Below are 144,179 nucleotides of genomic sequence, written 5' to 3'. Positions count from 1 at the left end.
CCAAGAAACACTTAAAAGAAATCCATGGGCTCTGCAACGACCCCAGGGCAGCACAACTGGCCTGCTGACTGCCCCTAACTCCTCAGGATTTCCTGCCTCCATTCTGCTCCCCGACTGAGCACCTGCACAGGCCCAGGCCCCCCAAGACCGCCTGCTGTCCGGCTAGTCCCAGCCTTGGCTCAGGCTCTGACTCACAGCGCCTTTTCTCACCCATTCCCTGCTGTTTGGGCAGAGCTGGTGGGAATTTCCAGGGCAGAAGGGAGGAGGACAGTGAGGACCCTGAGGTGCTTAGTTCTGGCCAGGCAGCTGCCTTTTTGCATTTCAGGTCACCACAGGAAAACCTCACAAAGCGCAGCTGCCTTCAACTCCTAGGGAGTGAAGGGAGGGCTTCATGCTCTGCTACAACTTGCCCGCCTTGTTGAGGGTGGAAAGTGAAGAGAGCTTCCACCTCCTCGCCACGCGGAATTACCTGACCAGTCCCTGGGCTCTGGATCTCAGCTGCCCCTCTGGATTCCTCTGTGAGTTTCTTTTCCTTCACTCTAGGGAGTAGTGGCTGTTTCTCCATGCAGAGATCCAAGTCAAAGTCTTTTTTCTGTCTCCATTCCCTGGATGAACACAGATGCAATAACCACTCATTGTGCCAGGAAATCGAGGTCCAAAGAGGCTACGTGGCTTTGCCAATGTGAACCAGGAGTGGTTCACACACACAAGGGGCGGGGGTGGTGGGGGGTGGGGACGGGGGCGTCTCATGCTGCAAATCCATTGCTCTCTCCATGCAAATGGCCACTGAGGGCAAGAGAAGATGTTCAACGTCATTAGTCATTAGGGAGACCAACATCAGAATCACAAGAGATACCACTTGACGTCTACCAGGGCAGCTGTAATTTTAAAAATGGAAAATAAGAAGTGTAATAAGGATGTGCAGGAATTGAACCCCTCATACACTGGCTGGTGGGAATGTAAAATGGTGCGGACACCGTGTAAAGCAGTTCGGCACTTCCACCAAAAGTTAAACATAGAGTGACCACATGACCAGCAAGTCCACTCCTAGACACGTATCCCAGAGAACTGAAAACATTCAAACAAAAACTTGTACGTCAACGTTTACGGCAGCCTTATTCACAAAGCCAAAATGGGGGAAGCAACCCAAATGTCCATCGACTGATGAATTTTTAAACAAAATATGCTATACCCTTACCATGAGTTTTTATTTAGCCATAATATGGAATGAAGTAGTGATACGTGCTGAAATACGGATGAATCTTGGAAACATTATGATACATGAAAAAAGCTAGACACCAAAGAACACACATTGTAAGATCTGATTCACGTGAAGTACCCAGAACAGGCAGATCTACAGAGAGAAAAAATCCACGCGTGGTTGCCATAGGGCTAGTGAGAAGGGAACGTTAGGAGGAAAACTTTTTCTCTACCGTCTTAGGTTCAACTGGCTAGGGGCCTGAAAATTAATTATCGGTAAATTAATCGGAGAAAAGTTTATTTACCATGAAGGAGCTTTCAGATGAAGAGGCTCCCTAGACGGCTAGAGATAGGGGTTTATAGACCAACTTCGCAAGGGGGCTTGGTGGATCAGGACTTCAAAGGATGGAAGGGTCTGATGAGGCTTATTTACACCATCTTCTGGAATGTTCTCATGTCCAAGATCAGGCCTCCCTGCTTAGAGACACGCCCCCCCCCGTGTGGGTGGGGTTGTGGCAGCTGTCTCTTATAAAGTTCTGCTTTAGCCAGATAAGGGCAGTTCAGAGAAGACTTATTTCTGCCTCTGTTGTAGCTCAGATGTTTTCAATTTGAAGTAATCTTTGTACCATTCAGGCCGGTTTCAGTCCCATCCCGAGAATAGGGAACGGCAGATAATAAGTATGGACTTCCTTTTGGGGGTGATGAAAATGTCCTAAAATTTATTGTGGTCACGGGCCCACAACTGTCTGACTATAGTAAAAATCAGTGACTAGTACATTTTAACATTGTGGATTACATGGTACATGAATAGCATATCAAACATTTAAAAAGCAAGCCAACACATACACTTAATAAAATTTCAGTAAAAGGTAGATGGTACATTTTACAATGTGGGTGAATCAAGGTGAGAATAGTACAACCCACCGATCAACCCCCGTCTCCCCGGCCAGGGGAAACTTTTTGTTTCCCATCAAAAGTGTGGGAAACAGCGCGGGTGTTCTGATGTGATACAATTGACACTGTACAGTACAGTGCAATCTGATACTCCTGTTGTATCATATAGGAGTACAAAGCATCAAGTCTAAAATGTGCCTGCTAAGGGACATTTCCCTGGTGGCGCAGTGGGTTAAGAATCCGCCTGCCAACCCAGGGGACACGGGTTCGAGCCCTGGTCCGGGAAGATCGCACATGCCGCGGAGCAACTAAGCCCGTGCGCCACAACTACTGAGCCTGCGCTCTAGAGCCCGCGAGCCACAACTGCTGAGCCCGCGTGCCACAACTACCGAAGCCCGCGCGCCTACAGCGCGTGCTCTGCAACAAGGAGAAGCCACCGCACGCCGCAACTAGGGAGGGCCTGCGCGCGGTGGCGAAGACCCAACGCAGCCAATAAATAGATAAATAAATAAATTTATAAAATGTTCCTGCTAAAATAACTGAGCCTGAATCTAACCATACCCAGAGATCTCACTACGGGTTATTCTGTTTCTACTGGAACATGTTCAGGACAGGATGCATATAGAGTAACACTGAATGTGAGTAATTCTACAGGACAAATAATCTAGTCTTTTCATCAAAGGAATAGCAAAGAAAAAACGGGGAGGGGCTGTTATAGATGAAAAGAGGACTAAGTCCTATTTCAGCGAATGCTATGTAAGATACTTCTTTGGATCCTAATAAGAACAAATCAAATTTAAGAGAGATATTTAGGTCAAATAGATACATTGGACATGGATGGTTTCCTGTGGCATTAGGGAATAATTGTAATTTTTCTTAGATGTAATGACGGTATTTTGGTTATGTTTTTTTAAAGCCCTGTTTGTTATAGTTTATGTTACCGCAGAGTATGTGGAGGAAATAACTTCTTTGGGTTTACACACGAAGTCGTAGGATATCTGGAATATGCTTTGGAATATGCTAGAAAAAAAAAAACAAATAAATCTTAAGTGGCAAAACGCTGATTGTTGAAGCTCCTTGACCGACATACAGAATTCTGGATATATTGTTCTATCGGCTTTGTTTGAAATGATCCGTGATACAGAGCTAAAAGTATCCACAAAAGCAACTGTGCCAACCAACACTGATAAAGTAATCGTGTTTTGAGTATGTTATTGAGTAATATGGGTGAAAACACCAACCTAAAAGAGTTGATTCTGGTTGCATTTACAGAGCTGTAATCGGTTGTGTCTCCAGTTAGGACTGGAAACAGGTGGTTTTTGTTTTAAGTACTGTAGAATTATCCAACCACTTCATTAAAGCGTAGGGTATCTATTTTTAATGATCTCTTGTGTGAGAATGTAAATACGGGGAGGAGATTCTGAAAGACGCACACTCTACAGGTGACAGGGTCAGCTCTGGGAATGGCATGAACATTAGGGCTGGTGGCCAAAGGTGACCTTCATCATTTGCTGAGCACCTACTATGTGCCAGATGCTACTGTTCTTCGTGCTGGACATACAGACACGAAAGAGACCTAAAGTCCTTGCTCACATGGGGCTCACATTCTAGTGGGGGAGACTGAAAGGTAAGCTCAATAAGACCCACGTGTATTATAATGACGCGTGCTGTGCAGCACACGAAGGCAGGGAAGGGGAATAGGTCTGGGGGAGGGATCTGCACCTGCAGGTAGGTTGTATGGAGAAGGCCTCACTGAGAAGGGGACATAAAGACCTGAAGGAAGAGACGGGGTGGGGTGGGGGGGACCCTGTGGACATCTGGGGGATGATCCTCTGAGGATCATATCCTGTGTGCCTCTTACTAATGTTATGCTGTTAAATCATTTAGACACTTACAAATAGTCATTGACCCTCCAGTTTTGAAGCAGGAGGCGCTGTGGTGTATTTCTGTCCGTTTGGAATTGGTCAGGGTTAGGGCCACACAATTACCTTGATGAGGATACGGTTGAAGACCTTAGCCACTTTGAATAAATCGAGGTTCTAGCCATGCATACTAAGTGTGTGCTCCTATAAAATGGATCTTTTTGGAATACGTGTAGAGATTGGTCCCTACAGAGCATCTTGCTGAAGTGGCTCGGTCCACTTCTGTAAGTTGTTTATAGCTACGCGACTGACAGTGCTGAACAAAACCCAAACTGTCATTTGCCCCTTGGGCCAGGACGCTCATCCCTCGTGGAAATCAATCAGTTATAAGTGGGAGAACATTTCTGTATCTGTGGCTGTAGGGCTGACAGTTTATTTATTTATTTCACTAACCTCAGGGACAGTAGGTTAGGGAAGCAGAAAGGCTGATCCGGTATCTCTGACCACAAGCCTCAATGCCAGCAAATTACCATATGAAGTGACCAAATGGTCACAGTGGATTACGTCACAGTGGGTTTGCAGTATAAAGTCCAGACCATCTGTAGCTGTAGGCTTATTTCTCCTAAGGGTAGGCAGTGGCTGGATGGGGGTCTTTTGCAGAACTAGGAAAAGGCTGGTGTGTTTTTGTTTTGTTTTGTTCCTTTGTTTTTTACTTTTTTCACGCTGAATTCTTACTTAGGGAAATTAATCTGTATCTGTGGCCAAGGTATTCAACAATACGTTCTTTCCTTTTCAGGTCACAGTTTGGTAAGAAGATCCAAGGGCACGATCAACAGCTCGTGCACTGCCTTGGTGTGGACCCAGAGTTCAAGCACAGACGAAGATCAGACACTGACTTCACACTTCTGATAGGTACGCAGTACAGCCCTCAGTTGTGCTTTGATTCTGTTTCCCCCTTCTGTACAATAGGCTCCCCTCTCAAGGCAGGTCTCTCACCGAACTTCCTCTTGTTAGTGTCTGGCTAGCACCACGTCCAGGTATACTCAGTCCCTGTAATTGTTCATCGTGATGATCAGGAGAGTTCTGCCTGTGCGATTCAAATATCAACCTATCTGGTAAGTTCCAACACCCCTGAACTCAGTTGAAACTCGAAGCCCAGAAAAGGCCATTATTTTACTAGAGCCGATTTCACACATCTGATAGGTATGGAACATAACTCCCAGGTGTACTTTGTGTTTTACCCCCTTGCTTTTTACAAAGGCGACTTTCTGAAATGTTTTAATCCAGTTTATACTGGTGCCATGGAGGCACGTTCTTCACGCTCAAGACTGAGCAAAGGCAGGGTTAGTTCGGTAACCTGGGACCTTTTAAAGCTATAAAAAATAGCCCGACATTTTCATAAACCCTAGAGCTAGGAAAGAATTTGAGGGGATCCTGTTTGTCCCCTGGATTGCTGAGAAAAGGACCTTCTGTCATCCTACACTGGAATCTCGTGAGAAGGATGATGTGAAGCTTCTCATGTGAAATGTACCTTGCTGTATAGCGCCTCCTAGTTTAAGAAGTTTTTTTTATACCGTATTGAAATCTCCATTGGTAAGGATCCAGATACACTCAAAGGATACCAAAGGATACACTCATTTGTCGATTCTTTACAGGAGGAAAACTAGAGCTGTCAAATGCCAATTCTATAGTATTCTTCTGGTCTACAGCACAGGGCAGGCTCAGTAATAATGAAAGAGGAATAGCTTATTATTGTTTATGATGTGTTGTTCTTTTGTGATTTTAACAGTAATACACCCGTAGGTGATTTAGAAAGTTATACAGGTTTGATGGGGGAGTCATAAGGGACTGTTTTCCAGTAGTTGTGCTGGCTGATCACCTCTTATGGACCATACCATTGGCACGCTCTCCTGTTGATGTGGGTGAGCGGGTCAGGGTTCAGCAGACACTGGCTTCGTGTGCTGTATGCCAGCTTTTTATGACGACTGTGTTCTGTGAATCAGCATTTGGGGCAGGGAGAGATGAGGGGACCAGAGACGGTAGTCAGCATCATAACCCCCTCATGACCTCATCAACCTGCCACCTCTGATCTTGAACACATCCTTGTACTTCTCCAGGTTTTGATATCTCTAACTAATTTCTGGGTAAATCCATGAAAAGTTCCTACATATTTATGGTCAAGGACCTTTTCGAGAAGCTGATGAATACTGTGGAAATTAATTTTTTAAAAATGCATATCTGTACATACATACACAAATTAGCAGCTACTTCAGGAAGTTTAAGGAAACCTATGGACCTCTCTTAAGAGCACCTAGACTTAGGGAGTTCACTGTCTCTTCCAATTTCACACATCTGTGGTTCTAGTGCCTCCCACCATTCAAATCATATCAGGCCCCTGCCTGAAGCTCTCCAATAATTTCCCATTGAAATTAGAATGAAAATATTTACCAGGCATGGCCAGCAATGAACAAGATCGGGCTGCTCTTTTGCCCTGATCACTCAACCTCTTTTCTCCTTGGTTACTTTGCCCTAGACACACAGGTATGTTCCTTCTGAGCTTTATTAACAGGAGTATAATAGGCAGAAGATAAACTGCCCTGTTTACAGTGTACATCTTGATAACTATTGACATATGTTCCACCTGAGAGATGATCACCACACTCAGAATAATGAACACATCCATCACACCCAAAAAAGTTTTTGCTTCCTTGGTGTGTATAGTAATGACAACTACATTTTGCTCCAAAGAGGTTCTCTAGTTATTTATTTCATCCTTAACTAGGGGTAATTTATTATTAAGACAATTTCATGTATATTAAGAAACATGTACCCAAAGTGTTTGAATGTTCCTGAGAAGTTCCTTTCTTTATGTAGTTGGTATTTTCTGCCGTAGATCAAATGTTACTGAAGTGAAAGTTTTCACAGAAATCTTGAGTTAATGGGTGTTATTGTATATCCTCCCATTGCTGCTTTTGGTTTAAGGGTCATTTTGAGTCTTCGTCATTATAAATGTGGATTCATTGGCACATTTCCACCCATAATGAATCATGAAACAAATTTTAATTTCTGTAATCATAAAAGTTAAAAAGTATTTGGAATCCTTTAAAAATGGTGAGAATGTGGTCAAAATATATTCATGAATACTTGGTTATTGTCCTCGACAAACCTAGTGTTAAATTCATTCAGTTAGCTAAGCGAAGTGTATGTAGTAGCTTATGCTCTATATGTGTACATGTCAGTTTCTGTTTAGTGTCAATTGACGTAAAAATGATAGTCGGCATAGTAAAATTATAGGCTTGCCACCTTTTGCCTGAGGGAACTGACATAATAATCTCTAATTGCTTGTGTTTAACCTTAATTGATTGTTTTGTGGACTGGGCAAAAGTTGAGGAAAATTGTTAACAACAGCAATGGAAATTTCCAAAAATGTTTAAGGCTTATTAAATATTGATATGATTATTTTACTCAATTTAATCACATTACATATACTCTCCTCTATCTTTTGTGAGACTTTCAAAATGTTTTTTCAGTTATACAGTACTTTACCTTTCTGGATCCATAACCACATATATTGAATTATTGGTAGATATTGATTTTTTGGTAGTGCAATAGTGAAGCACTGTAAACAAGTGAAATGTCTATCAATTGGCAAGTGGTTAAAGAAATATATTATACAGCCTGACAAACTGTGAAATATGTGTTTGGGTTTCTTTGTGAACATATGCCTTCATTTCTATTGACGTATAATTTACTATTGTAAAACTCACTTTCAAAGTGTACAAAACTGAGTTTTGATAAATGTATATAGTCATGTAACCACTATCACAATCAAGATATGAAATATTTCTATGACCCCAGAAAGTTCTCTGGTTCCTTTCTAGTCAGTGATCTCACTCTACTTCCATCCCTTGGAACTACTGATCTAGTTTCATGTAGTTCTGTCTTTTTTAAAAATAATATACATGGAATCATAACGTAATGATCCTTTTGTTTCTGGCTTCTTTCACTTAGCACAATGCTTTTGAGATTCATCCATGGCATTGCATATATCAGTGGTTCATTCATTTTTATTGTTGAGAAGTATTCTAATGTACTGATATATGACAATTTGTTTATTCATCAGTTGCTGGACATTTGGATTGTTTGAAGGATTTGGTGTTTCTGAAAATCGTTACAGGAAAATTTTATATCTTCATATAGATTTGAGTTACAGAATAGAATCCATCTATTTCAACCTAAAGGATTCCTTTTAACATTTCTTGTAGGGCAGATTTAGTGGTAATGAACTCTCTCAGCTGTCGTTTGTCTTAGAATGTGTTAATTTCTCTCTCATTTTTGAAGGACAGTTTTTACCAGATATAGAAATCTCGGTTGACAGTTTTTTTCTTTCAACAACTTAAACATATCATCCCACTTCCTTTCGGCTTGCTAGATTTCTGCTGGCAAATCTGCTGATAATCGTATCCCTTTTAAGTGACAAGTTGCTTTTCTCTTGCTGCTTTCAAGATTCTGTCATTGACTTTAGACAGTTTGATTACAGTGTGTCTCAATATGATTTTCTTTTGTTTTATCCTACTTCAAAGTTCATTAAACTTGTTGGATTTGTAGGCTAAAATATTTTATCAAATTTTGGAAATTTTCAGCCATTATTTCTTCAAATAATCTCTCTGCCCTTTTAGCTTGCTGTTTTTCTGGGACTGCCATAATGCATATATTGGTCTACTTAATGATATCTGATAAGTCATTTAAGCTCTGTTTACTTTTCTTTATTCCTTTTTCTTTCTATTCCTCAGATTCTGTCATTTGTTTTTCCTAATAAAATAAGGTTACTATAATCTACTGTTCCTTCCTTATCACCTTTAACAGATGTAGAAGAAAAACACTAGCCTTTTTATATTAAAGTGATAAATGAAAGGAAATTAGATTGCTCAAAGGATATGTTTAGAAATAAGCAACCTAAATAATTTCCATTTCATTCCTTCACATTTCTCTTTCTTCAATAGGTAGTTCCTTGTAGAACTGTGAGATAGTTACCTAGTTCTATCTGCTGTGATCTCTAAAGTCACTCTTTTTGATAGCAACAAAATGGTATAACCTCTCCTCCTTTCTCTGTCTCTGCTTAGAGTGACCCCACTTGGCTTCTTTCAATTTTCTAAGTAGAAAATTTCAAATGATACTGCTACTTCATGCAGACTTGCTGAAATTTGAGTTTGCTTTTTCTTTCCATGTGAATGACTTACACAAATGCTTTTGAACAAATGCCAGCTTTATTAATATCTTAATGTTATTTATATCTAGATTTTCTTTCACTTTCACGAAAGCATAGCTGCAATTCTATTAGGTTCTACCAAAAGTTTCATTCCTTTTTCTCCTAGATCCTGTGAAACCTTAGTATAGTATTTCTCTCCTGCTGGTGGAAGAGAGAAGCACAAGACTAAAAGCTCTCTGGTTTTCAGCCTCTGATAGTAAGGTAAAGTGCTTACATACTCTGTCTCTCTAGAGTTTGCCTTGTCTTGGAGATAACCAAGTTTTCTATCATTCCATAAATTATAGAGTATCGTTGAAGTAACTTCAGGATTTTTTTTTTTGCTTTTTTCTCTGCTAGAGAAAATTCTAAGAGCATGAGTATATAATGTTTGCATGAAGTTGTCAAGTTTATTGATGAAAGAAATTTCATGCTTTTTGATTAATAGATCTTTATGCATCTAATATATGCACTCTTGCATATATTGTGCATTCTTGTTTTAAGTAGCACATTCAAAATTCCCTTTGAGAATCTTAGAATCCACTTAGTTTGGGGCTTGCATTGTTAGCAGATACCACAAGAATGGAGCAAATGATGACTATGTATCTGCCCTAGATTTCTGTATTTGTGTATTTTGGGAAAAGGAGCACTGAAAAATAACAAAGAAATTTCAGTGCTTGATGTTTTATTCTGATAACCAACATTTAAAATTAAAATGAAAGCATGTATGTTCTCCCAGTGGCTGCCTGCATGCCTTCTCTTTTTGTGAGCCATTTAAAGTAGTAGTATAAAATAGTTAAAAGAAGTCATTAAAAAGTTTCAGTTTTGGGCTTCCCTGGTGGCACAGTGGTTAAGAATCTGCCTGCCAATGCAGGGGACACGGGTTTGATCCTTGGTCCGGGAAGATCCCACATGCTGCGGAGCAACTAAACCCGTGTGCCACAACTACTGAGCCTGCGCTCCAGAGGCCGTGAGCCACAACTACTGAAGCCCGCATGCCACAACTACTGAAACCCATGAGCCTAGAGCCCGTGCTCTGCAACAGGAGAAGCCACCGCAGTGAGAAGCCCGCGACCCGCAACGAAGAGTAGCCCTTGCTCACTGCAGCTAGAGGAAGCCTGCATGCAGCAACGAAGACCCAATGCAGCCAAAAATAATAAATAGAATAAATAAATTGTTTTTTAAAAGTCTCAGTTTTGTCATTAATTGGCTATAGCTTTAAGTATGTCATTTATACTCCTTGGATCTTAGTTTCTTCATTATCAACAGGGGAGGATAAGATTAGTGGACTTCTAAGAAGACTGCTTCCAGTTCATATATTTCAGATCTGCATGATTCTGATTCTATGTGTGGTTACAGATTGTTTAGCTAATTTAAATTTCAAGCAGGAAGATTGAGTGCCTCTCTGCAAATGTACCAATGAAACATTTACAAAAGGAAATTGTGGACAGTGTGTTTGTGCAGTTACCAAACTAAAAAATAATGTGGAGAAAACTTTAGGAGGGGAGATGAGAGTGTGGATTCAGAGAAAACGTGGATAATAATCAAGTTGAACAAGCTCACATTGGAGGACCTCCATCTTCTCAGTGAACTAGCAAATAAGTTTATTTACTGTCCATGAAGGCTCTTTGGTAGTTTTGAAATTTAAATAGACTAGAAAAGTTTTGGATCAGCCTCTGTGGGGTCCAGGACTCAGGTAGGGATGAATAAAAAAATTATTAAGTAGTATTTCAGGTTTGACCCCCCAAACACTATCATTATCCAGATTGCTCACCTGCTCTTTCCTCAAACTTGGATATGAATGACTTTTTATAATTTCCAAAAGTCAAATATACTCTGTGGGTTAATATTTAGTAATAGTGAAAGTAGTTTTTATTGTTCTACAAACTCTAAAGACAATTCTAGATAAGAAGATAAACCACTTTTGGAAACAGAATTAGCATCATTTGGATGAGCGTGCAACCTTCTAAAATGACCTGAAGTGACATTGGCAACAAAGGTCAAGTAAGATAAATATTACCTTTTCTATAGCTGGACTTGAGCAGTGTTCATTCTACAACTTCAGGCTTGTTTGAATCTGTTTAGAGTCCTGACTGAGGCAGGGCCTTGGACAAGATACAATGGAAGGATGTCCACCATTCAGATGATCTCTCTGACTTAGCACTACAGTTTAACTTCTCACATTCCTACTTTTAACATTTTATATAAGTGTTTTGGTTAGCCATCTTAAGAAGAATGCATTTTTGATGTCCAATTTTGCAGAACACCTCTTTTTGCATGCTAGACAATTCACGGTGTGGTAGAAAGATTCTAATTTGTATTAATATGCATCAATTTGAACATTCTACAAGTGCAATCTCTTTTCAAGGTTAAATATAGTTAAGAAGTTGAATTGCTTGAGAACTTTATGATTTTTTTTAAAAAAGTACAGAGATTTCTGATATACCCTCTCACCCTGCTCCCAGTAAATATATTGAATTAGTATGATTCATTTGTTACAGTTGATGAGCCAATTTAAATACATTATTTTTAACTAAAGTCCATAGGGTGCATTAGGTTCACTCTTTGTGTTGTACATTCTATGGGTTTTAACAAATACATGATGGCATGTATCTACCATTATAGACTCACACACAATAGTTTTACTTCCCTAAAAATCTTCTGTGCTCCACTTATTCACCCCTCTCTCCCCAACCCTGAACCCCTCACAATCACTGGCCTTTGAACAATCTGAATAGGTTTGCCTTTTCCAGAATGTTATATACTTGGAATCCTACACTATGTAGCTTTTTCAGTTTGGTTTCTTTCACTTAGCAATATGCATTTAAGTTTTCTCCATATCTTTTCTTGTCTTCATAGCTCATTTCTTTTAATCAGTGATTTCTTTTACTCTATTGTATGGATGTACCACAGTTTATCCATGCACCTATTGGAGGACATCTTTTTTAGGTCCCATTTTCTTATTCATTAAATTTAAATGTATGGTATGAAATATTAAAAAACCATACTAATTTCTAAGATCTACATTTCAACAGAAAAACATTAAAAATGTCCATGATAAATCAAGAAAAACTCCTTGGTCCACCCATTTTTTCTTTTTCTTTTTTTTCCCAGGAGTGAAAATGGGTTTGTTTGCCTTTGGTTGGTGACATATTTCTCCATTATTACCACCACTAGTACTAGCTCTACCCCCAATTGTCATGATAATAATCATGACTGAGGGTCTGAGATTTAATGCTCTATTTCATACATAATATTGTTTTGAGCTTTCGTGAAATGATATTATTAAGTGAACATCTATGGTGGTGATCACTGCAGGGAAATGAAGAATTCAGAGCTCAATCCTAAGCTTAAGCACTGAACCCAGGTGATGAAACTATATATTGTGTCATGTTACAGTAAGTTCTATGGTAGAAAATTATTTTGTTAGATGGAAGAAAAATGTGACCAGTAGCAGACTTTCTGGCAAATTAACACTTTAGTTTAAATAACTCTACAGATTTTATTTTCTAAGACAATAAACATTCAGGCATTAGTTTCTTAAACTACCCTGAATGTTTTGTGATAGAATGTATTACACAAGCAAAACTTTTGAGAGGAAATTTTCATGATGGTGTGAATAATTGAGCCATGGTATTTCCTTTCAAGAAGAAAATCCCCATTTTAATGATTTCCCAAAACCCTCTGTAGACCTCTGAGAATCTGGACTACCATAATTTAATAACCTATAAACTTTATATATCCACCTTTGACAAAAGCTCCCATGTATACTTAAAATTTTCATCAGTGTCTGAATTTTACAGCTGATTAAGTACTGTCCTCAATACGTATTTGTTTCTTAAATTGGTCTGTTTCCACATTCGACTTAAAAGTTATGTCAAAAGTCACCAGTGGGGCTTCCCTGGTGGCGCAGTGGTTGAGAATCTGCCTGCTAATGCAGGGGACACGAGTTCGAGCCCTGGTCTGGGAAGATCCCACATGCCGCGGAGCAGCTGGGCCCGTGAGCCACAATTACTGAGCCTGCGTGTCTGGAGCCTGTGCTCCGCAACAAGAGAGGCCGCGATAGTGAGAGGCCCGCGCACAGCGATGAAGAGTGGCTCCCACTTGCCACAACTAGAGAAAGCCCTCGCACAGAAACGAAGACCCAACATAGCCATAAATTAAAAATAAATAAATAAATAAAAATTAAAAAAAAAAAAAGTCACCAGTGAACCCCAAATGACCCAATCTAGTGGCCTTTTCCTAGCCTTTTTCTGTATTTATAATGTTTTATAATTTTAATAAAGGTTTCATTTTTTCCTGTCCTCCTACTTCCCTTTTCACATCTCTGAGAAGTCATTTACTCTCCCTTTTACTTCCCAGTGTGGCATTCTCCAAGGTTCTGTCCTCAGCTCATGACAAATAATATGCATTCATGAGGAGATAGTCTGCTATAGTAGTAAGGGAACTAAATTAGGTGTGGGAACTGCATTAAAATCTTACTCATGTTTCACACTACCTGCATAAGCTTTGTTCAGTCACTTAAATCTTGGAGTTTCATTTTCCTTGTTCACAAGAAGTGAGATAAAACTTGCCCTATCTATATTACAAGGTGATAATAAGAATCAAAAAGGATAATACATGTAAAAACTTTGATAATATATTACTATGCAAATGAATATTAATTATGTTATTAGAAGACAGGTAGGTCATTGGCACTGTGAGACAGACTCTTTGTATAAAGCTAATTGACCCTCAAGGACCTCAAACCCATGACCTTGTATTAATTATCCATGTTTGAACCAACTTATAGGATAGTTGGCTAGCCATATAGAATAATTCTTCTTTGCATATGTTTATCATGAAATATAATTTTTCATCATTTTGGGGAAGTATTTCAGAAAGCCTTTGATGAGGGTGCCAACTGTCCTCACATTAGGGTGTTAGCAGAAGTAGTCATTGTGTAGAGTTTAAAATGCTTATGAAATATCTGACTTATCAAATATCTGACTTATGCATGTACTATTAAGCCTTTGAATGTTGATAAATAAGCAATGTATAATCTATAAAAAAACACAAATGTCTACTGTTATGAATTGTTTACTGTATATTTTATTACAGGCACTTAAACACTGAATTATTTATATTACAGGAGCATGAGCCCTCAGCTTGCTCGTAAATTTCAGGACCTCTTCTCCTGCATCCACAGGCAGATAGAGGGTCATCCTCATCAACAGCTCTACCAGCGCCACCTCTACCTAGAAGAGTTGCTCCTCCTCCTCCAACTACTTTACCTAGAATAAGTAGTAAACCATCACCACCACCATCACTTTTGTTGGAGGATCTCTTCCTCCAGGATTACCACCTGCTCTGTCTCATGGAATGAAGCAAAAATAAATGTATAAACTTGAACTCTATATATTGAGTCTTGAACTGCATGACTTGATTCTCCTTTGAGAGAAATCAACTCGTCAAAGGGAAAACTTTTAACTAGAGTTTTTCAGTATCTTCTGGCCATTGGTGGTCATTAGTGTGTGAAAACTGCATAGCTGTGTACAAGTATGGTATAATTTTAGAGAATATGACTCTTGACTCTTTAACTTTCCTTTGTGAGCTCACCATCTTATGTTCCTCTTTCAGTACAGTCTCTCAATAATTGAAAACTCCATAGAGAATATGAAATTCATCTAGAAGGCAAAGTAGAATTAATAAAGTGATGTAAAGATAATTGTATTAGTTTCCTAAGCCTGCCATAATAAATTCCTACAAACTAGATGGCTTCAAAAAACAAAGTTTTCTGTCAATTCTGAAGGCCAGTAGTCCAAAATCAAGGTGTTGGCAGGGCCACACTCCCTCTAGAGGCTCTGTTCCTTGCCTCTTCCAGCTTCTGATGGCTGTTGGCATTCCTTGGCCTGTGGCCACATCTCTCTCTGCTTCATATTCACATGACAATCCCCTCTGTGTGTCTGTACACTTCTTCCTCTCTTTTATAAGGATACATGTGACTGCACTTAGAGCCCACTCAATCAAGGATAAGCCCCTCCTCTTAAGATCCTTAAGTTAATCACATCTTTTGCCATATAAGGTAATATTCACAGGTTCTATGGATTAGGACATGGCCATGTCCTTTTGTAAACCACCATTCATCCCACTACAATAATACAGGAAATACATTCTCAAATTAAGGGCAATTTTGTTTCTTTTTACCATCTTTAACTTCAAATGGTATAACATTCTTAGATATGAACATAAATATTTTTTGTAATTTTGAGCCTTATTATCTTAGTTATTTTTGTACTTAGAGAATGTTTCTATTTATTTTTAAACTTTCAGATAGTGTGGAGTAGGTGATAACATTCTGTGGTGACAAAAACCTAATTGCTTTTATTTATTTATTTTTATACATTTATTTATTTATTTGTTTTTATTTTTGGCTGTGTTGGGACTTTGTTGCTGTGCGCGGGCTTTCTCTAGTTGTGGCGAGCAGGGGCTACTCTTCGTTGTGGTGCGCAGGCTTCTCATTGTCGTGGCTTCTCTTATTGTGGAGCACGGGCTCTAGGTATGTGGGCTCAGTAGTTGGGGCTCGCGGGCTCTAGAGCGCAGGCTCAGTAGTTGTGGCACTCGGGCTTAGTTGCTCCGTGGCATGTGGGATCTTCTCGGGCCAGGGATCAAACCCGTGTCCCCTGCATTGGCAGGTGGATTCCTAACCACTGCGCCACCAGGGAAGCCCCCTAATTGCTTTTAGATATGGTGATTGAAACTATCTTTCTCCTGAATATTATTTTACTTAATCATCATCAAATAATATAACAAAATTTACCATTTTAACCAGTTTTTAAGTGTATAATTCAGTGGCATTGAATACTTTCACAGTATTGTGCAACCATCACCACTATCCATTTTCTGAACATGTTCATCATCCTGAACAGAAACTCTTTACTCATTAAACAGTAACTCCCCATTTACTCCTCCCCTCAAGCCCCTGGTAACCACCATTCTACTTTCTGTCTCTATGAATTTGCCTATTCTAAGTACCTCATATAAGTGGAATCATATAATATTTAATAATGTTTGTCCTTTTTGTCTGGCTTATTTCACTTAGCATAAGTACTTATTCAAGCCCAGGGCTAGGTGCTACATGAGGACTGGATATCATTTGACTCTGAGCCATAACACTAACAAACCAACTTAAGAGTCAACTTCTAGGGGACTTCCCTGGTGGCGCAGTGGTTAAGAATCCACCTGCCAATGCAGGGGACACAGGTTCGAGCCCTGGTCCAGGAAGATCCCACATGCCGCAGAGCAACTGAGCCGGTGTGCCACAACTACTGAGCCTGCACTCTAGAAGCCCCTGAGCCACAACTACCGAGCCCGCGTGCTGCAACTACTGAAGCCCGCACACCTAGAGCCCGTGCTCCACAACAAGAGAAGCCGCTGCAATGAGAAACCCGCGCACCGCAACAAAGAGTAGCCCCTGCTCACCACTAGAGAAAGCCTGCGCGCAGCGATGAAGACCCACCGCAGCCAAAAATAAATAAAATTTTTTTTAAAAAGTGTCAACTTCTAGAGGATACAATTAATCAAACAGCCACATGGACCTTCTAAACTAGTAATCAATAAAATGAAACTAGACTACAAGTAAATATTTGGATATGAAGCCAGAGATAGAGAAATTACTTATGGTCAATAAGGTTCCAAATAGACAGTGGAAAGACCATATCCAAGATCAAATGTTGTACCAACAAAAGACAGCTGCCTTTGTTTCGAGAGCCTACCAAAGGATATAGGCTTGGTGATAAGGAAATGCTCAAATATAGGAACCCCAAAACAGCAAAAAGTATTCATCTGGAACTTCATGTAGCCATTGGCCTGTACATGGTGGTCAGTGTACGTGTCGAAACAGAAAGGGGGCAATGAATGTGGCCCATTGAGAGTAGAAACAAACCAAGAGACAAGGTAATGAACAAGGGGTTGACCTGCATCAGAAGAAAGACTTCCTTGATAAAAGGGACAGCAGTGGACAGTGTGAAAGGTGATATAAGCAAGTATGCCAGGAAACCAAGGTCCAAAGAGGCTAATTGCTTTTGCCGTTATGAGCCAGGGTTTCACATGACAAATTCACACACATGGGGCTCTCATGCTACAAATCCATTGCTCTCTCCTTGCTATACATGGACTTTCTGATTTCATCTTAGGGTTGTCAGGGAGGAAGACATTTTCTTCTACTCTTCTAGGTTTTTCTGGCTGGTCTAAGAATTAAATTGGCATGAGACAGATTAATAGGAGAAAATCAAGCAAAGTTTAATAACGTATTCATGGGAGGGATCCAGGAAAACTGAGTAATTCACAAAAATGGCTGAAACACTCACCTTTAATACCATCTTCAGCTAAAGACAGAAGAGGGTGTTAGGGGTAGTGGTTTGGGACTTCAAAGGGGAGGAAGGCAATTCACATGGAGATGGAAAAGCAAATGTTTGGTAAACAAATGTATGCTGGGCCAGGCAGAGACAGTGGGAAACAGAGAGGAATTGTAACAAACAGACTTTGCTAGGTTCCTCCCTGTCTACACACCTAGTTCATATTATAGTTATCTATGGTGATAGCTCCATTCCTGGAATAGGTCCTCTATCCACATTCTTTAGGGGAAGGTCAAAGCTTCTTCCTGAGTCTTTTCGTCTTGATTGTTTTCAGCTCGAAATAATCTGCATGCCAAAGAGACATTTTGGGGTGACAAATTTTGTTCCCCTACAGAGCAGAGACCAACTTGACCTGCAAACCTTCATAACACTTGATGCCTCTAGACTCCCAGCCTCAGCTCCAGCTCCAACTACCCTTCTCTGGGCTGGGCCAGTTTCAATGCCAATAAAGGCGAGCTCAGTATACTCTAATTCCTTTCTCAGCCACAGGCCAGGACCATCATGACCTGCTTTCTGACTTGCTTCTGTTCGCTCCAGTTTTGCCTTGGCTCAGGTTCTTTTCTTCTTTTTTTTGAAGATAAAAGGAAGCATCAAGTTAATGAAAACCTAATTTACATACTGTTCTGTATGGCATTCAGATTAATAGGAGAACAATGGATATAATAAGAAAATTATACAAGGATTGAATTTCACATGGATCATTTGATATTCTACCTGTGCTGTGAGCAAGTCATGTTGCATTAGATCAAATCCTGATTTTATTACGTTACCGAATATCCCATTGTCACATCCTCACCTTTTGCCTCTTCATTACAGGGATGTAATCGCAGGATGAACCCCTCAGAGCTTGTGTTCAACTGCCCGTTTGTGCCTATTTCACAATCTGCCATTGTTACAAGACACTCTGGTTAATAAGCAGATAATAGGATATGTAGATTGCATGTACCTGATGAGGACGGAAAAGTGTTTGGCTCAGGTTCTTGAAGATTACTTCCACTCAGTGTCTCCACCCCTGCCTGTGGATGGATTTTGATTTACAAGCTCAATATGAGGCAGGAGATAGATGGGCCCAGGGTTAGCAGCTGGAATTTGTTCCCTGTGGACCGATACTCCAAGATGAAGAGAGGCTGACCCCAGATAAGAGATAAAAGACCACATATTTCTCATTCTCGAAGTCAAGGAGACCTTCCTGACTATGAAGCTCCTTGGAGGTCAAAAGGGGAGTGATGTCAAGCTACCAATAGGCCTCTTCGCTGGAATCCATCTTGGCTAAGAGATGCATGCACACACGGGAGGATCCTGAGATATACCAAATATGGACTCAGAACCAGACAAATCAAAATGATGGGCCAAAGGAAACCCAGAAGAAATACCCCATATGAGTGATTTAAACTACCACGAGGGCACGATTCTCTCTGAGTCCACCCGTGTGTCTATCCACATGTACAGTACTCTTTTTCCTCCTATTAAACACTTCGCTTCACTACTTTCTATCTTTGCGGGAATTCTTTTCGGCAAAGCCGAAGGGCCAGGGCCTTGTCACTGGCCACTGGTCTAGCGGCTAGGATTCAGTGCTCTCTGCCGCGGCCCAACCAATGGGCCCAATCTCTGGCTGGGAACCAAAACCCCGCTTCAAGCCGCTGCAGGCTGAGGCCACCCAAGATCAAATACTCAGTGCATCAAGCTCACTCCCTTGGCCCCTACATCTCCTGGAACTCCACAATTCTCTCTGGCCTTCTGGTAAGGCAGGAGAGAGATGGGCTCCAGGTTAGACATTTATAATCAGCCTCCTGTTTATACTTCGAGATAGAAATAACAACAGGAACAGGGTAAATAGCTAGACTGTGTCTCCTGTGGACACTTTAAGATAACAGTAATGGCAGGGGCAGAGAGGGGCTAAGCCCTGCTTGGGCAAAAGGTCAAGAGGTCACATATTTCTCATCCTTGGGGTCAGGGAGACCTTGACTGCGCATGCACAGAAAGGCTCCTCGGGGGTCAAAAAGGGAGGGGACACCAGATCAATAATAAGTTTTGCTAACTTCCCAAAGGTCCTCGCGCTGAAATCCATCTTGGCTAAAGGATGCACGTGCACATAAGGGAGGGGCCTGAGACAAATCAGCTATTGGGTCAAAACAAGACGAATGGCCAGAGGAAAACAAAGACCTGGAAGACTGCCCCCTTATAAACGATTTAAACTTGCCAAAGGCGTGACTTTCTCTGAGCTCACCTGTGTGTCTGTCAGCATGTACTCTGCTTTTGTAATAAATACCTTACTTTCCTCTCTACCTTCTGTCTTTTTGTAAAAATTTTTTTCAAGGCAGACAAGAACCAGGGCACAGACCCTAGCCCTTGGCCCTCGTGGTCTAGTGGTTAGGATTCGGCACTCTCACCGTCACGACTAGAGTTCTATCTCTGGTCAGGGAACTAAGGTCTCACTCCAAGTTGCTGCTCATTGCTGTCTCCCCGAAATCACTGGGATACAAATCCTGGCCCCTTCATGCTTTGCTGCACCCTTGTAGGAGGCAGGGGAGGCCTAGGCTGACAAATACTGTTCCTGAAATCTACGTGCTCACCAATTCTGCTCTCAGAATCCTGCTGCCTGAAATGTATCCCATCACGATTTCAAGACAAATGCCCACACACATGGTCATATGTAATTAGGATTAAAGGGAACCTCAGCTTCAAGATCAAGTCAAAATCCTTCCCAGATGAAGACTTTTATTTTCCTACTAAAGGCAGACCATTTCCCAAAAGTTTAAAGCGTTCCTTGCCTTCAGTTCAATTTTAAATAAGCAAGTTGCATTATGCAATTTAGCCACTAGATGGCAGGACCTCTTCAACCTGAGTATAACACTAACTGCTCAGAACATCTCCAGGTGGTCACAAGGGGGAGCCCCAGACAAAGCAAGAGGAATTTACCAGGTTTTGGTGAAAGAAGCTCCTTCCAAGCGTATCTTTATCTTGATAATGATGTTAGCAAGTATAATTTTGATCACCTACTTTGTTTCCACATTAATAAATCTCTCCTCTTTACATCTTCTCTCCACATGTAGGAACTCTTTTAAGGAAAACCACTTTAATCAGGAAAGAAAATCTGAGACTTTTTATGGAAATACAGGGCACACACAAAGGCTCCACTTTTGTCGAAAATGTATTTCAAAGGAAGTCTCTAGGAATCCTCAGCAAGCTTGCTCTGAGCACAGATCCTTTCAAACACAGAAAAACTGATCCAAATTTCACTCAGTTATTCACAGATCTTTAAAATTAGTTTCATGCTAAGTACTTTGAGCTCTTTCCAAGGGTGAAGTAGGTGTGTTGCAAAATTATTTTCCTCTTTTTAGAAAATAAAGCCAGCTCTGAACAGAAGCTTTCAGAGCAATGGTATGGTTCCACCAAGTCTCATTTTCCTCTACCACAAGGGCAGCGTCTCAGATAAGAGCTGCATCTCTAGCCTTGGTCCTGGAACAGAGCCACATGACAGATACACAGCATGAGCAAAAACTAATCTCTTGTTATTATAAGCCACTGAAATTGGGGAATTATTTGTTACCACAACATAATCTAGCCTAAACTGATTTATACAGTATATCATAGGAAGGACTCTGGCCTGGTTTTGATGACATGCTCTGCTTAAAACCCTTCAAGGACACTCATGTGCCTACTGGAGTCCAAATTCCAGCATGTAGTAGTTATAAAGGTCCTTTCTGATATGGTCCTACTTGTCTCTCCAGCCTCATTTCCTGGGACTCCCCTTTATATTCCATATTCTAACCATACTGGCCTATTTTAAAATTTCTCAACGCATAATGTTGGCCTTTAACTTCATGTATTTGTACATGCTGGTCTTCATAAAAAGAATGTTATTCTTCCTATCCCACCCCAATCAACCCAAAATGTCTATACTTCCTTCAAGAATCCACTTAAACAGAATTTGCTCTGTGGAGGCTCATATAAACCTGCCTCCATTAAACACAATTGGTTGCTCTTTCCTGCACCACAGGATTTTGAACATCCTCTAGCAGCCCTTACCTTGCTATTCTGTAAAAATTTACATTTATCTTTCCAACTTTTCTTGAAAGAAAAGACCTTGCCTTATTCATCTTTGGAGTCCAAGAATCTAATGCAGTGCTTGGCACATAATAGAGGATCAATATAAGTTTATGAAAAGTGCTAACATACAGTCTTTTTCCAGCAAAGTTGTATACAAAAAGATGAGACAGGCCCTTCCACCATGTTAAAAGATAATACAAAAAATCTAATCTATTCCACTCTTATTTTGCTTCCATTTTCTTTATCAAGGATAATCCTCCATATTGGAAAGAGCAGAACACGTATGGTTAGGAGGAAACTGAAGCCTGAGATAGAAGAAAAGATAATAAAAGAGCATCTAGTAGCTTTTTAGTGTTCAAATCTCTATGACCAGATAAATTATAGCCTAAGACATTGAGATCTCCATGATATCTCACGGAAAATACAAGAGACACTAAAAGACTAGAAACAAGAAAATTCTATTGCAATTTTCTCAATTTCAAATGATAAAGAAAAGACCAGATTCTAAAAACTACAGATTAAGAATTTAACACGGTTTCTCACACCATATACAAAAATAAACTCAAAATGGATTAAAGATTTAAATATAAGACTTGAGGGACTTCCCTGGCAGTCCAATGGTTAAGACTCCGCACTTCCAATGCAGGGGGCGCGGGTTCAATCCCTGGTTAGGGAACTAAGATCCCACATGCCACGCAGCGCAGCCAAAAAAATAAAATAAATATGACTTGAAACCATAAAACTTCTAGAAGAATACATAGGCAGTACACTCTTTGACAGTGGTCTTAGCAATATTTTTTCGGATGTCTCTTCAGGCCAGGGAAACAAAAGCAAAAATAAACAAACGGGACTATATCAAACTAAAAAATTTTTGCACAGCAAAGGAAACTATCAACAAAACAAAAAGACCGCTTACTGAATGGGAGAAGATATTTGCAAGCAAAATATCTGATAAGGGGTTAATATCCGAAATACATAAAGAACTCATGCAAGTCAATATCAAAAACAAACAAACAACCCAATTAAAAAATGGGCAGAGGGACTTCCCTGGTGGCACAGTGGTTAAGAATCTGCCTGCCAATGCAGGGGGACACGGGTTTGAGCCCTGGTCCGGGAAGATCCCACATGCCTTGGAGCAACTAAGCCTGTGCACCACAACTACTGAGCCTGCGCTCTAGAGCCCGCAAGCCACAACTACTCAGCCCGCATGCCACAACTACTGAAGCCCACGTGCCTAGAGTCCGTGCTCCACAAGAAGAGAAGCCACCGCAAAGAGAAGCCCATGCACTGCAACGAAGAGTAGACCCAGCTCGCCACAACTAGAGAAAGCCCGCGCCCACCAACAAAAACCCAACGTAGCCAAAAAATAGAGAAAGAAAGAAATTAAAAAAAAAAAAAAAGGTCTGAGGACCTGAATGACATTTTTACAAAGAAGACATACAGATAGCTAACAGGAACATGAAAAGATGCTCAACATCACTAATCAGAAGGGAAATGCAAATCTAAACCACAATGAGATACCATCTTACACCTGTCAGAAGGCCAATATCAAAGACAATAAATAACAAGTATTGGTGAGGATATAGAGAAAACAGAACCCTCATGCACTGTTGGTGGGAATGTAAATTGGTGCAACCACTATAGAAAACATAGTTTGAGACTCCTCAAACATTTACAAATAAAACTACCATATGATCCAGCAATTCCATTGCTGGGTATTTATCCAAGGAAAACAAAACACTATTTCAAAAACATATATGCACCCCTATAAAAAAAAAAAAAAAGAAAAGAAAAGAAAGCCAGAGGAGACGAGAGAGTGGGCTGAAGGAAAACTGGAGGCAAGGAGACCAGTTCTGGGCATGTGAGTAGAGGTGAAACTTGAATGTATTTTCTCACTCTCTTTGCAAACAACCTGAAGATGGAGGCTGTGGTTTCCAGCATTAAAGAACACTAGGACCATCCATCCCTGTAGTGAAACAAGTGGGATTTATGGCTTACTGAATGAACCATGGATTGTCTCCATAAAAGGTTGAAGAAAGTACTTAACTTGGGGTTTTAATTTGTATTAGGTGGTTTTAGAGAGGGTTTAAAGAATTAGTGCTTTGGTCTAGATTGGATGCTGTGATATAATAAGAAATAAATATTTAGTCTTTGTCCCTGGTTGCTGGCACACAGATTCTAAAACCCTTGGAATCTCCCAGATAATAAGAGTGTGTTTTGTATGCTAATTAGATGACTGGTGCCTTGGGGCTGCTCCCAGAAGGACCAAGGCATGATTAAAAGGTTAAACTTTCAGCCCCATCCTCTGACCTCCAGGGAGGGGAAAGGGACTGGAGATTGAGTTCAATCACCCTCACCAGTGTAAGCTGGCATCATCCAATCTGTTGAGGGCCCAAATAGAACAAAAAGGAAGAGAAATGGTGAATTCTCTCTCTCTCTTCTTGAGGTAGGACATCCATCTAATCCTGCCATCAGACATCAGAGCTCCTGGTTCTTGGGACTTTGGACTCCAGGACTTACACCAGTAAACCACCTCTCACACCGAAACCGAGCAGGACCCTGTGGGGTCCCGGGCACAAAAATCTTTCTGTGTCCTCCGTTTCTTGTTTGTAGGAAATAGGCTTCATTCAGCCTCCACGACCTTCCCTGAGTTCCAAAGGGCAGGTTCAAAGAGTTGCTAATCAGGGAAGGGAGGGGGATGCAGAGACAAGGGAGGAGAAGACAAGAAACAACAGTGCAGCCTTGGGGCAGTGTTCTCCTCAAGGGATACACATAACAATATCCTTGAGCTCTTCTGCAGAACTAAAAATCCCCACCAAATGGAAGATGTTAACTACTTGATGGAGCATTCTTTATTCCAGAGAGAAGGTCACAGTTCAATAACCTCGATAACCACAGAAGCCCATCACGAGACCATCTGATACCAGATGATCTCTGGATTGAAGAAATGCAGGCCCTGCATGCACCCTGACCCTTATCAGCAACCCAATCCCTTGACTATAAGACTCCTCACAACCCCCCAGCCCCCACCCCAGGTTGGGACACAGTTTTGAAGGCATTAGCCCACTGTGGCCCCCTTTGCCTAGCAAAGCAATAAAGCTATTCTTTTCTACTTCACCCACACTCTGTCTCCAAGATTCAGTTTGGTGCCAGTGTGCAGAGCATGATTTTCGGTATCAACCCCCACCCTGGTTTCTTAGGCCTTTGGACTAGGAGTTACACTATTGCCTCCCCTGGTCCTCAGGCCTTCAGACTTTGACTGAATTGTACCACCACTGGCTTTCCTGGGTCTCCAGCCTGCAGATGGTAATTAGTGGGATTTCTTGGTCTCCATAATCACATGAGCCACCACCAATTCATTATAATATATATACATATATATATTTCCCATTGGTTCTGTTTCTCTGGAGAACCCTGAGTAATATAATCACCAATGGCCAATGATTTAATCAACTGTGCCTACATAATAAAATCTTCATAAAAATCCCTCAACAGTGGGGTTCAGAGAGCTTCTGGGTTGGTGAACACATCAGGGTGCTGGGAGGGTGGCATGCTTGGAGAGGTCATGGAAGGTCTGCACCTCCCTCCCCCCAAATGCATGTCTTCCATTTGGCTATTCCTGAGTTGCATCCTTTATACTAAACTGGTAAGTATAAGCATTTCACAGAGTTCTGTGACCTGTTCTAGTAAATCATCAAACCTGAGGAGGGGATCATGGGAACCCCTGATTTATAGCCAATTGGTCAAAAGTACAAGTGGCAACCTGGGACTCATGACTGGTGTCTGAATTAGGGGCAGTCTTTTACATTAGCATTCTGTCTTTTACATTAGCATTCTGTAGATTGACAAACTTATAAATACTATTTACAATTCCTAAAACGTGTGTGCTTTCTTATAGAAAATGTAACGTGGCATGCAACATATTTATTAAGAGTCCTAAATATCTTTACTTTCTCTGTAAAAGGAAGCCTATGTTCAGTATTTAATGTTTCAGTATCTTATTTTATTCTGGAATGATCTAGATATTCAATAAACTTCCATCATTTAACTTAATTTAGCAAAACTCTAAAGTTTCAAGTTACTAAAAAATCTGGAGAAACTATTTTTAAATAGACATACCATAAAACATAATTATTCTTAAAGAGTTCACCTAAAAACTCTTATCTCATTTATATTTAATTTACTTATGAAAATATCATACCAAGTTATTTTTCTTGCTGACAAATTACATAATAGAAATAATATCTTATTTGACTTCTATTAAACCTAGGTATAATAAAAGTATTATATTTAATGTTGATGACTCTAAAGACATGTCTGTACTAATTAAACCAACAAACTTTAACTAAATTTAATACCAAATATTACTTTAATACTAAATATTTCCAAGATCACGTGAACCTGAAATTCATTTGGTTTAGTTTCTTTTATATTTCTGAGAACTTACTTAAGCACTTAATTTCCTTTAAGCCAATTAAATAGAGCTCATTTACAAATTAATTTTGTCAATACCATTTGGGGATAGAGACATATCATATCTATAATGTACACACAGACATATAGACAGACACAACTAGAGATCTCATAGCTTTGTTTTGAAACTTAGTCATAAATCAGATATTACAATATAAAACTCACTAGTTTATAAATAACAGTTGAAGTAAGTTAAGTTTACTTGCTTGAGTTTAAAAAGTTTCTCGCTTTTTTCCCCCTCACTCTCAGGAATTAGAGATGGTCTAGATAAGAGAAAGATAAGAGTTCCTGAGAGCCTTGGTAGAACATTTACATCTCAAAGGCACAGGGAGAGAAATTTGAGCTCCTCCTAGAAGGGCTTTGTTCCTTTAGGGTCAGAATTTCGAAAAGATGTTTTATCAAGCTGGCTTTCTCTAATTGCATATGCAAAAACCAGTTTTGGAATGTCAAAAAAGAGCCTCATCTTGGCCATTTCAGGGCAGAATTTCCTTAGTTGTCAACTAAGTATGTACTTGTGGAGAGTGGCCAAGATGGTTGAGTAAAGAACCTGAGCTCACCTCCTCTCACGAGCACACCAAAATCACAGCTATCTGCAGAACAACCATCAGTGAAAAAGACTGGAACCTACAGGAAAAGAGCTTCTACAACTAAAGACATAAAGAAAGAATCACAGTAAGATGGGTAGGAGGGGTGGACTCACGATGTAATCAAATCCCATAACCCCCTGTTTGGGGACCCACAAACTGGAGAATAATTATATTGCAGAGGTTCTCCCACAGGAGTGAGAGTTCTGAGCCCCACATCAGGCTCCCCAGCCTGTGGGTCCAGCACGGGGAAGAGGAGCCCCCAGAGCATTTGGCTTTGAAGGCTAGTGGGGCTTAATTGCAGGAGCCCCACAGGACTGGGGGAAATAGAGACTTCACTCCTAAAGGGCATACATAAAATCTCATGTGCACCGGGTCCCAGGGCAAAAGCAGTAATTTGATAGGAGCCTGGGGCAGACCAATCTGCTGGTTTTGGAGACTCTCTTGGAGAGGCAGGGGTGGTGGTGGTGGCTGTAGCTCACAATGGGGACAAAGACATGAGTGTCAGACATATTTGGGAACATTCAACTGCATGAACACTCCTGGTTGCTGCCATCTTGGCTCATTAGCACCAAGATGTGGCCCCACCCAACAGTCTGAAGGCTCTAGTACTGGGACGCCTCAGGCCAAACAACTAACTGGAAGGGGACATGGCCCCACCCATCAGCAGAGAGGATTCCTAAAGACTTCCTGAGCCCACAGCCACCTCTAGACATGCCCCAAGACATGGCCCTGCCCACCAGAGGGCCAAGACCCAGGTCCACCCACCAGTGGGTAGGCACCGGCCTTTCCCACCATGAAGCCTGTATAAGCCTCTAAACCAGCCTCACCTACCAGGGGGCAGATACCAGAAGCCAGAAAACTATGACCCCACAGACTGTGGAATGAGTCTGCTAACAGCAGGTTAGACCCTACCCTAGGACCAGCTGGGACCTGGCCCTGCCCACTAGCAGGCCAATGCAATTTTTGGGACACCCCACGCCCCATAATCAATTGTGTAAGGAACCGGCCCCCACCCCAACAGTCTGAAACAAGCTCTGGGATCTCTGGGCCCTGCAGCCAGACTCCAGGAATAAGCTCTGCCTGCCAGTAATCCAGCACTAACCCCAGGATCTGGCTTCACCTGCTAGTGGGTGGGCAACAGCTCCAGAGTCTTCAGGACCCTGAACCTGACCACCAGTGAGCCAGCTCTAACCCTGGGGTCCCCTAGGGTTCTGCAATCAGCCACCTCCGGACGAGGTCCCACTATAGAGCCAGCAGCATCTGTACAAGGCAGAGCCTGGCAACCAACCAGACTAGGGGCCAACCAAGCCTACCAGACCATCCACATGGTCAGCCAGCCACAAGAGAAGGGCCCACGCAGCCCTCTTGGGTCAGTCCCTAGGGCATATGGCTTGGGTGACGAGAGGGAGTGTACTGCTGGTATGCACAGGACATCTCCTACAGAGGGTCACTTCTCCAAGGTCAAGAAATGTAACTAACCTACCACATACATAAAAGTACAAATAGCAACTAGAAAAAATGAGGCGGCAGAGGAATATGTTCCAGACGAAGGAACAAAACCCCAGAACAACTAAGTGAAGTGGAGATAGGCAGTCTACCCAAGAAAGAGTTCAGAGTAGTGCTCATAAAGATGGTCCAAGAAATCGGGAGGAGAATGGATTGGGAGTGAGAAGTTAGAAGTTTTTAACAAAGAGTTAGAGAACAATCAGAGATGAAGAATACAATAACTGAAATAAAAAACACACTACAAGTAATCAAATAGTGGAATAAAAGATACAGAAGAATAGATCAGTGAGCTGGAAGACACTAGTTAAAATCACTGCCACTGAACACAAAAAAGAATGAAAAGAAATGAGGATAGTTTAAGAGACCTCTGGAACAACCTCAAGCACACTAATATTCACATTATGGAGGTCCGAGAAGGAGAAGAGAGAAAGGGCCTGAGAAAATATTTGAATAGATAATAGCTGAAAACTTCCTTAACCTGGCAAAGAGAACAGTCACACAAGTCCAGGAAGCACAGAGAGTCCCATACAGGATTAACCCAAAGAGGAACACACCAAGACACATTGTAATCTAAATGACAAAATTAAAGATAAAGAGAGAATATTAACTAGTAACTGTAAATATATATGCACCCAACATAGGAGCACCTCAACATACAAGGTAAATATTAACAGACATAAAAGGAGAAATCAACAGTAACACAGTAATAGTGGGGGACTTTAACACCACACTTACATCAATGGACAGATCATCCAGACAGAAAATCAATGAGGAAACACGGGCCTTAAATAACACATTAGAACAAATAGACTTAATTGATATTTATAGAGCATTCCACCTGAAAGCAGAAAACACATTCTTCTCAAGTGCACATGGAACATTCTCCAGGATAGATCACATGCTGGGCCACAAAGCAAGCCTCAGTAAATTTAAGAAAATTGAAATCATATCAAACATCTTTTCAGACCACAACACTATGAGACTAGACATCAACTACAAGAAAAAAACTGCAAAAAACACAAACATGTGGAGGCTAAACAATACGCTACTAAACAACAGTGGATCACTGAAGAAATCAAAGAGGAAATTTAAAAATGTCTAGAGACAAATGGAAATAAAAAATACCTAGAGACAAATGAAAACAAAAACACAACAACCCAAAACCTATAGGATGCAGCAAAAGCAGTGCTAAGAGAGAAGTTTATAGCTATGCAAGATTACCTCAGGAAACAAGAAAAATCTCAAATAAACAACCTAACCTTGCATGTGAAGGAGCTAGAGAAAGAAAAACAAACAAAACCCAAAGTTAGTAGAAGGAAAGAAATCATAAAGATCAGAGAAGAAATAAATGAAAGACACTAAAAAAAATAACAGAAAAGAACAATGAAACTAAAAACTGGTTCTTTCAAAAGATAAACAAAATTGATAAACCTTAAGCTACACTCATCAAGAAAAAAAGGGAGAGGGCCCAAATCAATAAAATCAGAAATGAAAATGAGGAGTTACAACAGACACCACAGAAATACAAAGGATCATAAGAGACTACTATGAGCAACTATATGCCAATAAAATGGACAACCTAGAAGAAATGGACAAATTCTTAGAAAGGTACAATCTCCCAAGACTGAACCAGGAAGAAACAGAAAATATGAACAGACCAATTACCAATACTGAAATCAGTAATTTAAGAACTCCCAACAAACAAAAGTCTAGGATCAGATGGCTTCACAGGTGAATTCTATCAAACACTTAGAGAAGGGTTAACACCTATTCTTCTGAAACTATTCCAAAAAATTTCAGAGAAAGGAATACTTTCAAACTCATTCTATGAGGCCAGCATCACCCTGATACCAAAACCAGACAAAGATACCACACACAAAAAAATTACAGGCCAATATTACTGGTGAATATAGATGCAAAAATCCTCAACAAAATACTAGCAAACTGAATCCAACAATACATTAAAAGGATCACACACAATGATCAAGTGGAATTTTTCCCAGGGATGCAAGGATTTTTTAATATCCACAAATCAATCAATGTGATACACCACATTAACAAATTGAAGAATAAAAATCATATGATCATCTCAATAGATGCAGTAAAATCTTTTGATAAAATTCAACATCCACTTATGGTAAAAAACAAAACAAAACAAAAAAAACTCTCCAGAAAGTGGGCATAGAGGGAACATACCTCAACATAATAAAGGCCATATATGACAAACCCACAGCTGATATCATACTCAAGGGTGAAAAGCTGAAAGCATTCCCTCTAAGATCAGGAACAAGACAAGAATTCCCACTCTATCCACTTTTAATCAACATAGTTTTGGAAGTCCTAGCCACAGCAATCAGAGAAGAAAAAAGAAACAAAAGGAATCAAAATTGGAAAGAAAGTAAAACTGTCACTGTTTGCAGATGACATGATACTACACATAGAAAATCCTAAAGATGCTACCAGACAAGTACTAGAGCTCATCAATGAAACTGGAAAAGTTGCAAGATACAAAATTAATATACAGAAATCTGCTGCATTTCTATGCACTAACAACGAACTATCAGAAAGAGAAACTGATGAAACAATCCCATTTACCATCGCATCCAAAAGAATAAAATACCTAGGAATAAACCTACCTAAGGAGGCAAAAGACCTGTACTCTGAAAAATATAAGATGCTGATGAAAGACCACACAAACAGATAGAAAGGTATACAGTGCTTTTGGATTGGAAGAATCAATATTGTTAAAATGACTATACCACCCAAGGCAATCTATAGATTCAAAGCAATCCCTATCAAATTACCAATGGCATTTTTCACAGAACTGGAACAAAAGAATTTTTTAAATTTTTTATGGAACCACAAAAGACCACAAATAGCCAAAACAATCTTGAGAAAGAACAGAGCTGGAGAAATCACGCTCCCTGACTTCAGACTATACTACAAAGCTACAGTAATCAAAACAGTATGGTACTGGCACAAAAATAGAACTATAGATCAATGGAACAGAACAGAAATCCCAGAAACAAACTCAAGCACTTATGGTCAATTCATCTCCTGCAAAGGAGGCAAGAATATACAATGGCGAAAAGACTATCTCTGCAATAAGTGGTGCTGGGAAAACTGGACAGCTACATGTAAAAAATGAAATTAGAACATTCTCTAATACCACATACAAAAATAAACTCAAAATGGATTAAAGACCTAAATGTAAGACCACATACTATAAAACTCCTAGAGGAAAGCATAGGCAGAACAGTCTTTGACATAAATCACAGCAATATTTTTTTGGATCCATTTCCTAGATTAATGGAAACAAGAGCAAAAATAAACAAATGGGGTCTAATGAAACTTAAAAGCTTTTGCAAAGCAAAGGAAACCATAAATAAAACAAAAAGAAAACCTACGGAATGGGAGAAAATATTTGCAAACAATGCAACTGACAAGGGCTTAATTTCCAAAATATATAAACCACTCATACAGCTCAATAGCAATAAAACAAACAACCCTATCAAAAAATGGGCAGAAGATCTAAGTAGACACTTCTCCAAAGATGACGTACAGATGGTCAACAGGCATATGAAAAGATGCTCAGCATCACTAATTATTAGAGAAATGCAAATCAAAACTACAATGAGATATCACCTCACTCCAGTCAGAATGGCCATCATCAAAAAGTCTACAAATAATAAATGCTGGAGAGGGTGTAGAGAAAGGGGAACCCTCCTACACTGTTCGTGGGAATGTAAATTGGTGCAGCCACTGTGGAGAACAATATGGAGGTTCCTAAAAAGCTAAAATAGAGTCACCTTATGATCCAGCAATCCTACTCCTGGGCATATATATGGACAAAACTATAATTCAAATAGATACATGCACCCCAGTGTTCATTGCAGCACTATTTACAATAGCCAAGACATGGAAGCAACCTAAGTGTCCACTGACAGATGGATGGATAAAGAAGATGTGGTACATATATACAGTGGAATATTACTCAGCCATTAAAAAGAATGAAATAATGCCATTTGCGGCAACATGGATGGACCTGGAGATTATCAGACTAAGTAAGTCAGAGAAAGATAAACATATGATATCACTTGTATGTGGAATCTAAAAGAATGATACAAATGAACTTATTTACAAAACAGAAATAGATTCACAGACATAAACAACAAATTTATGGTTACCAAAGGGGAAAGGGCAAGAGGGATAAATTGGGAATTTGGGATTAACAGATACACACTCTTATATATAAAATAGGTAAACAATAAGGACCTACTGTATAGCACATGGAACTATAGCCAATATCTTGTAACAACCTATATTGGAAAATTATCTGAAAAAGAATATATGTGTGTGTGTGTGTATTACTGAATCACTTGCTGTATACCTGAATCATTGTAAATCAACTATACTTCAATTTTTAAATATTAAATTATTAAAAATTTATGCCAGATATAAGGATTAAAAAAAGTGAGAATATTAAAAGCAGCAATGGAAAAGCAACAAATAACATAAAAGGGAACTCCCATAAGGCTGTCAGCTGATTTTTCAGCAGGAACTCAGCAGGCCAGAAGGGAGTGTCATGATATATTTAAAGTGATGAAAGGGAAAAACCTACGACCAAGAATACTCATCCAGCAAGGCTCTCATTCAGATTTGATGAAGAAATCAAAAGCTTTACAGATAAGCAAAAGCTAAAAGAATTCAGCACCACCAAACCAGCTTTACAATAAATGTTAAAGGAATTGTCTAGGTGAAAAAGAAAAGGCCATAACTAGAAACAAGAAAATTACAAAATGAAAAAGTTCACTGGTAAAGGCAAACATACAGTAAAGGCAGGAAATCATGCACACAAAAACCTAGTATGGAGGATAAAAGACAAAAGTAGTAAAATCATCTGTATCCACAATAAGCAGTTAAGGGATACACAAAGCAATTAGATGTATGATTGTATTGTATTTTACATACAATTAGGTGTATGTAAAATATGATGTCAAAAACAGTCATCATGAGGGGAGGAGAGTACAAATGCAGGGTATCTAAAATGCATTTGAAATCAAGAGCTCAGCAGCTTAAAACAATAATATTAATATGTATTTATAGACTGCTATACAAAAACCTCATGGTAATTGTAAACCAAAACTCTATAATAGACGTACACACAAAAAAGAAAAACAAATCCAAACGTAATACTAAAGATAGTTATCAGATCACCAGAGAACAAAAGAAGAAAGGGGGAAAAAAGACCTATAAAAACAAATCCAAAACAATTAACAAAATGACAATAGGAACATACATATCGATAATTGCCTTATATGTAAACGCCAACCAAAGACATAGACTGGCTGACTGGATATTAAAAACAAGACCCGTATATATGCTGCCTACAAGAGTCTCACTTCAGATCTAGAGACACGTACATTCTGAAAATGAGGGGATAGAAGAAGTTATTCCACGCAAATGGAAACCAATTAAGTAAGTACTTGCAAGTATACGTTTTGTGTGTACATAAACCCGGCTGGGGTATTAAGTCAGAGGTTATCTGGTGCTCCTTTTACTTCTGTTTGGGAGACTCCAGTATAGTACTCAATTTAAAGTTGTTTTTTTGCTGGGATAAAATCACTTTTGAAAACTGTGTGGTGGGTAGATGGGCTGTTGGTAAGATTAACTCTTCTAGGTGTCACGCCAGAGTCGTTTCAGCTCTTTCACATGTCTCAGTTTCTCTCCCCAGCAGCCTAAAACCACCATGGGCACTCAGTGTCTTCCAACTGAGCAAAATCTTCCCAGTGTCTTTCAACTGGAGAACCCCTAAGTATCTTTCAACCGAGCAAAATTTCAGTATCTTTCAACTGATAAGTCTGGTTCCTTTTTAACACACCACCAAAAACTCAGGGTCATCAACCAAGATGGGTGATCCAAGACCAAGAGAAAGTCACCCAAATTTGTGTGGACTTGCTGGGGAGGAGGATGGGCACAAGGTGCCCTTGTTGGTACCAAGGCTCCAGATCCTCCTAGAATTCAGGCAAAAGAGAGATGTCTGCTCTGGGTTCTCTCATGGTCACCAAAACTGTCAACTGAAATAAAAAATGCAGAACATGAAAGCTGTGAGTTTCAATTTTATTCAGGGATTTACTGAAGACTAGAGCCCAGGAGACAGCCTCTCAGATAGCTCTTAGGAACTGCTGTGAAGTGGTAGGGGGGGCACCAGGATATATATGAATTTCGGGCGCTGGGGAATACATGTAGTCAAGTATATATCTTGGTAAAAGATTACCACTAATCACAAAAACAGATCTCTCAAGTTAATGATTTTGGTGCTAATCTATGTATGGGAAGATGCAAGAATCTGGGGTCATTAAAATTCTTCCTGAGATATGCATCTTAACTATCTAGGGGCCCATATATCCAAAACACAGATACTTCATCCTGTTTTTCATCCTGAATTCCTTTCAGGGTATGCTGAATGTCAGGGTCTGCAGCAGCTAATGACTTGATCCTTGTAGAATTGGATGCGGGGAAACATTCTTTGTTTTACAATACATAGACATACATACACATAAAGACAGATGCAAGCAGAGATCTTACAGCTTTTGTTAAAAAATTTTTAGCCATGAGAAATGTATGATCATGTAAAATTCACTAGTTCATGAAAGAATAGTTGGATCGAAATTGTGTTTCTCGCAGATGGAATAAGTTAAGTTTACCTGCTCAGATGGCTAAAGCTTTTTACTAGTACTCAATATTTGTGAAGAAGACTTTTTTAAAATAAATTTTATTTACTTATTTATTTATTGGCTGCATCGGGTCTTCGTTGCGGTGCGCGGGCTTCTCGTTGCGGGGGCTTCTCTTGTTGCGGAGCACGGGCTCTAGGCGCGCGGGCTTCGGTAGTTGTAGCACGCGGGCTCAGTAGTCGTGGCTCTCAGGCTCCAGAGCGCAGGCTCAGTAGCTGTGGCACACGGACTTTGTTGCTCCGCCGCATGTGGGATCTTCCTGGACCAGGGCTCGAACCCGTGTCCCCTGAATTGGCAGGCGGATTCTTAACCACTGCACCACCAGGGAAGTCCCTCAAATACACTTCTTAAATGAATGATCTTGTCTAATTGGAATGTACCACATAGTGACCACTGTGATTCTAGATGGTCTTAGTAAGATTTTGCCATTTTTGTAGATATCGACAGCTTCTGGGACCACAGTTCTTAGACACAGAATTAGCAGGTGTGCCACAAGGTGGTGTGCTTAATTCTTTGAAACTTGAGGATCCCATTTCTTTAGCTAAGTCTTGTGTCTCTCAGAGCGAAATTAATACCTAAGAGGAATGTGCCACTGGGTTGGGGATTTTGTGGTGTTTTACAGCATACCTGTTTGCATAGAACTCTTCTTGAGGTTGGCGGGTAAGGTTAGAGTTAGGTGGCAAGCACTCTAACAGCTTTTAAGTGCTTGACCTGTACCCACCAATTTTGTGGCTGTGGCTTCTGAGATTCCTGTTAGCGATAGATCTATTATTCCTTTCATGAGAAGATTTCTTTACAGTAGCAGACATCCTAATGGTTTTTAATAGTCTGACTTGTGCCTACTTAGATTTTGATGTGCAATTGGTCAAAACAGTCTAATTTCTTGTCTTAATTTGTTCCCCCAAGTCCCTCTCTGGTTTATGCTGTGGACTTACCTTGAGGCTTTGTGACTCCCCTAACAGCTGCCATCTTGCTTTCTTAGATTGAAGAGTACCCATTATTTTCCCCTGTCGAAGTAATCCTCCCTAATTCAATGAGACTCACTGTTTCTGGCTGCCTGTGCCCAGTTCTTGAGACCTATGAGGACCTCCTGAAGGCAGCTTACCTTGTAGATGAAGCTGGCAACAAACTCAAATGTTGTGGTGCAGTAAGTCTCACCCAGAACAATCTGGAGTCTTTCACATCCCAATTTTCCACTCAGAAGGATGAGGACAAACAAACTCAAAGAGCTCAGAACACAAAATAAGCAGGGATAAACCCAAGAGAAGCTTACCAGAGATCCCGGAGAGTGGCTGAAGAGGCAGCAAACCAAAAGGGCTCTGTGGGTAACTTCACCTGTGTTTTGCAGCAGTTCATGGGATCTTCAGTAGCTGTCTTCAGGTCCCAACTCATTGCCAAAACCGTCAGTTGACAAAACAAAACAACTTAGTAATGCGCTTGATGTCCTTTATTTACGGGAAAACAATCCATGGATTGGGGGTGTACAATGCCTCACAAGTAGTGAAGCGCTCTTCCTGAGGGATTTTAGGAAGAGCGAGCTTTAACAGAGTTGGAAGAGGCAGTGCCAAAGCAGGGCATGATTGGCTACGAGGTCGGGGATTTCCTTATAAGGCTAGCAAGTCCTGTTTTCTAAGGTAAATCGCTAAAGCTGAGCTGGAGGATAGTGATTGGTGTATGATAAAATTCCTTGACAGGTGTTTCCTATAAGTGCTGGCTGATTTAGGTTTAGGTTTGTGATGTGGGCCTGGCCACTGGGTTGGGCTTCACTATATGGGTCCTGATATCTGAATCACCTGTATCAATAGGTACAGCAATAGTGTTTGCCATTGCATAACTTCCCCTTTGGCTGGTTAAGAGGGAATCAAGGACTGCATGATTGTCCATAACAATCCTAACTAATGGGTTTAGCCTAGTTTGTCTTTCGAAGTTGAATTTGTGTTACTTATGATTTTTGTTAGGGTCTAAGGCAAGTTTTGGGCCGTGCTTGTCAGTGATATTATCCCTAATGGGGGAATTGCCAGTTACATAGTATGCATGAAAACAGAGTTACTTATATCTTCTGGGAGTTTTGTTTTGTTTTTTAATAAGCTTGGGTGCACTGCATTTTGAAGGTTTCTGGGTCGTATTTTTTCCAGACAAACAGGATCCACAGGAGGGAGGGTAACTCTAAATATGTAAAAGTGTCTCACAATTATCCCGAATACACAGGATAAATCAGTGTGTGGCAGATCGGTGTAAGCCTATCCACATAAAATGGAGTACTCTAGTTGGAAGTAAACTGTACTGGAAGTATAAGTATCATTTATCACAACAGGGGTAAGCCAGTTTGGTGTCCTTCAAGGCAGACAAATTTTTGAGTGGAACTACATAGTTCAGCAAAGCAGGGTGTTTTCTGAAGAGGATGAACTGACTGTCGTGGTCAAGAAAGCCTCAATATTGTTGTCTACTCCTGATTGGCAGGTCTCGCTGATGGTATTATAATAACCTTAGCAAAAGCGTTCTGATAATGTGACGTCAAGGTCCATTTTTATAAGGCTGAAGGTTGGGATTAATGATATGAGGGAAGCTTAAGTGCCAGAAGGGGCCTATAAAAGGGAATCTGTCTTCCGAGATGTTTAAAGGAAGTGATATTAAATTAGTGTCAGCAGGGTCTGGTGGAGGATACTAGATCCAGCAATCAGTTAAATTCAGAGCAGCAGCTATGACTGGGAAAAACATATAGGAGAGTTTTCTTTTCCCTGAAGTGGCAGAAGAGGGCAATAGGGGTTCAAAAATAATAGGATGAAGATAAGGGAGATCACCTAGCGTTCTGGAGGGTGTAAAAGTGTTGTAATAGGTAATATTAGTAGAAGGGCAAAGGGACAGAAAAAGAGTGTTGAAAAATGAGAAAATTAATCTCACTCTGTCATCTTGGGTGGAACCTATCCCCTTCCGAAGACAGCAGCTTTTGTTGTCTCAGGGAGAAGTTGCCCACTTCCGCTGTTAGTGGCTTCTGGAAGATTCCTAACAATCCTCAGTCTAAGGTCTTCTGATGAAATAGATGTCCAGTAGTGTGGGAGGAAGTGATGTGTATCTTTTAAGTTAAACATTTTACATACTGAAAAAAAATCTAAGTATCAATACCTCAGAGCTTTACTGATATATCAGTTGTTAATAGTACCAACAAGAAAGTTTTCACTAAGGGTCAATGGAAGTTTTATTTCTGTTTATTTCAGAAGACCAAACCTCCAGGTGGCAGATCACACGGAGGATGTTTAGGTGCATATTTTGAAGATGTACCTTACACCCACTGGTCATAAAGTTGGAGATATTTTATAAATCTCCTGGAATATTCAGTCACATTAGCTTGTAATAGAGTAGAACTTGGGATTGGAAGTGAAATTCCCAAATGCATGAGGCAGTTTTTTATTAACACATAAGGAGGAAACTTGTGGATCCTTGAGTGGTTTATCATCATCGGGCTAATGGCAGTACTTTGGGCCTGGGAAGTCTGAGGGTTTTTGAGAGCTTTAATAATTAAAATTTTAGAATTCTGTTAATTTTCTTTATTTTTTTCTGAGTTTGAATATGGTATGTACAGAGGGATTTCTGAGTAAAATGTAATATTTTAAAGGATTTAAAAATGGCAGTACCAGCAAAATGTGTGTCCCTGTTACTGGAGAGATACCTTGGGATTTCCCATATCAGGAGTGGGAAACCATTTCACTCAGCTCTCCAGCAAGGAGAGGCCTCAACCCACCCTAAGAATACACGACAATAACCAGAACACACTCATTGCCCATTTGGAGATGTTTAAGGGGACCTCGAGGCTCTGGTTCCTATTTCCTACCTTTACAGACTTTCAGGATTTGTGAGATTACAGGTAGGACATGCCTCAGCAATACCTCTTACCATTTCCCCACTACTGTTTGTTCAGTGCTGTGGCCAAACCATCTCTGCTATTAAGGGTGATACCATGAAGTGTTTTTGCTAAAATCTGTTCTTATCATGGTTATCTTAGATAATGGCAAAGCATCTCAAGGTCTTTTAAGTCACCATTTATTTTATAGAGGTTCCTAGAGGGGTCAGGAAATCTGCTTCTAAACCATGAGGATATCATGGAATTAACCTAAAATCACATATTTACTATCAGTATGAAATATCCTCCTTTATATTTTGTCAGTTAGTCTGAGCAAGGGCAATTAAGTTAGCTATCAGAACTGATTTAATTTCTATGAGAAGCTTATATTTCAAGGGGACATTTAAATCTGTAATATCATACCCTATTTAGCAATTTTTTAGTTTTACTTTTCCTGTTTGAACCATTAACAAATACAACGAAATCATAGTTATTTAAGAGTCTCTAGAAGGTCTGTCCAGGGCATAGATAATCTCCTAAAAGGTATAAGCAACCATGGGGGTTTTCTGTTTCAGGTGAAGGAAGGAGCGTGACTGGCTTTGGAGTATTGCAATATTTCTTAGGTGACCAGCTGAAAAGTGGTGAGTGCTTTTCTTCCATAGAAGAGTGTATACAGCATGAGAGCCATTAAGTTTACTGAAGACCTTAGAACTAAGCTTAATGAAGTTTTTACATATTTTGCTGTTGCTGTTACAGCTTGCAAAGTGGATATGTTTTGGTTATTGGATCTAAGCAATAGGCCTTTCATGAGTCCTATGTAACTGAGTCAGTACCCCAAGTGCCTGTCCACAAATATTTTGAACAAAAAAGAAAAATGGTTTGTGAATCCAGAATCCTGGAAAAATGTTTGGAAGAGAGTCATTGCATCAGTCTTTGTGCTTAAATGTATGTTTCTTTTAACTTGAAATGTATTCAATCATTGAAAGATATAATTACCATATTTAATTATGCGTAACTAACATAGGAAGATAAACTCTTAATTTGTTAAGTTTATCACCATTATTTTTACAGTTTGGACTTAATTAAAAGGTAGAAAAATTTATTCTTATTGTTCTTTCTTGTATAGAATTGAGAAGCAAATCTTCATATTCCCTAGTGGCCATTTCAGGAAACCCAAAGATAGTTTAGGCATAAAAGACATTTTAATAATTTTATTATTCTGAATTTGGAGCCTAGATTTGGGAGAGGCAAAATCAAAGCTAGCTGTCAGAGGAGACAAGGTGTAAGTCATAAATATCTAAAGACATGAAATATTTATAATCAACCCTGTAAAACTACACTAGATTATACCAAGGCTAAAGCTGTATTGGGGGAAAAAAGACAGCAGCAGGGCCTCATATAAGCCAGTAGAGGAGGATGTTTGTTCATTTCTGAGACTTGGACGACATTCATATTTTGTCTGTATTCAGACATGATTACACAGTGGTCTTGGTTTTGTCTCACTTCGTCACCATCATAGAGGGGCCTTGTCAGACGTTGGTGTGTGAATTTCTCTATGCTCACAGGAGAACAGGCTGAGCCTTGAGTGCCAGGCCAACTTCCATATGCCAGGGGCTGTTTTCCTCTTTCTCATCAGTGACATAGACTCTGAGAGGACTGTCTTATCTATATTTTAAGTGTCAACTGTCAAGCCTTACAAGGAGCCCCTTCCATGAAATCTGAGTGTAGCAGTTTTGAAATAAGATTTTGAAACCCGGGAGTAAGTATGGGTCAAACCTGGCCCTCAAGAAGAAGCCTGCAGGGTTTTAAAAAACTCATCTGGGCCCCTTTATCTCCAGCCAAATTTGTAAGAAATAAATCAGCAGCTAAAGTATCACTTTGCGTTGGGGATTTTGCTGACCACCACGACCCCAACCCACACACATTTTGTTTACTCCCATCCAAATTTACCATTTTGGACTTTGTGCTCCTAATACAAACTTCCATAGACACTTTACTTAGTGATAAGTGTTTATGTCCTGGATCCGCAACTATACAGCTCAAGCAAAAGAACGTCTCTCATTCATCTTATTCAGGCCTTAGACAAAAAAGCCTGAAATTAAGCAGGTGCTCAATATTGTTTAATCGATTAGTGAATTATTAATGAAAAACATTTTAACAGAAGACTCAACATAAAATGTAACTTTGAAAACTTCTCTATCCACAGGAAGTATGTTGAGTAAAAAGCAACAAAAGAGGAAGACTGAAGTCCTAAGTTCTTCCCTGGGGACATTTCACAAAGTGGACAAAATCTGATCAATTCCTTAGGAGTCGCTGCAAGTTCCTTTACCTGGTTTTTAATTTTTTAAAAAAATTTATTTATTTATTTTTGGCTGCATTGGGTCTTCGTTGCTGCGCGTGGGCTCTCTCCAGTTGTGGCGAGTGGGGTCTACTCTTCGTTGCCATGCATGGGCTTCTCATTGCAGGTGGCTTGTCTTGCTGTGGAGCACAGGCTCCAGGCGCACAGGCTTCAGTAATTGTGGCTCGCGGGCTCAGTAGTTGTGGCTCATGGGCTCTAGAGCGCAGGCTCAGTAGCCGTGGCACACGGGCCTAGCTGCTCTGTGGCATGTGGGATCCTCCCAGACCAGGGATAGAACCTGTGTCCCCTGCATTGGCAGGCAGACTCTCAGCCACTGCACCAGCAGGGAAGCCCCAATGGTTTTGTTTTAAAGCCTTTCACCAATACTATTTGTTTCCCAGTAAGTCGTTGTCATCTTCCATCTTGTTGATCCTTAAAACACATCTTCCCATGAAGTGTTTCTGGGAAGGTATATGAAGGACAGAGGACCACTTCCCATTAAATTCGAAATGATTTGTTTTTATCTTTAAGAACATTTAATAGGGGATCTACCCTCTTAACAAATTTTTGAAGATGACATGATTGTCTATGTAGAAAATCCCAAAGAACTTACCCCAAAACTCAAAATAGAATGAAATACTTAGGTATAAACTTTAAAAACTGTACAGACTCTGTATACAAAGAAATTTTAAATGCTGATTAAAGAAATCAGAGAAGACCTAAATAAATGAGATACACTATATTCATGGATTGGAAGAGTTATAATAAAGATGTCAGTTCTCCCCCAAATTGATCTATAGATTTCACACAATTCCCAGCAAAATTCCAGCAAAAAAATTTTTTTGTAGACATAGAAAAGCTTATTCTAAAATGTGTGTGGAGGGACTTCCCTGGCGATCCAGTGGCTAAGACCCTGCACTCCCAATGCAGGGGGCCTGGGTTCAATCTTGGGTCAGGGAACTATATCCCACATGCTGCAACTAAGAGTTCACATGGGGCTTCCCTGGTGGTGCAGCGGTTGAGGGTCTGCCTGCCAATGCAGGGGACGCGGGTTCGGGCCCTGGTCTGGGAGGATCCCACATGCCGCGGAGCGGCTGGGCCCGTGAGCCACGATTACTGAGCCTGCGCGTCTGGAGCCTGTGCTCCGCGACGGGAGGGGCCGTGGTGGTGAGAGGTCCGCGCGCCGCGATAAGGAGTGGCCCCCGCTTGCCGCAACTGGGGAAAGCCCTCGCACAGAAACGAAGACCCAACACAGCCGTAAATAAATAAATAAATAAATAAATAAATAAAGAAGACCTTATTTTAAAAAAAAAAAAAGAGTTCACATGCCGCAACTAAAGATCCCGTGTGCTGCAACTAGGACCCGGCATAGCCAAATAAATAAATAAATTAATTAAAAAAAGATTTTTAAAAAGAGAATAAAAAATAAAATAAAATGTGTGTGGAAAAGCAAAGGACCTAGGATGGCTAAAACAATTTTGAAAAAGAAAAATAAAAGTGGGAGGAATCACTTGACTTGATGTTAAGGCTTATTATGCAGCTATAGTCATAAAGACGGTGTGGTATTTATTGGCAAAGGGCTAGATACATAGATCAGTGGAAATTAATAGAGATCCCACAGATAGACCCAAGGGTTAAGGATGAAGGCTGGTGGGTGTGGCTATTAAAGGGGTAGCACTAAGGAGCATTGATTGTGGTGGTTGTTCCATGACTCTACAAGATACAATTGCACAGAGCTATATATATATACACATACACATGCAAATGAGTGCATGTAAAACTGGTGAAATATGAATAAGCTCTATGGATTGTATCAAAGTCAATTTCCGTTTTTTTTTTTTACTCTTTTCCAGTTCCTGTTTTTTATTCTTTAAATTGCAGTAATAACTGACATATAACATTGTGTTTGTTTTAGGTGTACAGCCTAATGATTCAGTATTTGTATATATTGCAAAATAATCACCACAATAAATCTAATTAACATTTGTCACCACACGTAGTTACAAATTGTTTTCTTGTGATGAGAACTTTTAGGATTTACTCTCTTAGCACCTTTCAAATATACAATACAGTGTTATTAACTATAGTCACTGTGCTGTACATTACATCCCCAGGACATGTTTATTTTGTAACTGGAAGTTTGTACCTTTGGACCCCCTTTACCCATTTCACCCACCTGGTGTTTGATATTGTACTATATACATATACACCTCATTTTATTGCACTTCGCAGATAGTGCATTTTTTACAAATTGAGGGTTTGTGGCAACCCTGCATCAAGCAAGTCTATCAGCACCATTTGTCCAACAGCATTTACTCACTTCAGGTCTCTGTGTCACATTTTGGTAGTTCTCATAATATTTCAAACTTTTCCATTATTATTATATTTGTTATGATATCTGATCAATTATGTCACTACCGTGACTTGCTGAAGGCTCAGATGATGGTTAGCGTTTTTTGGCAATAAAGTATTTTTTAATTAAGGTATGTATAGTTTTTTTTAGACATAATGCTGATGCAAACTTAACTGACTACAGTATAGTGTAAACATAACTTTTATATGTACTGGGAAACCAAAAAGTTCACTTTATTGCGGGGGTCTGGAACTGAACCCACAATCTCTCCAAGGTATGGCTTTATTGCTATATAGGACATTATTACTGGGTGAAACTGGATGAAGGGTGCATGGGACCACTTGTTCACTTTTTGACACTTCCTCTTAACTTATAGTCATTTCAAAATAAAAATATTAAGTGACCCCCTCCCCCAAAAAAGCCATGTCACTTATTCAACTGTACCCACCTAAAACAGATGCTACAAACTCATACCATAAGCTCATTTATACCAGGTTTTGTAAATATTATTTTGTCTAAATGGCAAATAATTTTTTTTCCTTCTTTTTACAATCAAATTCAGATGTGGGTCATCCTACTACAAAACTGGCCTAAACTCTTAACAAATGTCAACGGCACAAAAGACGAAAAAAAGCAACAGATTGTTCCTGTCTTACATTTTAAAGGCAGAACTTGACAATCAAATGCAATGTGTAAATTTTTATTGTATCCTGGATTAAAGAGAACATCTTTAAAGATACTTTTGCATATAACAAACCCACAGGTATCATCATTCTCAGTGGTCAAAAGCTGAAAGCATTCCCTCTAAGGAACAAGGCAAGGATTCCATTGTCACCACTTTTATTCAACATAGCTTTGGAAGTTCTAGCCACGGCAATCAGAGAAGAAAAAGAAATAAAGGGAATCCAAATTGGAAAAGAAGAAGTAAAACTGTCACTGTTTGCAGATGACATGATACTATACAAAAGAAAATCCTAAAGATGCTACCAGAAAACTACTAGAGCTCATCAATTAATTCGGTAAAGTTGCAGGATACAAAATTAATACACAGAAATCTCTTGCATTCTTATACACTAACAATGAAAGATCAGAAAGAGAAATTAAGGAAACAATCCCATTTACCATCATATCAAAAAGAATAAAATACCTAGGAATAAACCTACCTAAGGCGGCAAAAGACCTGTAGTCTGAACAATATAAGATGCTGATGAAAGAAACTGAAGACCACACAAACAGATGGAAAGATATACTGTGTTCTTGGACTGGAAGAATCAATATTGTTAAAATGACTATACTGCCCAAGGCAGTCTATAGATTCAAGGCAATCCCTATGAAATTACCAACAGCATTTTTCACAGAACTGGAACATAAAATTTTTAAAATTTTGTATGGAAACAAAAAAGACCTTGAGTAGCCAAAACAATCTTGAGAAAGAAGAACAGAGCTGGAGGATTCACACTCCCTGACTTCAGACTATACTACAAAGCTACAGTAATCAAAACAGTATGGTACTGGCACAAAAGCAGAAATATAGATCAACAGAACAGGACAGAAAGCCCAGAAATAAACTCACGCTATGAACCTAAAATTGCTCTAAAAATGAAGTCTACAGGAATTCCCTGGCTGTAAAAAAAAAAAAAAGAAAAAAAAGAAAGTCTACTAAAAAAGGCAATTCTTTGTTGGTTTCATTACTTTTTGAGAATCAGCATTCGCTTTTTATGTTCATTGGTTAATTATAGGTTTTAAGTTGGATATTTACCTCCTTTGCCCATTTTTCTAAAGGAACTTTCTCTTTCATAGATTTGTTAGTCCTTTTAATTGATTAGTGATTTTAGCCCTTTATTTGGAGGAAAGAAGAAATGGTGTGTTCAGGCCAATTGCTTTATGTGAACACTTAACAGACCAAAGGTGCATTCCTACAGACTGTGGGCCTTGTACAGTGAACCACCCAAGAAACCAGCTCTTTTTTTGAATAAAGGGCAAGATGGAGTAAGCCTTTTCTCTTGCTTCAAAGGCATTTCAAGGCATTTTGGACATAGTTACTTACAGAGAAGAACTTTTGTACTTGGAAGGAAACAATGTAGATAAGCATAGGAAATATAAGGTAGAAGACAGGTCATAAGATACAGTCTCATCCTATCTCATCAGTTACCCTGGCATATGTTTGCAGAAGACTTGTCTTTTATTTATTCATAAAAGGTGTCCTTATATTAAGAAAATCCATGATATGGGCACCATAGACCAAATGTTTGGGTCTCCTCCAAAATTCATATATTGAAACCTAATCTCCCAGTGTGATGGTATTAGGAGGTGGGGCCTTAAATTATAAGGATGGAGTCATGAATGGGATTAGTGCCCTTATTAAAGAGACTCCAGAGAGCTTCCTTGCCCCTGCCACCATGTGAGGTTACAGCTAAAAGACAGCCATCTATGAACTAGGAAGTGGGCCTTCAGCAGACAGTGAATCTGCCAGTGCCTTGATCTTGGACTTCCAGACTGCCTAACTGTGAGAAATAAATTTCTGTTATTTATGTCACCCAGTCTATGAATGGACTAACACATGGGACTAAACTTTTTTCCTTGGTCACCTATATTTTGACTTTGTTTATTATATTTATTTATTTATTGCAAAAGCAGAATTGTCACATTTATCATTCTTTCATTTTACGTCTCTGGGGTTTGTATCATACTAAGAGAGGTCTTTCTTATTCTTAGACTATAAATACAAAATATTTTATAGTATCACCATGCACTTCCTCAAAGTACATTTCATATTACTCATTCACACAAAACCTTGAAATGGTACCATAAACAACAGGTTGTCAACTAGGGATGATTTTGCTCCCACCATGGAACATCTGGCCAGGTCTGGAGACATATTTGATCTACACACTGGGCGTGTGCTACTGACATCTGTGGGTAGAGGCCAGGGATAGAGCTAAACCCCTGCAATGCACAGGACAGCTCCCTCCCACCTCCAACGAAGAATTATCCAGCTCAAAATGTCCATATAGTGATGAGGTTGAGAAAACCTAACATAAGCCATCTCTCTTCCCTGGCTGTTCTGATACCCACTGTTTCGATCTTCTGTATAAAATCAAACATTGAAAAGAGTGAATGAGATGGAAAAGAAAGAAAAAGGGAGAAATTGGATAAGGAAATTTTGGTAAGTTGGAGAAAACCATCTTACCCCACTGATCGTATCCTTAACTCAGTCAGCCCCTGTAATTCAGCTCCAAAAGCTTAAATTTAATAAACATCATTTTATAAAGTACACCAGAAAAAGAGTCAGAATATTGGAGAAAAAAACCTGGCAAACATTACTGGCATACTACTAAGGGACAGAAGCATGAAGAGACTAATTATTATGTAAATGCTTTTATTTGAACTAATACATTGCTACCAGATTACATCACTTTTCAGAGTTAGAGTAACATTGTGATCTTGAAAACTATAGCAAACAGCTTGACAAAGCAAGAGTACATTAAGTCCTACATATATGTTTATTTTTTAGTGACCACATCTCCTTGTCTTAGGTGTAAAATTAGAAAATTTATTATACACTTAGCATACTTGGCCTACCGTATCCTGCCTAAATTCTGAGCCCACTCTCTCCTCAAAAGTGTCATATTCAACAGCATTTTAAATCTAAAGAGAGAGTTTGATGATACAGGTTTTAAAACAAATAAGCATATATTGAACCAAGTGTTTTAAGACAAAATATGTCAAATGTTTACAGCTTTGGTGTGAGAGGGAAGATGGAAATTCAAGGTACATTTTTCTTCTACCTATAATGTATGTTTTTTACTTACTTGAAGACCCCTTAAAAAAAGTAGCAAAATCAGCAGTCTTATTTAATGTAATCAAAATATTCTTAAATGTACAAAAAAGGATCATGTAGAAAGAATACTGTAAAAAGATACTGATTTTTAAGAATAAAAGAATATGAAAAGCTTCTATTACATTCTACACAGCCAGTTACTTCCGTAAATTTTCAGTACTAGAGAGATAAGCAAAGGATACTCATATCCAAATACCCTCTGACCACAGTTCTTGAATAAGAACTAGCATACTGAATGAAAAGCAGAATTATTGTCTAATAATAGTCATATCCAATCATCTAAGCAAGTCCCAGGAGGTGGACATTCTAAGAGGGAAACAGATACAGAGAGAAATACGTACAGCAATGGGAAACGTCAAGGGCAGCGATCTAGGAGGAGCGAGTAAATGATCTGGCTATGAGCACATTTCAGGTGGGCCTGACAAATCCACCCTGACTAAGGGAAAGAGGAGTTGCTGTTATTAAAACTCTTTCCCCTGAGGGCTCCCATGATGAGCTTAGTCTTGTTAAAAGTCCTTTAAGTAACCAACGGTTCCTTAAGCCATGAGCACTTCACCTGGAAATTGCTGACCTGCTAATCATGCACTTGGGAGCAAGGTTGTTTTTATTCAAATTGGTTATTTTACACTCTCTTCATTCCCCTGCCCATCAAGCATGCAAACACGGTCATGACCATCTTGGGCTTTACTTCCACAAGGTCTTCCGGGAGAGCGTACACCCTGGCTCCAATTCTTCTAGCCATTGACACTGCGTACCTATTTTTGGAAGAAACAAAAATTAAGGTGAAATTCTGGTCAGTCAAGGGCACAACATGAGACATCTATTTCCTCTTACATAATCATTTATCTGGGACACAAAACTTCTATAGCGGAAGTTCAAATCAGAATGATTTCATTTTTCGTTATTTTGTTTTCTGTTTTATTTTGTTTGTGAGGTCACTCATAAGTGACACCAGATTTTTAAGCTCTACTATTTGGGGCTGATAATATTTATTCACTCCTTTTCTACAATATAAAATGAGAAATAATTTTGGAGCACTGATTTGATATGAAAAAAATATTTTTCTAGAATATATATATAATTACCCAGATTGATACTCTCGTTGAGCATGTAATAAGATAATAGTAACTCTCATGAGATCTTAGAGACTTGGGGTGGAAAAAATTATGCCAGATGCAAAGTACAAGTTGGTAGATGCAGTGAATACTTCCAAATATTCAAGGGAGGGGAGAGAGTCTACATGGTACATGGCCAGAGTGGCCGAAGCAAGGAATGGGAAGTGTAGAGAAAGGAAGGGAGAAAAGAACTGACGTGTCCAGCTGGGGAAATTTGCAGGCGCTCTCCTCAATTAATACACAAGGCATTTCTAGGTGTTCTGTAACAGGAATCTTTAAAGATGATCAAGCATCTGGAAAAAGAAGCCTCAGGAGTTCTCTATAAATTATGGATATTAAATCTTTATCATATTACACTACAAATATTTTTTTAAGGAGGGCAGAAATGACGTGCTTAACCACGAAGTTTTGCAGTAATGTTTCTTAGCTATCCTGTGAAGCCCTGCTGGGGGCTGATTTTCAGTGTGTACTGGGAAACTTTTCATGGGTTACCCGTGAAACCAGATCACAGTCTAGGTCTTTGGAGAAGGGAAGAGACAGGTGGAAAAGACCTTCTCAATACTGTTGAAATGCAGGAAACTTTCAAGGCACAGTTCCACTTGAGGGTTTAGCATCCTACCCACTTAAGGGACCAAGATAATAAACTCAACATACATAGTAAAGTGGTCTATGCACAGTAAGAGAGACATCACTAGATAATGTGTGTTAAAAGAGTGTGACAGAAGAATACTCTTATCAAAGGCATGGTTATTCTTAGCTCATCTTTCCCTTGTGAGTTTGCAGCTAAGTTGCATTAAAACATACATTATTTCTGTAATCTACTAAAGCAACGACTGACTGAGCACCTACCTACTAGGTCAGGTGCAACGCTAGGCTCTTACAGATTTTATTCATTTCAAAATCTCCAAGGTAAGTATTATTGATCCCATTTTACTGATGAGGAATCTGAGGCTAGAAGAGGTTTCCCCCAGGTGACATCATTCTCAAGTGGCAGAACCTGAATGAGAATGCAGATCTGTGCTCTTGCCAGGATATTATGCAGCAACCCTTACTTGGCATTATTGTGCTTGTCATCTTCTGTTAGATTGCCACTCTTAACAAGGTCATAGTTTATGCAGCCTGGCTGGATGGCATCAATTAAATCCACAACTGCCAAACTGGAGCTGATCGTCTTGTCCTAGGGTAAAAGGACAATACATCTGAGAATTTCAATGGGTACAAATTAACGTGGATTACCTATATACAGCTGCCAGAAACAAAGTCCAGTAAATTAAAAAAGAATCACGCCATTAGCCCAACAATGATTCTCACTCACAAAGAAACCAAAAGCTAGCCTTCCAAATTATAGATACTTTCTAGAGCAAACAATGTTCAATAGTCAAACATGGAATTCTTACCTTAAAACTCTGAATGGAAGTTGATTTTCCAGCTTCACTCAATGTTCTGTTCACCCAGCTTACAATGATGTCGTCATTAGCTTTCTGACCATCTCCAAGATCTTCCAGGACATTGAGGGTATATCTAAAAGAAGAAGCAGAAGAAAAGGTCCTGATCTACTTCATGAGAAAAAATTCAATTAGAAAGATGCTTTATCTTTAATTTCTTCTCCTTAGGTTTAGATTTCATGGAAAGAGAGTTGCACTGTATGAAAAAAAAAAAACACCAACATTTCAAGTAGTAGTGGCTTGCCATTGAGCTGCCTTTTGCACTGGTTGGGGGAAGATTCTCAGTCCTTTAATGAGTAAGCCCAACAGTCCACTGCAGTCTCATTTTGTACTAGTCCAACCATGGTAAGGACTTAAAATAAGCTGTGCTTTGGCTGGTACCCAGTTATAATGAATGCTTTTCAGCATTACAGTTAAGAGATCTTTCTCAAATATATACATGGGATATTCATAATTTTTGCTATTTTTATTCACCGACACTAAATGAGGCTCAAGTCTGTCTGTCAGGCTTCCTATGAAAAAAGGGAAATAGTCACAGTTCTGCTGCCTCACTTTCAAGAAGCCATCTCTCATTGGCCATCCAACATATATTCATTACTTAGGCTCACTTCAGAGTCTAAACACAGAAATTTCAAAGATGTAGTCATTGATACATTTGCTTAAAAATAATAAGGACTAGATCACAGACCTGTATTATAGTGAAGCTTAAACAGCTAAATTGTGCACCATACCTTCTCATCAGCTGCCAGACTAAAGCTAAAGTCAGGGTTTGGTTCCCATCATTCAGGTCTTGCCCTCCAATGCCAACCAGGGAGAATTTGGCAGGATGCTTCCCTAATTCAACAGCATAGTTGCAGTTTTCTAGCTGCAAACACACAAAAGCAAATGCTTAAAAGATTTTTCACTTGTTTAATCTGTATATGCACATGTGCACAAAACTAAGACACAGTTCCTTTCCTTAAGAAGCTCAGAGCCAACGAGTTTCCCAAACAAAAGAAACAAATTGAGAATTAAAAGTCTGTAAGAAGTATGTGCAGCAACCTAATTATCTACCTTTTTCATGTTGGCTCCAAGTTTCGGGTATGGAGGTTTATTCACCTTACTCCAGTCAACAGGAACTTTAATTCGTTCGTATAACTGTAAGATTACCAGGGCATCTTGCAGGTCACTAATGATTTAAAAAGAATTTGATCAATGCTTTCAGACAGCTGGGCCTATGTTTCCTTAAAAACAATAACACTACACTGTCAAACAAGATATATAAAACCATAGATAATATCCAAGACTCCTATATTTTTAATCAATCTGTGCTGAAAATAGAGCTAACACCATCCAATTCTCTTAAAAATATTTATTGAGAGCTTATTGTTTGAAAAGTACTGTTCTAGAAGCTGGGCACATAGGACAAAAATCCCTAGCCTTTAAAGTCAGAGAGAGAGAGAGAAAGAGAGAGAGGGAGAAAGAGAGAGGGAATAAACAAGTATATGGATAATATGATTTGGGGTGTATTTAATTGCTATAAAAAAAAAAAAAGAACGAGGTTAGGGGTTAGGTAGTGGTAGGTGGTGGTCAAGATCTGAATCAGTGGCTTGAATATAGCAAGGGAATAAGGCATTAGATGTGGAAAAGAACATTCCGGGCTGAGAGAACAGTGAGTACAAAGGCTTCAAGGCATCATGGATGGTCTGCTTAAGGCACTCTCTGGTCTGTTTCAAAATATAAAGTATCTGTTCCCTACGGTGTTAGAAAGACATTTATACATTCTTTCACTTAATGTTAATGATCATGTAAAGAAATAATCTGGGCTTTTGTGTATTTGGAAATGAAAATGGGAGTCACCACTCAACATTTTCCAATATAAGTAAATGCTACAAACTAACATTTAGGAAAGGTTTAGAGCTGTAATTATTTGTGTAGCGTCCATTCATGATGTTCATAACTGTTTACAATAGCAGTAGGAAGGCTTACGCATAGAGATGGTTTACATGGGGATTAACACCAAGAGAGTTCATCCAGTTACGGAAGGTTCTTTCTTCACGAGTTTCTCCTATTAAAAATATTCACAATGTTTATATATTCATTAAATACCTTGTATATGTGCATATAACATCAACCCACATATAAGATTATTTTATTTCTTCTTTACAGATCTAGAGCTTTTTCTCCATTGTGAGTCTCTAAGCAGCCTCTCTAAATACATTCTCTCTAGATACATGCTTCTTTTTTAAACTGGATGAATTTATTTTAAAAGTAAAGAATACAACCTTATTAATAACCAGTTAAGCAATTTAGAGGTGTATGAAGTTTTTATAATCTCCTCCTCTGTCTAATCCTTCTCCAGTATCTCCCCAAATCCCCATACCTCTAAAGTAACTGATGTTATCAGTTTAGTTTTTATTTTAAAATTTTGCTAGGGTCGTATCGTATAAACCTCTGTACTCATATTAATCTACATCTTCCCTCTACCCATTTAACAAATACTAAGCTACATATATGTACTCCTTTTACATGCCTATATTAGAGCAACAAATTATTTGAAACTTCAAAAGCACAAAATTTAAAGATTTTATAGTAATGATAGTAGACATGCAATGAACTACTATTTACATTTGTTAATTTTTAAGTACTATATTTCATGCATATATAATCTGGCAAAGGTAAACTCTGCCTTTCCCGAACTTAAACGAATAATTACCATGCATTATTATTATTTTTTGAGTAGGTTAAGTGTGAAAGGAACTGGGGCCAGTTAGTCTGACTGGAAGAATGAAACATAAATATTGTAAATTTATAAATTTTATGGAAATGTGTGTAAATTTTATGCATATAGGCATTTTTCTGGTGAGAGGTTTAAAAAGTGGCCTAATTCTAAAATATTAAAATAAAACATTGGTTTACTAAGTGGCCTTAAACTAAGTGACCCTAGGCTAGCTTACTTTAAAAGTTCCCTTGTATCATTCCTTTCTATTAGCTGCCACTTTTTACTCAGCCCTTGGGACTACTTCTAGCAGACAGCTGCTAAGGGGGATAAGGAAACTTATTAAAGTCAAGATTATGAAATCACTGTGGCCTATGTATTTCTACTCTGTAGTCCCAAACATAATTTAAGAAACCTTTAGTTACCTTCTAATAGAGTCCAGTCAATATCCTGGTTCTCTGGCTTAGTTAGTGCTGGGTATTTATTAAACAGGTTAGCCACAAAGGCTAAGTTCAGTTTGGGGTTTCCACTGACAACATCAGCAGGGGTAACAAACTGTCTGCAACCTAATTTGTCTGCTTGTTGAAGCATGCTCTCAGCTCTCTTCAAATCATCTGTTTCCTGTTGAAGTAAAATAAGAAGACATTTTTTTAAAAGACCATACTAAAAATACAGAAATGTTTTCCTACAATGATAGGTTGGGTATACAATTCTGTTTTCTCTTAGTCAATATATGGTACTTATATTATTGTTTTGAATGCAAAAAAAAAAAAAAAAAGTTGGCTGTGCTGGATATGCAGTACCTTGAAAATACCCTAGATGGCACCAGATCATATATCTAAGGACAGAATACATTTAACTCAATTGAGATTACATCTCTCATGGCAAAATTCATCAAGAAAAAAGCAAAACCTGTTCAGATTTTTAAATTAAGCCCTAAAGAAGGTATAAGGCTGAAAAAGATGATGGAATTATGAGAAAATATTTTAAAAATAATAATCAGGGATACCAGGTTCCGATAATTTTATTTCAGGTTTAAATTGCATATTTTAAATTGTAGTTTTTCTCTTCAACTATTTTTTGTTTGTTTTATTTTACTTTTCCACCCGGGAAGCAAAGTTTTCCATTTCTGTAAAAAAATACTTACTTTCAACTAATTCCTAGGACTCTTAACTTTTCTTCTCCATTTTGCCTTTTTTTTCTTCTGGAAAGGTGCACGCTGATCTCTTGACTAACATACGGTTTGGTGAAGATTTTAAAGTTATAGATCCGATGATTTCAGACCAATGTAAAAATAGTTTCCCAGGTGCTCACCATTCCCACCTCCCACCAATAAAAGTTCCTCCTCCTGGAGCTGCAGGAGAAACAGTTGCTTTTGGATTATTCGTTTCTAGTGACCTGCCCTCCAGACTGCTCTTGGCAGCTACAACAGACATCTCCACCCCAGTCTACCCCAGGGCAAAAGTAGCTCTTCTGGAAAACAGTGTCATGTGAAAAGGGATTTTATAACTGGGAGGAAAAAAGAGAGAAAGGGAACTTGAGGAATGTTACTTCTAAACCAACATGGTGCATGCAGATTGTATACTTTGAGAGTCTTAACTCTGTCTTTAATGGGTGATGGTATCTTTAGTTTTTTAATCTCCAGTGAGGTGCCTTGACTGTCTGGGACTCCAGGACAATGTGTATTTATTGTGTTACCCTTCTCTGTTACCATCTGCAGAGCAATCAGTAACCATGAGCAGATGGGCAACTGAGTGGGATTCAGCCTTCCTTCAGGACTCTCTGTGAGCCTAGTGACTTCCTCTCATAGAGCCTATTTTATTTCTTGTAACCTATCAGTTGTTACTTCAATGCCTCTGGTTTATGCTATTTACCATCTTTATTTTAAAATCCCTTATTTATTGATCATCTTGGCATTCCTAAACAAAAAGCATTGATAATATTGGAATAGAAGGAAGCTTTAAAATAGTCAAAAATTTAAAAAATTCAAATAAATATACTGTAGAATAGTGAAACAAAAAATAATCAAATAAAAAATATACATATGCAAAAAAGAACTTCAGCCCATACCTCACATCATATTCAAAATTAACCCCAAACACACACACACAAATGTATAAACCCAACACTATAAATCTAAAACCCAAATGTAAAACTAAATGTAAAACCCCAAACTATAAAACCTCTAGGAGAAAACATACGGAGAAATGCTTGTGACCTTGTGTTAGGCTAAAAGGTCTTAGATACAACACCGAAAGCATGATTCATAAGAGAAAAAAATAACTAAATCTGACTTTGTCAAAATTAACAACGTCTGTTCTGTGAAAAACACCGGGACTAAATATTTGCAAATCACATATCCAATAAAGGACTTGTATTCAATCAAAATATATAAAATACTCAAAACTTGACAAGAAGAAAACAAACAATGCAATTAAAATGGGTAAAGTGTTTACTCCCGTTTACCATTGCAACAAAAAGAATAAAATATCTAGGAATAAACCTACCTAAGGAGACAAAAGACCTGTATGCAGAAAATTACAGGACACTGATGAAAGAAATTAAAGATGATACAAATAGATGGAGAGATATACCATGTTCTTGGATTGGAAGAATCAACATTGTGAAAATGACTCTACTACCCAACACAATCTACAGATTCAATGCAATCCCTATCAAACTACCACTGGCATTTTTCACAGAACTAGAACAAAAAATTTCACAATTTGTATGGAAACACAAAAGACCCCAAATAGCCAAAGCAATCTTGAGAACAAAAAAGGGAGCTGGAGGAATCAGGCTCCCTGACTTCAGACTATATTACAAAGCTACAGTAATCGAGACAGTTTGGTACTGGCACAAAAACAGAAATATAGATCAATGGAACAGGATAGAAAGCCCAGAGATAAACCCACGCACATATGGTCACCTTATCTTTGATAAAGGAGGCAAGCATATACAGTGAAGAAAAGACAGCCTCTTCAATAAGTGGTGCTGGGAAAATTGGACAGGTACATGTAAAAGTATGAAATTAGAACACTCCCTGACACCATACACAAAAATAAACTCAAAATGGATTAAAGACCTAAGTGTAAGGCCAGACACTATCAAACTCTTAGAGGAAAACATAGGTAGAACACTCTATGACATAAATCAAAGCAAGATCCTTTTTGACCCAGCTCCTAGAGAAATGGAAATAAAAACACAAATAAACAAATGGGACCTAATGAAACTTAAAAGCTTTTGCACAGCAAAGGAAACCATAAACAAGACCAAAAGACAACCCTCAGAATTGGAGAAAATATTTGCAAATGAAGTAACTGACAAAGGATTAATCTCCAAAATTTACAAACAGCTCATGCAGCTCAATAACAAAAAAAAAAAAAACCCAATCCAAAAATGGGCAGAAGACCTAAAAAGACATTTCTCCAAAGGAGATACACAGATTGCCAACAAACACATGAAAGAATGCTCAACATCATTAATCATTAGAGAAATACAAATCAAAACTACAATGAGATATCATCTCACACCAGTCAGAATGGCCATCATCAAAAAATCTAGAAACAATAAATGCTGGAGAGGGTGTGGAGAAAAGGGAACCCTCTTGCACTGTTGGTGGGAATGTATATTGATACAGCCACTATGGAGAACAGTATGGAGGTTCCTTAAAAAACTAAAAATAGAACTACCATACGACCCAGCAATCCCACTACTGGGCATATACCCTGAGAAAACCATAATTCAGAAAGAGTCATGTACCACAATGTTCATTGCAGCTCTATTTACAATAGCCAGGATATGGAAGCAACCTAAGTGTCCATCATCAGATGAATGGATAAAGAAGATGTGGCACATATATACAATGGAATATTACTCAGCCATAAAAAGAAATGAAATGGAGGTATTTGTAGTGAGGTGGATGGAGTTAGAGTCTGTCATACAGAGTGAAGTAAGTCAGAAAGAGAAAAACAAGTACAGTATGCTAACACATATATATGGAATCTAAGGGGAAAAAAAAAGGTCATGAAGAACCTAGTGGCAAGACGGGAATAAAGACACAGACCTACTAGAGAATGGACTTGAGGATATGGGGAGGGGGAGGGGTGAGATGTGACAGGGTGAGAGAGTGGCATGGACATATATATACTACCAAATGTAAAATAGATAGCTAGTGGGAAGCAGCCGCATAGCACAGGGAGATCAGCTCGGTGCTTTGTGACCACCTAGAGGGGTGGGATAGGGAGGCTGGGAGGGAGGGAGATGCAAGAGGGAAGAGATATGGGAACATATGTATATGTATAACTGATTCACTTTGTTATAAAGCAGAAACTAACACACCATTGTAAAGCAATTATACTCCAATAAAGATGTTTAAAAAAAATGGGTGAAGTGTTTAAACAAAGATATATGGATGGCAAATAACTACGTGAAAAGATGTTCAACATCATTTGCCATTAGGGAAATGCAAATTAAAATCACAATGAGACACCTCTACACCTGTTAAAATGATTCATGTTTAACCACACTAAGGTGTCAGTGAGCATGTGGACGTACTGGTACTTTCACGCACTGCTGGCGGCAATGAGCAAAGGTACAACCACTTTGGAAAACAACTTGGCAGCTGCTTAAAAAAGTTAAACACACACATACCATACTACCCAGCCATTCCACTCCTAGGTATTTACCCAAGATAAATGAATGCGTATATGCATACAAAGACTTGTATATGAATGTTCAGAGCAGCTGTATTTGTAATAGCCCCAAACTGGAAACAATCCAAATGTTCATCAACAGGTGAATGGATAACAAATTATAGTATATCCATTCACTGGACTATTATTCAGCAATAAAATAGGAATGAATTTACGATACATGCAACAACGTGGATGAATCTCAAAATAATTACGCAGAGTGAAAGAAGCTAGATAAAATACGAGTACATACTGTATGATTCCATAAAATTCTCAAAAATTCAAACTAAACTGAAAGGAAGCAAATCAGTGGTTGCCTGGGATGGAGGAGTATGGGGGCAGGGAGGAATTACAAAGGATCATGAGGAAACTTGATATATATCCCTAAAGAAGATGTAAGACTGAAAAAGATGAAGGACACTGAAAAACAAGGGGAAAAGCAAGAGGAAAGGCTCAGAGGTAAAATGAGTGTGTGTGTGGTGGGTACAGAGTAGTGGGAAATTGCACTGGCCGGAAGAGATGGAGCAAGATGGTATAGCAGGGCCTTACATGATCAGCAGAACATTTCGGATTGAACTCTAGAGTCAATGGGGAAACCTTGAAGGATTCTGAGGAGGTAAGAGACAATGAAGGGAGTGCTTTAAGATCAACTAGGGAGGAGTGACTGGAGAAGAGCTGTACCAGAATCAGAATCAGTATACTGGTGCCATCTACCCAGGCATAAAATCACCTGGCTAGCCATCCCAGACAGCTCCCTTGGTGCACAAGAGGGCCCCTCATTCATGCCAAGAGTGACCTGAACTGAAGAATTTCACAGTTAAAAACAGACAGAAATATAAGCACTACAAGTCAGTTACAAATTCAGTTCTGATAAGGACAGCATAAATGGTTTAGCCAGTGTAATCCACTCAATCCTACTGTGAAATATGCTAGAAATGTGGATTTTTAAAAACCAGTAGAATACATTCCATATCCAATGAGTACTAACAACAACAGGATCCTAGAAAGTTGGGACTAAATAGTCTAGGCCAACTCTTTACTTCATGTATGAACAAAGTGAAATCCAATTTCGGGAAGGAACTTGTCCAAGGTCATTGAACAAATAAGTGATGTAATCAGGGAACATGTTCCGTGACAGTAATTCCCCAAACTGGATTTCAGGGATCAGGAGTTTGTAAACATATTCACATTACTCTCAACACAGGAATATTACAGATGCATATATGAATATGTAGTCATTAAATCTATCACTGTGATTATAATCCAAATACTTGGAAAAGGTGAGTCTCTAGTGCTTATTTCCCCACACTTGCTTTGAATATTTTATGCCACCCATATGAACCAATGCCACCATAATTACAGAACTCACTAATAAACTATTAACATAAATCAAAGCATCTTTCTGCCTCTGAATTACACCTACAGTAATAAATTTTAAAATAATGCTTAAAATTGCCAACACCATAACATGCAATTATAAAAATTCGTGTTATTTATAAGAAATTGACAACAACTTTGTAAGCTTATAGAATTCAAAAGAACACCTATACTTACATTGAAACCTGACATGTTAATATCTATCCGTGGTTCACCTTCCTTTTGTCCTTTTGGTGCAATTTGATTGAGAAGATGAAAATAGGCTTTGGAATCCTACAAATGAATTGAAAATGTCAGTGAGATCACATTTACAAAGAATGAATGTATCCTATTGTCCCATGTTTGGAAGGATACTCGCGTTGGATTTTGTGAGAATGTACGACACAAATCTCTATCTTCTAATTTAACGGCTCCTTTCCCCAGAAAAGTCCACTTATCTGGCCTTAGGTCTGCCTTGAATATGGATGAACTGGATTTTGTCATGACTTTACAATTTATTGAAGTCATCAATACAATAATGCTAGTAAACACATAACTAGTTCTGTACCTTCACTGAGTTACTGAAGTCAATAAGCTTGATAGATAAAACAAGCAGGAGAAAAGTAGGACAGGAGAAATCCAGGAAGCATAGGGAAAGAAAAAATAAACAGGTTACATCATTACAAAGCACAATATGTATATACCATAAGTATGGAGAAGAGATTAGCTGTGTTAAAGATGTATTTAAATGATAAAAATTTTACAACGAGTAACACTTGAGGTGGTGAAATAACATTAAACCCTTAATTATCTGAATATATTTAACCAAACAAGCTTCTCTTTGTTTTAAGCTTCTGAACTCTTTCATCACTTGAACACTTTCACTTGGAATCCCAATACCTAAAACAAAATGGCATTGCTCATACGGGGTGTGCGCTGGGTGGGTTCAGGCTGTGTGGACACTGCCCAGAACACAACGTGAAAACCACTGTACCAAGTGCAAACACTTATGAGGGTCTTCAACACACATGTCAAATTGTACCAGAGGACAGGAACTGGAGTGAAGATTCCTTAATCATGTTATATTTGAAGATCACCTTCCCAGCCATGATAGTTTTCCATTACTGGGCCTTGACAGTCCAGAAAGATTATAAAGGAATGTTTCTTGTGTAAACCCTATGGATTATGTGCACCCTAATCCCCTGGAGAAGTTGTTCAATATGGAGATTGCTGGATCCAACCTCAGACCTACCAAGCACAGATCTCTGGGAGCTGCCCAGAAAGCTGCATCTTAAATGAACCACCCCAATAAGTTTGATACACTCACCAGAAACGATTCTAAGACTGGGGAGAATCAGGTGAGTGAAAGCCACTTCAGAGCAATTCATGGAATGCAAACCCAGATCATACCATTAGTAGGCATAGGGGTTATCTCCTTCCAAGGAGTAGTGCATTACAGTTGTGAAAGTGCTTTCGCTTACAATTACCTACTAAAGATGCAGAAACAATTAGTAATCTAACCCTATGTACTTGAGAAAGACGGGTAAAGAGCAGACTTCACAGAGTCTGTACTTACTACCCTGAAAAGGGGCTGTACAGGTGAAAATTTGAACTTGAACATACATTACCTAACAATCCTCTGCTTTTTAAAAATATTCAAAGCAGAATATTTTTTAAAAAAAATATTCATTTGTAAATAAGATTCCCTTTTATACATTTAAATTATGTGCTCTGAACATAAAATACATTTATGAATGGTTTTCGGGAACGTATCTAATGTGTAAAGCAAAATATAGCTGGCTAAGCATGTTGCATAAATTAAAAGAAGAGGTGGGGTCAGTTGGTTTTATAATTTTGGGGCCATCCTTAATTTTCACTGATGAAATCAGTAATGCAAATATATCCCATTACTTTCTCTCACCACTGAATAAACTGATGTGGTCACAGACTATTTTCATAGCCCTATTGGCCAGTGACATCTGATGAAGATCCTTGAATTTGTTCCCTGTGTTCCAACATCTGGATTTTGGAGAGCCGAGTTGGTTAATGAGAATGCCAAGATATCTGCTGTGGTGATTTTGGCCCTCTCTCCCCGAGATGCCAAAGGCAACGTGTGGTAAATGAATGCTACCGATGTCTCCCGCCCTTGCGAGTTTTCCCTAGTGCTCATGATGAGCAGTGAGTGCCAAAATTCAACTCAACGCAAGAAATCTTTGTGGGTCTTTTATGTGCCAGGTGTTGTGTTAGAGGTGGGCTTTAGTAGGAGGGCAGTAATGCAAGGGCGGGGGCTGAGGTAGGAGACACAGACATAAATAAAAGTATGTAACTACCCTCAAGAACTCAGCGCCTGAAGGAGGGAGCACATGACAGAAGAGGAGCCAAATAAGAAAGGGGACAGGGAATCCTGAGGCCCTTTCTCTTCTAGGTCTTTACTAACAGGTACACTGAGGCCTGGGAAAGGCAGTTAGCAACAGAAGAGTCATGACTGCCGATCCTTTCATACTCCATGTCGAACAGTAGGCAGAATAGAAAATGTTAGGACTATAATATGATACTTTTTACCCCTTTCTGCAAAATGAAAGCTAGACTTGGTGTAGTTCTCCTTACTTGGCTCCATCTCTCTACTGAACTCTACCATCAGGGCCAAGAGGCAACAAGGCTGGGTGATAAACTCATAGGAATGACCCCTCCTTTAAGCTGGCATGAAATCTCCCGAGTCATTATATCCCCCAAAGTGTCGATAACTGCACAGTTACCTTGATGTCAGCACTAAAATTGTTGATTTTCTGCCAGCCTGAGTTTTCCAAATGAAAGTTTGCCCATCTAAGCAGAAGCTCTTCTGGAGATAATTTCATAAGCTCCTCCAAGGTCTCACCATCTCGAAGTAAAGCAGCCAAGGCTACAAGGAAAAAAGCCACAACCAATATATTCCATGTAACAGTTATTACAAGTTTATTGAGTCTTTTGACACTCTATTAAGTAAGTAATAGAGGTACTAAAAGTACTGTGACCTAGTGCCTGGTTTTCAGGTACTCACAGTCTAATAACAAAGATAAATAAAAGTAGATAATTATGATCCAGATAGAAACATTGTATTATGAGAATACGCAGCAAACATATATTACAACATATTCTTTATTATTCTTCACATTCCAAATACCAATTAAGTTCTAGCTTTTAAGTTGAAAATTTTCACATTATGTCATATATTTACATAAATTGTTCTTAAGTAATATGAAAATCAGAGACTTGGGGGAGTATGTTTAAAATTTTGGAGCCTTTTACTTAACCTTTTGATTAAATGAGTATACAAACCCCATGGTATATATATTTAAGTATAACTAATTAACTCTTGAAGTGTTAAACCTATTTTTAAAGGAATAGAATTCAACTTTGCATTTTCTATAGCATCTAACATGTAAAGGCTGCTCAATAATTTTTTGTTGTTGAACTGAATGCCTAGGAGAAGCCAAGGGTTTTTTGGTGAATATTCCCAGAGGTAACAGGTAGAAGCTTGGGTGTCTGTACAGAGCACTGTCTAAATTCAAGCACTGTTTTATGAAGAAGTTGTGTAGTCCTTATGCAATAATTACCTCCCATAAGATAAAAGGAGATTTATATTGAACAAGAAGACTGAAACTGCCTGACTTCCAAAGAGGTCTAAGCGATACCTCTAACAGGCAAATTTCATCTTTCATGGACTCTGCCTCATGCCATGTCACTCTGGCACTGAGGGATTTAAGCAAGGGAAGAGGCAACATTCTTACTTGTACAGAAGCCTCTTTCTGCTCCCCATCTCCAAGTCAAAGGCTGGAAAGGATTAAACAGCCTGGTATCTATGCACCTGAGACCTTGTCAAAGATAAATCATTTGATTTATTACATGAGCCAATGTAATTTAATTTTGTTGTCTTCCTTTCCTTTTCAATGGACTTCAACTCCTTTAACATGACAAACACTGCTCTGAAGAGGCCAGCAATTAGAAAAATTTTATTTGTTTAAATATGGGCCCCTTTGAGTGGATTGAAAGTGTAAGTGTAATAAAGTCTTGGATAAATGTGCAAAATAAGACTGTTGACAGGCATTGTGAGACCCTGAAATACTGAGAACCCCCAGTATATATTCTTCCCCCAAAGTAACTGAGGATTGATATGGTGAGTTACAGAAGAAAATGTGAATATTTGGAGTGATGCTTAATATTGTAAACTTCAAAAGGAGAGGATAATGTAGTACTTCCGAGCACCCCAGGACAATTGTATTGCATATGCTTATACATCCTAGAAGTCTATGATGTGATATCAAAACCTATCCTATAAGAATGATGCTTCTGCTAATTCAGGAAACATGAGACCACCAGGGGCAATTTAGAATAGTTTTGAAGAGGCCTAAATCTATGATAGAATAGAAAAGGTATGGAAAATAATAGGAGATGGTGTGCAGCAGTGGAGCTGAGGGTGGTGATGGGGTGGGGACTGTGTGGTCAGAGCAGAAAAGAATACATATCAAGTTTGGGGACTTTGGGCAAGTTCCTTAAACTCTCTGTGCTTCCGTGCCTTTACTGTGAAATGAATTCTAAAGTGCCAGACAAATGTTAATTACTACTAAAGAAGAAAGTTATAATTAGGCTGTTTTCCTGAATAACACTATAACATTACCTTATGTTTAATTCTAGTTATCATCTAATCACCTCAATTAAGTGAAAGCATGACAGTCTGCATGACTAGAAAAAATAACCAATAAACGACTTTCAAAATTATGACTGTGTTCCATTACCTTCATTCCTGCTTAATTCAATGTCAGCAAACAAACCGATCTTAATGATCTGCCAAAGCAGTCCCAAAACCAGATGAGGTTTCCCAGCCCGCAAATCTTCTGCACCAATGTTCACAACGTGACACCCAATGGCAGAAGCAGAGTTCAGTGCCAAGTTCAAGTTTTCCTGCAAGACAGCCAATTTACAACACTTGCTTCTTGACCTTTCTGTTTTTTTGCAGTCTATTTCTCCCTTCACTGAAAATAACACTCAGCAAGGAAATTATGTCTTAATTTTACCCACACGTGATGCACAAAAAGCAATATCCAGGCTTTGGTGTTAAAAGCATAGCTAGGGACTCTCCTGGTGGTCCAGTGGGTAAGACTCCGCGCTCCCAATGTAGGGGGCCCGGGTTTGATCCCTGGTTGGGGAACTAGATCCCACATGCATGCCACAACTACGAGTCCGCATGCCACAACTAAGAAGCCCACGTGCCACAACTAAACATGCCTCAATGAAGATCCTACGTGCCGCAACTAAGACCTGGCGCCGCCTAAATAAATAAATAAATAAATAAATAAATATTTTTTAAAAAAAAAGCATAGCTAAAACAAATCTAGCCTCATTGTTATTGTCTTTTTCAGATTTACAGGGGAAGTTAACTCAGTATTTTTATTTGGTCCCTTCTTAAGGACACTGACACTAAAGGGAAAGGCTGAGTTACTAGAGTAAGTATATCCATATGGGTTAAGTGTCGTATTTCTAAAAATGCCTAAATGAGAGGTCTACTGAATACACCTGAGAGTTCTAGAAGTTCTCAATCTCCACATCCCAAGAGATGCTCTTGCTTGAGGGAATTTTGCTATCTAACAGTCTAATACTCACTAAATGGAAAATAAAAGCCCTTTGTTCTTTAAGCATGTTAATTAATTAAGAGCTTAAATGTTTTTGCTTATTTCTGTATGTTTGAACACAAAATGTAATGAACACAGGGCTTTGCAGTTAGACCTGGATTTGAACTTTACTTCCAGCAGTAACGTCAGTACAGCTCAAAAACCTTTCTGAGTCTCAGTTTCTCTTTTCTATGAAATCTGGAAAATAATCCTCAACTCAGACTTGTTATAAGAATTAAATGAGAAGATGAAAAGTGCAGAGCCTATGGTCTGTAGAACAGGTCCTCAAATAGTAGTTTCATGGAAGGAGGGGAGAATGGTACATACCTGAATGATGAAGGGTGTAAGTTTCTTCTTGTTGATTGCTCTCTCATCAATTGTATCAGGAACTGAAAGGTTGATCATTTTACTGAAACAAATTTTGAAATGAGTTGACTTACTTTAAAATAATCTTTAATATACACAAATACTGTAAGGCTTATTATAACATGTCTCTCATGTAATCTGAAAAAAAAATGCAACATATGACTTTTATCATGTTGATCTCAAAAAACTATACATATAAAAATGCAAATAAAAAAGACCAAAGTATTTACAGTAGTTGAGTATTTCTGAGTTGGGCATTAGGGCATACTGTCTTATTTAATTTTTTGTAACTTCCACATTCTTTTAGAAGAATGAATTACTCGGATATTAAAAAAACCTTTATTGAATAAATGTTAAAAACAGATAATATCGCACATTGAAACTGAATCTCTCTTCTAGATTATACAATGCACAATTAAAATGACCATTTATCTACAAAGAGGTAAAATTAGTTGAGCATGAGATTCTTTCATTCACCAAATACTTATTGAGTGCCTAGATGATGTACCAGGTACTATATTTGGTGCTGGAAATACAGTGATAATACAGAGAGAAAGAAAAGTTATATTAATTAGGTTAGAATCTGACTTAGGAAGAATCTCATTTGGTAAAATTTGGAGTTAGACTCTAACATTTTAGATGTTTATAATACTGCCCTAAAACAAGTTATTCTGCATAGGGAAAACCACGCTTCTTTCCATGCAAAATTTAAATATTAAATAAATAGTACCATATGAGTCTCTATATTAAAACATATCGGGAATATCTCTTTACAGCCTATAAGTGGCAAGTAAGGGGATATTTCACATTTTTAAAATCAGCTTTTCAAACAACCAAAATGACCTTATTGAAAGAAAAAAGAATTTCATATATTGTACACTGTCATCAGAAATATACCCATTGCACTGTTCTAAGTGCTCTATATATAGTCACTTAAAGCTCACAACAGCCCTGTGAGGCAAGTACAATAATATGGGGATCATAATGGATGGATCCTGAAATGCAAAGTGGTCAAGTACCTTTTATTTATTTAAAAAATTCTTCCCTATTATGGTTTATTACAGGATATTAAATATAGTTCCCTGTGCTATATGGTAGGACCTTATTGTTTATCTATTTTATATATAGTATGTTTTATATACAGTGTGTATCTGCTAATGCAAAACTCCTAATTTATCTCTTTCTCCCCCTTTCCCCTTTGGTAACCATAAGTTTATTTTCTATGTCTGTGAGTCTGTTTCTATTTTGTAAATAAGTTCATTTGTATCATTTTTTTTAAGATTCCACATATAAGTGATATCATGTGGTATCTGACTTTCTCTGTCTGACTTACTTCACTCAGTATGACAATCTCTAGGTCCATCCATGTTGCTGCAAATGGCATAATTTCATTCTTTTTTATGGCTGAGTAGTATTCCAGTGTGTATATGTACCACATCTTCTGTATCCATTCCTCTGTTGATGGACATTTAGGTTGCTTCCATGTCTTGGCTATTGTAAATAGTGCTGCTGTGAACATTGGGGCGCATCTATCTTTTTGACTTACAGTTTTCTCCAGACATATGCCCAGGAGTGGGGCTGCTGGATCATATGGCAACTCTATTTTTAGTTTTTTAAGGAACCTCCGTAGTATTTTCCATAGTGGCTGTACCAATTTACATTCCCACCAACAGTGTAGGAAGGTTCAAAGGGGTCAGTATCTTGATTGCAGCTATTGATACATAGCTACTGAGTGACAGAGTCTGAATAGGAACCGGGCAGACTGATTATGGAGCATGCTCTTAACCACTGTACGCCACTGCCTCAAAAAAGAGTTGCATTCACTGACAAACTGTTGATAATCTTATATCATTTCTGCCAAGACACTGTTGGGTCTGGGGCAGCAGGAGTGACAAATGCATTTTTCAGAAATAAGTAATTGGAGAGTGAAAAGTGATGAGTGGCCTGTTTTTCTCTTTTGGGACCAATGGTACTTGAGAATAAAGAGATGCTGACATAAAAAGTTCAACTAAGTTGTAATGTTTAGCTTACTCAGTGATGAGAAGAAATTGGAAGCTGAGAGCTTCTCTAGGAAGAGGTCTCTGGTCTAAATGACTGAGTTTTAGATTCACCTTTAGTGGTACTTTCACGGACAGACCTAGAGATGAAATGGGCAGAACCTAGACAATTTTCAATTCTAGCTATTCCCCGAGATGAATCCGTCAAGCATCCAGAAACAACTATGTCAATTACATGGAAGACTATTTTTGGAAATCTTACCAAAGCACAATTCCATCACCAACAGCTTTGAACAGGTCATCAGTATTTGGGTTCATTGGTATGACATGTCGGCAATCTGGATCATTTTCCAAAGCTTTGTTTATCCAGTTAACGAAAGCATATTTTTCTTCCTCTAAAATTATGTGAAATAAGAAGACATTAGTTCATACTCTAGGTTAAATATTTGACTCTAAAGCCTGAAATAGTTGTTCAGGAGAGCTGTACGTTAATGTTTCACAAGCCTGTTGTTATCCTCTTTGGAAACCCAGACAAGTGAATGCAACACAGTGGCTGTTAGGAGCTATATAAAATAAACAAAAAGAATAGAGCAGGGTTAACCGATCCTTAGAAGTTAGTTACAAAATTCTATTTATAGTTGAGAATCTGCCTGCTAATGCAGGGGACACGGGTTCGAGCCCTGGTCTGGGAAGATCCCACATGCCCCGGAGCAACTGGGCCCGTGAGCCACAGCTACTGAGCCTGCGCGTCTGGAGCCTGTGCTCCCCAATAAGAGAGGCCACGATAGTGAGAGGCCCACGCACCGCGATGAAGAGGGGCCCCCGCTTGCCGCGACTAGAGAAAGCCCTAGCACAGAAACGAAGACCCAACATAGCAATCAATCAATCAATCAATCAATCTTTAAAAAAAAATTCTATTTATATTACTGTAGGGCTCTGCTGTAATAAAGCCTACCTGTGCACGTATTGTATCATGGCTCTTACAAGCTAATAAAGCCGTACAATAAATACCTGTAATGCCTTTATGGGAAGTATTAAGTCCCAAGTCCAAATATAGGTCACAACGACTTCGACTGTATTCTTAATTAGGAGGCAATGTGTTTCTAGAGCCTCTCCTTGACATTATAGCAGGCAACCTACTTAGTTCACTGTGTTCACCTAACACATGTGAAACTATTTACCTGAGTAAGAATGCTGCGTTCCTTCACTGGACAGCTCTGAAGTTCCTCCCAGAGCACAGATCCCTTCTTTCCTGTTGATTGCTTTGCGGAAGGTTTTGGCAATATCGCTGCTTTTTACCTCTTGGAAAATCTATTAACGAAAATATGTTGTTGATTCACAATTTTCAATCAGTCACAACCATAAGCATATTTATCTTCTTTTATACTCTGGTAACCTACATTTTCCCCCATAGGTGATAAGGCAAACTAGGCTTGAGTTTTAAAATGCTAAACAAGTACTTCAATACTGCTACCAAAAATGAAGTGCCAGAAGTCAACTGCACACACTTGTCAAAAACATCAAGCGCCACATGCGTTGAATACGTTTTAAGCCAAAAACTAGTGTAGTTCAAAGGCACAGGTAAATCTGTTAATTTTCTAGAACAAGGAAGGCTTTGTTCCTTTCCTGGAGAGAAACGACTGAAGGCTTCCCCCTTCTTTAAGCACGATTCACAGTGCAAAGAAAGATGAAAATGTTGGGACTTCCCTGGTGGCGCAGTGGTTAAGTATCCGCCTGCCAATGCAGGGGACACGGGTTTGAGCCCTGGTCTGGGAAGATCCCACATGCCGCGGAGCAACTAAGCCCGTGCGCCACAACTACTGAGCCTGCACTCTAGAGCCCACAAGCCACAACTACTGAGCCCGAGAGCCACAACTACTGAAGCCTGTGTGCCCAGAGCCTGTGCTCCGCAACAAGAGAAGCCACTGCAATGAGAAGCCCGCGCACTGCAACGAAGAGTAGCCCCCCACTCGCTGCATCTAGAGAAAGCCTGTGTGCAGCAACTAAGACCCAACGCAGACAAAAAAAAAAAAAAAAAAAAGAATAAACCCAGAAAAGAGGCTTTTCAGTGATCGAGCTTCTTCACAATAAGGCACATGGCTAATGAAATTAACCTGTACATTCTAATTGTACAAAAGCAGGCGGTAACAAAGCAAATTTCATACCCTACTCTAACCGCTTGACTGAATGACTGGACATTCCAAAGGTCTGCCCATACATGTCTGAAATACTGAAACTTACCTAACCTCCAATTTGTTCCTGAGCTACCAATGTGCATGGCTAAATTAGCCACCACCAGAAAAACAAGAGCAAGATGTAGCATTTTCATAAAAACTTCTTTAAAAGGTGTTTAGAACACAATAGACCTATCGAAAGAAACTTACGGCCCTAATGGAAAAGTTGCTGAGCAAACAGAAGATAACCCAAAGGCCTTTAGCATTACCGACAAGTACATACTCACAAACACACCTCAGGAGGGGTAGCCTATGTTTGAAGGTCATAGAACAGGGTCACCGTATTTAGCAGTTCAGGCTGTGTCTATGAGAGCAGGCATGAGTAGAAGCTGAAATCCAGCCCATGCTCCCCTAAGCAGGCCTGGTGTCTTGTGCAAGACTGTGGCAGGCAGAAAGAGGAGTGCCGTTTTACATTTAGTCTCTCCAGGAGAGCATCTTTTTGTAATTAATCAACTGAGACAGACTCTTTTTTTTTTTTTTTAACATCTTTATTGGAATATAATTGCTTTACAATAGTGTGTTAGTTTCTGCTTTATAACAAAGTGAATCAGTTATACATATACATATGTTCCCATATCTCTTCCCTCTTGCATCTCCCTCCCTCCCACCCTCCCTATCCCACCCCTCTAGGTGGTCACAAAGCACAGAGCTGATCTCCCTGTGCTATGCGGTTGCTTCCCACTGGCTATCTATTTTACGTTTGGTAGTGTATATATGTCCATGCCACTCTCTCACCCTGTCACATCTTACCCCTCCCCCTCCCCATATCCTCAAGTCCATTCTCTAGTAGGTCTGTGTCTTTATTCCCGTCTTGCCACTAGGTTCTTCATGACCTTTTTTTTTCCCTTAGATTCCATATATATGTTAGCATACTGTATTTGTTTTTCTCTTTCTGACTTACTTCACCCTGTATGACAGACTCTAACTCCATCCACCTCACTACAAATAACTCCATTTCGTTTCTTTTTATGGCTGAGTAATATTCCATTGTATATATGTGCCACATCTTCTTTATCCATTCATCCGATGATGGACACTTAGGTTGCTTCCATGTCCTGGCTATTGTAAATAGAGCTGCAATGAACATTGTGGTACATGACTCTTTTTGAATTATGGTTTTCTCAGGGTATATGCCCAGTAGTGGGATTGCTGGGTCATATGGTAGTTCTATTTTTAGTTTTTAAGGAACCTCCATACTGTTCTCCATAGTGGCTGTATCAATATACATTCCCACCAACAGTGCAAGAGGGTTCCCTTTTCTCCACACCCTCTCCAGCATTTATTGTTTCTAGATTTTTGGATGATGGCCATTATGACCGGTGTGAGATGATATCTCATTGTAGTTTTGATTTGCATTTCTATAATGATTAATGATGTTGAGCATTCTTTCATGTGTTTGTTGGCAATCTGTATATCTTCTCTGGAGAAATGTCTATTTAGGTCTTCTGCCCATTTTTGGATTGGGTTGTTTGTTTTTTTGTTATTGAGCTGCATGAGTTGCTTGTAAATTTTGGAGATTAATCCTTTGTCAGTTGCTTCATTTGCAAATATTTTCTCCCATTCTGAGGGTTGTCGAGACAGACTCTTTCTAACTGGTAGGAAAGTTGCTGTAGCCCCATCACAAAGTCATCTTTTCCTGTTACCGTCCTGAAATCCTGGTCTTCCTTGGACTTATAAACCCAATTTTATTTAGGAAAATAGTTAGTAAGCAGTAAGTTTTACAAAATCAAGCTTACTTAATTTCCATAGCTGTGATTTTGTGCTATACCTGTAATTTCAGAGGTAGACTCAGAATGTGTGTGCGTGCGTCTATGTCTGTATATGTATATAGACACACACACACTGACTACTCTAAATATTACACACAACCAATGAAATCACTCTTCCTCCTCTGTGGCCATTATACTGACTCCTGTTAAGTATCAATAGTGTGGAACTGACTCATGTACCCTGGGTAATTTCAAATTATTAAAATTATTTTTACTCACACTCTGATTCCACCTGTAATTTCATTTAATTTACCTTACCTTCCAAGCCAAGATTAGACAACAAAATGGTTACTTGGGAATGTAGCATCTTAACTGTGATGCATTTTGTTCCCACAGCTCCCTCTTTGATAACTATATGTATCTGCTCAGTGAAAAAACAATATTTACTATTCTACCTCACTCTGAACTTTACTTCATTTAGATAACACTGTGTAGTAAATTAAAATATAAAATGTGTGCTTCTCCTGACCGAGATACCATAAATCACTGGAACGACAAAAATCTCCAAAATGTGATTGCCTCAAAACTACTGCCCTCAGAATGACATATGCAAAGTTATTTTTCTTATCACGACTATTTTTGCCTTAAGGATCATTAGCTTCTAAAAATTAGGTTGTTTCCATGATCACTATTTCAGCTGAAAAACTTTGTAAACATCATGGAAAAGAGGAATAATACAAATAATAATAACTTTTAAAGAAGAATGTCTACTGTACAATATTCTAACGCAATTACTTACATAGCTCTACTTAAACTCTTGATGCTTGGGAATAACATGTTGAATGCAAAGTTGCAATTAAATGAGTTAATTTTCAATTGTCTTACAAAAGTTACAGGACCTTCCTTTTCTAAATATTTTAAAATAAATTCTTCCAGCCAGGCTCAAATTTTCAGTTTCATAGTATTTTCCTCTGTTCTTTAGATTTAAAAAAATGTTAAAACATAAGTGATAGTTGAAGATTTATGTATCTGTTAAATTGATTCACTACGTGAGAATTTGCATTTTATTTTCTACTTTAGTAAAGAAATCACTCGAGTGGATGATAAAGCAATTTGAGTATAAGCCTTGGCTTAACAAGAATCTCTGAAATCAGAGATAGCACCAGGCCAACTACTGTGCTGGAGAGTTGTCAATGAATCTTTTCAAAGCTGCCCGTGGTGATACTAATGAGCTCGCTGTTTCATGCTGTTTTCCCTCCATGAGGAGGGACTTGCTTTTATCATGTGTGAACAAACTCCTGGTGTACACTGTTCACTCTGGTTCTATACATCTTTTCCAGTCTCTTTTATGAAACGTATATGTTTCTTATTCCTTTCAAAAGTGTCATCACCTTCCTAGATCAGCACTAGTGGCCAAACCAAAGCAATGCAGAGGCACAGGACTTAAGAAGGAAAGATTTTAGAATGAATTGCAAAAAAATACTGACTGGCTTCCAGTGTTTGAGGCTTGTTTCCAACGCAGCAGGTTTGAATTTTTACTTTTCGGGGAATCTGTTGTAGGCCTAAACTTAGTAATAATAGGAAAAGAACACTGCCTTTGTAATAAATAGAAATAACTACCAACAACTAACACCTGTATAGCATTTGCTATATACCGGGTATGGTTCTAAGCACTTTACTTATATGAAGTTACTTAATCCTATGAGGTCGGTAATATTAGTAAAAGTTCTAAAACAGGTCAATAACTTATTCCCATTATGTAAGAGCAAGGTTCTCACTGTGAAAATAAGAGTTTAATGCAGATTTCTCTGCTGAAAGAACTTATCGCCATACCAGTCTTTTTACAGATGAAGTAAAAAAACCCCACTATTACCGCAGAAGTATAAAAATCCAGTAATTTAGTTTTGAAATACTTAGAAGAAATAAGATCAGTTAATATATTTAATTTTAACACGTGAAGCTTACATATAATTTGGGGGCTCTTTTCTGCCATATATATATATTCTCCAAAATTAATATAAACATGTTGTTTGTAGCGTGGTTTGCAATTAACACCTCTTAAGTAGCAATTTAAAATAAAAACCAAAAATCTAACATGCAAGAACATGTTTATTTCTATTTCCTTATGTTAATCCCTGACAGGAATAATGTGCTTCCTCTTTCTCAGATAACTAGGATCTACCCGTATTTTGTCTGACAATTTGTAAGATGTTTCATTGATGACAAGGCAGATGGGAGCGGACAGACATTTGGTTGGTTACATACCCATCTTTCTTTCAGCACAGTCATGGTGGTATCATTCTGAAACTTCAGCTGGGTTATTTTACCGTCCTTCAGATTTCAAATTTCTTGAATAGAAGGGAGGTAACTGGAAAACGCCACTAGTCCCCTGTGTAATGTTGGGCAAGTCACTTCCTTTTTCAGGAACCCAGGCTTTTTTTTTTAATTTGAAAAATGAAGGAGTATAAACATATTGATTTCTTCCAATTCTAAAATATACATTTTAACCAACAAGGTCCTCATTAGTATTTTATTTTTTAAAAAAATCCCTGGTGATGCCAAAATTATTATGCCTGTTATTCACTTTTTAAGAAAATACTAGGGTAATCACAGCCTTCACTTAAAAGCCACAAACAGCTGTGTGGAATCAGCAACGTTACAAAATATACAAAATTAAATATTTCCCTAAGATGATTTTTCTCAAAGACAATTTCATAACTGTGTCCTTAAAAATACTGGCACACTGCAAATCTTGATTATTTAAGTCTGTTCTTCCTAGTAGATTAAAAAATTCTGAGCAGAAAATTATATCAAAAATATAAGTGATCATAGTTATCTACCACTGTAAGCTGCTTTAAACTCACAATTAAACATGCAGTTACAAGGGAGGCAAGTTATACATCAGAGGACATGCAAGCGCTCATACTGCAAGTCAATTGCAACTTACTATTGAACATAGGATTCGAAACAAAAGGCTTTGGCAATAACTGGAGACAAAAAATGGTGGGGAGGAGATCAGTATTTCAAGAGAAGATGGCAAGAACCATAGCATTATAGTTATGAAATATGTCTACATTTTAAAAAAAGTAACACTCCCCTCCTCCCAGCCACGCCCTGCCCCGCCCCACCCCCAGGCAAATGCTATCAGTTGAGTAGACACCATTACTTAGTCAATTTGCTTCTGGAACTCTCAAGGTGTTCTAAAGGGGTTAATTCTAATCGGAAAAAACATATCAGAATTTCACCTCCTTTACTGAGCTATGGTTACTGATGGGAGTATATGCTATCATTTCAGGTGTCTTGGGGCAAAAACAAACCGTGGAAAAGGATAGGAGCGCTAGGAAGTTTGTGATAAGTATTAGGCACTAATTACCTATCTGCAATATATGTAAGGAATGCCAAATTCGATCTAGTCAAACTCAGCCTTAAATGAATAATAAATAAAAACAATAAAATCTTAAGTGTTCTTAATTGAGGGGAGAGGCAACAGCTATTCTTTAATATATATCTCAAATACTTTGTTAATGAATATGGATGGAAAATGCCATATGTCTAGAAAAATCTTGACCCTGCTAGCTAGCAGCTAAAAGCATTAGGCTTCAATAGTGAGTACCACACATACACTCTCTAAGCACTGAGTATGGAACACTAGGTGCTTGGGGGTAGAAGAATTAAGAAATCAGCCCCTAACCTTGAAGAGTATTTGATGATACTAGAGAAGCAAGAAGAATTTTAAGTGCCTCTTCCAATGGACCGAAAAGATGTGCTTCTAACTTTTAATTATCAAAATCATCATCCTAGGGAAAATGGTACAGTTAAATACTACTACCACAAGAGTAGCAAACATCTTTTTATCAGAAAGTTCAACTCAGGAAGCGTCCAAGACTGTGAGTCAGGGTGTATCATTAAAATTTGGGAGTACACTGTTCCCGATAGAAAAAGCACTTCGAGGATGTCATTCCACACCTTGAAAAATGCCCTTTATTGATGCCCCCAAAGGAGACTGTTCACCTTACACAGTGAGCAGAGCGTTATATCTTTGAGTCTGTCAGTGTTCTTTTCTTGATTCTTTTGTTAAGATATTCTAATGGCTAAAAGAATGAACTAAATGTAGTGGGTGGGATGAGAGAAATTTTATTAGTTATAACAGTACTACTATGATATATTTAGGAACTTAATAGGACTTACTACTAAAAGACCCCACAAGACAAAGGAGCAATCATCACTTCTAATAATGGTAGGTTTTCACATACTTACATAAACAAATTCGTCAAAACTTATCTTCCCATCTTTATACCTGTCACCATCCAGCATGAGTTTTTGAATAATTTCTCTCACTTTATATCCCGGTAATGGCATATTAGCTTCCTTGAAAAGCTCATGAAGTTCATAGTCACAGATGAATCCATTGCTCTTGAGATCTTTGTAAAAAGGGAGACCAAGCAAAAATGGAAACAAATTAACCTATTAGAGTATTTTTCTTCATTTTAGGCTCAGTTCATAAGCTCACCTAAATACAATGTTTTTCTTTCTTACTGTTTGGTACCTAAGGCTGTTTGAAAGGGAAATGCAAATTTTAACTGAAAAGGGCATGGTTTACATCATGTTTTTTATGTTCTAAACAGTGTATAAGTAGCTTTACTTAAAAATAGCATCCCTAATATTAAGAAAGCATAGTTGTTTAACAAAATTATTATTAAATCATAAAGCTGACAGGACTTTAAAAATTAAAGAATTAATAGATTATACACCAATAAAACACTGCCATGGTATAAAACAATTTCTACTGTAGCTATTTAGAAGTTTTATGCCCCTTATTCTCCCCTTAGTCTAATAGAACAGTTTATGAATTAATGCTGATTATATTACACAGCACACCTGAAATTACAATACCATCTTCAGTGCCAATTTTTTCAAGAGTTAATGTAAATAAACGTTAAGCCAAAACAAATATAGAGTTCATAAAAATAAATGCAGTCATGAGTAATGCAAATGTATAAATAACTTCTAAATTTTTGTGCTTTCATAACTTAACACTGTATCTAAGTGCTAATGAGGCTTATTCTGAAACTGTTAAAAATGGGAAAAAAACCTGATCAATGACGAAAAGTTAATTTATTGGAAAAGAGGGCTAATGTCCTGAGGGTTATAATCACTTGGGTATATTTTTTTAGTAAAGAAAGTTGGACTTTCAACAGCAATTTCAAATACTTATTGTTCAAAAATGCTTTTTATTCCTTAGGTCCTCCACTGATTTTCATATATAAATTTAATTATAATAAAGGGAAGCAATCTGAATAGAGAAATGACTCAAGATGACCACAACACCATTCAAGAAAATGTACTATGAAGTTAATCTATTTGATATATTACTGCTTAAAAACTGTACCAGAGGGCTTCCCTGGTGGCGCAGTGGTTGAGAATCTGCCTGCCAATGCAGGGGACACGGGTTTGAGCCCCGGTCTGGGAAGATCCCACATGCCGTGGAGCAACTAGGCCTGTGAGCCACAACTACTGAGCCTGCACGTCTGGAGTCTGTGCTCCACAACAAGAGAGGCCGCGATAGTGAGAGGCCCGCACACCGTGATGAAGAGTGGCCCCCGCTTGCCGCAACTAGAGAAAGTCCTCGCACAGAAACGAAGACCCAACACAGCCAAAAATAAATAAATAAAATAAATAAACTTGAAAAAAAAAAGGCCACAAGCAAAATTATTAAAAAAAAAAACAAACCAAAAACTGTACCAGATACTGTTCCTGGGATTGGGGATACTGCAATCAATGAAAGAAAGTCTTGCTGTACAAAAGCTCACATTCTAATGACAACTAATAAGCAAATAACATATAACATAAGATATGATTATAAACATAATGTAATATGGCGTAAGTGCTATGAAGAAAAATAAAGAGGGGTTAGGGGTTAGACTAGGGGCTATTTTGCCCCCCAGGGAATATTCAGAAATGTCTGGAGACATTTTTGATTAGCACACACAGCTGGGGGTGGGGAAGATGCTCCTCGCATCCAGTACATAGATGCCAGGGATGCAGCTAAATATCCTACAATGCATATGACCCCCCTTCCACAGAACTGTGTGGCCCAATACGTCAACGTTGAAGTTGAGGAACCCTGCATTATAGTGACAGGTGGGGATGTGGGTGGTGGTGGGGGTGCTATTTACATAGAATGCTCAAGGACAGCCACTTTGATGAGGTTATATTTGAATGAAGACTTATGTGAGGTAAGAAAGCACATCATATGGCTATCGGGGGGGGGGGAAATTTTAGGTAGAGCAAACAGCAAATGCCAAGTCTCTGATGTGGAAGAGTGTCTGGTGTGTTTTGGGGACAGCAAAGATCCAGTATGACTTCAGCAGAGTGAGCAAAGGAGAAAATGAGAGATGAGGTCAGGGAACTGATCATAAAAGCTCTTATTCAAAATATTAAATCCCCTGTATGAAACCAATACATTGAAAGCTGATGATATTGTTATGTTTACTTTTAATGAAGTATATGATTTTAGAGTCAAATATTCTTAAACATAGATTACCATATTTTTAATCTATCAATTAAAATATCTATACTTTTAAAGCATCATCACCAAACTACCCAACACTTCTGAAAACCACTAATATTTCCTTTGAGGTAAAGCACTTGATTCCCCTAGGGCACATCTTCAAGTTTTTTTGCTTTGAACTTATAAAAGGCCATACATCAAACACTTGATTAGTAAAGTGTTTATATGCAGAAATCAATCCAGCAACAACATCTGCAGCTGCTAAAAAGAACAAAGTAATCCACGTGGCACTGTGGCAGGATTTTAGCAATTTTTGATGAGTGAAATTCTTGGGTTTCAATACACCTTCTGCTATGCATATACCAGTCTATTTCTCCCATTTTCTTTAAAAAGTTAAAAGAGAGCTCAGTACTACAGAGTTAAGTGTGACAAAGTGAAAGATACACAGCATAGATGAAGGGACACAAGAGAGATTAATAGGACACCGGATCTAATTTCATCTTGGCTACTAATTTGCCCAAGTCATCTCTCCAGATCTTAGTTTTCTCATCTGTAAAAGGAGGGCTTTAGATCAAATGATCTCTAAGGTCCCCTTTTAGCTCAAAAAACTGGAGATAAAAACCATCATACACAGGAAAAATACAGAGCAATAACATTCTGATCACTACTATACCTCAGTATCTAAATACTATATTCCTTCATTTTATGATATCTTTAGAAAAGGAGATAGCTTATTCCTTGCAACTATCAAAACTCTTTCTGAGAGACCTACAAGATGGCAGAAGAGTAAGCCATGGAGATCACCTTCCTCCCCACAAATACATCAGAAATACATCTACATGTGGAACAACTCCTACAGAACACCTACTGAACGCTGGCAGAAGACCTCAGACTTCCCAAAAGGCAAGAAACTCCCCACGTACCTGGGTAGGGCAAAAGAAAAAATAAAAAACAGAGACAAGAGAATAGGGACGGGACCTGCACCACGGGGAGGGAGCTGTGAAGGAGGAAAAATTTCTGCACACTAGGAAGCCCCCTCACTGGCAGGGATGGGAGTGGGGGAGCTTTGGAGCCACGGAGGAGAGCGCAGCAACAGGAGTGTGGAGGGCAAAGCAGAGAGATTCCCGCACAGAGGATCAGTGCCGACCAGCACTCACCAGCCTGAGAGGCCTGTCTGCTCACCCGCCCGGGCGGGCGGGGGCTGGGAGCTGAGGCTCGGGCTTCGGAGGTCAGATCCCAAGGAGAGGACTGGGGTTGGCTGCGTGAACACAGCCTGAAGGGGGCTAGTGCGCCACAGCTAGCTGGGAGGGAGTCCGGGAAAAAGGCTGGACCTGCCTAAGAGGCAAGAGACCATTGTGTCAGGGTGCACGAGGAGAGGGGATACAGAGTGCCACCAAAATGAGCTCCAGAGATGGGTGCGAGCCGCGGCTATCAGCGTGGACCCCAGAGATGGGCATGAGACGCTAAGGCTGCTCCTGCAGCCACCAAGAAGCCTATGAACAAGCACAGGTCACTCTCCACACCTCCCCTCCCGGGAGCCTGTGCAGCCCGCCACTGCCAGGGTCCCGTGATCCAGGAACAACTTCCCCGGGAGAACACACCGCGTGCTTCAGGTTGTTGCAATGTCACGCTGGCCTCTGCCGCCGCAGGCTCTCCCCGCATTCCGTACCCCTCCCTCCCCCCGGCCTGAGTGAACCAGAGCCCCCTAATCAGCTGCTACTTTAACCCCGTCCTGTCTGAGCGAAGAACAGACGCCCTCAGGCCACCTACACGCAGAGGCAGGGCCAAATCCAAAGCTGAACCTCAGGAGCTGTGCGAACAAAGAAGAGAAAGGGAAATCTCTCCCAGCAGGCTCAGGAGCAGTGGATTAAATCTCCACAGTCAACTTGATGTACCCTGCATCTGTGGCATACATGAATAGACAACGAATCATCCCAAAATTGAGTCGGTGGACTTTGAGAGCAGTGAAATATATATATGTATTTACTGATTTGGTTGCTCTCTTCCTTTACATATATATATATATATGTGTGTGTGTGTTTATATTTTCTCTTTTTGTGAGTGTGTATGTGTATGCTTCTTTGTGTGATTTTGTCTGTATAGCTTTGCTTTTACCATTTGTCCTAGGGTACTGTATGTCCGTATTGTTTTTTTTTTTAAGTATAGCTTTTAGCACTTGTTCTCATTGGTGGATTTGTTTTTTGGTTTGGGTGCTCTCTTCTTTCTTTCTTTTTTTTTCTTTTTTTTATTACTTTTTAATTTTTTAAAATTTTTAATAATTATTTTTTATTTTTATTTTAATAACTTTATTTTATTTTTTTCTTTCTTTCTTTTTTTCTCCCTTTTTTTCTGAGCTGTGTGGCTGACAGGGTCTTGGTGCTCCGACCAGGTGTCAGGCCTATGCCTCTGAGGTGGGAGAGCCGAGTTCAGGACATTGCTCCACCAGAGACCTCCCGGCTCCATGTAATATCAAAAGGCGAAAGCCCTCCCAGAATCTCCATATCAATGCTAAGACCCAGCTCCACTCAACGACCAGTAAGCTACAGTGCTGGACACCCTATGCCAAACAACTAGCAAGACAGGAACACAACCTCACCCATTAGCAGAGAGGCTACCTAAAATCATAATAAGGTCACAGACACCCAAAAACACACCAGCAAACGCGGTCCTGCCCACCAAAAAGACAAGACCCAGCCTCATCCACCAGAACAAAGGCACTAGTCCCCTCCACCAGGAAGCCTACACAACCCACTGAACCAACCTTAGCCACTGGGGACAGACACCAAAAACAATGGGAACTACAAACCTGCAGCCTGCGAAAAGGAGACCCCAAACAGTAAGTTAAGCAAAATGAGAAGACAGAGAAACACACAGCAGATGAAGGAGCAAGGTAAAAACCCACCAGACCAAACTAATGAAGAGGAAGTAGGCAGTCTACTGAAAAAGAATTCAGAGTAATGATAGTAAAGATGATCCAAAATCTTGGAAATAGAATGGAGAAAATACAAGAAACGTTTAACAAGGACCTAGAAGAACTAAAGAGCAAACAAACAATGATGACCAGCACAAAAAATGAAATTAAAAACTCTCTAGAAGGAATCAATAGCAGAATAACTGAGGCAGAAGAACGGATAAGTAACCTGGAAGATAAAATAGTGAAAATAACTACTGCAGAGCAGAATAAAGAAAAAAGAATGAAAAGAATAGAGGACAGTCTCAGAGACCTCTGGGACAACATTAAATGCACCAACATTCGAATTATAGGGGTCCCAGAGAAGAAGAGAAAAAGAAAGGGATTGAGAAAATATTTGAAGAGATTATATTGAAAACTTCCCTAATATGGGAAAGGAAATAGTTAATCAAGTCCAGGAAGCACAGAGAGTCCCATACAGGATAAATCCAAGGAGAAACACGCCAAGACACGTATTAATTAAACTTTGAAAAATTCAATACAAAGAAAAAATATTCAAAGCAGCAAGGGAAAAACAACAAATAACATACAAGGGAATCCCCCATAAGGTTAACAGCTGATCTTTCAGCAGAAACTCTGCAAGCCAGAAGGGAGTGGCAGGACATATTTAAAGTGATGAAAGGGAAAAACCTACAACCATGATTACTCTACGCATCAAGGATCTCATTCAGATTCGATGGAGAAATTAAAACCTTTACAGACAAGCAAAAACTAAGAGAATTCAGCACCACCAAACCAGCTTTACAACAAATGCTAAAGGAACTTCTCTAGGCAGGAAACACAGGAGAAGGAAAAGACCTACAATAACAAACCCAAAACAATTAAGAAAATGGTAATAGGAACATATGTATTGATAATTACCTTAAATGTAAATGGATTAAATGCTCCAATCAAAAGACATAGACTGGCTGATTGGATACAAAAACAAGACCCATATATATGCTGTCTACAAGGGACCCACTTCAGACCTAGGGACACATACAGACTGAAAGTGAGGGGACGGAAAAAGATATTCCATGCAAATGGAAATCAAAAGGAAGCTGGAGCAGCAATTCTCATATCAGACAAATAGACTTTAAAATAAAGACTATTACAAGAGACAAAGAAGGACACTACATAATGATCAAGGGATCAATCCAAGAAGAAGATATAACAATTGTAAATATTTATGCACCCAACATAGGAGCACCTCAATACATAAGGCAAATACTAACATCCATAAAAGGGGAAATTGACATTAACACAATCATAGTGGGGGATTTTAATACCCCACTTTCACCAATGGACAGATCATCCAAAATGAAAATAAATAAGGAAACACAAGCTTTAAATGGTACATTAAACAAGATGGACTTAATTGATATTTTTAGGACATTCCATCCAAAAACAACAGAATACACCTTCTTCTCAAGTGCTCAGGGAACATTCTCCAGCATAGATCATAACTTGGGTCACAAATCAAGTCTTGGTAAATTTAAGAAAACTGAAATCGTATCAAGCATCTTTTCCAACCACAACGCTATGAGACTAGATATCAATTGCAGGAAAAAATCTGTAAAAAATACAAACACATGGAAGCTAAACAATACACTACTTAATAACCAAGAGATCACTGAAGAAATCAAAGAGGAAATCAAAAAATACCTAGAAACAAATGACAATGAAAACACGACGACCCAAAACCTATGAGATGCAGCAAAAGCAGTTCTAAGAGGGAAGGTTATAGCAATACAATCCTACCTCGAAACAAAAAACATCTCAAATAAACAACCTAACCTTACAGCTAAAGCCATTAGAGAAAGAAGAACAAAAAATACGAAAGTTAGCAGAAGGAATGAAATCATAAAGATCAGATCAGAAATAAATGAAAAAGAAATGAAGGAAACAATAGCAAATATCAATAAAGCTAAAAGCTGGTTCTTTGAGAAGATAAACAAAATTGATAAACCATTAGCCAGACTCATCAAGAAAAAAAGGGAGAAGACTCAAATCAACAGAATTAGAAATGAAAAGGAGAAGTAACAACTGACACTGCAGAAATACAAAGGATCATGAGAGATTACTACAAGCAACTCTATGCCAATAAAATGGACAACCTGGAAGAAATGGACAAATTCTTAGAAAAGCACAACCTTCTGAGACTGAACCAGAAAGAAATAGAAAATATGAACAGTCCAATCACAAGCACTGAAACTGAGACTGTGATTAAAAATCTTCCAACAAACAAAAGCCCAGGACCAGACGGCTTCACAGGAGAATTCTATCAAACATTTAGAGAAGAGCTAACACCTATTCTTCTCAAACTCGCCCAAAACATAGCAGAGGGAGGAACACTCCCAAACTCATTCTACGAGGCCACCATCAGTCTGATACCAAAACCAGACAAAGATGTCACAAAGAAAGAAAACTACAGGCCAATATCACTGTTGAACACAGATGCAAAAATCCTCAAACAAATACTAGCAAACAGAATCCAACAGCACATTAAAAGGATCATACACCATGATCAAGTGGGTTTTATCCCAGGAATGCAAGGATTCTTCAATATACGCAAATCAATCAATGTGATATACCATATTAATAAACTGAAGGATAAAAAGCATATGATCATTTCAATAGATGCAGAAAAAGCCTTCGACAAAATTCAACACCCATTTATGATAAAAACCCTCCAGAAAGTAGGCATAGAGGGAACTTTCCTCAACATAATAAAGGCCATATATGACAAACCCACAGCCAACATCATTCTCAATGGTGAAAAACTGAAACCTTTTCCACTAAGATCAGGAACAAGACAAGGTTGCCCACTCTCACCATTATTATTCAACATAGTTTTGGAAGTTTTAGCCACAGCAATCAGAGAAGAAAAAGAAATAAAGGGAATCCAAATTGGAAAAGAAGAAGTAAAGCTGTCACTGTTTGCAGATGACATGATAGTATACATAGAGAATCCTAAAGATGCTACCAGAAAACTACTAGAGCAAATCAATGAATTTGGTAAAGTAGCAGGATACAAAATTAAGGCACAGAAATCTCTTGCATTCCTATACCCTAATGATGAAAAATCTGAAAGAGAAATTAAGGAAACACTGCCGTATACCATTGCAACAAAAAGAATAAAATACCTAGGAATAAACCTACCTAAGGAGACAAAAGACCTGTATGCAGAAAACTATAAGACACTGATGAAAGAAATTAAAGATGATACAAACAGATGGAGAGATACACCATGTTCTTGGATTGGAAGAACCAACATTGTGAAAATGACTATACTACCCAAAACAATATACAGATTCCTATCAAATATACAATCCCTATCAAACTACCAAGGGCATTTTTCACAGAACTAGAAGAAAAAATCGCACAATTTGTATGGAAACACAAAAGACCCCAAATAGCCACAGTAATCTTGAGAAAGAAAAACGGAGCTGGAGGAATCAGGCTTCCGGACTTCAGACTATACTACAAAGCTACAGTAATCAAGACAGTATGGTACTGGCACAAAAACAGAAATATAGATCAATGGAACAGGACAGAAAGCTCAGAGATAAACCCATGCACATATGGTCATCTTATCTTTGAGGAAGGAGGCAAGAATATACAATGGAGAAAAGACAGCCTCTTCAATAAGTGGTGCTGGGAAAACTGGACAGGTACATGTAAAAGAATGAAATTAGACACTCCCTAACACCACACACAAAAATAAACTCAAAATGGATTAAAGACCTAAATGTAAAGCCAGACACTATCAAACTCTTAGAGGAAAATATAGGCAGAACACTCTATGACATAAATCACAGCAAGATCCTTTTTGACCCAGCTCCTAGAGAAATGGAAATAAAAACAAAAATAAATCAACGGGACCTAATGAAACTTAAAAGCTTTTGCACAGCAAAGGAAACCATAAACAAGACGAAAAGACAACCCACAGAATGGGAGAAAATATTTGCAAATGAAGTAACTGACAAAAGATTAATCTCCAAAATTTCCAAGCATCTCATGCAGCTCCATATCAAAAAAACAAACAACCCAATCCAAAAATGGGCAGAAGACCTAAACAGACATTTCTCCAAGGAAGATATACAGATTGCCAACAAACACATGAAGGAATGCTCAACATCATTAACCATTAGAGAAATGCAAATCAAAACCACAATGAGGTATCACCTCACACCAGTCAGAATGGCCATCATCAAAAACTCTACAAACAATAAATGTTGGAGAGGATGTGGAGAAAAGGGAACCCTCTTGCACTGTTGGTGGGAATGTAAATTGATACAGCCACTATGGAGAACAGTATGGAGGTTCCTTAAAAAACTAAAAATAGAACTACCATACGACCCAGCAATCCCACTACTGGGCATATATCCTGAGAAAACCAGAATTCAGAAAGAGTCATGTACCACAATGTTCACTGCAGCTCTATTTACAACAGCCAGGACATGGAAGCAACCTAAGTGTCCATCGACAGATGAATGGATAAAGAAGATGTGGCACATATATACAATGGAATATTACTCAGCCATAAAAAGAAACGAAATTGAGTTATTTGTAGTGAGGTGGATGGACGTAGAGACTGTCATACTGAGTGAAGTAAGTCAGAAAGAGAAAAACAAGTCTTGTATGCTAACACATACACATGGAATCTAAAAAAAAGAAATGGTTCTGAAGAACCTAGGGGCAGGACAGGAATAAAGACGCAGACGTAGAGAATGGATCTGAGGACACGGGGAGGGGGAAGAGTAAGCTGGGACGAAGTGAGAGAGTGGCATGGACGTATATACACTACCAAATGTAAAATAGATAGCTAGTGGGAAGCAGCCGCATAGCACAGGGAGATCAGCTCGGTGCTTTGCGACCACCTAGAGGGGTGGCATAGGGAGGGTGGGAGGGAGACGCAAGAGGGAGGAGATATGGGGATATATGTATAGCTGATTCACTTTGTTATAAAGCAGAAACTAACACACCATTGTAAAGCAATTATACTCCAATAAAGATGTTAAAAAAAATGAGTTACCAAGAAGAAAATTAAATTAAAAAAAAAAAACTGTTTCCACGCCAGCAATTTCTGATAGAAAGATATTTTTAAATGTATTCTACTTTTCTCTGACTTCTGAAATGACATATCTGAGCAAAATTTAAGCATGTTATTTACTCCAGTTTAGAGCTAGAGTGTTGTTCTTTTTGTATTCTCAGGGATACAACAGAAGTGGAAGGTAGAGATGTTTAAAAATAAATATTGGAGAACTATAATGAATTCAGGGCTACATGAAACTGATAAAGGCCCTGAGAGTCTAGTCTATCTGGCAGTTTCTTTGCTTTAGGTAGAAGAGAGGTACAGGCAATGGGGGAACTACCACTTGTGTGCACCCTCTCTGAAATAACCTCTCTTGAGCATTAATTAGAAGCTCACTGATGTGATTAAAAGATGCCAGGAAGTAGCCACCCTAAAATATAACTAACATAAAATAACCATATGTGGAAATACCATTTTGAAGTAAGTGTAGTAGTAACAGATGCTTTTAGTAATGGACAGGAACGTTTTAAAGGGCGGTTGGAGGAATAAGAATTTGTCATTACCTGACAATCTTATGAGACTGTAAATCTCTTGATGAAGATTCTTCTAAACCTTTTTATCTCCCACCCCAATATGTAGCACAGTACCTTGTATAGAATAAGCAGAGGGAAAAATAATTTTTGTAGAATCATTGATCCTCAAGTATTTTTTAGTTAATTTTTATTGGAGTACAGTTGCTTTACAATGATGTATTAGTTTCTGCTGTACAGCAAAGTGAATCAGTTATACATATACATATATCCACCCTTTTTTAGATTCTGTTCCCATATAGGTCACAGTACTCATTACAGAGTATTGAGTAGAGTTCCCTGTGCCATACAGTAGGTTCTTATTAGGATCCTCAAGTATTAAACCAGGAAAAGAATGCTCTAATCTAATGAGCATTTAAAAAACAGAACTAAGCAAACAACAATGACCAAAAAATGCAGAAATAGCACTGAAAAACTGAATGGCAATTCATCAGGAAACCCTGAGGACAGAAATATCTCTTAAATAACATTCAATCTCATTCCCTTTGTTCTAATTCTGTCCCCACCCAGCAGCCTTCACATCTGTAATTTGGTTTTCTAAGTGAACACACCCACCAAGGAGTCTCCAAGTAGACTACCAGTGATGGCTGTCAGGTCAGGACCTCTCTCTCGTTCTAAATGTAGAAACCTGCTTTGACTTTATCAAGAAATACCTGTGCATTTGTATAGCAGGAGTCAACCTCCAGAGCAAACTGAGTACCTACTCTGTGGCAGGCACAGCGCTAGACACCAAAGATACAGAATTAATCAGACAGAATCTGTGGCTCTTACTTGAAACTGTGGCTTCAAAATACTTATAAAAATTTGGAGTCACTTTGAATCTCTTTCCTGTATCTTTCCTGATATGGGAAAAGAATCATTGACCATGTGTCATCTACTTTTACATATTTGTAAAGTTTTATCTACTCTGTTTCTCCATATTTTTAACAGCAGATCTGGCTTGTAATACCTCCCGAGATCAAAGGCATTTTAGTGTTAGTACTAGTAAATTACTGCAAGGTTTTCTTAGAGTCCCTAAATCATACCTTTTGAAGAAAACAATTTTAATTTCAATAAGGCAGAGGGAGCCTAAAAAGGCAGCTTGCAATTAATTTTGGAAAATCTCCCAGCTGCTAAAGTACTTGAAAGACAAAACAGGGTGCAATTATTTTAAAAGAGTTTTATGCTAATTTTATTTCCAATCCCCAGCCAAAACACACACACACACACACACACACACACACACACACACACACACACACCCTTAAACAATATCAGAGATCTAATGTGCTGTGCTTCGGAAGGCTAGAATATGTGACAGCACAAAGGCATTTTAGAAAGCTTCCCCCTCTTCAGTGACGTTATTAACCAGGAGCTCGAGACTATGTTTGATGGTGAACTTTTCCTATTCTGAGTTTTGACATAAACATGAGAATTTAATAACAAATGGACCCCAAAACACAGCTCTAGATTGAAAGCAGTTTTAACAGCTGGAAATCACAACCTCCTGGCATGATGGCAGTCCTTTATTTTCTCATTAAAGCTGCCAGTATTCTGAAGGCCCTTTCTGGCTCATTTGCCCCTTCTGGCTCATTTGCCCCTTCCTTGTTAACTACAGATTGGTGTGGGGTGGAACAGGTTCTGCATTTCGAAGACTCTTCTGTTCCAGCATCATATTTTCGACCACCCGATAAAGTAGATATTATCATACAGCCTGTATTATCTACAGCATTCTCAATGTTTCTGCAAACACAGGTCTCAACTGTCCGGTTCAGAAAATATGGTCAGTGTGGGCAGACACTGACGGGCTGCAGGCAAAAAGAAGAAACTCCACCTACCCAATGAACAAAGTTCCCGCATGGAGTCCAGAGTTGAACTTCAAGAAATGGATCAAGTGTTCTATTTTTAAAGAAAGATAGCTATACTTGAAAAAAAAAATCACTAAGACACTCCCAGTGCTGTACCAGAGATGCCAGTGTCTCAGTATCTTTCAAACTGGCTGCTGAATTCATCAGAAAGGAACCAAATGTTTTTAACAACAGATCCTCTCTGTCTGTCTGTCTCTATGATGACACATGTAGGTTCACATCTGCATTGTTTTGAAAGAAACCTCATTATGCTCTCTTACCAAGTATTATTTTAGATGCCAGTTAACTCTCCCAAAACCCTCCCCCCAAGTAACCTTAAAGTAAATAAACTTATTATACAGCCATGTTCCTGCAGAAGTTTGAATCACACCAAGAATGCATATCCTTAAAAGGAAATGTTTTCCCTCCCCTTGCATCCTGTTATTTAAGCTATTTTAAGTACTTGTCTGGAGAAAGCTGAGCCAGAATTCAAGTGGTTTTGATTTTAGCTGCTGTTTTACACTGCCCATGTCCAGGTGGTATGTGGTACAATCTATCACTTCAAATGCATCTTTTGGGGGTGCTACTTTGTCTTATAAATCTGACAGTGAGAAAGACCGGGATTTCCCTTGACCCCTGGGTTTTGTGTGTAACTGTGTGTTGCTTTATTCATCCTTGAATCTGTTAAATCTAGTGTCTTTCTTTATAAACAGGTCACGTATGTGTGTCCTCATCTGCAACACATATGCAACCTCTTTACAAACCCACTACGGACAGTACTCATTAGGACTTAAAGAAGAAAACCAATCAAGTGCAGATGCACATCCTTTCAGAAAAGCTGTGTTTAAAAGTTCCATTTAGTTTAACCAATATATTCCACAAATTTTTTGCACTAAAAAAATGACAAAAGGAATCTATATATTTAACAATAATGGATTTAAACACACACACACACACACGATCCTGATTGCCTATGAAAGCACACAAAATATTAATTTAAAAGACTCAGCCAAAAGACTTGTGCAGAAGAATTTAGATTATATTCCACCCTCAGATCTAAGCAATAAAGTCGAGCTTTCATTAGGCATTAAAACTTTAGAAAAGGCAGCTGCTAAACATCTCCAGATGCTTAAACACGGGTTTTGCCTTTCACAGCTTATACCTTTTGAGGTAGCTCATTCCAGCGAATACATATAAGAGGCAGTTTAATGAGTCCCAGCTAAGGATAGAATAGAGGTCGCTACCAAAGAGTTCATCCTAATAGTGGATCCCCAAAGGTGGAGGTCAATTACAGTTGAAGGCTGGACAAGGTTAGAGGTCTGAGACCAGGCAATCAAAAATGCTGTCTATCAATTGTTTTCCAACTCAAAATCTCCAGCAGTTTGGCCATCATTTTCCACCTGCTGCCACTTCCCCACTTAAAAAATACACACACCCACACGAGCGCATTCTCGCACACCCCCAATCTGTGCTCCTATCTTCCACACAGTCAAAACATGGTTTTCAGACTATCCTGAGACCTTCATTTCTAATATTCCATCAATAATTAACCAGATGGCACAGTGAAAGAGCACTGGTTTATTTTTTTTTTTGGTTGGGCTGTAGTTTTAATTTTTTAAGCCATAATTAAACAAATATGCACTGGTGCCGTCTTATTGAATACTAAAAGTAAATTAAAAGAAACCACCATGCTTTTTGCGGCATCATCCTGATGTGGTTTTTATATACTAGAGAATATCAAGTAATTTGAAATAACTCAACTTCCTGAGATGAGAAAATCTGGTACAGCTACAATCACCATAACCAAAAATTTTTGTCTTAGTTTGGTGGGCAGCCTCAAAGGAATATACCCACACTCTTCCTAGTCATTTATGAAACCCCATTATTTTATTTCAAAAGTGCTGAATTCCTATTTGGAAAAAAAACCTGAGCGGCTATTGCTTAGGAGAGAAAAAAGCGTTTGCAGGACTAAAGACAATCTGAGAAGATCTACATTACATGAATTTATCTTTATGACAAGGCATCATTCAAATGACCTTTAGCTTCCATAACAAGATTAAAGTCCCAGAGTGTAAAAGACATTTTCTCCTTGGTAAAATATTTACTTCCTAAGTGTTCTGAAAAGTTTTATTTATTCTTCTTTAGAATGAACTTATACAGCATTGCAGCATTTTAAATTAAAACAGAAACATTATGAGGTAGGAAAAAATGAGAGCCAAGGCTTCTGCTATCCCAGTGGAAAATACTGGAAACAAATGTTGAGAAAACGAAAATAATTAAATGAAAATATACTGCTTGGAACTTAACACTAAGCAGGTGCAGAAAGTGAGTGAAAGGAGAATTGTAAATCTTAATACTCGATTTTTATTGCTAGTAAAGAGAGTTTCAAAGCACTATTAATTGATTGAACAAAACCCATGATTAGTGGTAATTACAGAGATTTTCTCCACACACTATTATTTTGCTGAATTTCTAAAGAGATAATCAAGGCTATTATTTTTAATAGATGGGAAAAATCATATAATGATTTCCATACTGTGTCACAATTGAACTGAGACAAAGTAGTCCTCCCTCCCCTCCCCTCCCCATAAGAAAGAACTGTCAGGAAAATAGGTTATAGAGCTTGTTTTTAAAATCAAGTTTCCCTGAATGAAAAAAAAAAAAAGGATTTCCATAACACCTTTGACAGTTGCCTAAGGGCTCTGCAAATAAGAATAACTAAAAACTACAAATATTTTAAAGGAAAATCAAAAGATTCAGCTGGGTCTTTAAACACTTTTCTAAAAGACAGACTATACACAAGCATATTAAAAATATGCTGAAAAATATAAATTTTATGTGTTACATTGTAATGGCCAAAGCCTTCAGAATAAATTCCGCCATGATGAAAATCTTCATAACAAAGACCGCTTGTGATAATGACAAAGTCCCAGTACATGAAAAGACTACCTATAATTCCTTGGAACTCAATCAATTAACTATTTATGTATTGAAAACCTAACGTGTGCAACAGTAAGCTAGATACTGAGGGGGAATACAAAATAATAATATGTGGAACAGACAGAAATTTTGGACTCCAGAATCCCTATTTACAGCATATAGAGTAATAAGAGTCTACATATCATAGAAATACATGCCTGGTAGGGCTTCGATAAGACACACGGCTCAATCTCCCGCCTTTGGGAAGGTGTTTGCCTACCCTAAACCCTCCAAGATGTATGATTTAAAGTAAGACAGTAGTTCCACAATGACCCTTTCTTGCAGTCCAAGCTCTAATTGATCTCTCAGTTCAATTTAGCCCTGTTTCCTCCTTGGAGATAACTGGTCAATCCTCTTTATATCATTAAGCTTTAAAAGAGCAATTAAGCTCTTTTACTGATAAAAGTATCCCAGTGCCATCAGGTAAGCCATATTCAAATTAGCTTTAATTTTTAAAAAATATTGCACACAAATATTTCCAAGATGCTGCACATGAGAACAAGGCTTGTATTCAACAATAAACATTGATTTGAGGAGGTGAGGCCTTGCAGGTTAAGCAATAGCAATAAGGTCCCCACCCCAAAATCCTATTCATAAAAAAAACAAATCAGGCTGTCCCAAACACTGAAAGATGAATATAAATAAAACAGAAGGCTTGAAGGAAACAATTATGATAAGAACAATTTCTACAGAATAATGTGATTTAAAAAGTCTTGCAGCCAAGAATTCACCTGCTGTTTTTTCATGATCAATCTATATTAAACTGAGTAGTACACTTCTTCCAGTAAGTGATATATATGCCAAGTTAATTGACTGCCTTTTTTTCGTACACACACACACACACACACACAATAGTGTTAGATCCAGGACTTATTTTTTCCTAGTTAGAATTCTGATGGGATTATGAATAGTCACGCTGGCTGGGGGAGTCATTATTTTTCCCAAGGCATGTTGTTATTACTAAATGACTTCATAGAAAATGTTGCTCATAAATGTATGGGAATAGGGATGTGTATTTCCTCACTTTTCACTGACGGGGTTCCCAACACAGGTCAAAGAGTAGATTCTGATTTAAATAACAAATCATTTTGATTTAACTTCATACCCTTTAATCAAGGAGATACCAAATAGTATTAGTCTCCCTCTCAAAGCACATGTTGACTCATGTGAGCACACACATCAATAATCAGGTCTTACCTTGTTTTCTCATTATCTTCACTGACTTGACCTGAGCACTGAAATTTGGAATGTAAATACTATAAATTGCTTCCATAGCTGCTGAATTCGAAGACATGTTATGTGATGTTTAAGGATAAACCAAGTGGCATGCTAATCCCTCCCATCTTATACTGATGCTAATTCAATTTAAGAAGGTCGAACAGTGTGCATTCTCCAAAGGCACATAAGATCCATGAAAAAGGCAGGAAAGCCACGCTAATTAGGGAAAGGTAAAACATCATCTAATGGTTCTTAACATCTTCAGGGGTCACCTGGCCCTTTAAGAATATGGTGAAAGCTCCAAATCCTCTCCTCAGAAAAATATGATACACAAAATACGATAACAACACAAAATTTGTCTAAAAATTTCAGGAGCCACAGCAGCCCCCAGTTAAAGACTGGGACCCTGGACTAAAAACCTTTGACCATATTAGATACTAGATATAATTAGCAATAACACAGTTTAAAGTGTAGCTTCTAAAACTTTATTCCATTGGTTTTAACTACCTTGCCCTAAGTTTCACGATTAACCATTCATATAACTTTTCAGAGAAATAACTTTGATTAGTACCAAATAAAGATTGCTTTACTATAGTTACTCTACAAAAAACACTTACCGACTTTTGCAAAGGCCTCTTTGAGTTCATCAAGCTCATCTTTGGAAATCTGAGTGGTAGCCATCTCATCCATTTAAAGATCTAAAGAGAAACCAGAAGGGTTTAAGACTTTAAACAGAAACAGAGTCATAGATACAGAGAACAGGTAGTTGCCAGAGGGGAGGGGGGAGGGGGAGGAAAGAAATGTGAGGGAGCTTAAGAGGTACAAACTTCCAATTATAAATTGGAAAATAAATAAGTCACAGGTATGAAATGTACAGTGTGGGGAACATAGTTAATAACTATGTAATATCTTTGTGTGGTGACACATGACAACTAGACTTATCGTGGTGATCAGTTTGAAATGTACAGAAGTATCGAATCACCATGTTGAGTAACAGGAACTAACAGTGCTGTGGGTCAATTATACTTCAAAAACAAACTCATAGAAAAAGAGATCAGATTTGCAGTTACCAGAGGCAGAGGTAAGGGGAGGGGGAATTGGATGAAGGTGATCAAAAGGTACAAACTTCCAGCGATAAGATAAATAAGTACTAGGGATGTAATGTACAACACGACAAATATAATTAAAACTGCTGTGTGTTATATATGAAAGTTGTTAAGAGAGGAAATCCTAAGAGTTCTCATCACAAGGAAAACAATTTTTTTCTACTTCTTTTATTTTGTATCTATATGAGATAATGCATGTTTACTAAATTTATTATGATAATTATTTCATGATGTATAGAAATCAAATCATTTTGCTGTTCACCTTAAATTTTATACAGTGCTGTGTGTCAATTATATCTCAATGAAACTGGAAGAAAAACATTTTTTAAGACTTAAAAAAATTTTGTGATGATTATAAGCACTCCTGCAAACTCTGATTTTAGGGATAATTTAGACTTTCTAGAAATGCAAACTACTAAAAACATCTGAATAGGTCCCCATATTTCTAGCTACAGCCATAATAAAGAAAACAAACAAATGAGAACTTATCATTTACCAAAAGTTATTCAGAAAAAAATACTTGTGAATCTTCCTTTCAAGGACAAAATCTTACATTATGTTCAAAGAATGTAAGGAAGGGGAAGGTACCGAGCAATGACAGAAATTCTTGGTTATATGTGCCAAAACTAAGTCAAAATTATGTGACCAAAGATTTGTGTAAAATATAACTTTTTGGGGGCTTCCCTGGCGGTCCAGTAGTTAGGACTCCACACTTCCACTTCAGGGGGCACGGGTTCGATCCCTGATTGGGGAACTAATATCCCGAATGCCATGTGGTGTGGCCAGTAAATAAATAAATGAATGAATAAATGTTAAAAAAAACCTAACTTTTTCATTTAGCATTTATGTATCTATCTTACTGGCTATTTCCATTTTTCCCATCTTTATTGAGATATGTGACATATAATACTGTGTAAGTTTAAGGTGTATATCATAATGATTTGATATACATATATATTGCAAAGTGATTACCACAATAAAAGTTAACACATCTATCACCTCACATAGTTATCACCATTTTTTCCATTTATATATCACCATTTCCATATATCACCATTTTTTTCCGTTAAGCCATTTAAAAATCTTTCACTGTGAAAAAACTGATTTTCAGATAGCATAAAAACAGTTATCAATCATCCCCATTAAAGGAGGAGTCAACTAAAACAAATTATTTTTGGCTTTGATACAGAAACACACACAAGAGCAGGCTAATCAACACATCTTTGTGTACACAACTTATTAATATTATTTGAGTTTATACTCTTTCTGATTTGGCCCTATTTTACCTATTTAACCAATAGTCAGGGCTTGGCAAACTATGGCCTGTTGGCCAAATCTGGACCACTGCTTATTTCTGTATCGTCCCCAAGCTAAGTATGGTTTTTACAGATGAACATTTGCTGTCAAATGTTTGAACCTCAATTAAGTGAAATGTTACCCCAGGGGGGGAAAAAAAAAATTCCATTCTTCTCATCAGTAGAGTTGTATTACCAAAAAAAGTACTCAAATATTTATTATATTTTGACTTTTGTCAGTAAAAATTTGTGGAAATAATATTTAAACCCTTGATATTAATAATGTAATATTCTTATTTTGCCTCTTGGCGTACAATATTCATGATGTGGACCTTTACAGAAAAACTTGACTGAGCCCTGCAACAGAGAAAGGAGGTCTGTACCACAGTGGAAAATTCCCACATACCAACCTATTAACAATTTTTAGACAGAAGGAAATGAAAATGATTATGTGTTGTCCTTTTTTTTTTGGCTTTTTTTTTTCTGTCTTTTAAATCTTTTTAAAGAACTTTACTTTTTAGAATAGTTCACGGCAAAATTGAGCAAAAAGCACAGAGAATTCAGTTCCCATATACCCCCTGCCCTCACACTCGCACCGCCTCCCTCATTATGAACATCCTCCATCAGAGGGGTAAATTTGTTACAACTGATGAACCTTCTTTGATACATCATTGTTACCTAAAGTCCATAGTTTACATTAGGCTCACTCTTGCCATTGTAATACATATTACGCATTTTGACACCATTATAGTATCATACAGAATAGCTTCACTGTTCTGAATGTGTCGCCTTTTCAAAAAAGTAGTCTGTGTAAAATTTCACAAACTATGTGAAATGCAAATTAGAGATCTTATATTTACCCCTTTTAGACATTTCAAAAATAATTTTTGAATAGCCTTTCATATGTATTTGTGGGATTTATTTATTTACTTCTTTATTTATGGCCGCACCGCGGCATGTGGGATCTTAGTTTCCAGACCAGGAATTGAACCCGTGCCCCCTGCAGTGGAAGCATGCAGCCCTAACCACTGGACCACCAAGGAATTCCCCCTTTTAGACATCTTTATTAAAAGTTAAAAAATTCCTCACCAACTCATCTTTTTTGCCATGATGACTAATACTTAGTACAGAGACACTCGAGAGAGCTGGGCCACATCTGTCTTCTGCACACCCACAGTTGTCACTTCTAGAACTTATCACAGTCCCAGGAAGGTAGTAAGGCACTCAATAAAATAGTATTTTCATAAATTCATCCATTCAACAACTTGTGTCAAGCCCTACATTAGACAAATTCATATTCCTACTAATTCCCTGAACCCTCATAACAGCCTTTTGAGGTAAATATTCTTACTCCCTTTTCTCTTATTAGAGATAACCTAGGCTCAGAGAGACCATGGACCTGGAATTCAAACTCAGGTTTCTCAAATCCCTGGGAAGTTTTAAAATGACCATATGGTACTATTAGCTAAGTTTCCACCATAATGTAACACACATTTATAATGACTCATATTTTTAAAAAATTAAATAAAAACAGACTTTTTAAAAACATAAAACAGAACTTGCCTGTTCATAAACTTTTCTTACCTATGGTGTTAAAATGTCACTAAAGAGGGACAACTTCTCAGTAGAAAGTTGAATAAAAACACCTTTCAGAGCAGTCTCGGGATTTATAAGGTAAAGACCTTCAGTTGGATACGAAGGCAGACATTTTAAAGATTAAGAGTAAAAAGTGATTTTGCATAAGTTAAGCTGCAACGTGATGACAGTACTTTTAAAAAGTATTCTAGGGACTTCCCTGGCGGTCCAGTGGTTAAGACTCTGCGCTTCCACAGCAGGGGCTGCAGGTTTGATCCCTGGTTGGGGAACTAAGATCCCACATGCCCCGCGGCACGGCCAAAAAAAAATATTCTATATTTTATTAACATGGTGTTCAACACCTCTCATTACAAAAATACTATATAGGATTTACTCCAATTTTCTTCATGTATATTTTAAGTAATGATGTTTTCAATACGAAATTATTGCCCATCTCCCGTAATAATACCACACAGAACAATGGCACAGAAAGTTTGAAAGTGAGACTGTCTCAGAAAATCCAAAACATGTGGCCTCTCCTTTACTTTTTTTTTTTTTTAATAAATTTATTTATTTATTTATTTTTGGCTGGGTTGGGTCTTCGTTGCTGTGCGCAGACTTCCTCTCGTTGTCGGCAATCGGGGGCCACTCTTCGTTGCGGTGTATGGGCTTCTCATTGCAGTGGCTTCTCTTATTGCGGAGCATGGGCTCTAGGCTCATGGGCTTCAGTAGCTGCGGCTCGAAGGCTCTAGAGCGAAGGCTCAGTAGCTGTGGCGCACTGGCTTAGTTGCTCCGCGGCACGTGGGATCTTCCCAGGCCAGGGCTCGAACCCGTGTCTCCTGCATTGGCAGGCAGATTCTTAACCACTGCGCCACCAGGGAAGCCCCTCTCCTTTACTTCTAAAGGTCCTTTCCAGTTTGGGCAATTCGTGAGTCAATAATAATCTAAATTAGTTAGTCTTTTTTTTTTTTTTAAAGATGGTTTTATTCTCATACTACTATATCACTTCTATAAAAGAGAAAATTAGACAAAGATGGTTCTGGACATAACCCCCGCCCCACCGCACCCTTTATCCCTGCTGAACAGTGGGTTCTGACTCAATCCTTCCCTCCCACTTCTCCCCTTTGCAAGCAGTGGGGCTGAACAGGGTAGAAATCTCTTCCCTCTTTTTATACACCTCCCCCAACACACACCTCTACCGTCACACAATTTACCCAGGCGTCTGTTATATGCCTAGTTCCTGCCCTCAAGGAATCTACAATCTGGGGAAGACAAAAAAATGTAGATAATTATACTTTGACATAAAGTGAATTAGTGGTTGTAATAAAAGGTAGAGAAGGAGAAAGACTCTGGAGGCCTTAAGGATTATTAATTCCATCTCAGGCAGGCCAAGAAAGTAGTACTTTTGTTCTTCGTGCAAAATTAGGAAATACACAGATCTCACAGAAATGATTTCGAGGCACCTGTTTACTTAAAAAAATATTAACACAATGCAGCATTTAAAAAACCCAAAATATACTTTCTGTTCTTTCTTTCTTTGTTTATATATCTGCACTGGGTCTTAGTTGCGGCATGCGGGCTCTAGTTCCCCGACCAGGGATCAAACCTGGGCCCCCTGCATTGGGAGCGTGGAGTCTTAACCACTGGACCACTAGGGAAGTCCCCAAAATATACTTTCAAGTTTTCTAATTTCTTTTTCCCGTCTAATTATCATAGTGAAAGCTTAAAGTGTCCCCTTTTACACCTATAACTCAGATTTTTCATCTACAGGAGACATGAAGAGGCACAACTGAGTAAGAGTAAAAAGGAATTGCAACACACATATATTCCCAAAACAACATTTGTTTGATCCAGGATAACAAAATAGTTTAATTTAGGAGTCTCTCACTTGAATAAATTCAATTTCATTTATTTACAATTATTTGAAAGTAAATAAATAAATGCTACCCTGAAGCACCTGAGCTAAAACTAAGCAATCCAACCTAAAGTTTAAAAGGCTCACAATATACACTTCAGTTGACAAAAATCACAATATTTAAATTAGCTATTTAATGCAGACTTTTTTTCCCACTATGAATAAAAAAACTTTGTCCTTAAGACTACTCAAAGGTACTTGATGGAATCTTTAAGGAAATCAATCAATTAAATACTATCTTGGGAGAAAATATCACATTTAAATACTTTAGGGAAGACTCCCAGGAACATCAGATTTTTAGAAAACTTGCAAATTAAAATTACTGAAAGCTCTATCCCTCTTCATCAGGCATTCATTGATTTTTTTCTCTCAAAGCAAGTAAAACATCCCAGACTGGGGTTTAGGAAGCAAAATAGATGATCTGACATCATTATTGCCTTAAAGACACGTTGATTCAATCCTGAACACTTGCGGCAAACTGCTGTTCCCCACCCAAAATGCAGTATGTTATGACAGGAAGACTGTGAGATGTGGAATCAGAAGACATCAATTAGTTCCCCGGCTCTGCTACTTCCTAGCAGTGTGTCTATGAGCGAGTTTATTTAATCCTGCTAAGTCTCAGTTTCCTCTTTTGAAAATAGCGATAATAACTACTTCCCTAGGGTCCTCGTGAAGATTAAAGATGGCATGTGAAGGCACTCTGTAAACTATAAAGTATTATACAGCAACTTCAAATCCTTAATGAAAGAAAATGGTGAACAAATCAATGCCTAAGTAATTGTGAGAGGCTATATAAATATAAGGCATAAGTTCTACTAAACCTTTTAAATGGAATGTACGAAAAGTTATGTCATTTGCCCTATAATTATTGACTACAGAGTATAATAGATCTCCTTCATATATAAAAATTATAAGCCTTTAAGTCGAAGTAATTTAAGAAGGATGGGACTAACAAAAATCTGTCAGCCATTTTTTACCCATGACTCAGTTTGGCTCCTGCCTAAGACCAGTTTCTAAACACAACTTGAAGAACGGCCAGGAGATTTTGTTTTAAAATACAATTTTTACTTTTTATCAGGACCACTTAAAAAAACAGCTAACAGCTTGTCAATATTGTCACATTCCTCCTACTTTGCACATTTTTTTATAAGCAATGCAAAATAAAAGGTGAAGAGGTAAAAAGTAAATATTATTGCTGAATAAAAGTTTAACCTCAATTTCACAGTATGTGATTGGTAGGTAAAAAGAAAGTCTGACTTTTGAAATATGTTGAAACGTGTCCTTTTCCCCAGTCTGTCTTCCCACAAAAGTGAACTTTATTTACATGGAGAGAGCAGGCACCGATATTAAAAAAAAAAAGAAAAGAAAGAAAGAAAGAAAGAAAAGAAATATATTTTCCCTCCATTTAAATTTAGCCAAATGAAATACCAATCAAAAGTAAAAGTTTCCAGGGTCTCTGCATTTTTCTGAATTCTCTCATCTGCAGAGCACTTTGATCTGTCCCAAATTCTGTTTCCTCCCTAGCTCCTATGCCTGCCTTCGCTATAAAGGGAAAGCATCAGGAGAAAAGCAAACCCTCTCCCTAAACATCTGAGACACAGGAAAACAGATTTTCAAATAAGGGAATGAAAGAAAAGCAAACAAAACCTTGTTTGTTTGTTTTGTCATAAAAGGATATGGTGTACAACTGGGTCTGAATTCAGGGCGTCACCCATAGAGGAATCTTATGCCTATGAAGTCATCCCTAATTACAGAGTTTGACTAACAATACAGCAATTATGAAACCACTCCACTGGCTCCTTTAACTATACTTAAACCCTCAACACAAATCTTTGCTGAGAAAGGTGTACCTACAACTACCTACCTGAAACTATTACTCAAATTCTAAAAGGTATTTGATGGAGATGAGGAAAGGGGAGGGGGGTGTCTGTTTTCATCCCCTAAGGCGATTCACTTTAGGAATGCTGCTGACTAAATAATCTATTTACTAATCTGTGTCATTCAGAACCATGCTGGTCAGGAAGCAGGGCACACAATGGGAAACTTAACCATGGATAATCAAGAGTTGATTACGAATTTTATATTTTTTTCTTGAAGTTGAGAGGAACTAAAAGATAAAAGCAGGGCATATTCACCATAGACATTATCCAGCCACTTGTATGCCAGGTAAACAGAATTGGTAAAGTGAGGCTGATGACTTAAAATCAGAGATTTGGCCACACACACTTAAGCTGGTAAGCTCGAATCATGAAGAAGAGAGGGTGGACAAAACATGGAAGAATACATTATTTGTATTTGTGTATTTGTCACCTTCCTCTGTCCAAAACAGGCAGCGCTTTGGAGCAGCCACACTTCACATACCTACCTGTACCAACAGAAACTGCCACCCTGCCTCGTCACTAGTAGGTAAGTCAACAGCACTAGTCTCCAGGTCAGATGGGCGTGCAACACGCTGAGCTAAAGCTCACCCACTCTCACTATGATTACTCAAGCTCTAGTGCCACGTTTCCAAATGACTTGAGAAGATTTCAACTTGAATGCCTATCATATTCACCCACTTATTCATTTATATTCAAGACTTAATTGAAGGCTTAATATGTACCAGGCACTGTGTTGGGTGCTGCAGATATAGAGATTTAGGACCCAAAGTCTCCCCTCAAAGACCTTACTGTCCAGCGGGGAGAAAGATGGAAAAACAAAGACATAATATTAATGCCATCATGCTATTCACTGAGTGGTGGGGTGACAGTGGTGGGCTTCAGGAAAAGTTTTCCAGAGAAGGTGACTTTTGAACTTTATCTTAAAACATAAGTAGGGCTTCCTCAGACAGATATCACTGGTAAAGGCATTCCAGGCAGAGAGAAGATGATATTCTAGAGGAAGATGATATTCTAGAGCTGTAGAAAGATAGTGTGGTTGGAGCACTGTGCCTAGGGTTTGAGAGAGACACAATTGGAGCAGAAGGTCAGGGTCTAATTTAGAAGGGCCACACTCAAAATCTGGACTTGACCCTCTGGCCAAGGGAGAGGGAAGGTCAGTGAGGAAAATTCCAGTCAGGAGAGTCTAAGTGTCTACATTTGAACTTATCGCCACATTATTTCTCCCCTTTTCAAATATCTCTCCTGTCAAATCAGGTCTCCTTTTCAACTTCCCTACTTTCCTCAGTCTCCAGGTTTACAAATTTGAGAAGTTTGGCCACAAGAAACAAAGGGAGATTGAAATAAATCACTAAGCTCTCTGGATTCTTCTATCATACCCCTTTATCACCTCATGTCTGGCCTTTTCCAAAGGCCTTTTAGCTGATCTATCTATGGTCCTGTCTCCCTCCAATGTAATCTCTACGTTGCTAACCTCCTGAAGAGCAGATCAAAGGTATACTTCCTATGAAAGCAAGTCCCAACTTTTAAGCACAACATCCTAAGCCCTACACTTTTCTGTACTGATGCCTGGTCTATCTTTCCAATGTTTTTTCCCATTACACGCACCGCACACCCTGGAATCACACTCTTTTCACACCCTATTCCCCAAACAGGCCATGTATTTTCCCACCTCTGTTCCTTCTCCTCTGTGCTTCTCCTCCAGTGGAATGCTCTTCACCTGTCTCCTATGTACTTTTCAAAAGCATCTTTGAGAAAGTCTCTTTGGAGTGTCTGTCCCCACCTGAGAGAAAAATTCTCTGTTCCCAGGACTCTCACAGAACTGCATGCTTTCTTCTGTTACAGCCAGTGCTGGATCCTTTCAGACAGCTCCAATTTTAAATATCTTACTGTCAGACCATATGTACTAATTTTTAAATGGGAAAATATAGTCACCACAAGGATAGCATTTAATACTACTATACATAAGCTCTTTGATGGGATGGAAGGGACCGTTTCCCATTCATCTTCATATTCCCAGCCCCTCTCACTGTGCCTACAGAGTAGGTAATATAACTAATTAACATAATAACATATCATTGTAAGTTTATACTATAGCAGCTAACATTCTTGGAGGACCAATTGTTTACATGGACTGTGCTAAATGCTTTATATACATTATGTAAGTTATTTCTCAGCAAAACTCTATGAACCACGTAATATTGTTATTTCCATTTTACAGAAAAGCAAACAGGATTAGAGAAGTTGAGTAACTTGCCCAAAGTCACACGGCTAGAGAGGGGTAGAGCCAGGTCTCAAACCCAACTCCACCTGACACCAAAGTCAGCATTCTCAATCGTTATGCTGTACTGCATAGCTTCCTCAACCACGGCTTAGGGAATGAATTTATCTCCCCACAGACTATAAACTTATTGAAGTAGAAACACAGCTTACTCATCTCTGTATTCACCACAGCACTTTACGCAGAGACACAATGCATTCTCAGTAAATATCTTGAATCAAAAAAGGTCCACATCTAGTACCCACAACCATTTTGATCATGTCAGTCCCATTTCAGGAAGCTATAATTTCTTATGCCTAAACAGCTGGTCTAAACTTTGCCTGGTATTCCTGGTCCTCTAGTGTTCCTCCTAGTCACATCTAACCAGTTTAACCTTTCAACAACACTCAGAATTAGCTTTTTGATCACAACCATCCTCCTGAACGATACCCGTCCTATTAACTCCTACATCAGCATCTTTTACCCTGCCCCCACTACCTCTTTCCTTCCCTGCTAGTAAGAACTCCCTCTCTCTGTATCTACCTTTCACACTTATAACGCCGTCCGCTTTATTCCTCTTATCTTCTTATCCAAATCCTACTCGTCCTTCAAGTTTCAGCAGAAGCCTCATCGTCTCCCAAACCACATTGCCCAGTGACTCCACACCCCTGCTGATCTTTCTCTTCAACTCCCACAGGATTTAGAATCTTGCCACAAAATTTAGCAATTTAATTATAGACTTCCTCCTATAGTTATATAAGTGGATGTGAGTACAGCCTGGCTGGGACATCCATCATCCCTACTAGATTCAGTTCATCTGCCTCCTCCACACAGATCCTCAAACTTGGTCCAAGAGAATAATCTTCCCCAACCAAAGACAACCATTCTTTCACCAACAGCACACAAATACTTGTCTAATTACTTGCTCTGCAAGTCTTATTTCAAGATTGTTTGTTTCTCAAGAACAGAGTCTAAACTTCGTCTTCCTCTCGGATACTCCCACAATGATAATCCATTGCTGGATGCTGGGTACAGAGGTATGGCTCAAAAAATATTCCACTTGACTGCAATGTTTTGAGGGTGGTGATAATCTGCAACATGCCCAATATTCAATGATTACTGAAATTATATTAGGGAAGAAACAAGAGCCTAGGGTAGTTGAGTGACTTTGCCCAAGACAAAGAGCTGTGCAGCAAATGTAAAATTTAAAAAAATAAAGAGTATGTGAGAGAGAAGGTAATTAATTACTCTTACCGTAAAAATAAAAACAAAGAGGCTACACACTGCTTTGTGGAAAGAAGGCCCATGCCTATTATACCCTATGGAAGATAATTTAAAAACTCCTAACCAGGAATTCCCTGGCGGTCCAGTGGTTAGGACTCTGTGCTTCCACTGCAGGGGGCACCGGTTCGATCCCTGCTCAGGGAACTAAGATCCCGCACGCTGCATGGCACAGCCAAAAAACGAAACAAAACGAAACAAAAACAAAAAAACCTCCTAACAAATGCGACCAGCATATTGAGAAATATGGACGGTTGCCAGAAAATGCAGTTCCTTTCAGCTAATTTGTTTTTATTACTTAAAGGAGGGATTCACTTAATCCTTGAACTGAAATCACCAAAATTGTAACTGTGTAAAATATATAGAATATTGGCAACGGGTTCAGTAGATACTATATATTATAGAGTTCTAAAAGTTCTTTCTTCAAAATACTGGTGTTAAGTGAGTACTGACAATAAAACAGGCCATACTTTTTAAAAAGGACATGAATGCTGACCTTCTCTTGTGGCACATTCATTCCTATATATGACATGTTTCTGCTTCCCTGTATTTAATATCCCTTAATTTCAGCCTCTTACATGCTAACTACTGTAAACAACCATTCCCCTTGTATCAGTGCTAATAACTTAGTACAAATGTAAGCAAACACTCAAGTATCAATGTGACGATTTGATTTTGAGTTTAGGATTTCTTTTTTCATACATAAGCCATCACTGTGGTACTCCTAGTTTTTTTAGTGATTAGTTTTTTACCTTACAGCTGATTTTTCTCCAGGGGCAAGCGGCTTGGAGTTTTGTTTGCTTACTTTTAGAAAACTTTAATGGAATCTTGGTAAAGGACCAACTGTAATAGTTTAAGAGGTTATATGCCTCTTTCTCAATTTAATGATCTGTTGCTCTGAAAGTCACAAGTGAGTCAAACTCTAACTGGTCTCACCTGTGTCACAGGTTTCTAGTCCTGAAAGTTTAGGAAAGGTAAAAGCAGACAGAAGAAGTGGTGAAGGATTTTACTGTTTATTATTCCAGCACCTCAGCATTATTAAAAATTGTTCGTTATAGTCAGCGTGGAGAGCAGATTTCTGTGATGAAAGCAACATTCAACACGTAGAACACACTTTACTTAACGAGGTTGTTTTTCAGGCCTAGATCCTCTGGTAATTCTACTTGACATTTCAGCTGCAAATTGGTAAAACTACACAGAGGACATTGATAGATAACCCCCAATAGAACAGACAGTATTTTCCCATGAGGCATTGTTATACATGCTGTTAGGCTGTACAGGATTCGGGACTAGAGAATAAAGCAGCTGGCTGATGGAACACACATCTGGATACATTTAGCAACTATGCTTCTACAATTCATTTAGATTAAAATAATAGGAACACAAAAACATATCATTTTGGTAACATGGCATACCATTTCAGGGACATTTGTGAAATGACCTAAAAAACCTTACTGATGGGCTTCCCTGGTGGCGCAGTGGTTGAGAGTCTGCCTGCCAGTGCAGGGGACGCGGGTTCGAGCCCTGGTCTGGGAAGGTCCCACGTGCCGCGGAGCGACTGGGCCCGTGAGCCACAACTGCTGAGCCTGCACGTCTGGAGCCTGCGCTCCGCAACAAGAGAGGCCGCGATGGTGAGAGGCCCGCGCACCGCGATGAAGAGTGGCCCCCGCTTGCCACAACTAGAGAAAGCCCTCGCACAGAAATGAAGACCCAACACAGCCATAAATAAATAAATAAATTAATTAATTAAAAAAAAAAAACCTTACTGACTATTTACATGACAAAATACGTTTCAAATTCCAAATCAATTGAGCAATGAACTCTGGAAGGTTCTATCAGTGACTGAAGGCTAACTCTCCCTCTTATCCAACCCCAAGTAGCTGCCTGCCTATAAGCGCAATTTTGCTTTGGATGTACCCAAAAACATTAAGGAGACTTAAACATTAGCTCACTATATTTAATGTGAAGAAGGGATTGCTATCTCCTGCGTGTATGCTGCTCCAACAATGCCCATGGATGCACGAGAGAGGGTGAAGGTTTATTAAGAAGGGCAAGGGGGCAGAGGCGGCTGTTATTTGCCAAGTAATGAGCACAGAGTTAAACTAAGCTATCTTAGCCCTCTTCCTACTTCCCTAATACCTACAACCAATTAAACCACCTCAGATGTTCTGTCTGTGTTGTTTTAAAGGAGATGCAGCATAGGGTTCTGGCTGCTAACCAGTGACGCCCCTTCCCCAATTCCGGTAGCTCCCCACCCCCCAGCGTGTCCGACCATCTACTTCTCTATCTCCTCCGCTAGGCTGTGAGCTCCTTGAAAGCAGGGCTGGTACCTTATTTGACTTTGTATCTTGGCTCACAATAAGCCCCTACTAAATGTTTGTTGAATGAACTGATGTTCGTAAGTAGGGAAAGTGAACAGACTTAAACATACTGCAGGCTAAGTAGTTGTCACGCGTGGTTTTCAACATGCATACGCTATAGAGAAAGCTGGGAACAAAATAGTCAAGACATAATAATGTTCCCACATTCTTCACAGGCACTTGGCCTGCTGGCATGCTTTAACTATCTACTGCTCTTTAATACTTCAAGATACTACAAAACTCTTCAAGATGTTTGCAACCTGTTCTTTGAATTTAGCTGAAAGTCAAACAAAGTTTTTTTTTTTCTTTAAGAAACAGTTTTTACTTGGCAACAATTTTGGCAATCAAGCAGCACATTTCACCTTCACAGTAATATACATCACGCACACATCATGTTTTGACAAACCTGCAATTTATAGATAAATGTATCATTTAGAAATAAATGTAAATTGCTGCAAACTAAAGCTGTACTTAAACTTTTTATTATGAAAATTTTCAATGTATACAAAAGAGAAAATGGTACAGCAAACACCCATAATCCCATCATCCAGATTCTACATTTATCAGATTTATCAGGATTTCCCCACTGATTCTCTCTTCCTGTCCTCTTTCTTCTTTTCCCCTGCTTCCTCCCTCCCTCCCTTCTCGACCCCCCTTCCCCCTCTCCCTCTCCCCCACCCCTCTCTCTCCCCCCCACCTCCTGAATTATTGTAAAGCAAACCCCAGACATCCCATGAGTGATTTCACCCTACTTAGCTATTAAATGAGTTCATTTCCTGGAAACACCTCTATTCTGTTCTAGGATCTAGCATAAGCTAGATTCTAATTGATCTTTTTTTCAAGTACCAATATCTATGAGTCACTTAAACCCCAAAGGGTGTCCAATCCTGTGTCATTTCCTGGAGGAATATCAAATACTTCCATTTTAAGTAAAAGTTTACTTTCCTCTTTTTGTCTTAATAAAGATAAGATCTTTAAGCAATGGCTATTGTAAAATAAGTTAATAATTTTTCCCATAGAAACATTCACATCAATTAAGTCAGATTGAAGACATTCTTTAAATTCTTGCTAGACAAGAGTTTTGTAGATATTTAATATACATCTTAACCATATTCTAAAAGCCCCCTTTCCTGTTATGAAGAATACTATATCAAACCCAAAGACACAACAAAGTTATACCTCTGCTTCCCCATCTTTACAAAGCTAAGAAGTATTAACTCCTTGGATTGAAATAGCACATTCTTCTTTTAAAAGGTCCAATCCCTTTATTTCCTAAGTGAACTCTGACACTTTCCAAAAATATCTGAATAATTTATGAAAAAAACATATCTGCTGCTAATGAAATTAATTAACCTTCACACCTGAGGAGTATTTCCATTCTCCTTTCCTGTGAAAAATAACACGGAAGCCAAGGGCAACCTTCAGGTACATATCTCTCACAAGGCAAGATCAGACCAGTTAACTCAAGACAAAATATTATGATGTACAACTCAGAAATCACTAGAGATAAAATTTCAGCTTAGACTTTGAGCTAAGCTGGAAGTTTATCTATTAGTCACTAAAATGGCCTCCTGCAGTGTAACATACCCTGCTTATATGTTCTCAAATATGGTACTTGTTAATTGAGAAAACTAGACTCTTTTGTTTCATACTTCACTTTTTACCTCATACAGGTGTAGTTAAGTACAACTAATTTGAGAGGTTACCCTTGATTCGGAGTCGAGATTTATATAATCAGCTATATTGAAATAGGAGAAATAAAACATATGATCACTATGTGATAGAAAACTCTGGTGAGTTTGTGAGCATCAGAAATTACTATCACTACCATATTACAGTAACACCACCAAAATCTCATCACCAATGATTTTCATGTATTTTGGAAAGTATGAATAAACACCAGGACAACTGTTTGTCATAAGTTATTTTGTAAGAGTAGAATATCAATCGGTTTGCCATATTCTGTCATAACAGCTACCCTCAACTTCTATTTCACAGAATTTTGAAAAACCATTTAACAGGGATCAAAAGTATTTGAAATTCCATTCCCCTTCACCCCATCCCCCAGATATAAAGTAAGAGTTTCTGTCATTTAAACCTTTGGCATCTGACTTGATAGATACAGCTATATAATTAGGATTACAAAACCAATTTTTAAAAAGTACAAAGTCCCTAAAATATTCCCCAAATAAAGACAATATAGAGAGAGAGAACAAGTCAGATTCTAAGCTTCAAAATTTTCTCTTAAAACAAATTTGCTTCTACTTGAATACATAAGATTTAGAAAGCGTCTCCAAATGTGTAACTACCCAAACACATAATAAGGATTTCAAGATGTTTAAAGTAAATTTCTGCTTAAATATTCCATAATATAAAAGTTAGAGCCTAACGAAATAATATTAAAATCGTTACCCTTCTGGGATGAGAGCAAACCTGTTGTTTCTTTCTCGCAGCACTAAACAGAAGGAACCTCCCACGCCCAGAACGCCAATCTGGAAACCCAACATTCTTCTTACAATTGCAACTTTAGAGAGCAAGTCATAACACTTCCTGCTAGAGAGAGAGAGCACCCTGACACAGCAATGATACAATACTTACGAATTCCCTTCCTGTCAGCCTCACAGTATTTTGCCAAGTATTAACAAATTCGAACTTCACAACATTTAGAGAAAAGTGAATTTTTTCATTCCAGCTCCACTGAAATCATGCAAGAACACAAGGGAATTTAAAGTTGGTTCAGGTCAAATAGCTACAACCCACATACCTATTTAAAGTTTGAACATTAGCCAAGTAACCTGCTTATTTTAGAACACATGGAACCAGCTTCTCCCCAGAGGCCAAGTCACTCGTCCATAGGAAAGTGCATTACTTAGAAAGGCAAATTAACTGTCCCAGACCACTTACGTTCTATTATTCATCTCGATCCATACTTACTCACGTCTTCATACAACACTTACACTCCATATGCTAGGTGTCAGAGCATTAACTGTGAGTATCTATATCTTGTTTTCTGTTGAATACATAAGCTGTTAAGTGTAGGAACTATATTTTCTACCAGCCTAGCATACAGGAACGAAGCCAATACTTGCTGAACTGAATTTTCTATTGAGAGGCAGTACTGCTGAGTAGTTTAGAGTTCTGGAGCCAGACTGGGTTCAAATCCTGTCTCCACAATTTTCTAGGTTGTCTTTGGACAAACTGCTTAAGCTCTTGTGCCTGTTTTCTCATCCAGGGATGATAATAGTAACTACATCACATAATGATAACTATTTTGTACATTGTTGTGATGCTTAAATGATTTAATGTGCATTCAAATTTTAGATCATAGCCTGGCAAATTCTAAGCACTAGGTATGTGATAACTGCTATATTCTTATTATTGAAATTTGTTTTTTAACTGGTCTAGCAACTCTAATCAGTTAATTGTTAAATGAAGCAACTGGTTAGCTGAGTTCTCGCCCTTTATGGGAGAGAACAATAAATCAATAGGAGTACTGTGCTAGGCTCAGGAGACCATTTCTAATACTGACATAGGGCAAGTCAATCATTTGAAAGGAAATGGAGTGCAATGGGAGCATCAGGGTCTTAGGAATCTGACTGACTTCAAGTCTGTGTGACCTTGAACACATCACTTAGCTTCTCTGAGCCCCAGGTCCCTATCTATAAAAGTGGAACTAATTCCACATACTTCAGAGGGTTGCGATGATGATTAAGTGAGATAAATGCATAAGAGGGTCTGGCTCCAGCAAGGTGCTCAGTAAGTGGCGGCCATTGTTATAATCTGTCTGGGATATAATATGCATAATACCATCTGCTCTACCCACCTAATCTGCTCTACCTACCTAATAAGTATGAAAGTGAGATAATAGATCCTCCAGTCCTTTATAAATAATATAAAACAAAGTGAAGCGTTTTATGCTAACATTGAAATCTCAGAATAAGGAGGCGACTCACATTGCAGTCACCTGTAAAAAGGATCAGGACAGCCCACATCAGGAGGCAGAGTGTTCTCCTGTCCTCATCACTAACCACCATTAGCAGACACTGGATTACATTTCGTCTCCTTAATGGAAGCACTTTATTTCATCAATCACAAAAACTGCATGAACCATCAAAAGGCAACACAATCCCGAACAGAAGGAATAGAGCGTCAGGAGTCAGAGGACGTGTTCTTCCACCTGTTTTCATTGCTGACTCACTATGTGAAGCCTCTTCAACTTTCCCGAGTCTCAGTTTCACCATCTGTGAAACAAGCATAGCCCTAGCTGCCTGTGGCCAGTCAGGGAATATGTGGGGTAGTAAGGAACACTCAAGCACCTTGAGCTAACTGGAAGAAAGGGTATATGTGTATGTATTATCATGCATTTCCAGGGAAAACTGGGGCACAGGCAATTGCCTCCAGTAAGAAGGCAGTATCAGTGACAGGCCAGCAATGTTGAGTTTCCCCAGCCTTACTTTTCTTTAGCCACACTTGTCACTTCACAACACTTAGATGGGTCTGTCCCAAGTGCTATTAAATTAACTTTCTCGCGCTTCCCTGGTGGCGCAGTGGTTAAGAATCCACCTGCCAATGCAGGGGACACAGGTTTGAGCCCTGGTCCGGGAAGATCCCACATGCCGCGGAGCAACTAAGCCTGTGCGCCACAACTACTGATCCTGCACTCTAGAGCCCGCGAGCCACAACTACTGAGCCCGCGTGCCACAACTACTGAAGCCTGCGTGCCTAGAGCCTGTGCTCCGCAACAAGAGAAGCCACGGCAATGAGAAGCCCATACACCGCAACAAAGGGTAGCCCCCACTCACCGCAACAAAGGGTAGCCCCCGCTCGCCGCAACGAAGACCTAATGCAGACAAAAATTAAAAAAAATTAACTTCCTCAATGATCATGCTACCCAGAAACAGCTTCCTTGTCTTTCCCTTTCTTGGTCATCTGGAATGTATATGCTTTCTAGCTTTCTGAACTCTAAGGCTAATCTTTGATCACAGTGAAATCTGTCAACACCCAGTTGTTGATTTTAAAGTCCATTCACCATAACATGATAGAATTCACTTCAACTGCAAAATATTGTGGTGAAAGTTCTAGGAATGGATACTCCCTTTAAAAATGGACATCTTCTACCTAGTAAATACCAGGACATTTCCTAAAAGACTGTTGTATCACATCAGTAGTTCAGCCAGTTTCGGCCTGCGGCCCATTCTGTAACCTTCTAAATGCCTCATCATATGACGTATGTGCAGGTGTGCAGGGCCAAGGGGGGGTATTGGCGTTTGTGTATGTGCATGTGTGTGAGTATGTGTGTGAACAGCATCTCTGTTTTTCCCATGGGTAATGAAAATTGCTTTGGGAACAGAAGATGGTGGCAAGGGTTATGTAATCCATTGCACATTTTTATAAGCAGGCCACGGAATGAAAACAACTTTTACATTCCAAATTCATCATGATGAATGCTGGGGAAAGTCAATAGAAACCAACCTATGTTTTATCTGTACACGTAAAGTGCACAAGCTCTCACTCTCTCTCAAATGTTACAAACAAATCCATAAAGTTAAAAGTTCACACACGCACCTGTGGACACATACACCCTTCAGGGTGGGAAGGAAGGAAAGAGGCACACCCAAAGCTGCATGAGAATTTCATAGACGTATGGGTGTAATCTGCAGTTAGGACACAAGACCTAGGCATAGTATTTTTAAAGTCTCTTGCAACTTTCATTCAAACATCATCCCCTCCCCACCACACCCAGTACGGGTTATATTCTTTCCATGTGTGACACGTACAATGGAGGCCTCTCCCACTGTGCTTAATGCCACACCTCAATAACACTGATCTATCATCCTTTAATGGAACAGGATTTTACCCATCTTCATGACTTATAAAGTAAACAAACAAATAATACTCACAGTGAGGGAAACATCAAAGCAAAGGGATCTAACATAAAACAGGTACCAAATTAACACGGAGGATATTGCTACTGTAATTTTGGGCTATATTGGAAAGTTTAGGAAATTTATGCCAGGAACAGTATTAGGTACACAAACTTCCTGTTGCGTGGCTGTGTCAGTTTTAACAATCAAGTAGATCTGGTTTACGTGATGATTGGGGGGGGGGGCGGGTAAATAAGCCACAAGAACATTTTAATTTCAATATTCCAAGGGCTGTCTCCCCAACAGTAAATATTTGTGAGCTCTGTTTTTACATAACAAAGTAATCAACCTTTTAAAACAGGATGTCTTATTATATATTAAATTATATACCTTGTCCTAATGCCCTAAAACAAAAGGCTGAAATAAATAGAAGGATTTAAAGCATGGGCCCTCCAAAAATTATCAGTTGAACTACACACGGGATAAGGAAGTGATTTGGAAGACATCTGTGGTGACTATATACAGTTAACAACACTGAACTGCATATTTCAAAGTTGCTAAGAGAGTAAATCTTAAAAGTTCTCATCACAAGAATAAAAAAGTAACTGTGGGGTGGTGGATGTTAACTAGACTTATTGTATTAATCATTTCACAATACATACATATATTAAACCATCTCGTTGTACACCTTAAACTAATACAATGTTATATGTCAATTATGTCTCAATGAAACTGGGGGGGAGACATCTGTGTTCTGTTCATAGCTAATAAAATCATACAAAGAAATAACTCATATGCTCTACACCTTCCTATCCTGAGGGTCTCTCATTCAAAAAAAGGATAGGGAAGGAAAAGAAACAAACAAAAAAACCCAACTAACCCAGCAGCTCCTAAACTTTTTGGCCTCAGGACCTGAGGACCCCAAAAAGCTTTTTGATATGTGGGTTAGATCAGTGTCTTTATCATATTAGAAATTACAACTAGGACATTTTAAAGATATTTATTTTAAAAAAAAACTAAACCCGGGCTTCCCTGGTGGCGCAGTGGTTGAGAATCTGCCTGCCAATGCAGGGGACACGGGTTCGAGCCCTGGTCTGGGAAGATCCCACATGCCGCGGAGCAACTAGGCCCGTGAGCCACAATTACTGAGCCTGCGCGTCTGGAGCCTGTGCTCTGCAACAAGAGAGGCCGCGACAGTGAGAGGCCCGCGCACCGCGATGAAGAGTGGCCCCCGCTTGCCCCAACTAGAGAAAGCTCTCGCACAGAAACGAAGACCCAACACACCCAAAAATAAATAAATACATAAATAAACTTATTTAAAAAAAAAAAAACTAAACCCACCTCATGCTAATATAAATAACATTTAAAAATGAAAACTATATTTTAAAAAAATTTAATGGGAAGAGGCAGGGCACGCCTCGCTCCTCCGGATGTCTCTTGCTTCAACAGTGTTTGAATGGAACAGACCCAGGGACGCCCCCTTTTCCAGCCTCCAATCACCCTGGAACCTCTTTTCCTGTCGCATCCTTAGGAACCAACCACTCTGCCGTCCTCGGCCTCCGAAACCAGCCAACACCGTTTTTTCGGAGCTTAGCTCCTTACTGCTGATCAACCATGAGCTCCCAGATTTGTCAGAATTATTCCACCCAGGTGGGGGCAGCCGTCAACCACAGGGTTCAACCTGCATCTGGGCCCTCCTACACCTACCTCCCTCTGGGCTTCTATTTCTCCCGCGAGGATGTGGCTCTGGAGAGCGTGGGCCACTTCTTTTGTGAGTCCGCCATGGAGAAGGGCAAGGGCGCCCAGCGTCTCTTGAAGATGCAAAACCAGCAAAGCGGCTGTGCCCTCTTCCAGGAGCGCAGAAGCCGTCCCAAGATGAATGGGGTAAAACTCTGGACAATAAGGAAGCTGCCACGGCCCTGGAGAAGAACCTGAGCCAGGCCCTTGTGGACCTGCACCCCTGGGCTCTGGCCGCGCAGACACCCACCCGTGACTTCCTGGAGAGCCGCTTCCTGGAGGAGCAGCTGAAACTCATCAAGCAGATGGCGACCACCTGACTGACCCCACCTCCCACTGGCGCAGGCTGCCGCCGGGGTTGGAGTGGGGGGCTGAGCCAGTAGCTCTTCCAAAGGCTCACCCTCAAGTACGACGGGGGCCTCTGGAGCCCAGCGGCCTTTGAGGGGCCCCTCTGCATCCCTCCGGTGTCAGGGCTTCTGCCGGAGCCCCTCTCTGCAGCCACTAGGCAGCTTTTTGACCACCCTGGGGCCCTCACCTAAGCCGTGGGCCAAATGGAAACAAAGGTTTTTGCAGGAAAAAAAAAAATAGAAGAGTATATTGTTTACATCTTTGTTTAACTAAATACAGTGACAGCTGGATTTTCATATCTGCTTCTGCATTGTCTGTTGCAATATGTTGTTTTGATTCAAGTATATGAAGAAAACATGGCCTCCCACAGATACGTTGTTTGGAAAAAGGAAGTATTTTAGGAGCCTTTTCGGGTAATTATGGATATTCTTCTTTATAATACCACGCCAAAACTGGGTAAGTGTTAGTTTCTTAAATAGTTGTTGCAGTGTGGAATCTGATATCAGATCAATGACGTTTTCATACTCTGTTACGTTAAAATCCATTGGTCTATCTTGCACTTTAAATGGACCTTTTACCCATGCTTGATTTCAGAACATCATGCACTGATCATATGGAACAATATTGTTTGACTAGTACAGATCTGTTGTCACACTTCATTTTACAATATCTAACAAATCACTTCCATTAAAAACACCACCAACCTCAGTAGAAAAGTCTAAGTATTGATGCATGGTGGCTGATGCAAGTTTTCAAGAATTTGAATTTTTGCTTGAAATCTCTAACTTTATCATTGGCAACAAATACTCTCAGCCGTTTTCCTTGCAGTGACTAGCACACTTGATTCACTTTTGATAACATATCTACCAAATATTCAGGTCTGAATTATCAGTTAATACGTCATTTGCTCTTTCGAGTAAAAATGGTTTTCTATTTTCTAAAAGTGCAGCTAGTTTAGCTTGCAAATCAAAAAACTGCACAAGTGCTTTTCCTCAAGACAATCACTGTAAATCCATATGCAGCAGAAATGTTTTTTATTTACTTCCCATTTCATCACACAGAATATTGAAAAGATGTATACCCAAGAGTTGAGATTTAATAAAATTAATTTTTCCTGCTTAATCAAGGACATTCATTAATGAACTGCATGTTATAGGTCTTTTTCTAACACGAAGGGTATGGTGTTGAATACAAAGACTACTAATACAGTGTGGGGCTAAGGCACTAGCAGTTTTACCCACCATTGCTTCTGTCAGTACAGTGAAAAAGCAAAGAACATCTTAGTGTTATTATACAAGTAATTTTGATCTCCAAGGGACTATGTGGCATACTTCTCTATTGAGAACTGGTGCTTTATTTGGTAATATTCATGATGGAGTCATCTAATTTTAGAGAGACAAAAAACATAAGGTCCATAGGTTTTTAACAAGAAATTTCAAAACTGAGAATGCAATTACCAGAATAGGTTTTAACGTGAGTTCTGTTCTGTTGAACTGTGAAAAGAAAAATTAATTGATTAATATCAATTCTGAGGGGACCAATCTACAGGTTATTTACTCCAAAGAACATTTTGCAGAATCAGGTTCATGTCCATGAGATGGGAATTTATCATGATAGTGTAGTTTTTAGAAACTTTTAATACATTTTTTAAAAGATTAAGAAAGACAATATATTTCTTATAAAACTACTTAAAAATATCCAGTTCATATGTAGCAAATCAGATTTTTCTTCTGATAATCAGTAAGAGTTTCCTTCTCTGATACTAGAAAAGAAAGGCTTTGAAAGTTAGACTCTATGAAATGCAGAATTATTACTATTTTAAAATATTAAAAATGAAGTGAACTATAGTATTTATGTGTAAAATAATATGTGGGTTATTTGAAAGCAAATCCCAAACAACAAAAAAGGGGAGAGGAAAGATGAAATATAAGAACATCAAATATTGATAAACTGTTGAAACTGTGGGGGGGTTCCTTATGCTATTTTACTTTATATGTTTGAAATTTTCCATAAAAATAAGCTTTTAAAAATTCCATGAGCTTAGAAAAAAGTATTTTGTATTTTGGAAAGCAAAAATAAAATTCCTGGCTCATATTCATTCATTACACGAACACTGAATGAACATCCACTCTGTAAAAGGCACTGTACTTAGATGGCATCAGGAAATAGAAAGATTTATGAAATATGCCTTTTACATTCAAGGAGCTCAGAGTGTCTGTGTCCATATATGTAATTGATTCCCTAAAATGGGTATAATGCCTCCACTATGACCATTCTAAGGGGTACTTATACTATTACAAAGCTCAGCTTGAGCCAACTGAACTGCAAATCAGGATAATGCAATTTTAAGGAAAAAAAAAAGGAAAATGGCATGAAAAGAAAATACAAAAAGGAAACTTAAAAAATAAGAAATGAGACTCTCTTTGGTTTTCCTCTATAAAAGGAAACCAACAAGAGATGTGAGCAAATATGGGCATGACCACATCATTTTTCCACCACAACCCCATCATCTTATTTTACTTCAGGACAGGAACCATCATGTCATCTCCTTTGAGTCAGCTCTTGTACTACTCACATAGGCAAAAATAACTGAGCAATACATTCACTTTCCATGGTGAACATTAAATACATTAAGTATTCTATAATTCTTCCAATGAAAGAAGACAGCAGTTACAGATTCCATATTTTAAGTTTCAGGGCTACTATGTCCATTCACACCGCCCGCCCCCCGCCATATAAATTAAGACCATCCTAAAGAATAAATCCACAAGTTAAATCAGTAACATTCCTCAGTTACTCAAGGGGTCTAATTATAACACTGATAAATGAAAAATAAAAGTGAGAATCAAAAAAAATCAAACATTTACTTTAACTATCATCTTCCAGCTTATTGCCATATATTCCAAACAAATTATCAATTTTTCCCTATTCAAACTTCAGGTAAAATGTGCAAGAGTTCTCAAAACTCATTCAATGTAGGTCTTTAAAAGCTGAGTGATAGATTAAAGGATTTAAAATGGCTCCATTGTTTTCATCTTTAATATTTATTAAGCTCTATGAGGGCAGTGATTTGTCTTTTCACCAATCTATCTCAAGCATCTAGAACAGTGCCTGGCACACAGTAGGCAGGCAATAAGTATCTGTTAAGGAGGGTGGGGGCGGGGGGATTGGATGAAAGCAATCAAAAGGTACAAACTTCCAGCTGTAAGATAAATAAGTACTAGGGATGTAATGTACAATATGAGAAATTAACACTGCTGTATGTTATATATGAAAGTTAAGAGAGCAAATCCTAAGAGTCCTCATCACAAGAAAAAAAATTTTTTTCTTTCTCTTTTATTTTGTATCTATATGAGATGATGAATATTCACTAAACTTACTGTGATAATCATTTCATGATGTGTATGTAAGTCTAATCATTTTACTGTACACCTTAATGCTGTACGTCAATTATGTCTCAACAAAATGGAAGAAAAAAATTCAGGAACAAATATTTACTTTCAAATGAAAAAAAGTATCTGTTAAATAAATTTGTGATAATAACATTGCATGCTAAAGGAATTAACCTCACTGTCATGTGCTATAGTGGTTTATTACATAATAAAGAATAAACTTTTAGCACTTTTAATGCAAATCACATAAATAAACATAAAAGACATCTACTCTTGTCCCATTGGGTAACCCTACAAAATAGGGTGATTCCTAAGAGGTAATCCAGCCAAAGAAACGGTAGGTTATATCTTTCTAGTGGCACCGAATCCATGATCATATTTGGCAGCTGAATGATTTTCTAATTCTCCACTTTCCGAAAATAAAGGCATTTCAGAGAAAAGTGGAATGGAAGGTATAAAGAACTCTGAATTTTATCAAGTTTTCCTTCAAAATTGCCACACACACAAAAAAGAAAAATCGCACTTAAGCTGTCAAGATCTCAATGCTTTAGCTTTCTTAACTTTAAAACGACTACTTTTTGACCTCACAAGGAATCACAAAACCTTCAAAAGAAACAGCCGCTTCAGCATTTCCTGCCTGTCTGCCCTAGTCCAAGATTAACCTTGTCAGTTTTTAGGAAGACTTATAAGACTCCCTTAAATGCCTAATTCACATGAAGTGGTAACATGAAGCCGCAGTTTTTATAAGACGCCGGTTTCTACTTGTTACCAGATGTTGCCATCACTTCAAAGTGTTAAATGCATTCATGAAGAGGTTCAGATATATTTGCACGTGGAATATTTTCTGACTTCTGCTATTATTGTGAAGACAGAGGAAAACTGTTGCCTTGTTGTCTAATAAAACATCTTTAAGGTTGCCAATATTCACTTCAAGAATCACCAAGTACTCTGTCGGTCTAATTCTTCCGTGTAATTCTTGCAAGCACATATATATATAAACACTTTCAAAACACACCCCAGGAACTTCCCTGGCGGCGCAGTGGTTAAGAATCTGCCTGCCAATGCAGGGCACACGGGTTCGAGCCCTGGTCCGGGAAGATCCCACCTGCCGCAGAGCAACTAAGCCCGTGCGCTACAACTACTGAGCCTGCGCTCTAGAGCCCGCGAGCCACAACTACTGAAGCCCACGCGCCTAGAGCCCGTGCTCCCCAACAAGAGACACCACCACAATGAGAAGCCCGGGCACCGCGACAAAGAGTAGCCCGCGCTCGCCGCAACTAGAGAAAGCCCACGTGCAGCAACGAAGACCCAACGCAGCCAAAAATAAATAAATAAATTTAAAAAAACAACAAAAAAAAACACACCACAAATTAATTCCATTTCTTTGGGAGCTTGTCATGAAACAGCCCACTTAAAGATCTAGCTGAAAAATCCAAATGTGTGTGTGTTTGTGTGTATGTGTATACTTTTGGAGTTGCTTTTTTAGACAAACAGTAAACAGTCAACAGCTTCACATAGTTCAGGGTTCCTTTGCCAGGATAACTCAACAATTGCACTAGGTTTTCTGCTTCTACCCATTCTTCTCTGGTTATGTTAATTTCTTTGGTTATGTTGCCATTGGGGTTTTATTAGGTTAATTAAAAATGTTTTTTAATCTCCAGAGAGAGTTTAACGCAACAACAATGGTTGCTATTTTCTACACATAATGGTCATTGTTAAGTTTTGGCCCAACACAGCATCCTGAATACAATGTAGATTTATCCTTAAGATTGGCTGCAAAAATACTGTGGTCTCACACAGTGTTATGTGCCCTTTCTATTCAGATGTCTGGGAGATACCCCATAACTCTTATTTTTGCTGATACCCTGATTGTATTTCTCTGAGGATGGAGTTGAATCCATAAACATAACACTAATGCTGGCTCAGATTTCTAGACACTGAATTGTAACTGACCAGCCTTGCTTGCTCAGTATTTTATTTGGCAATTTGTTAACCTGGTACAGCTAAAAAGTCTCATAATTAATTCTGCCACAAATCAAACAACTTTTGTGGCCTTCGCTTGCTAAAAATCATATTGTTAGCAAAAAGTCATCCAAGCAAGAGAAACTTCTTCCTTCTCCCAGTTTATCCCTCTCCCTGGTACTCTTACCTCAGAAATTGGCTAAGCCATTAGCAGGGTTCTTTTGATGGGGTAGACTATGGTAGGCTCACTGGCTCTGAGAATTCACTGCTTTAGAGAATGAGCTTTTAAAAGTCTCTCATTAGGCCAAATACAAAAATGCAGATAAGCTATATGTGAAGAAAGAAGTTGGAATATCTGTTTGATGAGTACCATTATACTGCATTCTTCCTTAAATTACACTTTTTTTCCATCACAGGATAGGTTTTGCTGTAGCTGTGACTATTAACCTAAACAAAGTTAGGAGTAGATGGGGAAGAAACAAATCACTGATATTAGTGGTAGTAAATTTTTTTTCAGTATTAATTCTGTATTTAAATGGATTCAGTGATCATCATACATCCTTTTACCAAGGCTCCTCTATTCTTAAAATCTTAATTTTGTCCTATTTTTTAATTGGCTGAATTTCACTTTCGAGTATTTCTCTTTTCTACGAGTTCTTTTATATTCATGGGAACTGCCTAGTACCTTTATTTTTGAATGACATCTTGGCTTACTATTCTTGGATCACACTTTTGTCCTTTCAGAACTCTGTACACAATGCTTAGTGGTAGTAAATTTCACTGTAATAATTATACTAAAACTATATGAGCCACATGCTATAACTTAGGTAAGTTTTCCTTATTGAGAAGTAATTCTGTTAATTGTGTTTAAGGTAGTATAACTGGACTGTGATTTTCAAATTCCTGCTTTCTGAGTGTAACCACTTAATGCCATATTCAGAATGTTACAGGCTGCCAGTGACATATTTATTAAAACAATAAAAGCCAATTTAGAATATAAACAGGATGGGAAAGAGAGCCAAGTTTTTTTGGTGCTTCCACCCTGAATCATGAAGCAGAAAGAAGGGTGGAAAAGCTTTATCTTGAGAAAGCAAGACAGAAATGAAAGCATGATCTCATTCACTTTTCCCGCACCCAAACAAGGTGACATTTTCTGTTCCTTTCTTCTTCAGCCCTAATCAGTTTAACAGTCCTCTTCTCTTTTTTTAATCCCTAATAGTAAGTTTCCAAGTGCCCTTTTTAAATTAAGAGGTTTACCAGATTCTTTTTGTAATTTTTAAGATTTTATTTTTCAGAATCAAAGATCAAAGCATGAGAATGCACAAAAGTTTTCATTTAAGATGTTTTGATTTACTATTCATGACTAACAAACACATCCTAAACTCCAATACCCTAAATCCCAATGATTTAGTGGCATATTGTGTTTTGCTATGTGGGTTAATGCATTTGTTTGAAACAACAGAAGAGGTAAACCATACTTAAGGCAGTAGGTTTAGGAGTCTTGCAAAGAGAAATCTAAGGTGCGGGGTGGGGGGAGTCTTTAAAAAGTCTGGAAAGAACTCTTCAAATAATTTTAAAATTCAAAAACATATCAGTGATTTAGAACTTGAAAGTTATATACCTAAATCAAGAAAAGTTTCAATATTGGTAATTAAAAAAAAGATATCCAAGTTCTATCTGAAGAGAAATGACCAATTAATATTTGTTCAGTGATTTAAAAATCATAAAAGTAGGCACCACTTTAGAAAATAAGACCTAGCATGAGACTACAGAAGAAATTAAATTGTCTTCCTTAATGGAATTATCATTTTTAACTTAATTAACATTACATATGCAATCTCAAAATTCTAATTTATTAATGTAATTCCTATTGACAGCACAGGTTTTTGTGGTCATAGACCAGCTTATTCCAAAAATTTATGTGGAAAGAAACAGGTCTTAGAACAGGTAAAATTTATTGAAAAATAGACTGGGTGGACTCACTCTGCCTGGTGTTAAGTCATTTCTTGTAGCTACAGCAATCAAGATAGTGTGGTTACAGAGCAACACATGCAGAACAATGGAACAGGCCAGAGAACCCAGAAATAGACCTACACAAATAAGCTCAACTGATTTTTGATAAGCGTGCAAAAGCTCATCAGTGGAGGAATGGTGCTACAGCAACTGGACAACCATAGGGGAAAAAAACAAGAACTCTGACCTAGACCTCATTTTGTGTAATTTTGTATAAAGATTTACACCAAAATTAACTCAAAATGGGCCACAGACTTAAATGTGAAACATAACACCATAAAACTTTAGAAAAAATTTTTTGAAAAATTCATCAGGAACCATGTTTGGTGAAGGGGCCTTGGACATGACACCAAAAAGACAATCCATAAAAGGAAACATTGATCAACTTGGCCTTGTCAAAATAATACTTTTGTTCTGTGAAAGACCTTGCTTGGAGGATGGAAAGACAAGCTACAGACTAGGAGAAAATTGCTGTATACCACATATCTGACAAAGGATTGTTATCTAGAATATATAAAGACCTCTCAAAACTCAACATTAAAAAACAATCCAATTGGAAAATAGGCAAAAGACATGAACAGATATTTCACCAAAGAGGATATACAGATGGGAAACAAACACATAAAAAGATGCTCAGCATCATTAACCACTGGGAAATGCAAAATGAAACAAAAATGGGATATCACTACACACCTATCAGAATAGCTAAAATAAAAATGTGACAATACTAAGTGCTAGCAAGGATGTAGAAAAACTGGGTCGCTCATACGTTGCTGGTAGGAGATTAAATGGTACAAGTCACTACAGAAAAACATTTTGATAGTTTCTTATAAAATTAAATATGCAACTCTCATATGACCCAGAGATTGCATTTTTTGGGCATTAACCCCAGAGAAATGAAAATTTACAATCACAGAAAAACCTGTACACAAATATTTGTAGCAGCTTTATTTGTAGCAGCCAAAACGAGAAATGGCCCAGATGTCCTTCAATGTGTGAATGGGTAAAAAAACTATGGTAGGGGCTTCCCTGGTGGCACAGTGGTTGAGAATCTGCCTTCTAATGCGTGGGACACGGGTTTGAGCCCTGGTCTGGGAAGATCCCACATGCCGCAGAGCAGCTGGGCCCGTGAGCCACAATTACTGAGCCTGCGCGTCTGGAGCCTGTGCTCCGCAACAAGGGAGGCCGCGATAGTGAGAGGCCCGTGCACCGCGATGAAGAGTGGCCCCCGCTCGCCACAACTAGAGGAAGCCCTCGCACAGAAACAAAGACCCAACACAGCCAAAAATAAATAAATAAATAAATAAAATTAAAAAAAAAAAGAAACAAAGCAATGAGCAAGCATCCTTGAGTATATGTATTTATTAAAAAAAAAAAAAAAGAACTATGGTACATTTACACCATGGAATACTACTCAGCAATAAAAAGGAGGAAGGTATTGATATACACAACTTGGATGAATCTCTAGAGAATTATGCTGAATGAAAAAAGCCAAAAGATTGCATACTCTGATTTCATTTACATAATATTTTTGAAATGACAAAATTATAGAAATGGGAAACAGATTAGTGGTTTCCAGGGGTAGAGATGGGGCAGGTGCAGGGGAGGGTGGCAGAAAGTGTGTGCTGTTACAAAAGGGTAACAAAAAGGATTCTAGTGGTGACGGAACTGTTCGGCATCTTGACTGTATCAATGTCAACATCTTGGCTTGGGTATTGTACTATGGTCTTGAAGAGGTTACTACTGGGGGAAACTGAGTAAAGGGTACACAGGATCTCTCTGTGTTATTTCTTACAAGTACATGTCTACAATTTCTGCAAAGTAAAAAGTTCAATTAAAAAATCTAACTCAGAATTAAACACAGAATATAGTATAATTAAATGGATAGGGAAAAGGGAAGCAAATTTATATGCAATAATTTCATATCCTATTTTAAACATTATTCCCACGAATTTTTCCAAAATACTATAGACATAACTACTGACACTATAGTCTTAGCTTGTATGGTCAATTCTTGACTCCACTAGAGTATTTGATCTGGGTAAATGATATTTTTCTGTTCAATACCAAAATAACAAGCTGATATAAAGGAGAATTTCAGGGCAAGAACCCACCAATGCATGACAATTTTGGTATCTGTTATTAGAAATATTTACGTAAGTGACACTTCTCCCCAGATAGTCACTCCTTGATCTCCTTCATGTCTTGCGTCAAATATCTTCCTTTCAGTGAGGCCTCCTGTGACCACATGATTTGAAATGGCAATGCCCTCTTCCCACTCCCTATACCCTCAACTTTAATTTTCTCCATAATACATTACCATCGAATATACTATATTGTTGTTCATTTTGTATCTTCCCCTAGTAGGATGTAAGCTTCATAAGGATGGTAATTTTCATTTGTTTCAGTCACAGGTATAATCCCCAGTGCCTAGAAAATAACCTGACCTATAGAGGCACTCAGTAAATATCTGAATAAGTGAATGAATCAATGAATAAAATGGAATTTTTTTTCTTGGTGAGGAGTAATACAAAGGGGGAAATACTGGCTCTCTGAGAGAGAAAATCCAGTTTGGAAGAAACCAAGAGTGATAAATCCGGGAATTCCCTGGAGGTCCAGTGGTTAGGACTCTGCGCTTCCATTGCAGGGGGCACGGGTTCAATCCCTGGTCGGGAAACTAAGATCCTGCAAGCCACGCGGTGTGGCAAAAAAAAAAAAAAGTGATAAATCCTACAATGTATATCCAATATATTGGCATTCGAGTTTTCAAAATCCTTTGGATGCAATACAATGTAGGAAACTGTTTAAGATCAATGATTAGGACTGCAGCTTTGTAAGCATAAGAGTACTTTGGTTGAAGATACAACCTGGAAAATAATGTACCACTTTAAAGCTATTACTAATGAATTTTCATTAGCTATGGAAGAGTTGGTCGAGTTAAATAATGTTGCTTAAGTTATAGGTGAAGTGAGTTTCAGAGAGTTTATGTCAACTTTAAAGACATGGCATCTGCCATTTTGTTAACATCTGAAAGAAAACTCCAGTTTGTATAAACTGATTCAGGGTGGAAGAGGCATTCCTAGTGAACCACGCTGGACTCTGGATGTGGTATTTAAATTTATGGCAAGAAGAGTGATGGATTAGGTATCAGGAGACCCCATCCCCCACCACTGTCCTCCACCCCTGCATTAGACCTCTGTCGCCTCATCTGCAAAAATCAGTGGCTGGATTAGACTCTGAGCTCTTCAAACGATGGCACATTATGTTATTTATCTTAGTGATAACAGTGCCTAGCACACTGTTGATAATTAATAAAGGCCTGTTAAATGAATTAAGTAATTAAATAGGAAGTTCTAAATGGGTCTCTGGGAAATTGTATCTTTTCTTGACTGAACTGCAGCCCTCCTCTCTCAGGGAGGCCTATCCTTTCCTAGTTGGCCTGCCCAGAATAAGGCAACTAGGTCCAGGAACTTCTCTGTGGGTTGAATACAGAAGATAATGGCAGAGATCGGTTCTAGGTGTCATTAGCTATATTGGCCTGAAGGGTTCTTGAAAGAAAAACTCTGATCTGTAACTGATTCTATTTATCATCCTTGGATAATCCCTCCTTCCCATGTTCATCCCTGAAGAGTCAAAAGGTAAAGACTCCCTCAAACTTACTGCTGCACTTTCTAAATGTAAAACACCAAGCTCTTCTGAAAATGTCAAGTGTCAAATGTACTCAATATTCTTTCTGGATGGATAGATAAGAAACTAGTACTAATGGTCACCTCCTGGGAAGGGAAATGGGGGATCGGAGTCAGGGGCAGGAGGTTTATTTTCTTTATGTCCCTTTATAGCTTTTGAATTTTGTTCTGTGTATGTATTTCATATTTGAAGCGTAAATTTAAAAAATAAATATTAGATGTGCTCAATAATGCTTTAGGTTGACTGAAAACCATTGTGTTTCAAAGCATTTGTCATTTACTTCTGCAATACTTAATACTGCTTACTTTTGTTCCCTATACTAGGTATTCAATGAATGTGTATAAACAAGGAATTTTGGATAAATCTGTTATACAAGTTTTTAAAAAGGTGATTATACAACTTTTACAAGCTTTCCATTATTCAAGCAGAAATATTACTAAGGAATAAGGTAGTGTTGGGAACAAGTTGATGATAATAAGCTACTAAGCATCAAGAAACAGGAAAAGGGGCTTCCCTGGTGGTGCAGTTGTTAAGAATCCGCCTGCTAATGCAGGGGACACAGGTTCGAGCCCTGGTCCGGGAAGATCCCACATGCCGTGGAGCAACTAAGCCCGTGCGCCACAACTACTGAGCCTGCGCTCTAGAGCCCAAGAGCCACAACTACTGAGCCCACGTGCTGCAACTACTGAAGCCCGCATGCCCAGAGCCTGTGGTCCACAACAAGAGAAGCCACCACAATGAGAAGCCCGCGCACCGTAACAAAGAGTAGCCCCCGCTCGCCGCAACTAGAGAAAGCCCGTGCACAGCAACGGAGACCCAACGCAGCCAAAAATAATAAATAAATAAATTAATTCATTAAAAAAAAACAAAAACAAAATACTTGCTGATGGTTGTGCATATCTGTGAATATACTAAAATCCGCTGAACTGTACAATTTACATGGTTGGTACAGAATGTGAATTCTATCTCAACAACACTGCTTTAAAAAGTGAAAAAATATTAATATGTCCCAATATCCCCGTTGATTCTGAAGTTAAGCAGTTCTCACAATGAAAGTGCTATCCGTACATAACGTTCACTCCTGACCTTTCACTTAAGACAAGTAAAAGAGGAAGAAAACCAAGGAAGCCTTTGCTTGGTTTTCTGACAGGTTCACATCAATATGTATTTTATTCAGTATGATTCATAAGTTACCCATTTGCTGATTAGGTTTTCACAATTTAATCTTTATCAGCAAGGGCCATCCATGGCCATTTATACCCTCTTTCAAATGTATTATATTTATGGAGACCTGCTGTGTGCCAGGTGTACTGTGAAAGAACCAGGAGAATGGGTTTATTTTCTTTTCTCCCTAGAAGAACAGTGTTTTCCATGGTACATGGCAGGAATTTAGTACCATCTTTGAAGAAAACCATGTACAGCAGACATAGTACATCCAGATATACTGCATTCATTTGATCCCCTCCCACCAAATGAAATGATGACCAGATTTGGAATCCTGGGTTTTCCAGCTCATTTTAAAGTCTGGGACAATCAAGAAGTTCAAGGCAGAAAATTAAGGTGTCAGCTATACCTGTAGTTACTCGCTATTATCCTTGAGTCAGATAAAACTTAACAGAATGCTGTACTACAGAAAGTATGAGAGCTGCATGTGCAAGTAATGGCGAATCAATGTTTTTTAGGGCTTCTACATACATGGATATTTCCACAGCTGCAGAACCAACTACTGCAGAAGTACACGCTGTGCACAACATCTACAATTTAGTAAAGCTGGAAGGAATTTTATTTTTGTAAAAACTAAATGGGGTGTGGCTCATTTTCTTGCCAAAGGGCTATTTTATTCCAAGACACTGGTGTCTGCTGACCTTCATTTATAGGCTGAGCAATGTTCTATTTAAGTAAAATTAACTCATGGTGGGCACTTTTTTTAGGATGCAATAATTATTGCAAAGAAATAACAATGTTTAAATTTGATTTGTTCTTAGTTTAGATTTGATTATATTGGGTTATACATGAATGTCTTTGTTCACACAAGGTTTAAATTTAGAAATTATTTTATGTTGAGAAAAAAGGCCATATTTAAGTTCCTTTTCTACATGTAAGAATATTTTTAGGTTTCATGAAATCCAATATTATGTTTTTTCTTCCAGACTGCAGGAGTACCTTACCATCTTTGTAGGCCTAGCACCTAACAGTCTTCATTAAACTTATTTTAGTTGAATGATGAAGCCATTCCACAAATAGACTAATTAAGGCATTGTCCATGTTACTATCTTTGGCTATTACTCCATCTATAGTTTGTACTATCTCAATATATACTTGAGAACTCTGGGCACATTTTAAAGTTTTCCTGAGGGTTACATCTCTTTATAAATGCCTTATAGGCCACCTTTTATATAATCTTTACACATTTCAAGGTACTTGACACAGCAATCCTCCCTTCATCTTTACACAAACCTTCTCTGGTTAGAGAAGTTTGCCACCTTCTGCTTGCACCTATAAATATATTCTAGTTTGCTTTTATTTTTCGCGGGGCTGGGGGCCCAACTAATGCTGGAAAACTTTGATTTAGGATAAGATACCAAATGTATGGGTTGGCTTATATCTTTAAACATGTAAATCTATCAGTATTACTTTTTGGTTATCTATACTGCATGGTAATTTGGCTATATTTGTTTTTTAATTATCATAAGACAAAATATAAAATTTTAATTATTCATAACCACTTGCAAAACTGATTCAACTGTAGCTTTAAACTGGAGACCCACAAACTGCTCAAAATATTTGTTGAATGTGTCAATGTCCTTCATCATTTCCTGGTTTTTGCTTTTGAAAACTTCCACTAGAGGAAATAATGGGCATCGTAAATTTAAAATTAATATGTTTTGGATTCACCCACGTCTAAAGGCTACATGTCATCTCGGAAAGATACGGATTAAATTTATAACTCTCTGCCTTCCCCAGCGTTTTAAGTTTTCACTAACTTATTTTCTCTTTTCTCCTATTTTTTCAAAGGTAAACTTTTAAACATTCATGTTTATACTATTTCTACTATTGTAGAAACACTGAAGAACTTGAAGCTTTTTTTTCCTCCCCCCAAAAACAGGCATCAACATTACCTATTACCTTTCACCCTGCTCTAAGCTAAATTTGTTAGCGGCAATGACTTTATAATGGTGTCTGTCATGTATTAAAAGAGTCACGTTTCCAATTTTCCTTTGAGGGTGAATTTAGACTGTTGGATGGAATATCCTCATAAAAGGATACATTAATGGTAAAGGGGTTTCTTAGCTAAGCCAAGAGGCTTCTTCAACCTGAAACATTGTTAAAATCCTCCACATTCATAATGAAAAGCATTGGAAAGTCATATTTTCACAATACCATTAAATAAAACAGAAAAAATAAACTATCTTATTTATCTTCAATGGTGATACTTAAAGGAAAAAAAAGTTTAAATTAGAGGAAAATGAAGAGGTAGCTACAGATACCTGATAAAGATCACCTAAGGCAACATTAATTGACCTGTAAATGCGAACACTGATTGAGCACCTAATATACGCCAGTTTCTTTATAAATGTTCTCCTTTAATTTTAAAGACAACACTGAAAACAAGTGATATTATCCCCATTTTATAGATAGTGAAATTGAGGTTTAGAGGAATTAAGGAACTTCCCCAATGTCACGGAGATATAAAATAGCAAAACCATGGGAACCCATATTTTATGCTAAAATCCATTCTGACTATGAAATATAGCATGTACATGATCCCTCTGAGAACAAAAAAAGGAGGTGATAAGAACGAGTTGTCCAGTCAGACAAAACTTTCTACATCACTTCCGGGTCATCATGGGATGCCCGGACCAACATGGTCCTTAGTGCCACCAGTGAACTGGCGTAAGGAGACAGACATCCAGGAAGGGTCTGTGAAGCAGCATGGGATAAGTTTAGAGAGAGATATGCAGTGTACAATGAGCCATTTAAATATACAAAATATTTGTTAAGTGATGTAATTTGGGGATTCACCATATACTGAAACCAGGCACAAATTAACTGGTGGCACCAGTTTTACCACTATTGGATCTCCGTTTAGTTATTTAAGCAACCTGAATGAAACATAAAACTTTGAGTTTATTGAGTATTGTCAACATACAGGCACACATCATTTTATTGCACTTTCCAGATATTGCACTTTCTACAAATTGAAGGTTTGTGCTAACGCTGCATCAAGTGAGTCTACTGGCACCATTTTCCAATATGTGGAAATGTGTCACATTTTGGTAATTCTCACCACATTTCAAACTTTTTCATTATCATTATATTTGTTATAATGATTGGTGATCAGTGATCTTTGACGTTACTAGGACACACTGGAGCCTCAGATGATAATTGGCATTTTTTAAACAATAAAGTATTTTTAATTATGTACATTTTTTTAGATGTAATGCTATCGCACACTTAATAGACTACAGTATAGTGTAAACATAACTTTTATATGCACTGGGAAGCCAAAAAAATTGATGTGACTCACTTTATTGCGATAGTCTGGAACCAACTGAAGTTATCTCCGAGGCGTGGCTGTACTTCAAGAGACTGACAGCCTGAGATAAAAAAGCCTATCAACAAACACAGCCATTTCTATGTCCGTGAGTCTATTTCTGTTTTGTAAATAAATTCATTTGTATCTTTTTTTAGATTGCACATATAAGTGATATATGACATTTGTCTTTGTCTGACTTACTTCACTCAGTATGATAACCTCTAAGTCCATCCATATTGCTGCAAATGGCATTATTTCATTCTTTTTTATGGCTGAGTAATATTCCCTTGTGTATATGTACCACATCTTCTTTATCCATTCATCTGCTGATGGACATTTAGGTAGCTTCCATGCCTTGGCTATTGTATATAGAGCTGCTATGAACATTGGGGTGCATGTATCTTTTCAAATTAGGGTTTTCGTCTTTTCCGGATATATGCCCAGGAGTGGGATTGCTGGGTAATATGGTAACTCCACAGATATAGAAAAAAAACTTATGCTTACCAAAGGGGAAGGGGGGGTTAAATTAGAAGCTTGGGATTAACATATACACACTCTATATATAAAATAGATAACCAACAAGGACCTACTGTATAGCACAGGGAACTACACTCAATATCTTGTAATAACCTATAATGGCAAAGAAGCTGAAAAAGAATATATAAATATATATCTTTATATATATACAGCCATTTAACCAACTTCAGGATTAAAAGTCTCTTCATGATACTGAAAGTTTATGGTCACAAGTAAGCTTTCTGTACTTGAACTGAGTTTTACAGCAATCTGAAATCTAAAGGCTAATTAAATACAAACCTGTCTCCCTTCCCCAATTAACAGTTCTGTTTCAAAAAATAGAACTTCCTATGATTGTACACCCCACAGGATTCTACTTCATCCTCCTTTGCACCTGCTAACTAGATCAGAGGAAACCAAAATATTTCCAAGACATATACTTTACCTAAACCAGCTCCATACGAAACACTATATAAAGAATGGCTTTTTTTTTTTGAGTGCTGCTGTTTGAAATCAAGGCTCTTTTTGCTTACACCAATGTTTAAATTTCAGAGATTGTCAAAGGAATTCATCTTTAAAACAAAAATCTTTGCAATTTCTCTTCTAAATATTTATCTCAAAGAAATAATCAGAGTCATGAAATGGTTTTTGCCCCAGGGTGTTCACTGAAGCGTTATCTATAAGATATGGAAAGAACAAAAACTTCCAACAACCTGGAATTAGTGAAATAAATTATGAAATATCCATTATATAGAATATCATGCAGTAATTTTAAATATTTTCAAAAATATCTGATTACACGAAAACATGTTCAAAATATAAGTTAAAAGAATGGGATACAAACAGTATATACAGTATGATCCCAATTTTAAAAATATCTAATGTTCTACACAGGAAACATGAAAAAATATGAACAGGTGGTACAATTATGAGTAATTTTTATTTTTCTTCTTTATAAACCCTTTGGTTTTCTTCTCATATTTTTAAAGTGGTCTTGTATTTTTTTATTCCAAAGTAAACTGATTAAAAAATATCCTAAGTATACACTACTTAAGACACTTTTCCGGCAGATTAACTAAATATACCTATTGACTATTATAGCAATAGGATATACCCTAGGAATCATGTCTTATCATTTTCACCTCTGAGAAAACAATCTTAAATGGTAATTCTCCCTCACCTGAAATGCAAGCACCAAGATGTCAAAAACAACAATAAGAAATGGCAAAAATGGGAATATGCAAGCAAGTAAAGAAATACAGGAAAAAAAGCTTAAAAATTACATTCATCTATAAAGGACAATGTATTATTCAGTGTCAATAGCAGAATGTCAATCTGAGAGCAACACTATGTAATTAGAGCATATAATGTAGAATGCAATAATATGAATATTCAAAGCTATTATGCTGCCCTCTCAAATTCTATTTTATAGAAAGTAAAAATTTTATATATATACTTTTTATGTAAACAAGTATTATATATACATACAAATTTAAAACAGCTTAAGAGAATCAGAGTTGTATTTTCAATATATGGGTTACAAGATTACAAAAAAATGATTTGCTATTTAATCTTTTAAAACAGAGATGGTAGAAATAAAGAGATCAGATTTTATAAAAGAAAATGATTTCTTTTAGCAAAGAGAAACTTCTCTTCAGAACTAGTCATAGGATATCAGGTTATTTCAAAAGTCCTTTAACTCAAGGCTTTCTGCTTATTCCATTTTCATTAAGTACTCTCACTTCACAAATGCTATTTTAACAAATGTTAGCAAACATAATTTTAACAAAATAAAAATGCATAATAACCCAAAGAATGACAGAGTTAAAGAACAATCATGTAATTGTCAAGATGACAACAGACAGTGAAAATTAATTCCAAGTTAATAGTTTTGAGGGTGGGGGTTGAAAATGACCCTCAGGGGCTTCCCTGGTGGCGCAGTGGTTAAGAATCCGCCTGCCAATGCAGGGGACACGGGTTCGAGCCCTGGTCCGGGAAGATCCCACATGCCACGGAGCAACTGAGCCCGTGCGCCACAACTACTGAGCCTGTGCTCTAGAGCCTGCGAGCCACGACTACTGAGCCTACGTGCCACAACTACTGAAGCCTGCGCACTGCAACGAAGAGTAGCCCCTGCTCGCTGCAACTAGAGAAAGCCCGCGCACAGCAACGAAGACCCGATGCAGCCAAAAAAAAAAAAAAAAAAGAAAAGAAAAGTAAATGACCCCTCAGAAGTCATCTAGCCCAACATGTTTGTTTTTCAGATGAAGACCTGCATTAACTTCTCACCTTTTCTGTGTTAATGATGGCACACCACTTAAACATAAGTTTATCTCCTCCATTATGCACTTTTCCATACCTGCATATGCAATTTAGAGTGCAATTATAAGGAGAAACATTTGATTTTTCATGCGTAATTTTACACAAAACCTCCTATTACGGGCAATCACAAAACTAAGAATGAAGTATGATAAGCCAAAGTATTTTGTAACCATTACCAATGAACGCCAAAATACTGCTCAGTAGTTACTTGGGAAAGGTTAAAAAAAAAAACAACCACCACATTAATGGCTTTTACAGGCTACTTGGCACAATATTTGAGGGAAAAAAATATAAGAAAGTATTACACATATAGGGTTTTATTCTCTTGTTATCAACCATTTCTCTTATTTTTCATTACATTATGTCTGGCTTTATTTCTTCTTAGCTTGTAAAAGTGGATGGCTGGAGAACATTTACAGACAAGTAAAAATGTGGCAAGACTTAAGTGATGAGAATTCTACCATTTCTGTAAACTCTTATTAAAGCTTTAGTGTTTCTATGATATACTACTACAGTACTTTGAATTTATATAGCACCTGTCTGCTGAAGAGCCAAGGCTTACATAGCTCATTTATCCTTTCAGCATGCCTGTGAAATATACAGATTGAAAACAGATGGCTTACAAATAAAGTAAAATCCAGATATGAAAACAGAGAACTTCCATGATTTACTGAAGATGGCCTGTCTGTGCAAACTGTAGAGGCCTAAAAGATCCTGGAGTCCACACTCAATGCCTTTTCCAATAAACAACACTACCTCCTTATCATCAAACAAATTTCTAGACTGTTAAGAGAAATTAAGCTTTGTCATAATATAAAATCAGTAAGTTTAATGTGCCAAAAGTCCTTGATAAGGAATGATATAAATGGTACCTCTATATTTTAAAGAAATAACATTACTCACGGAATAAGCCACTGGTGATCATCTTCCTGGATAGTCACCAATTTGCCTACAAGGTATTTAGCTTGGTTCAATATAGTTGCATTAAAATTGGAAAAAAATCAACTGATAAATATAACTGAAATAAGCCAGACTATATCTATATAAAAGATATATCTTATAAAAGAAAAAAAAATCCCAGCAGACCAAAATCCTTGAGCCATGCCCTCATTTTATAAATGAGAAAATGCGTGGTGTCTGGCACATGTATGTACTCAATGTTAGTTATCAATATAATAATCTTAAGTGACTTTCTCAAGGTCAAACTATGAGTCAGTGTCAGAGCCATGTCTAGAATCTAGTTCTTCTGAAGCAAGTCCAACATACGTCCCCCTTAGCATTGTAATTTTCATTTAACAGCAATGCTTTTCCATCCCTAAAACAGTTTATACTCACCAATATTTGTCTTTCAAGTGCTAAGAATAGGGCAAATTCAGTGTTATTAATTAAGCATATTGAATTTTTGGAAACTGTCTCACCTCCATAACTACCATTGGCCCAAGTATTATCAGATCTTCTCCTGAGACTGACATTTCATGATCAGACAGTTTTTTATATTTCTAGGTCATAATTTTAATCAAAGCTCTCTCATCACTAAAAACAGCTAGTCGTGACCACTGGTATCTAAAAGACCTTCCAACAGTATAATGTATCCAAAAAACGTTTGAAACCTCCAACACAATGAACGTACATCATATGGTGCATCACTCTCTAGAATAATTATAGACTCAAAACATGATCTAGCTGTTTTCTTCTAAACTGAGTTTTATTATTTTCACAGATTAAACTTTCCCCCTCTGGATTACTTTTCACCAAAAGAGCATGAGCAAGTACAAAATGATTCCAAAAACAGTTACCCAAGTTTTCATGTACTGATAGATGTTCGTTTTCAATTTTATACCAGCTACTTTTGGAATCTGTACTAAACAGCAAAAACAAACAGTTTGGCATATTCATTCCACCTAGATTATAGCAATAGCAAATTCATGAATTTATCATATGTGCTAAGAATATTATGTCAGTAAATTTCTTGGAAAGGTAAGTAGAAATGCTTAAAACAGAATATGGAAAAATGGCAAGTGAATTTTCTTCCTTTTGTCATCAGTTTCACCATAAAGAATCTCCTTAGTGCTCAAGCACCACGGCCAAGTTTCTACCCCCTTCTTTTCTGTAACAGTCACGTTGTTTGCCTAGGAGCAAAATTTCATGGGGTTCCTAATAGTGCCCTGGATATTGACATTCTGCCAGTATAAACAGTCACAGTCAAGTCTAATGTGCTTGTAACCATTTGTAGAAGAGACTTAATCTCAACCCAAATATTACTCACTAGTCATAATTAATCCTTCTACCCAAAATGCATTAAGCCTAGACATTTTTAGCAATTGACTCTAAATGATGGCCTCAGACTAGACTAGAGACCTTGGACCTCAGTGTTGATTGTCTGTGTTAAATCAAGGCAGAGCATAATTTATTTGGCTCTCCCACCCCAGGTAAAGAGTTTGATAACTTTCTAGATCTAATTGTAGAAATTAAGAAGTAGACTCATAATCCTCTAATTTTAATGAAAGCCTGGGTTCATTAGATCATATGACTAAAAAATGAAGTCAGTAGTTGTAAATGAGTGGACATACCGAGACAATGAAAGACTGTGGTTGTAGAGCCTAGGGAGAATCCTGTTTTGACACGAGTTAATACTATATTAAAAAGAACTTCTCTCCATACCACTTTAACCTCGTTGGATAGTTGTGCTCTTCTTTTTTTAAGGTTAAATATTTGTTAGGAGTTCCATCTAAAATTATATTATCACCTCTCTTCCACTAGGGGGGTCTATCTACCAGTGTAGTTAACTCCAATTAACTCAGGTGCAGTTTGAGTCCACTTCCAGCTAATCTGTGCCGCAAGGCTAGCCTTGTGGTCAGAACTATGTGCTTTAAAGTTGTTCTAGTTTTTAGGCTCAGAAACCCATGCACAGCATGAAAATGTCGTGCTCAAGTCATTCAGAGGTTGCTGCAGTAAGTAGACAAGGATTTTTGGCTGAAGCATACAAAAGCCAAAATCTCTTAAATATTCCCAGTTTCCTTTTTAGCTGCCCTAGTTGTTTTCAAGACTGAATACGTATCAACTGGATCCATTTTTGTAAATAAGTAAAGCTTTTAAACTCTCAACCTCAGAGATTCCTCTGCCCATTTCTACACTCTGCAATATATAATCTGAATAGCAAAAACTGCCACATTTTTCCAAAAGCAACCTTAACTTGGGCCACTTGGGTGGGTATTGGTCATTATGGGAGTTGTTTCTGTGGCCTCTCATTATTCTACTAAAATACTGACAGGTAAAAACCCAACTAGCTCGGTTTCTTAAATTTAGTGTCCACTGTTTTCCTGCCTGATTTCTGATCCAATTAATTCCAAACCACAATAACTGATGGTTAATTTTAGCCAAGAGATTATCCACCACCTTCAAGCAGATGCCTAATATAGAGAACAGTTCAACTGGAATATAGGCCAGACCCAGGGACATGGACAAAGCCTAATTTTTTAAAAACACTATCTAATGGGATATGGCTTCAAATCTATCATTTAGGAACGAAATAGGGCATGAATAAATGGACGATTTTTCTAGAAAATAATTAGTACGATATTTTTAAAATTTAGAAAAGCCATAACTAGATTGAAGGGCCACAGGGGAGATATATACCCCAGCACAAACATATTTCAAGCCCTTATTTTAAAAACAGCTTCTGTTTTTTATTTTGGATAAAATCTGAGCACCAAATTCCCTTTCTGTTCCCCTCATCCAAATCCAAGTAGAACTCCCTTGAGTAGAGAGGCTAGTTCACACCGCCCCCTCCCCTTTTTTGTCACGGTAGTTTTGGGAAAATGAACTTCAGCCATTACATTCCAGTTTTAAAGTCAAAAGAAGTCATGTGACCATTACCCTAGGGGCATCAGAGACTTGGGGCACGTGATGCCAATTGACATATGTGGGGCTTCGGCCACTATGTTGGAATTCACCGTAAATTGGATCTTCAGGATCAAGTTTAAGCTCCCAAATACACTGTGACATCTTGTAAAGCGGAGTGTGCGCTTACCTCTCAGTAGTTTTTAATTTCACCTAGGTTTTCTACCTACTGTGCAGCCAGCCAGGCTCTCTTCCCCACCCCCCATCCCTGGTAACAGGTCGGGCACCCCGAGCATCCCGTCTATCTGATCCTAAACGGCGAGGCTCTCCAACCCAGTTAGTTCTAAACTCAACCTTGAGCACCACCCGGCATGTTGTGCAGATCGCGTGTGGAGCAAGAATTTGCGTCGCGTACAGGAAATGTCAGAATGCATTAAGCCCCCTCCACCTCCCAGGTTGGGATCTTCTGCCCCGGAGCCTGGCCGTTGGAGCCGCCAGCACATTAGAGCAAGTAGCAGCAGCGGCGGCGGCAACTCTGGGACTGGCGAGAAGCCCGGGCGGGGGTGGTCGGCGTCCCCCGGCCTCTCATTAGACCGCTAAGTACTGCGAGTGGGGAAAAGTAAACACCGGCAAGTGCAGCTCTGTGGGAGGAGGGGCATGTTGCCCTCGCCCCCCGCCCCTTCGGCTCTGCCTCCCGAGGAGCCCCGGGAGGTGCCGGGCGGCCGCTGCCCCGACCGGGCGCTCGAGGCTGCAGAGCCAGAGGAGCTGAGGAGGGAGAAGACGGGCGGCGCGGGATCTGGGGAGAGGAGAACGGAAAGGTACTGCCCTAATGGCCCGGAGATGTCCTGCTACAGAAAGGAAAAAAGTGCTTACTCATAGGGAGACGCGGTGCGATAGCGATTCGCTCGCTAATGGCAAGGGAAGCAGGCGGCAGGCAGGCAACCGGAGCCTCGTTCCTTCCCTGGGCCACCGCACCCCGTGGAGCCCGGGGGCCGGGGTGAGCCCGTGAGGTCACCCGAGGAGGGCGAGCGGGGGCTGGAGGCGTCGCCGGCGACCGGCTCCGGGATTTCCTGAGTCCGGAGCCGGCGGAGGAGGGGGGAGGAGGGTGGCAGTAGCTGAAGAAGGACGACAAGAGGGAAGTTAGGCGCTTGGTTTCCACTTCGGGGCCGCCGCCACGGAAGGGGAGAAGGGCAAGGGCTGGCGTCAAGGACTCCAGCCCAAGTTTGGCAACAAGTTAAGAGCAACTAGTGAGAAAGCACCATCTCTCCAGTGAAGAGCAGAAAACGTGTTTGCGGCGGGCGGTGGTCGTGGGGAACACTCGGTCACTCCCACCCGTCCTTGATGCGAACGATCGCTTTGGCGCCCAAGGTCTAGGACAGAAATTTCTGCAGCCTCCCTCTCAGTCCCCCGCCTCCCGTGCCAGGCACGTTCCTGCCGAGGTTCCCGGAGATGCTCTCTCCTGGACCCACTCATGCCCACGCCCAGGGATCCCGCTCCCCTCGTGCCCTCCCGCGCCTGCAGAGCACTTACATAAAGTCGCAGAGTACCGGATCTGGCCAGACAGCCTCCAACCGACGCACTCAGACAACTTCTGCCGCTCGGAATTTTTGCGGCTGTGGTTCTAAAGCCAGCGCTCCCGCCCCTCCTGCCAGCCCCCTCCGCCCCTCGGCCGCCGCCATTGGCTCCGGTGGTGCTAGCCGTCGGCTGGGAACCAGGAAGGGGATTGGGCCACGCACCTGTCACATCAACTGGGTGGGGAGTTGGGAGAATAGGCACCGGGATGGGCGCCCTGGAGGGATGGGGAGTGTAACTCAGCGGCTGGGAGCGGAGATTGGTCCTCCGCTCTCGTTTCTTCCCCTCCCTGGCTATGAAGAGATTAGAAGTCCTCACAGCCTGGCTCGGGGACCACGTTCCAAAAAATCGTGTGGAATAAACGAAGAGATGAGAATGTTGGAGCGAGAGTTTGAACGTCACCAAGCCCCTATTTAAGTCTCTGGAGAGTACAGTTTCAACCCAGAATCGTAGAGAATCTCGGCATGGGAAGGGACTAGTAATACTAGTACTTAGTTTCTTCTGCTCCAATCAGCCTGCGTGCGGAACAACGCAGAGGGAAAACCTCAGCAATCTTCCCTTTCCAACGACGTCTAGGGAGCAGATATATGGACAGGACGAGGCTCTCATGTTTTTGGCTTCGTGCCCAAGTAAATTGTTGACCAAAATCACCTGTCTGGTCTGTTTGTCCATGCGGAAAGGAATGAGAGGTGGAGGTGGGAAGGGAAGGTGGAAATAACGTGGTTCCCATTCGTTTGACTGGAAATGGATGTCCATTTTCATCAGTCTCCTTTCACCAGAGAAAACTTGGAGACATACTCCTGCTTCCCAGAGGACCCCTTCTTCTTCTTGGCCTCTGTGTCATAATTGACCTCTTTCATTAATACGCGCGGAGGTTTCCCCTCCTTATTGTGCATTCCAATCCTTTGGCTCACTCCAGGTCCAAAATCAGCTCCAAGGACCAGAGTTTGACGGATTCTCCAGGGTCAGGTCAAGAGACTGGCTTGTGGCACAGCTGTAGAAGAGAAAGGCTAAGCCCTTTCCTGTTTCAGTCACAACCATTTTGTTCAGGAAATGTGTGCTTGGAAAGTTTTTTAAGAATTAAAAATTGGTTCAATTACTTCTCATTTTATATGCACTACGAAAATTGCTAAATTAAGAGTGGCCTGGGACTTCCCTGGCAGTCCAGTGGTTAAGACTCAGCGCTCCCAATGCAGGAGGCACGTGTTCCATCCCTGGTCAGGGAACTAAGATCCCGCATGCCTCAGGGCGCGGCCAAAAAAAGAGTGGTCTGAAAATCGAATGATCTTGTCAAGGAACCCTCACTTCATCTGCTATTATGAATTTCATTAGAGAAATTAACCTATAGTGAGTGCCGGCGCTTCTTGAATAGGCAGAAGAAGGGAGTTCATATACTGCCTAAAGGCTACACTAGCAGAGAAGGAATTGGCACTGGGAAAAAGGCTCATTAAATATTAATTAATGATTAACCAACTGGAAGAACATATGAAAGGCACAGAAAGGTGAAAAAGAAATGAGAGAGCAATCTGGCTATCGGAAATATTAAATTTCTGGTATGAGAGATTTTGTACTGGGTCAGGTTTGGGTCAGCACAAAAATACTGATTTCAACATGTTCGTGTTGTGTGGACTGTGAAGTGTACCGCCACACACATTTACAAGAGGATCCACAGTGAGATTTCTGGCTTTCAGTAATTGGCCCAAGGTTTGGTGTGGTTTCTGGAATTCTTTACACAAAATTTCTAGATACACTAATACAGTACTTCAGTTTTCTACATTTTATGGCGTCTGTTAAGATGCCACTGAAGAGCTTCCACCTGCTTTAAAACTTAAATTTACAGACTTAGAATGTCTGTATGAAGGGACTGTGCAAGCTAAATTTTCGAGTATGGATATATTTGTCTCAATTACTTAACTTAGTATTCTATTTTAGTTTATTTTTCAAGTGTTAGCATTTAGAATAAGTCAAAATATTAAGAATCCTATGCATATGCTATTTACACTTTCCTGTTGTTTTTTTTTTTTTTCAAAAAAGCTTACATGGAAGCTTTACTTTATTTACTAACACTGAGGATGTCAGAATTCAGTAAGAGTTTGTGGTCAAGAAACATCACTTTAATGGAAGTACAGTGGTCACAGTTTCAAAGCCACAGGGTGCCCAGGTAATGGCACTGTGTCTCAGTGCCTCGGTAGTTTCCAACGGATAAAACTTGCCCTATTTGGAGGCTGGTTGAGATTCCTGTTTAACAAGCTCAACAAAGTAGAACTCCATTTTAATGAATACTGCTATGATAGCCATCTTGATGTAACTAAGCTACTTCTGTGTTACCCAAAATCTAAGAGTCCTTTTCAGAGGCTAACATTTTGCTCTAAGAAAGGAGCCTCAGACTCAAAGCTCTATTCAAACTGCATTTCTTTCTGATCTTTCACACCATCAATTTAAGCCATATAGGATCATTCACAAAGTAACCCAAAGTTGGTAGTTTTCCTATCTATATAAAGAGGCTTGCAGGGACTTCCCTGGTGGTCCAGTGGGTAGGACTCTGCGCTCCCAATGCAGGGGACCCGGGTTCGATCCCTGGTGGGGGAACTGGATCCTGCATGCATGCCACAGCTAGGAGTTTACATGCCGCAACTAAGAAGGCTGCATGCGGCAACTAAAAGATCCTGTATGCCAGAACTAAAAGATCCCGCGTGCCGCAAATAAGACCCAGCGCAGCTAAAATAAATAAATAAATATTAAAAAAAAAGAGGCTTGCACAGCTGGTCTTCAGGGTCCCTTTCAGAAGCTCAAAGGCAGATCATAGGGCCTAATTCATCTTTTAAAAATTGAGTTATAATTAACATACAATATTATGTTAGTTTCAGGTGTACAACATGTTGATTTGATATTTTTATATGAGATGATCACCACAATAAGTCCAGTTACCATCAATCACCATACAAGTTGTTATAATATTATTGACTATATTCCGTACGTGTACATTACATCCCTGTGACATTTATTTTATAGCTGGAAGTTTGTACCTTTTATTCCCCTTCACCTATTTCACTCATTCCCCCATGGCCCCTCCATTCTGGCAACCACCAGTTTGTTCTCTGTATCTCTGATTCTGTTTCTGTTTTGTTTTGTTTGTTCGTTTGTTCTGCTTTTTAGATTCCACATATAAGTGAAATCATACGGTATTTGTTTTTCTCTATCTGGCTTATTTCTCCTAGCATAATACCCTCCAGGTCCATCCATGTTGCCACAGATGGCAAGATTTCATTATTTTTTATGGCTGAGTAATATTCCACTGTATGTATGTACATCACATCTTCTTTATCCATCCCTCTATTAATGGGTACTTGGGTTGCTTCCATATCTTGGCTATTGTAAATAATGCTGCAGTAAACATAGGAATGCATATATCTTTTCAAATTAGTGTTTTTGTTTTCTTTGAATAAATATCCAGAAGTGGAATTGCTGGATTGTATGTTAGTTCTATTTTTAGTTTTTTGAGGCACCTCCATATTGTTCTCCATAGTGGCTGTATCAATTTACATTCCCACCAACAGTGCAAGAGGGTTCCCTTTTCTCCACACCCTCTCCAGCATTTATTGTTTGTAGATTTTTGGATGATGGCCATTCTGACCCGTGTGAGATGATATCCCATTGTAGTTTTGATTTGCATTTCTCTAATGATTAATGATGTTGAGCATTCTTTCATGTGTTTGTTGGCAATCTGTATATCTTCTTTGGAGAAATGTCTATTTAGGTCTTCTGCCCATTTTTGGATTGGATTGTTTGTTTTTTTGATATTGAGCTGCATGAGCTGCTTGTAAATTTTGGAGATTAATCCTTTGTCAGTTGCTTCATTTGTAAATATTTTCTCCCATTCTGAGGGTTGTCTTTTCGTCTTGTTTATGGTTTCCTTTGCTGTGCAAAAGCTTTTAAGTTTCATTAGGTCCCATTTGTTTATTTTTGTTTTTATTTCCATTTCTGTGGGAGGTGGGTCAAAAAGTATCTTGCTGTGATTTATGTCATAGAGTGTTCTATGTTTTCCTCTAAGAGTTTTATAGTGTCTGGCTTTACATTTAGGTCTTTAATCCATTTTGAGTTTATTTTTGTGTATGGTGTTAGGGAGTGTTCTAATTTCATTCTTTTACATGTAGCTGTCCAGTTTTCCCAGCACCACTTATTGAAGAGGCTGTCTTTTCTCCATTGTATATTCTTGCCTCCTTTATCAAAGATAAGGTGACCATATGTGTGTGGGTTTATCTCTGGGCCTTCTACCCTGTTCCATTGATCTATATTTCTGTTTTTGTGCCAGTACCATATTGTTTTGATTACTATAGCTTTGTAGTATAGTCTGAAGTCCAGGAGCCTGATTACTCCAGCTCCGTTTTTCTTTCTCAAGATTGTTTTGGCTATTTGGGGTCTTTTGTGTTTCCATACAAACTGTGCAATTTTTTGTTCTAGTTCTGTGAAAAATGCCATTGGTAGTTTGATAGGGATTGCATAGAATCTGTAGATTGCTTTGGGTAGTATAGTTAGTCATTTTCACAATGTTGATTCTTCCCATCCAAGAACATGGTATATCTCTCCATCTGTTTGTATCATCTTTAATTTCTTTCATCAGTGTCTTATAGTTTTCTGCATACAGGTCTTTTGTCTCCTTAGGTAGGTTTATTCCTAGGTATTTTATTCTTTTTGTTGCAATGGTAAATGGGAGTGTTTCCTTAATTTCTCTTTCAGATTTTTCATCATTAGTGTATAGGAATGCAAGAGATTTCTGTGCATTAATTTTGTATCCTGCTACTCTACCAAATTCATTGATTAGGTCTAGCAGTTTTCTGGTAGCATCTTTAGAATTCTCTATGTATAGTATCATGTCATCTGCAAACGGTGACAGTTTTACTTCTTCTTTTCTGATTTGGATTCCTTTTATTTCTTTTTCTTCTCTGATTGCTGTGGCTAAAACTTCCAAAACTATGGTGAATAATATTTAGCCTATTATTGATTGTTTGATTCTCAAATATGTAAGGCCAGATTTTAGTGTATTTAAAAGTGTCTGCATGCATAAGAGTGTGTGTGTGTGTGTGTGTGTGTGTGTGTGTGTGTGAGAGAGAGAGAGAGAAAGAGAAAGAGAGAGAATATAATATGATTTTTAAATGCTATAAGTGTTTGAAGGCAGATGGATGGATCAAGAGACTGAAAAAGGAGCTTTCACCACATAGGTCATTGGTTAACTACCATAAATATTTGAGTCTGTGTCTACTAAACAAACAAAATGTGACTTTAAAAAGAGATTGACAGAGTTATAACATAGATGAACTTTGAAAATATTATGCTAAGTGAAAGGAGCCAGTTACAAAAGACCACATATTGTATGGTTCTATTTATCTGAAATGTACAAAAAGGGAAAATCCATAGAGACAGAAAGTAGATTCATTGTTGCTCGGAGCTGGGGTGGGAAGGGGTGGATTTGAAGGAAAATGGGGAGTTACTGCTGATGGGGTTCCCTTTTGGGGCCATGAAAATGTTCTAAAATAAACTGATGGTTGCACAACTCTGTAAATACACTAAAAACCATTGAATTGTACCATTTAAGCAGGTGAATTGTATGGTGTTGTGAATTATATCTCAATAAAGCTGGTATTAAAAAAGAGATTGACACAGTTAGGCTGCTTAAGCACAGGAAAACCACACTAGTGAAGATATGGCATGTGACGGCAGGAAACAAGTATAGAAAGGATCTGTATTGCAAGAGACAAACTAAACTCAGAAATCAAAAGGGCCTTGGAAGATGAAGTCATCTACCTCTTGTTCAGCATGATCCCTTGTTTGCCACTGTCATTGCAAGAAGGACAAAGTGCTTCAATTTACCACAAAAGAGATTTCAACATTGCAAAAACATTTGATTTCAACAAATCAAATAAGCCAGAAACAGAAGCTGGATAGCAAAAAAAAAAAAAAAAAAAAAAAAGATATATTTCTTCTCTGATACTTTTAGAAAGGTTTAAGTAATCATGTGACTATACTGGTTTAAGGATTATATCATGCCAATATTTTCATAACTAATTGCAGTCAGAAAGATAATTGGACATTTGGTCTAAATAACCAAGAGTTTCCTTATAAAATGTCACAGAAGGGCTGAGGACAAGAAGTTTCATTTTGAACCAACAAACATCTCTTTGATAATTTAGAACCAAGAATGCATCCACTGGTTTGTTTCTTCGTCAATGTCATAGGGTCACCTGAACAAGGGTATAAATAGAGTGTAAACCTGTCCATTCAGAGAGGATTCCCTTTCACCCACTGGCACCATTATAGTAAGATACATCTCATCTAGTGGATGGAATGGAGTAGGGCTAGAAGTAACTAAACTTAACTAAACTTTAAATTTTTAAAAAATATTTGGGAGTCTTCAGGAAAGTACACCATGTGACATGAGATCAGACTCCTACGAATATTCTAAGTCAGGAGTCAAAAACATTGTCTACGAAGGGCCAGATAGTAAATATTTTTGGCACACAGGCCATATAGTCTCTGTTACAACTACTCAACTTGGCTGTTAGAGTACAGAAGCAGCCACAGACAATAAGTAAACAAATGGCCTTGGTGATGTGCCAATAAAGCTTTATTTACAAAAACAAGCAGCAACAGGTTGGGCCTGGAGCAGCTTAGTTTGCTGACTCCGTCTGGGTTCCTATGCTTGCCCCAATATGGACTTGGTATCCGGATGGAGTTGTGTTCTTAAAGGGGTATATTTACGTTAGAATTGGTTCATGACTGAAGATATGCAACAGATTAAGATAGAAATTAGCACCTTTGCACATTACAATCTTAGGTCTTCACAATCTTTAATACCAAGCAACTGATGGATAGCTGTATTCTACTCTCATTTCTTTATCACCATTCAAATTGAATGTAATCGCAATTGCGGAATTCCACGGGGGTGGGGGAGAATAACAACTACAACTACCTCTTACTGAGCTCCTTCTATGTGGCAGGACTTGTACTAGGAACTTTATGTATATTATCTCATTT

General features: G+C 38.6%; 1 protein-coding gene, 1 long non-coding RNA gene and 1 pseudogene across 8 annotated transcripts in view; 2 read left to right on the top strand and 1 right to left on the bottom strand.

The window, feature by feature from the left end:
• Positions 1-14,553, top strand: part of LOC132357719 (uncharacterized) — a 15,466-nt gene extending 913 nt beyond the window's left edge. The window contains exons 2-4 of one of the 2 annotated variants that reach the window (XR_009500279.1): positions 4,753-4,868; positions 9,332-9,426; positions 14,333-14,553. This is a non-coding gene — a long non-coding RNA (uncharacterized LOC132357719). Of the gene's footprint in view, positions 1-4,752; positions 4,869-9,331; positions 9,427-10,075; positions 10,337-14,332 lie in introns of those variants that run through there. The other variant, XR_009500280.1, reaches the window with a different exon arrangement.
• Positions 14,554-46,838: 32,285 nt separating this feature from the next.
• Positions 46,839-137,210, bottom strand: PLS3 (plastin 3). Of its 6 annotated transcripts, XM_059909962.1 has the most exons (17): positions 137,106-137,169; positions 110,160-110,197; positions 92,306-92,386; positions 74,834-74,997; positions 67,815-67,944; positions 66,896-67,028; positions 64,598-64,679; positions 63,398-63,563; positions 61,382-61,524; positions 58,824-58,919; positions 53,001-53,196; positions 51,846-51,924; positions 50,931-51,045; positions 50,609-50,742; positions 49,830-49,953; positions 49,485-49,609; positions 46,839-48,072 (listed from the first exon to the last, which is right to left on the bottom strand). In XM_059909962.1, the coding sequence occupies exons 3-17, from the start codon at positions 92,376-92,378 to the stop codon at positions 47,940-47,942; spliced, it is 1,893 nt and encodes a 630-aa protein (XP_059765945.1). In that variant the 5' UTR covers positions 92,379-92,386; positions 110,160-110,197; positions 137,106-137,169; the 3' UTR covers positions 46,839-47,939. The 6 variants fall into 6 exon arrangements, with proteins under 6 accessions (XP_059765945.1, XP_059765943.1, XP_059765948.1 ...); XM_059909960.1 differs by lacking the exon at positions 110,160-110,197 and having other exon boundaries at positions 137,106-137,210; XM_059909965.1 differs by lacking the exons at positions 110,160-110,197; positions 137,106-137,169 and adding an exon at positions 136,449-136,583.
• On the top strand, positions 112,836-113,278 carry LOC132357172 (ferritin light chain-like; annotated as a pseudogene).
• Positions 137,211-144,179: the final 6,969 nt, after the last annotated feature.

The sequence above is a fragment of the Balaenoptera ricei genome, chromosome X (assembly GCF_028023285.1).
Source record: "Balaenoptera ricei isolate mBalRic1 chromosome X, mBalRic1.hap2, whole genome shotgun sequence".
NCBI lineage: Eukaryota > Metazoa > Chordata > Mammalia > Artiodactyla > Balaenopteridae > Balaenoptera > Balaenoptera ricei.
This window is presented reverse-complemented; position numbering and strand designations above follow the sequence as displayed.

Excerpts from the sequence above, each read along its gene's own strand:
- PLS3 (XM_059909960.1), bottom strand. The coding sequence starts at position 92,378 with ATGGATGAGATGGCTACCACTCAGATTTCCAAAGATGAGCTTGATGAA. Across the intron at positions 63,564-64,597 it reads TTACACCCTTCATCATTCAG|GAAAACTTGAACTTGGCACT; the intron begins GTATGTACCATT and ends GCTGTCTTGCAG. Across the intron at positions 50,743-50,930 it reads TTGGAGCCAACATGAAAAAG|CTAGAAAACTGCAACTATGC; the intron begins GTAGATAATTAG and ends GTGTGTTTGCAG.